Here is a 144,179-nt window from a genome sequence, read left to right as displayed (position 1 = left end):
AGGCAATGCTAGCCAGGACAACATTGATAGAGCCATTGCAGCGTATGTGCTAGAAGACATGCAGGCTATTTCTACAGTGGAGTCACCCGTTTTCTGGCAGCTAATTAGCATGATACCGGCGTCAAACAACAAATGGCACGGAAAACATGTTCCAAGTACCTGGACAGTGAGTACATAAACATGGAAAGCGAGCTAAAGAAAACACTCCAAACTCTGCCTCTGCTCATCATTGAAGGTACACACTGTCAATTATCTTATAAACTATTTCATTCTAGACTTCTAGAGTGTTTGATTATCACATCATTCTAAATGTATAGACTATAAAGTTCACAAACATGAAGAGGGATCCTAGTGGGCCAGGCCAATCTTACCTTATCTCTAAACTAAAACTGGGGAAATGTGTAGAGTGTTCTGGGCTTCACTACAGTGTTGATCTCCTGAATACATGATTTTATTTCACAATTCCTTGAGAGAAAGAAATGCCTGACTAGGCTTTGTGTATGTCATGTGTGCCTTCCTTGGGTGAAGCCAGCTTTACAGCTATGTTGTTATTATGCGGTTTGTTACTTATGTATGTTATGTTGCAGCTATTTCAAATAGTTTTGTCAATTTGTTGTGGCCTGAAATAAATTGGCCCTTTGAAACATATCTTTGTCTTTGTGTGTTGTATGTAGACCACATTGCTTTCTGAGTTCAGTGATGCAAATGCATGTCAAGTTGATCAACACATTGTATTATTCTCCAGTGCAATAACAGTACTGAAATGAAGGCTAAAAGGGCATTAATGGGAGCCTTAAAAAAAAAAAGGAGAAAAAAATAAGTAACTAAATAGTTACTTTTCACAGTAACGCATTACTTTTTGGTGTAAGTAACTGAGTTAGTAACTGAGTTACTTTTGAAATAAAGTAACTAGTAACTGTAACTAGTTACTGGTTTTCAGTAACTTACCCAACACTGCTGGTGAGGCACTGACTTCATCACAGTCAGATTTACAAACATATGAACCCTAAAGAGTATCTTATTCACCATTTGATTGGCAGCAGTTAACGGGTTATGTTTAAAAGCTCATACCAGCATTCTTCCCTGCTTGGCACTCAGCATCAAGGCTTGGAATTGGGGGTTAAATCACCAAAAATGATTCCCAGGCGCGGCGCCGCTGCTGCCCACTGCTGCCCACTGCTCCCCTCACCTCCCAGGGGGTGATCAAGGGGATGGGTCAAATGCAGAGGACACATTTCATTACACCTAGTGTGTGTGTGACAATCATTGGTACTTTAACTTAACTTTAACTTTACACATACAAACTGTAGCACACAAAAAAAGCACATTTAATAAAAAAAACGTTATTATGGTCTTACCTTTACTTATAAATGAAGTCCATGCGCCGCTGTTGTGCTGGATTAATGCACCCCTGACGGGAGTGTTATATCAACTAAAGCCCTCACTTCAACTTTCCACGTGCAAGATTGAATCTGTTTAAAAAAGTGTAACCGAGGGTTTATAAATGTGGCCTATACTGTATGAAACTACAAAATAACAAACACGGAGGCTCCAGTTTACACGAGGACCACTTTATTGACCTTCTTTAAAAAAACCTCCGCTCCACTCCAACGTGTCAAAATTCCGCTCTTAGCGCCTTCAAAATAAGAGCTCAAGGCATATACTGTATAACAGCGCATAACAGGAACTTAACATTACAAAGAGGAAAGCCCATGAAAATAGGTTACAAAAGTTATTTAATAAGAAGCCAAAAAGTGCAAAAATAATAATGTTCGTGTTGGAGGAGTTGTGAATTAGGTACACCTGCAGTCTGCAGGTGTACCTAATGTTGTGGCCATGCAGTCATTCACAACTCCTCCAACACGAACATTATTGCTTTTGCACTTTTTGGACTTCTTATGAAATAACTTTTTTAAATAGATTCAATCTTGCACGTGGAAAGTTTAAGTGTGGGCTTTAGTTGATATAACACTCCCGTCAGGGGGTGCATTCTACGGCGGGGGTGCAGGAGGCGCGATTACTGCGAGCCTCAGCCAGTGTGTCTTTTGCAGCAGTTTTATGATTGCTCAGCACAAGAAATAGGTTACAAACATACAGTTGTTGACAAAATACACTGTACATTATATACCTCAGCTAACTAAACTATGGAAATGTATAATATAGTTCATATAGCAATACAGTCTCACTGCACAGCAGGCCAGCAGTTAGCCGAGTCAGCAATCCATGTTGAGGCACTGAGTGACGTGCCTCAACTGGCTGCTGTTCACCGTATTTGAACGGCAAATGTGAAAATTCAGTGATTTTAAATAAAAATAATCTAAAACTGGTGAAGTTAAATGGAAAATAACTTTATAGTATAATCACTGGATACATATAACAATTTTATAAAATGTTTTTCTTTTTACATTTTTTTTCTTTCCATGATGGCAGGTGAGGCAGGGCCTCACCTGCCATCATGGAAAGACTGCACGTCACTGATGTGTATGTATCACTTATACACATGTACACATTGGCCCCCCTGACACATTTTTTCTCTCTCAATGTGGCCCTTGAGTCAAAAATATTTGCCCAGCTCTGATACATTATATTGTACGTATTTTACACTTTGCGATGTTCATATGTTCTTAATATTCAGTGTTTTATTGTTCATAGTTAATATTGTAAATCCCACTTTCTTTATTTTCATGTACATTTTGGGTGTCCCATTCAGTAAAAAACTGTAAAACTCCATTCCGTTTTTTTGAGGTGGTCTGTCATAACGGACATTGTGACTTTTGGTATTAGTGTTCCCGGAAAAAAGGGACCCAAACACACATACTGTATAGCTAAATGTGTATTTATACACACATACACATTGGTCCCCCCAGATACTTTTTTTCTCTCAATGTGGCCCCCGAGTCAAAATATTTGCCCAGCTCTGATACATCATATTGTAGGTGTTTATTACACTTTGCGATGTTCATATGTTGTTAATATTCAGTGTTTTATTGTTCATAGTTAATACCAGAGGTGGGACCAAGTCATTGTTTTGCAAGTCACAAGTAAGTCTCAAGTCTTTGCCCTCAAGTCCGAGTCAAGTCCCGAGTCAAGACAGGCAAGCCCCGAGTCAAGTCCAAAGTCAAGACTGGAAAGTCTCAAGTCAAGTCCTAAGTCCTGCATTTTGAGTTTCGAGTCCTTTCAAGTCCTTTTAACCACAGACTAATATATTAACACAGATTGTGTATGCTTTTCAAACGCTGTATTTATTTATTAAAACAAGTGCATTTTAAATTGCAGGAAAGAAAATTATGCTGACATTGCACTTTATAATAGCACTATTAACCAGTCATTTTAAACATTAACTCATTCCTTTACAGAACAAACACATTGAAAAATAAAGTGCAAATGTACTTATTTGTACAAAAGTGTTAACATTGAAAAAACATGACATATACATGAACATAACAAAAAAGTTGTACTTTTTATATGTCAGGGCCCTATGCTGCATTGCATTTGCAAAAGACCAAATTAGCCAAGAGTCTGTCAGTCATTTGTGCACGATGGGGGCGTAGTATGATGCCACCATGGCTGAAAACTCGCTCCACTGGAGCACTGGAGGCAGGCACTGCCAAGACTCTCATGGCCACTCGGAACAGTGAAGGAAGAGTCTTCATGTTCAATGCCCAGAACAAAAGGGGGGAGAGAGTTGTTTTGGGTTGGTGCACTACTTGTAAGTGTATCTTGTGTTTTTTATGTTGATTTAATTAAAAAAAGAGAGAACATTTTTTTTATTTCTTGTGCGGCCCGATACCAATCGATCCACGGACCAGTACCGGGCCGCGGCCCGGTGGTTGGGGACCACTGAGGTAAACAACCAACAGTATGTCAGAAAGCTAGCTAAAACGGTACACATATTCATAATATAGTATACATTTTAACTGACCTTTATTTGACTATTTTTGTCTTTTTTTAGGTGGCTAAAATACGCGGTGCTGCTGACCGCCGTCTAACGTTACGTGTGATATATTGACTAACGTAACCCTGCTTAAAAAAAATCACTGAACAAAAAGTATGAATAAGGTAGTGAACTGCAACAGATTCCCGTGTTTGCAATAACGTTATAACGTTAGCAGTGAGTTTACAGCCTCACTGATTTAACTACACAGCAAATAAAAGTCACGTTACTTAGCCAATAAACGTTATCTTACATTCAAAACGTACCCTTCTTTGTGCAACTTCAAATGCCGGACGAAGTTGGAAGTTGTTGCCTCTCCATCAGTCATTTTGGAACCGCATGTGTTGCATACTGCAAACCGTTTTGTGTTGACCACCTCGTAATTTTTATACCCAAACAAAATTATTTTAGGTATCATTTTTTGTTCACTGGCGTGTGGTTTGGACATGTCTTCTTCGTTGGTTGTCCTGCAATTTGATTGGATGAATGCTGTGTGATGAAAACAAAGTAGATGTAATTTGATTGGCTGTTGTACTGAGAGCACACCAGCTGACACACGCAACGCTGATAGACAAGTACACGATGAAAAATACGGAGCGCTCCCGAATAACTTTTTCATCTTTGGGTTTTGGGGAAAGTAGCAAGTCATGTCAAGTCATGTCAATTCAAAAGGCTCAAGTCCAAGTGAAGTCACAAGTCATTGATGTTAAAGTCGAAGTCGAGTTGCAAGTCTTTTTACATTTTGTCAAGTCGAGTCTAAAGTCATCAAATTCATGACTCGAGTCTGACTCGAGTCCAAGTCATGTGACTCGAGTCCACACCTCTGGTTAATACTGTAAATCCCACATTCTTTATTTTCATGTACATTTTGGGTGTCTCATTCAGTAAAAAAACTGTAAAATTCCATTCCAGTTTTCTCGAGGTGGTCTGTCATAACGGACATTGTGACTTTTGGTATTAGTGTTCCCGAAAAAAAGGGACCCAAACACACATACTATACAGCTAAATGTGTATACATCATTTATACACACGTACACATTGGCCCTACAGAGACATTTTTTCCCTCTCAATGTGGCCCCCGAGTGAAAATATTTTCCCAGAACTACTGGAAGGTTTGATGTGTCAGTCCAGCAGCAAACAAACTACTGGAAGGTTTGATGTCTCAGTCCAGCAGCAAAGAAACATTGACATTCATGGCTGTCTCCCAGTCCAGCAGATGCATTCAATTGTCTCCAAAAGAAAGGAGTACGTCAGCCAGCTGGAGGACAAATGTGCCGCAACCGGATGAATGTTGAAATGGTCACACCACAGCGGCATGCGACTTGTTGCCGTGACGATCCTTGATGCCGAAGCCGAAGAAGGCGCTGGCTGGATGTCAGTCAGACTGCGTCTGCTTGTGCACACGGAGGAGGAAGAAAGGAACATTTTGTGCCCTCGCCGCAGTCTTCCACATTTCCTGCGCCTTTTGACATTTCACTAGACCAACACCTCCACCTTCTACACTTCTTCAGCACAGGAGTGACCTCAGTGACACACAACTGGAACCTGACTTCGAATGACTGGCTTGACTGCGGAGTCCTGATCTTCCATTTCAGATCAACTCTTTTCCAAAATTTTGTGAATGCTGCAAAACATCCACACATGCTTTTCTACACCAACATTCATCTATTTATCATTCTTCTTCTTTATCTTACACATTTTTCATCCCATTCAATGCGTTCCAACTTCAAACTGTTCAGCCTTGACAAATCCCAAAAATGTCCAGCATTTCCCAAAATTCCAGCTTTTCCGGAACATTTTTCCCATTCAGAATGAATTAGCGCCCTTTTTCAAACTTCCGCCATTTCCACATTTTTCAACCATTCTATCTTCAACACATTTCACAATTCTGGAAATTTAAACTACCATTTTTTTTATGTTCCAAAAAATTCCAGGATTTTCCAGAATTCCTGGTTTTCCAAAGCCCTACTCTTCCCATATTTTTCAACCCACTTCAACCGTTCTACCATCAAAACATTCCTCTTAATCAGGACTAAAAACGAAGTTGTTTTTTTAACAAGAAAAATTCCCAGTTTTCCCGAAATTCCAGGAATCCCATAATACCATTTCTCGATTCGACATGTTTACTAATACAACATTCCCGGCCGATTTGAAAAATGTCAACCCCAACCATTTCAACTCATTCAGACCATTCAAGTTTTTTACCATCTTCTAAAAAAAATTCCCGCTTTTCCCAAAATTTCCAAATTGTTTGGAAATTCCCATTGGACATTCTTCAAAGTTCCACAATTCCCACATTTTTCAACCGATTCAAACCATTCTACCTTCAACACATTCCACCATCCTGGAAATTTAAACTACCATTTTTTTAAGTTAAAAAAAATTCCAGGATTTCCCAGAATGTATGGGTTTTCAAAGCCCTATTTCCACCCTTTTTTCTGGCGACTACTCCTTCCACATTTTTCAACCGATTCAAACCATTCTATCTTCAACACATTCCACCATCCTGGAAATTTAAACTACCATTTTTTTAGTTCCAAAAAATTCCATGATTTTCCAGAATTCCTGGTTTTCCAAAGCCCTACTCTTCCCATACTTTTCAACCCACTTCAACCAATTCAAACCATTCCACCTTCAACACATTCCACCATCCTGGAAATTTAAACTACCATTTTTTTAAGTTAAAAAAAATTCCAGGAATCCCATAATACCATTTCTCAATTCAACATGTTTACTAATACAACATTCCCGGCCGATTTGAAAAATGTCAACCCCAACCATTTCAACTCATTCAGACCATTCAAGTTTTTTACCATCTTCTAAAAAAAATTCCCGCTTTTCCCGAAATTTCCAAATTGTTTGGAAATTCCCATTGGACATTCTTCAAAGTTTCACAATTCCCACATTTTTCAACCGATTCAAACCATTCTACCTTCAACACATTCCACCATCCTGGAAATTTAAACTACCATTTTTTTAAGTTCAAAAAAATTCCAGGATTTCCCAGAATGTATGGGTTTTCAAAGCCCTATTTCCACCCTTTTTTCTGGCGACTACTCCTTCCACATTTTTCAACCGATTCAAACCATTCTATCTTCAACACATTTCACAATTCTGGAAAATTAAACTACCATTTTTTTAGTTCCAAAAAATTCCATGATTTTCCAGAATTCCTGGTTTTCCAAAGCCCTACTCTTCCCATACTTTTCAACCCACTTCAACCGATTCAAACCATTCCACCTTCAACACATTCCACCATCCTGGAAATTTAAACTACCATTTTTTTAAGTTAAAAAAAATTCCAGGAATCCCATAATACCATTTCTCAATTCAACATGTTTACTAATACAACATTCCCGGCCGATTTGAAAAATGTCAACCCCAACCATTTCAACTCATTCAGACCATTCAAGTTTTTTACCATCTTCTAAAAAAATTCCCGCTTTTCCCGAAATTTCCAAATTGTTTGGAAATTCCCATTGTAATCAATGGGACATTCTTCAAAGTTCCACAATTCCCACATTTTTCAACCGATTCAAACCATTCCACCTTCAACACATTTCACCATCCTGGAAATTTAAACTACCATTTTTTTAAGTTAAGAAAAATTCCAGGATTTCCCAGAATTTATGGGTTTTTAAAGCCCTATTTCCACCCTTTTTTCTGGCGACTACTCCTTCCACATTTTTCAACCCACTTCAACCGTTCTACCGTCAAAACATAAATCTTAATCAGGACCAAAAGCGTAGTTGTTTTTTGAACTAGAAAAATTCCCGGTTTTCTCGAAATTCCAGGAATCCCATAATACCCTTTCTCAATTCAACATGTTACTACTACAACATTCCCCGACCGATTTTAAAAATGTCAACCCTAACCATTTCAACTCATTTAGACCATTCAAGTTGTTTACCATTTTCACAAAAATTCCCAGTTTTCCCAAAATTCCACGAATTCCGTAATACCATCTCTCAAATCAACATGTTACTACTTCAACATTTCTCGACCGATTTGAACAATTCCAATACCAACCATTTCAACTCATTCAAACCATTCAAGTTTTTTTTTCAATTTTCAAAAAAATTCCCGCTTTAATCGAAATTTCCAAATTGTTTGGAAATTCCCATTGGACATTCTTCAAAGTTCCACAATTCCCACATTTTTCAACCGATTCAAACCATTCCACCTTCAACACATTTCACCATCCTGGAAATTTAAACTACCATTTTTTTAAGTTAAGAAAAATTCCAGGATTTCCCAGAATTTATGGGTTTTCAAAGCCCTATTTCCACCCTTTTTTCTGGCGACTACTCCTTCCACATTTTTCAACCCACTTCAACCGTTCTACCGTCAAAACATAAATCTTAATCAGGACAAAAAACGTAGTTGTTTTTTGAACTAGAAAAATTCCCGGTTTTCTCGAAATTCCGGGAATCCCATAATACCCTTTCTCAATTCAACATGTTACTACTACAACATTCCCCGACCGATTTAAAAAATTTCAACCGCAACCATTTCAACTCATTCAGACCATTCAAGTTGTTTACCATTTTCCCAAAAATTCCCAGTTTTCCCCAAATTCCACAAATTCCGTAATACCATCTCTCAAATCAACATGTTACTACTTCAACATTTCTCGACCGATTTGAACAATTCCAACACTCTTTCAAACCATTCAAGTTTTTTTTTTAATTTTCAAAAAAATTCCCACTATTCCTGAAATTCCCAAATTGTTTGGAAATTCCCATTGAAATCAATGGGTCATTCTTCAAAGTTCCACAATTCCCACATTTTTCATCTGATTTAAACTGTTCCAACTTCAAACTGTTCAGCCTATTCGGGAATCGCGGGCTTTCATTGTACAAATTCCAAAAATGTCCAGCATTTCCCAAAATTCCAGCTTTTCCGGGACATTTTTCCCCATTAGAATGAATTGGTCATTTTTCTAACTTCCGCCATTTCCGCATTTTTCAACCGATTCAAACCATTCCATCTTCAACACATTCCACCATCCTGGAAATTTAAACAACCATTTTTTTTTTTTTTAGTTAAAAAACAATTCCAGGATTTTCCAGAATTCCTTGTTTTTCCAAAGCCCTATTTTCACCCTTTTTCTGTCGACTACTCCTACATTTTTCATCCCATTTCAACCGTTCGACCATCAAAACATTCCTCTTAATCAGGATAAAAAATGTAGTTGTTTTTTGAACTGGAAAAATTCCAAGTTTTCCCAAAATTCCAGGAATTCCGTAATTCCATTTCTCAATTCAACATGTTACTACTTCAACATTCCCCGACTGATTTGAAAAATTCCAAAACCAACTATTTCAACTCATTCAGACCATTCAAGTTTTTAACCATTTTCAAAAAAATTCCCGCTTTTCCCGAAATTCCCAAATTGTTTGGAAATTCCCATTGAAATGAATGGGACATTCTTCAAAGTTCCACAATTACCAAATTGTTCATCTGATTCAAACTGTTCCAACTTCAAAATATTCAGCCTGTTTGGGAATTGTGTACTATACTTCAACAATTCTAAAATAAATTCCCGGATTTCCCATATTATTTTTTTTGGGGGGCATTTTCCCCATTCAATTCTAAAAAAAAATCTAGAATTTAAATTCAATGTTAGAATTGGAGCATTCACACACAATTCAATTGCCTCATCTAGTTATCCTTCTTCTTCTCTACTTTCCACATTTGTCATCCGATTCAAGGCGTTCCAACTTCAAACTGTTCAGCCTATTCGGGAATCGCGGGCTTTCTCTAGACAAATTCCAAAAATGTCCAGCATTTCCCAAAATTCCAGCTTTTCCGGAACATTTTTCCCATTCAGAATGAATTAGCGCCCTTTTTCAAACTTCCGCCATTTCCACATTTTTCAACCGATTCGAACCATTCTATCTTCAACACATTTCACAATTCTGGAAATTTAAACTACCATTTTTTTTTATGTTCCAAAAAATTCCAGGATTTTCCAGAATTCCTGGTTTTCCAAAGCCCTACTCTTCCCATATTTTTCAACCCACTTCAACCGTTCTACCATCAAAACATTTCTCTTAATCAGGACTAAAAACGAAGTTGTTTTTTTAACAAGAAAAATTCCCAGTTTTCACGAAATTCCAGGAATCCCATAATACCATTTCTCGATTCAACATGTTTACTAATACAACATTCCCGGCCGATTTGAAAAATGTCAACCCCAACCATTTCAACTCATTCAGACCATTCAAGTTTTTTACCATCTTCTAAAAAAAATTCCCGCTTTTCCCAAAATTTCCAAATTGTTTGGAAATTCCCATTGGACATTCTTCAAAGTTCCACAATTTCCACATTTTTCAACCGATTCAAACCATTCCACCTTCAACACATTTCACCATCCTGGAAATTTAAACTACCATTTTTTTAAGTTAAGAAAAATTCCAGGATTTCCCAGAATTTATGGGTTTTCAAAGCCCTATTTCCACCCTTTTTTCTGGCGACTACTCCTCCCACATTTTTCAACCCACTTCAACCGTTCTACCGTCAAAACATTCTTCTTAATCAGGACAAAAAACGTAGTTGTTTTTTGAACTATAAAAATTCCCGGTTTTCTCGAAATTCCAGGAATCCCATAATACCCTTTCTCAATTCAACATGTTACTACTACAACGTTCCCCGACCGATTTTAAAAATGTCAACCGCAACCATTTCAACTCATTCAGACCATTCAAGTTGTTTATCATTTTCCCAAAAATTCCCAGTTTTCCCAAAATTCCACAAATTCCGTAATACCATCTCTCAAATCAACATGTTACTACTTCAACATTTCTCGACCGATTTGAACAATTCCAACACCAACCATTTCAACTCATTCAAACCATTCAAGTTTTTTTTTCAATTTTCAAAAAAATTCCCACTTTTCCTGAAATTCCCAAATTGTTTGGAAATTCCCATTGAAATCAATGGGTCATTCTTCAAAGTTCCACAATTCCCACATTTTTCATCTGATTTAAACTGTTCCAACTTCAAACTGTTCAGCCTATTCGGGAATCGCGGGCTTTCATTGTACAAATTCCAAAAATGTCCAGCATTTCCCAAAATTCCAGCTTTTCCGGGACATTTTTCCCCATTAGAATGAATTGGTCATTTTTCTAACTTCCGCCATTTCCGCATTTTTCAACTGATTCAAACCATTCTATCTTCAACACATTTCACAATTCTGGAAATTTAAACTACCATTTTTTTTTATGTTCCAAAAAATTCCAGGATTTTCCAGAATTCCTGGTTTTCCAAAGCCCTACAATTCCCATATTTTTCAACCCACTTCAACCGTTCTACCATCAAAAAATTCCTCTTAATCAGGACTAAAAACGAAGTTGTTTTTTTAACAAGAAAAATTCCCAGTTTTCCCGAAATTCCAGGAATCCCATAATACCATTTCTCGATTCAACATGTTTACTAATACAACATTCCCGGCCGATTTGAAAAATGTCAACCCCAACCATTTCAACTCATTCAGACCATTCAAGTTTTTTACCATCTTCTAAAAAAATTCCCGCTTTTCCCGAAATTTCCAAATTGTTTGGAAATTCCCATTGTAATCAATGGGACATTCTTCAAAGTTCCACAATTCCCACATTTTTCAACCGATTCAAACCATTCCACCTTCAACACATTTCACCATCCTGGAAATTTAAACTACCATTTTTTTAAGTTAAGAAAAATTCCAGGATTTCCCAGAATTTATGGGTTTTCAAAGCCCTATTTCCACCCTTTTTTCTGGCGACTACTCCTTCCACATTTTTCAACCCACTTCAACCGTTCTACCGTCAAAACATTCTTCTTAATCAGGACAAAAAACGTAGTTGTTTTTTGAACTATAAAAATTCCCGGTTTTCTCGAAATTCCAGGAATCCCATAGTACCCTTTCTCAATTCAACATGTTACTACTACAACATTCCCCGACCGATTTTAAAAATTTCAACCGCAACCATTTCAACTCATTCAGACCATTCAAGTTGTTTACCATTTTCCCAAAAATTCCCAGTTTTCCCCAAATTCCACAAATTCCGTAATACCATCTCTCAAATCAACATGTTACTACTTCAACATTTCTCGACCGATTTGAACAATTCCAACACTCATTCAAACCATTCAAGTTTTTTTTTCAATTTTCAAAAAAATTCCCACTTTTCCTGAAATTCCCAAATTGTTTGGAAATTCCCATTGAAATCAATGGGTCATTCTTCAAAGTTCCACAATTCCCACATTTTTCATCTGATTTAAACTGTTCCAACTTCAAACTGTTCAGCCTATTCGGGAATCGCGGGCTTTCATTGTACAAATTCCAAAAATGTCCAGCATTTCCCAAAATTCCAGCTTTTCCGGGACATTTTTCCCCATTAGAATGAATTGGTCATTTTTCTAACTTCCGCCATTTCCGCATTTTTCAACCGATTCAAACCATTCCATCTTCAACACATTCCACCATCCTGGAAATTTAAACAACCATTTTTTTTTTTTTTAGTTAAAAAAAAATTCCAGGATTTTTCAGAATTCCTGGTTTTCCAAAGCCCTATTTTCACCCTTTTTCTGTCGACTACTCCTACATTTTTCAACCCATTTCAACCGTTCCACCATCAAAACATTCCTCTTAATCAGGATAAAATTTTTTGTTGTTTTTTGAACTGGAAAAATTCCAAGTTTTCCCAAAATTCCAGGAATTCCGTAATTCCATTTCTCAATTCAACATGTTACTACTTCAACATTCCCCGACTGATTTGAAAAATTCCAAAACCAACTATTTCAACTCATTCAGACCATTCAAGTTTTTAACCATTTTCAAAAAAATTCCCGCTTTTCCCGAAATTCCCAAATTGTTTGGAAATTCCCATTGAAATGAATGGGACATTCTTCAAAGTTCCACAATTACCAAATTGTTCATCTGATTCAAACTGTTCCAACATCAAAATATTCAGCCTGTTTGGGAATTCAACAATTCTAAAATAAATTCCCGGATTTCCCATATTTTTTTTTTTTTGGGGCATTTTCCCCATTCAATTCTAAAAAAAATCTAGGATTTAAATTCAATGTTAGAATTGGAGCATTCACACACAATTCAATTGCCTCATCTAGTTATCCTTCTTCTTCTCTACTTTCCACATTTGTCATCCGATTCAAGGCGTTCCAACTTCAAACTGTTCAGCCTATTCGGGAATCGCGGGCTTTCTCTAGACAAATTCCAAAAATGTCCAGCATTTCCCAAAATTCCAGCTTTTCCGGAACATTTTTCCCATTCAGAATGAATTAGCGCCCTTTTTCAAACTTCCGCCATTTCCACATTTTTCAACCGATTCGAACCATTCTATCTTCAACACATTTCACAATTCTGGAAATTTAAACTACCATTTTTTTTTATGTTCCAAAAAATTCCAGGATTTTCCAGAATTCCTGGTTTTCCAAAGCCCTACTCTTCCCATATTTTTTCAACCCACTTCAACCGTTCTACCATCAAAACATTCCTCTTAATCAGGACTAAAAACGAAGTTGTTTTTTTAACAAGAACAATTCCCAGTTTTCCCGAAATTCCAGGAATCCCATAATACCATTTCTCAATTCAACATGCTTACTAATACAACATTCCCGGCCGATTTGAAAAATGTCAACCCCAACCATTTCAACTCATTCAGACCATTCAAGTTTTTTACCATCTTCTAAAAAAAATTCCCGCTTTTCCCAAAATTTCCAAATTGTTTGGAAATTCCCATTGAAATCAATGGGACATTCTTCAAAGTTCCACAATTCCCAAATTTTTCAACCGATTCAAACCATTACACCTTCAACACATTTCACTATCCTGGAAATTTAAACTACCATTTTTTTAAGTTCAAAATTTTTTTCAGGATTTCCCAGAATTTATGGGTTTTCAAAGCCCTATTTCCACCCTTTTTTCTGGCGACTACTCCTTCCACATTTTTCAACCAACTTCAACCGTTCTGCCGTCAAAACATTCCTCTTAATCAGGACAAAAAAACGTAGTTGTTTTTTGAACTAGAAAAATTCCTGGTTTTCCCGAAATTCCAGGAATCCCATAATACTTTTTCTCAATTCAACATGTTACTACTACAACATTCCCCGACCGATTTTAAAAAATTCAACCAGAACTATTTCGACTCATTCAGAACATTCAAGTTGTTTACCATTTTCCCAAAAATTCCCAGTTTTCCCCAAATTCCGTAATACCATCTCTCAATTCAACATGTCACTACTTCAACATTTCTCGACCGATTTGAACAATTCCAACACTCATTCAAACCATTCAAGTTTTTTTTTTAATTTTCAAAAAAATTCCCGCTTTTCCTGAAATTCCCAAATTGTTTGGAAATTCCCATTGAAATCAATGGGACATTCTTCAAAGTTCCACAATTCCCACATTTTTCATCTGATTCAAACTGTTCCAACTTCAAACTGTTCAGCCTATTCGGGAATCATAGGCTTTCCCTTTGACAAATTCCAAAAATGTCCGGCATTTCCCCAAATTCCAGCTTTTCCAGGACATTTTTCCCATTCAGAATTAATTGGCCCTTTTTCTAACTTCCGCCATTTCCGCATTTTTCAACCGATTCAAACCATTCTACCTTCAACACATTCCACCATCCTGGAAATTTAAACTACAATTTTTCCAAATTAAAAAAAATTCCATGATTTTCCACAATTTATGGTTTTCCAAAGCCCTCTTTTCACCCTTTTTTTCGGTCGACTACTCCTCCCACATTTTTCAACCCACTTCAACCGTTCTACCGTCAAAACATTTCTCTTAATCAGGACCAAAAATGAAGTTATTTTTTTAACTGGAAATATTCCCGGTTTTCCTGAAATTCCAGGTATTTCGTAATTCCATTTCTCAATTCAACATGTTACTACTTCAACATTTCTTGACCAATTAAAAAAATTCCAACTCCAACCAAAACATTCCTCTTAATCAGGACTAAAAACAAAGTTGTTTTTTTAACAAGAAAAATTCCCAGTTTGAAAAATGTCAACCCCAACCATTTCAACTCATTCAGACCATTCAAGTTTTTTTACCATCTTCTAAAAAAAATTCCCGCTTTTCCCAAAATTTCCAAATTGTTTGGAAATTCCCATTGGACATTCTTCAAAGTTCCACAATTCCCACATTTTTCAACCGATTCAAACCATTCTACCTTCAACACATTCCACCATCCTGGAAATTTAAACTACCATTTTTTTAAGTTCAAAAAAATTCCAGGAATCCCATAATACCATTTCTCAATTCAACATGTTTACTAATACAACATTCCCGGCCGATTTGAAAAATGTCAACCCCAACCATTTCAACTCATTCAGACCATTCAAGTTTTTTACCATCTTCTAAAAAAATTCCCGCTTTTCCCGAAATTTCCAAATTGTTTGGAAATTCCTATTGTAATCAATGGGACATTCTTCAAAGTTCCACAATTCCCACATTTTTCAACCGATTCAAACCATTCCACCTTCAACACATTTCACCATCCTGGAAATTTAAACTACCATTTTTTTTAAGTTAAGAAAAATTCCAGGATTTCCCAGAATTTATGGGTTTTCAAAGCCCTATTTCCACCCTTTTTTCTGGCGACTACTCCTTCCACATTTTTCAACCCACTTCAACCGTTCTACCGTCAAAACATTCTTCTTAATCAGGACAAAAAACGTAGTTGTTTTTTGAACTATAAAAATTCCCGGTTTTCTCGAAATTCCAGGAATCCCATAATACCCTTTCTCAATTCAACATGTTACTACTACAACATTCCCCGACCGATTTGAACAATTCCAACACTCATTCAAACCATTCAAGTTTTTTTTTAATTTTCAAAAAAATTCCCGCTTTTCCTGAAATTCCCAAATTGTTTGGAAATTCCCATTGAAATCAATGGGACATTCTTCAAAGTTCCACAATTCCCACATTTTTCATCTGATTCAAACTGTTCCAACTTCAAACTGTTCAGCCTATTCGGGAATCATAGGCTTTCCCTTTGACAAATTCCAAAAATGTCCGGCATTTCCCCAAATTCCAGCTTTTCCAGGACATTTTTCCCATTCAGAATTAATTGGCCCTTTTTCTAACTTCCGCCATTTCCGCATTTTTCAACCGATTCAAACCATTCTACCTTCAACACATTCCACCATCCTGGAAATTTAAACTACAATTTTTCCAAATTAAAAAAAATTCCATGATTTTCCACAATTTATGGTTTTCCAAAGCCCTCTTTTCACCCTTTTTTTCGGTCGACTACTCCTCCCACATTTTTCAACCCACTTCAACCGTTCTACCGTCAAAACATTTCTCTAAATCAGGACCAAAAATGAAGTTATTGTTTTAACTGGAAATATTCCCGGTTTTCCTGAAATTCCAGGTATTTTGTAATTCCATTTTTCAATTCAACATGTTACTACTTCAACATTTCTTGACAATTAAAAAAAATTCCAACTCCAACCATTTGAACTCATACAAACCATTCCATTTTGTTTACTTTTTTCAAAAAAATTCCCGCTTTTCCCGAAATTCCCAAATTGTTTGGAAATTCCCATTGAAATCAATGGCACATTCTTCAAAGTCCCACAATTCCCACATTTTTCCAACCCATTCAAATCATTCCACCTTGATTTCCCATAATTCCTTTTTTTTGGTTGCATTTTCCCCATTCAGAATGAATTTGCCATTTTTCAAACTTCCACAATTCCCACATTCTTCAACCCAATCAAATCATTCCACCTTCAACACATTCAACTCATCCTGGACATTCAAACTAACATTTTTCAACATTCAACACATTTCCAGGAATTCCCGGTGTTTGGTAACGTATTTCCAACCTTCTTAAGTTCGACTACTCCTTTCACATATTTCAACCCATTTCAACCGTTCTGCCATCAAAACACTCCTCATATTCAGGACAAAAACCAAGTTGGTTAAGGAACTAGAAAAATTCCCGTTTTTCCCGAAATTCCCGAAATGTATCAATTAAAAACTGTTACTAATTCAACATTTCTTGACCGATTTAAACAATTCCAACACCAACCAATTCAGCTCATTCAGGACATTCATGCTTCTAATCATTTTCAAAAAAAATCCCGCTTTTCCCAAAATTTCCAGGAAGTTCCCATTTAAATGAATGGGACATTTTTTCAAGTTGCACAATTCACACATTTTTCAACCTCTTCAAAACATTCCACCTTCAACACATTCCACTCATCCTGGACATTCAAACTAACACTTTCCCAAGTTTCAAACCAAATCCCGGTTTCCCTGGAAATTCAAATTCTTCAACATTCAAACCATTCCACCTTCAACACATTCAACTCATCCTGGACATTCAAACTACCATTTTTCAACATTCAACAAATTTCCAGGAATTCCCGGTTTTTGGTAACGTATTTCCAACCTTCTTAAGTTCGACTACTCCTTTCACATTTTTCAACCCATTTCAACCGTTCTGCCATCAAAACACTCCTCATATTCAGGACAAAAACCAAGTTGGTTAAGGAACTAGAAAAAATTCCCGGTTTTCCCGAAATTCTCGAAATGTATCAATTAAAAACTGTTCCTACTTCAACATTTTTTGACCGATTTAAACAATTCCAACACCAACCAATTCAGCTCATTCAGGACATTCATGCTTATAATTATTTTCAAAAAAATCCCTCTTTTCTCAAAATTCCCAAATTTCCAGGAAGTTCCCATTTAAATGAATGGGACATTTTTCCAAGTTGCACAATTCCCACATTTTTCAACCTCTTCAAACCATTCCAACATCAACACATTCAACTCATCCTAGACATTCAAACTACCATTTTTCAACATTCAGCAAATTTCCAGGAATTCCCAGTTTTTGGTAACGTATTTCCAACCTTCTTAAGTTCGACTACTCCTTTCACATTTTTCAACCCATTTCAACCGTTCTGCGATCAAAACACTCCTCATATTCAGGACAAAAACCAAGTTGGTTAAGGAACTAGAAAAATTCCCGTTTTTCCCGAAATACCCGAAATGTATCAATTAAAAACTCTTCCTACTTCAACATTTCTTAACCGATTTAAACAATTCCAACACCAACCAATTCAGCTCATTCAGGACATTCATGCTTATAATAATTTTCAAAAAAATCCCTCTTTTCTCAAAATTCCCAAATTTCCAGGAAGTTCGCCATTTAAATGAATGGGACATTTTTCCAAGTTGTACAATTCCCACATTTTTCAACCTCTTCAAACCATTCCAACATCAACACATTCAACTCATCCTGGACATTCAAACTACCATTTTTCAACATTCAGCAAATTTCCAGGAATTCCCAGTTTTTGGTAACGTATTTCCAACCTTCTTAAGTTCGACTACTCCTTTCACATTTTTCAACCCATTTCAACCGTTCTGCGATCAAAACACTCCTCATATTCAGGACAAAAACCAAGTTGGTTAAGGAACTAGAAAAATTCCCGTTTTTCCCGAAATACCCGAAATGTATCAATTAAAAACTGTTCCTACTTCAACATTTCTTGACTGATTTAAACAATTCCAACACCAACCAATTCAGCTCATTCAGGACATTCATGCTTCAAATCATTTTCAAAAAAATCCCGCTTTTCTCAACATTCCCAAATTTCCAGGAAGTTCCCATTTAAAAAATGAATGGGACATTTTTCCAAGTTGCACAATTCCCACATTTTTCAACCTCTTCAAACCATTCCAACATCAACACATTCCACTCATCCCGGACATTCAAACTCACTATTTCCCCAAGTTTCAAACCAAATTGCGATTTCCCTGGAAATTCAAATTCTTCAACATTCCAACATTCAAACTATTCTTACATTCATACTACATACCGTCAGCATTTCAGTTCCACTTCAGCATTGGAGCATTCACACGCAATTCCTTCAGGAATAGCCTCATCTAGTTAAAGTTTTCCTATCTGACAGCAAATCAAGAGTTTATATGTGATATTAATTACTGTAACCATGACAACAGAGAGGGTAACCCTGCTAAAGCCATGTGTAATTATAATGAAAATCACTTAGGAGACAGTTGCAATTATCACATTCTGGCAGGATTATCAAATAACCCTCAATAACCTTTCATTGAAGCCTGTCACGACGCGGAAGTACAAACTTGAATAACAAACAATAAACTAGCACAAAGGCAAAACTATGAACATAAAACAAACAACACTTACTGTGGCATGAGCGGAGCATGAAATTAACATCAGCATGAAAACTATAAACAGGCATGAATAATGACAATGTCGCCAGGCTGACTTTCTGGCAACTACCGGCTTAAATATTGACAACAGGTGCGCGAGTGCAAAACGTGAAACAGGTGAAACTAATGGTCGTCATGGTGACAAGGCAAGGGAGTGAAAACAGGAACTAAAAAGAGTCCAAAAACCAAGCAGAACATAACTAAACAAAACATGATCACAGACATGACAAAGCCCCATCATGGTGAGATGTCATATTTTGACTACAGCTTCAATAATAAACATATACTTTTATGCTTATCTTTGCAAATGCATTGGATTCGACGTGACTGTTCCCAATACTGCGGCTGATTTTACCGTTGCTAAACGCCACGTCAATTTGTCTCTCTCTCTCTTTCTGCAGACAAATTGACGGCAGGGATGCTGGACCAGACGGTTAACAAACAATTCCCCGTGTGTACTGTTGTCAAGGAGACCAAACCCTGTTGGTTCACCTGGCTCCCCATAGGATATTCTAGGCTGGGGAATTAACCCAAGTGAAACACTCCGGGGACGAGGGGTGTGCATTGAATGCGGCCGGAGACACTTTATCGAATAGGGTGATGACATACGAGCGAGTTTGTAAAGTATCTTGTTCTTATGAGCCCTAGACATGTTGGATTATTACTGATTGACGATTACTGATTCAAAACTCATAGGACCATCAATAGCAAAACTCCACTTTTGTCTCTTATACTTTCTACAAAAGCCAAAAGCAGTGAAGTTGTCACGTTGTGTAAATGGTAAATAAAAAGAGAATACAATGATTTGCAAATCCTTGCAAAACTTCACAAACGGCTAACAAAGACTTAGAAATTAGTCATTGTTATTATTATTATTTAAAAAAAATGCACGGGACGAAATGAAATGCTCCCCGGGACGATGGCTTTTAACCATTTTTTTTCTTTTTCTTTTTATGTACCGTATTTTCCGCACCATAAGCCGCCCTGGGTTATAAGCCGCGCCTTCAATGAACGGCATATTTCAAAACTTTGTCCACCTATAAGCCGCCCTGTGTTATAAGCCGCATCTAACTGCGCTAAAGGGAATGTCAAAAAAACAGTCAGATAGGTCAGTCAAACTTTAATAATATATCAAAAACCAGCGTGGTGTGGGCGCGCATGGAGTCGTATATCAACATGGACGGAGCTGCGTGAAAAAAGCCACCCGGCCTCTTCGCGTAAACTTCCCTTAACCACTCGCTCATCTTTTCTTCATCCATCCATCCCTTCGAGTTAGCTTTTATGATGACGCCGGCTGGAAAGGTCTCTTTTGGCAAGGTCTTCCTTTTGAATATCACCATGGGTGGAAGTTTCTGGCCATTAGCATGGCAAGCTAGAACCACAGTGAAGGATGACTTCTCATTCCCTGTGGTGCGAATATTCACCGTACGTGCTCCCGTTGTATCCACAGTGCGGTTCACAGGAATATCAAAAGTCAGTGGAACCTCGTCCATGTTGATAATGTTCTCTGGCCGGATCTTTTTTTCAGCTATCTTGTTTTTACAATATGCACGGAAAGTAGCCAGCTTTTCTTGAAAGTCTTTAGGCAGTTGCTGTGAAATAGTAGTCCGTGTGCGGATGGAGAGATTGCGTCTTTTCATGAACCGGAAACCTGTCGCTTAGTAGGAGCCTTTGTGGTCTTTACAGATGTAAACACACAAAGGAAATGAAAAATAATATCCGCGCGCTTCTTCTTCTTCTACGGGGGCGGGTGGTTGCTTACAGTAGAAGAAGAAGCGCTTCCTGTTCTATGGGGGCGGGTGCTTACCTTGGCGGTTGCTTGCCGTAGAAGAAGAAGCGCTTCCGCTTCTACGGGGAAAAAAGATGGCGGCTGTTTACCGTAGTTGCGAGACCTAAACTTTATGAAAATGAATCTTAATATTAATCCATATATAAAGCGCACCGGGTTATAAGCCGCACTGTCAGCTTTTGAGTAAATTTGTGGTTTTTAGGTGCGGCTAATAGTGCGGAAAATACGGTATTTATTCATTTTACATTTTATATTAAATCTCTTGGTTTTTCCTCCCTCTGAAAATCCTATGAAATGTTTAACAAGCCATCCTATAATAATACAACATTATTTTAACAATAGGCTAATGTATATTACTTTATATAGATTCTACAAGAAACACAAAACTTAAAAACTAAATTATTTACAATTGCACACACAAGGTTTCGTGCAGCTTCACTCATTGTAAAGGAAGATAATGTGCTTCGTACACCTGCAGGACCGCAAGCAAGGTCGCAGAGAAAATGCGGACTGGAATTTGAGTGATGTGGGCATTTTCTACATGAACAAGTGGAATGGATTGGATACTGACGCACTAAAGGGGCTCTCTACCTTACGCTACGAAGTGGGGGGAAACTGAGTGAATAATAACAGGTTATAAATAATAAATGATAAATGGGTTGTACTTGTATAGCGCTTTTCTACCTTCAAGGTACTCAAAGCGCTTTGACACTACTTCCACATTTACCCATTCACACACACAGGCCCGGCCCTAACCAATCTGGCGCCCTAGGCAAGATTTTAGGTGGCGCCCCCCCACATCGGCAGTGAAGTGTATATACTCACAAGAAACTGAATAGCTTTGTCTTTGACCTTTTTTTTTTACTTACAACTATACCTAATATATAAAGGGGTGGAAAAGTGACTATTACCTGCAGGGCAAACATTAGCTAACCAGAAGGCAATAACAATGTAAACAAAAAACACCTGCTTAAAAGATCTAATACAAATGTCCCTGAGGAATGTAAGGTGGGAGTACTGTAATTACCTAACGTTACATTATTATTTTCCATAACAATTTAGCCCCCTCCACAATATTAACCCGACGTTAAAACAGAACTAGCTATTTATTGATTAGCAATTGCCGAATCATGTAACATTAGCTTAATGCTAAAAAGCCAGGTTACTATCACATTCTGTAACAGACAAATAATTTCACGTAGGCTAACGTTACCTACCTGCTACCTCTGTCTTTTCTCGTTTCTCCTCCTCTTCTTTTCTCTTTTTTCTTCCCTGGGCACCTGACAGTTTTGGCCGTTTTGACATTTTGTGTTGATTTTTTGATGTGGTGACGTCCAAAAAGAGTCATGATACGGGAAGGGAGGTGGCGCACCGTGCGAGGGGGGGCGTAATGTTGTAACAAATAATATTTCTATTAAATAGGCTTTACTTTGCATTTTAATTAACGTGGGATTATTTTTTGTATTTAGAAATAATAGTACCAACTTTTTTTTTTTTTTTTTTTTTTTTTTTCTCCAACATTTGTGGCACTGGCGTGGCGCCCCCTGATGGACGGCGCCCTTAGCATTTGCCTATACGGCCTATGCCACGGGCCGGCCCTGCACACACACATTCACCCACTGATGGAGGGAGCTGCCATGCAAGGCGCTAACCAGCACCCATCAGGAGCAAGGGTGAAGTGTCTTGCTCAGGACACAACGGACATGACGAGGTTATATGATTATTTATTTAAACTCATATTCGGGCCACTTTATAATGACATGTATTTGTAAAAAATACATGTAAAAAAAAAAAAAAACACCAAATTATTTAGGGGGGTTTAAGAATATTTTAGGGGGGCTTGAGCCCCCCTAAAATATGCCTAACAAGGCCAATGATGCCTGCAACATGTTTCAAAAAGCTGACACAAGTGGCAAAAAGGAGTGAGAAAGTTGAATCAAACACTTATTTGGAACATCCCACAGGTGAACAGGCTAATTGGGAACAGGTGGGTGCCATGATTGGGTATAAAAGTAGATTCCATGAAATGCTCAGTCATTCACAAACAAGGATGGGGCGAGGGTCACCACTTTGTCGACAAATGCCTGAGAAAATTGTCCAACAATTTAAGAACAACATTTCTCAACCAGCTATTGGAAAGGAATTAAGGGATTTCACCATCTACGCTCTGTAATATCATCAAAAGGTTCAGAGAATCTGGAGAAATCACTGCACGTAAGCGGCAATGCAACCCTCAGGCGGTACTGCATCAAAAAGCGACATCAGTGTGTAAAGGATATCACCACATGGGCTCAGGAACACTTTAGAAAACCACTGTCAGTAACTACAGTTGGTCGCTACATCTGTAAGTGCAAGTTATAACTCTACTATGCAAAGCCAAAGCCATTTATCAACAACACCCAGAATCGCCGCCGGCTTCACTGGGCCCGAGCTCATCTAAGATGGAAAGTGGAAAAGTGTTCTGTGGTCTAACAAGTCCACAGAGTTTTGGAAACTGTGGACCAACGTTCCCTCTAAGGTGCGCGCCTGCTCAATTGCGCACTGCTCAAGCGTCCTCCAAATATGTGCCGCGCACCAAATCAAATCCCATCTGAATTCTAAACAAAATAAAGACATTTATTTTGTGTCATTTTGCAATGCAACTCTGAGTGACAGTGACAACAAGCGGCCCAAACGGTGTTCGTCAACACCGTTCAATTATTGCAATGTCTATCGAGATGCTTGGAGGACAGGAATTATATCCATCACTTTATTGAGCAAAACTGTTTATATTCGGCCACAAAAACATGAGTAAAAAACTTCTACAGGCTAATTGGGAACAGGTGGGTGCCATGATTGGGTATAAAAGTAGATTCCATGAAATGCTCAGTCATTCACAAACAAGGTTGGGGCGAGGGTCACCACTTTGTCAACAAATGCCTGAGAAAAGTGTCCAACAATTTAAGAACAACATTTCTCAACCAGCTATTGGAAAGGAATTAAGGGATTTCACCATCTACGCTCTGTAATATCATCAAAAGGTTCAGAGAATCTGGAGAAATCACTGCACGTAAGCGGCAATGCAACCCTCAGGCGGTACTGCATCAAAAAGCGACATCAGTGTGTAAAGGATATCACCACATGGGCTCAGGAACACTTCAGAAAACCACTGTCAGTAACTACAGTTGGTCGCTACATCTGTAAGTGCAAGTTATAACTCTACTATGCAAAGCCAAAGCCATTTATCAACAACACCCAGAATCGCCGCCGGCTTCACTGGGCCCGAGCTCATCTAAGATGGAAAGTGGAAAAGTGTTCTGTGGTCTAACAAGTCCACAGAGTTTTGGAAACCGTGGACCAACGTTCCCTCTAAGGTGCGCGCCTGCTCAATTGCGCACTGCTCAAGCGTCCTTATATGCCGCGCACCAAATCAAATCCCATCTGAATTCTAAACAAAATAAAGACATTTATTTTGTGTCATTTTGCAATGCAACTCTGAGTGACAGAGACAACAAGCGGCCCAAACGGTGTTCGTCAACACCGTTCAATTATTGCAACGTCTGTCGAGATGCTTCGAGGACAGGAATTATATCCATCACTTTATTGAGCAAAACTGTTTATATTCGGCCGCAAAAACATGAGTAAAAAACTTCTATCTGGAAAAACTAGTCATTTTCTGCCGTACAAAGCAACTTGTCATCTGTCACCAACACGCATAGCACTAAGCCACTGGTGCGTTTATGGCCACACAAAAAGTGGGACAACTCAAACACCACACAAAGTTACACTATGACTCCTCAGTCATACGTGTGCTTATTCTACTGTCATTTATTATTAATGTTAATTTATTGATATTAATCATGGAATGCTGTTACCAGAGAAAGTTACAGGAATGCACACTTCATCCTATTCTTACATTTCATTGTGCAACATGAGAATGTTTAAGGCAGCGTTTCTCAAAGTGTGGGGCGCGCCCCACTGGTGGGGAATAGAGACATGACAGGTGGGGCGCGAGGAGCGGGAGGAAATTTCACTTTAAATTTTTTTTTTAAATTATTATATTCTTAGATTATTTTTTTTTACTATGCTTTCATTTTCTATACACACTGTACATCACTTTGTGATTCTGTCTGTGAAATCCGCTATATAAATAAATGGAAATTACCGGTACTTATTTTTACTGTAGGCTTTATATTTCTCGGTAGGAGCGAAAGTTTGACAGACATAGCAACAGTAACTAATGGGGGCGGGGCTAAGCGGAACAAACTTTCGCGCGGATGGGTAGCAGGCTAATGTGTGGACCACAATTACACAAATATATACATTTGTGACTCGCACCTCAAAGGTCGTCGAGCCAGAGCCAGCGCCTGCAGAGAAACAAAAATGTGACGGGCACACACTGTGTCATTCACCGGGAAGCACTCGCGTCAAGGCAGCTCAGCCCCGAACTCAATGAGGTTTTAACAGATGTTGTGAGCGCGGTAAATTTGATCAAAACACGACCACTGAAAGTGCGACTGTTCTCTGCACTGTGTGAGGAAATGGGAGCTGATCATACAGCCGTGCTGTTTCACAGTGAAGCAAGGTGGCTCTCCTGGGGGAAAGTGCTGTCACTTGCCCTGTCTTGCCAAATGCATAGCTCCTCCTTTTTTTTTGCAAAGATTGCAAAGTGGCACTTTTATTGTATTTATTATTGAACTTGATGCAAGTTATTTGATTTATTATTGAACTTGATGCAAGTTATAACACTTTTGTTTTATTTATTATTGAACTTGATGCAAGTTATTTGATTTATTATTGAACTTGATGCAAGTTATAACACTTTTTTTGATTTATTATTGAACTTGATGCAAGTTATAACACTTTTGTTTTATTTATTATTGAACTCGATGCAAGTTATAACACTTTTTTTGATTTATTATTGAACTTGATGCAAGTTATTTGATTTATTATTGAACTTGATGCAAGTTATAACACTTTTATTTGATTTATTATTGAACTTGATGCAAGTTATAACACTTTTATTTGATTTATTATTGAACTTGATGCAAGTTATAACACTTTTTTTTATTATTGAACTTGATGCAAGTTATAACACTTTTGTTTTATTTATTATTGAACTTGATGCAAGTTATAACACTTTTTTTGATTTATTATTGAACTTGATGCAAGTTATTTCATTTATTATTGAACTTGATGCAAGTTATAACACTTTTTTTGATTTATTATTGAACGTGATGCAAGTTATAACACTTTTTGATTTATTATTGAACTTGATGCAAGTTATTTGATTTATTATTGAACTTGATGCAAGTTATAACACTTTTGTTTTATTTATTATTGAACTTGATGCAAGTTATTTGATTTATTATTGAACTTGATGCAAGTTATAACACTTTTTTTGATTTATTATTGAACTTGATGCAAGTTATAACACTTTTGTTTTATTTATTATTGAACTCGATGCAAGTTATAACACTTTTTTTTATTTATTATTGAACTTGATGCAAGTTATTTGATTTATTATTGAACTTGATGCAAGTTATAACACTTTTATTTGATTTATTATTGAACTTGATGCAAGTTATAACACTTTTTTTTTATTATTGAACTTGATGCAAGTTATAACACTTTTGTTTTATTTATTATTGAACTTGATGCAAGTTATAACACTTTTTTTGATTTATTATTGAACTTGATGCAAGTTATTTCATTTATTATTGAACTTGATGCAAGTTATAACACTTTTTTTGATTTATTATTGAACGTGATGCAAGTTATAACACTTTTTGATTTATTATTGAACTTGATGCAAGTTATTTGATTTATTATTGAACTTGATTCAAGTTATAACACTTTTGTTTTATTTATTATTGAACTTGATGCAAGTTATTTGATTTATTATTGAACTTGATGCAAGTTATAACACTTTTTTTGATTTATTATTGAACTTGATGCAAGTTATAACACTTTTGTTTTATTTATTATTGAACTCGATGCAAGTTATAACACTTTTTTTGATTTATTATTGAACTTGATGCAAGTTATTTGATTTATTATTGAACTTGATGCAAGTTATAACACTTTTATTTGATTTATTATTGAACTTGATGCAAGTTATAACACTTTTTTTTTTTATTGAACTTGATGCAAGTTATAACACTTTTGTTTTATTTATTATTGAACTTGATGCAAGTTATAACACTTTTTTTGATTTATTATTGAACTTGATGCAAGTTATTTCATTTATTATTGAACTTGATGCAAGTTATAACACTTTTTTTGATGTATTATTGAACGTGATGCAAGTTATAACACTTTTTGATTTATTATTGAACTTGATGCAAGTTATAACACTTTTTTGATTTATTATTGAACTTGATGCAAGTTATAACACTTTTTTTGATTTATTATTGAACTTGATGCAAGTTATAACACTTTTTTTGATTTATTATTGAACTTGATGCAAGTTATAACAGTTTTTTTTAATTTATTTTTGAACGTGATGCAAGTTATAGCACTTTTTTTGATTTATTATTGAACTTGATGCAAGTTATAACACTTTTGTTTTATTTATTATTGAACTTGATGGAAGTTATTTTATTTATTATTGAACTTGATGCAAGTTACACCACAGCTGCACAGTTATTTTATTTATTATTGAACTTAATGTTATTTTATGTTATTGAGTTTGAATGTATACAACTTGATGTTCAATAAATTTGAAAATGTTAAAGCTTGGCATTAGCGCTCTGTTGGGGCGATGGGGGCAGGTGGGGCTTGAAAACTCCCCCTTGTCCAAAGTGGGGGATGACAAAAAAAGTTTGAGAACCACTGGTTTAAGGGCAACTAAATGTGATCTCTGAAGGGGTACAAATGATTTCCAAAGCAGGACCCCCACCCAGACATATTGTACAATACTAATCCATAGCTTATGAAAAACAAGATGTCTTTTATTTTCATTACAAGTGGGCCAAATCACTAATATTACTAAATAAATAATAACTTACACATCTGTGAAGGCACCATTAATGCTGAAAGGTGCATACAGATTTTGGAGCAACATATCTTGCCATCCAAGCAACGTTACCATGGACACCCCTGCTTATTTCAGCAATGTGATAATGTTCCCCTTTAAAAGGAAAGGTCATGTAACACAGTGGTGAACATGCCCTTTCCCAACTACTTTGGCACGTGTTGCAGCCATGAAATTCTAAGTTAATTATTATTTGCAAAAAATAAATAAAGTTTATGAGTTTGAACATCAAAGCATATTCAACTGAATATTGTCATGTCTGTGTAATCATGTTTTGTTTTAGTCATGTTTTGTTTTGTTTAGTTATTGGACTCTTTAGTTTCTGGCGTTTCACTCCCTTGTCTTGTGTCCATAGTTACCCATTAGTTTCGCCTGTTCCACGTTTGGACTCATTGTGCACTCTTGTTTGTCACCATAGCAACCCATTAGTTTTCACCTGTCACGTCACGCACCTGTTTCACGTTTTGAGTCACGCACCTGTTTTCACTAATCATGTCTGTGGTATTTAAGTTCATTGTTTTCAGTTTGTCTTTCTGGCGACATCCGGATTCATACCCCTGTCACACTCTGTTTACCTCTGCGCACTTCATAGTCCATGCCAAGTAAGTTTTTGTTTATTAATGCCACAGTTAGTGTTTTTGTTTCATTGTTCACAGTTTCTGCCTATGTGCAAGTTTTGTTTTCAATAGCCTAGTTTTGTACCTCCGCCATTTCGTTTGTTCTTTTTTGATATATTAAATAAAACATGTACTTACATTCCCGTCTCGCCCGAGCCAACTTTCCCTTGCCTTCCGGAAAAGCAAACACCCAGGACCAAGTCGTGACAAATATGGGTTGAAAAGGATTTGCAAATCATTGTATTCCGTTTATATTTACATCTAACACAATTTCCCAACTCATATGGAAATAGGGTTTGTACATATAGGTTTTGGAGCAACATATGCTGCCATCCAAGCAACGTTATCATGGACGCCCCTGCTTATTTCAGCAAGACAATGCAAAGCCATGTGTTAAAACAGCGTGGCTTCATAGTAAAAGAGTGCGGGTACTAGACTGGCCCGCCTGCAGTCCAGACCTGTCTCCCATTGAAAATGTGTGGCGCATTATGAAGCCTAAAATAGCGTGAGCAAATTGTTGAACAGTTTAAGAAAACCCTTTCTCAACCAGCTATTGCAAGGAATTTAGGGATTTCACCATCTACGGTCCGTAATATCATCAAAGGGTTCAGACAATCTGGAGAAATCACCGCACGTAAGCAGCAAAGCCCGTGACCTTCGATCCCTCAGGCTGTACTGCATCAACAAGCGACATCAGTGTGTAAAGGATATCACCACATGGGCTCAGGAACACTTCAGAAACCCACTGTCAGTAGCTACAGTTGGTCGCTACATCTGTAAGTGCAAGTTAAAACTCTCCTATGCAAGGCGAAAACCGTTTATCAACAACACCCAGAAACGCCATCGGCTTCGCTGGGCCTGAGCTCATCAAAGATGGACTGATACAAAGTGGAAAAGTGTTCTGTGGTCTGACGAGTCCACATTTCAAATTGTTTTTGGAAACTGTGGCTGTCGTGTCCTCCGGGCCAAAGAGGAAAAGAACCATCCGGATTGTTATAGGCGCAAAGTGTAAAAGGCAGCATGTGTGATGGTATGGGGGGGTACTAGTGCCCAAGACATGGGTAACTTACACATCTGTGAAGGCGCCATTAATGCTGAAAGGTACATACAGGTTTTGGAGCAACATATGTTGCCATCCAAGCAATGTTATCATGGACGCCCCTGCTTATTTCAGCAAGACAATGCCAAGCCACGTGTTACATCAACGTGGCTTCATAGTAAAAGAGTGCGGGTACTAGACTGGCCCGCCTGCAGTCCAGACCTGTCTCCCATTGAAAATGTGTGGCTCATTATGAAGCCGAAAATAGCACAACGGAGACCCCCGGACTGTTGAACAACTTAAGCTGTACATCAAGCAAGAATGGGAAAGAATTCCACTTCAAAAATGTGTCTCCTCAGTTCCCAAATGTTATAGAGTGTTGTTAAAAGGAAAGGCCATGTAACACAGTGGTAAAAATGCCCCTGTGACAACTGTTTTGCAATGTGTTGCTGCCATTAAATTCTAAGTGTTTGATTATCGGGGAAGCAACGGTGCTCGGCGTGATCCTGCGCGGAACAATCCGCCTGTGTGTGTCTGTGAATGTGTGTGTGTGTGTGTGTTTGTAAACGTGTTTGTAAACATGTGCGTGTGTCCACCGTCACAAAAGTCAGGCTCGTCACGACGTAATCAATGTTCAATCAGTGTCGTATTGGTCCCGATTGGGAGAAGAAACACACCCACTAAATTAATCAGAAAAAGGTATTTTTTTATATGTTAATATTTTTGAATCAGACTTTTTGTTTCAACTCCTCTGATATCACATCTACAGACAATTTGTGATCAAATATTTAATAAAAACATTTTGTTCATTAAGCATGTTTTATGTGTTGGTACACATTATTTTCTTTTTTTTACAGTACCTCAAATTCAAACTGCACGGTAATGTGATTCCTTTAAATAAAAGATACAGAATTTGACATGTTAAAAAAAAAAGCCAAAATCTGCGTCACCGTTTGCCAAAGCAATGGTGAAAAGCTCTGATGTATGCAAGTGATCAAAGACGACAAATAATTGACCAAATAAATGACCAAATTAAAGTATTGTAGAATTCAAGGCGCCCCTGATTATTTCTTTACTGCGGAATGAAGTATGTGATGACAGGCAAAACAACATAAGAACTTTGAGAGGGAAAAAAAAGTTGTTCTCTTCTCTTAAACATGATACAAAACCCAAAAAGCAGTGAAGTTGTCACGTTGTGTAAATGTTAAATAAAAACAGAATACAATGATTTGCAAATCTTTTTCAACTTGAATAGACTGCAAAGACAAGATATTTCATGTTCACACTGAGAAACTTCATTTTTTTGTTGCAAATAATCATTAACTTAGAATTTAATGGCAGCAGCACATTGCAAACAAGTTTTCACAGGGGCATTTTTACCACTGTGTTACATGGCCTTTCCTTTTAACAACACTGAGGAGACACATTTTTGAAGTGGAATTCTTTCCCGTTCTTGCTTGATGTACAGCTTAAGTTGTTCAACAGTCCGGGGGTCTCCGTTGTGGAATTTTAGGCTTCATAATGCGCCACACATTTTCAATGGGAGACAGGTCTGGACTGCAGGCGGACCAGTCTAGTACACGCACTCTTTTACTATGAACCCACGCTGTTGTGGGGCGGTATGGCGTAGTGGGTAGAGCGGCCGTGCCAGAAACCTGAGGCTTGCTGGTTCGCTCCCCGCCTCTTACCATCCGAACAATCGCTGCCGTTGTGTCCTTGGGCAGGACACTTCACCCTTGCCCCCGGTGCCACTCACACCGGTGAATGAATGATGAATGAATGAGTTGTAAAAATGAATGATGGGTTCTCACTTCTCTGTGAAGTGCTTTGAGTGCCTAGAAAAGCACTATATATATCTAATCCATTATTATTAATCCATTGTAACACGTGGCTTGGCATTGTCTTGCTGAAATAAGCAGGGGCGTCCATGATACCGTTGCTTGGATGGCAACATATGTTGCTCCAAAACCATCATGTACCTTTGAATGGTGCCTTCACAGATGTGTAAGTTACCCATGCCTTGGGCACTAATACACCCCCATACCATCACACATGCTGCCTTTTACACTTTGCGCCTAGAACAATCCGGATGATTATTTTCCTCTTTATCTTTCCACATCCACAGTTTCCAAAAACAATTTGAAATGTGGACTCGTCAGACAACAGGACACTTTTCTATTTTGCATCAGTCCATCTTAGATGAGCTAGGGCCCAGCGAAGCCGGCGGCGTTTCTGGGTGTTGTTGATAAATGGCTTCTGCTTTGCATAGTAGAGTTTTAACTTGCACTTACAAATGTAACGACCAACTGTAGTTACTGACAGTGGTTTTCTGAAGTATCTTGTCTTTACAGTCTATTCAATTGAATATAGGTTGAAAAGGACTTGCAAATGTTTTCATTTACCATTTACACAACGTGCCAACTTCACTGGTTTTGGGTTTTGTATTCATTTGTATTAAAATTAATTGTGATCATTTCTCTCCTGTCATATCGCCCAGCCCTGCTTTCTACGTATAAGTGGACATTTTTCAAGCGACATCAGTGTCATACACACATTCCAGAAAGAAAAAAACCACACACAGTCACTCCACAAAATATGCTATGTTAAAAAAAGCCATATTTTGTCATGGAAACTGATATTTTCTCTGAATTTCCCGGACAATAGAGTACATCGGTATATAAGCCGCACCCACTCAATTCTGTATTGTATTAGTCACACTGGACTTTAAGCAGAATATCTGTATGCTGTAAAATTAATTATTTACGCGGAAAGATTTTGTAAATGTTTATTTACTTACCTTAATTGTTTCCAAACGGTGTCTGCAAAAAGGCAGCGAAACGGCCGATGAAACAAAACGGAAGTCATCGTCATGGACCCACCAGCTGTGGAAGCTAGCTCAATAACTCCACGGTGACAACTTTGTGAATTGATGAAACTGACACGATACAAAAAGAATGCCATTGTAAGTTAGTAATGCTGACAAACACACCCGTACGTGTGCTAGCATATAAGCTATTGCCAACCCCGCTAGCTTAAATACATTACAATAGCACGTACAATTGTGCATGAAAACACTCCTACAGACATCACTCATGGGATGGTTTAGCTAATAAAAATTGTTTTGTTTTATTGTAAAATTTTAAAATGCTGCTCTGAGTGATGAATGAATAATCCATATGAGTAGAAATGCTATGGATGGCTAGAATACGAAACGGCACTTGTACTTCTGGTTGAAAGATCAGTCTAAACAGGTCTCCGCAATCCCTGCATTGTCATGTCTGTGTAATCATGTTTTGTTTTAAGTCATGTTTTGTTTAGTTATAGGACTCTTTAGTTTCTGTCTTTTCACTCCCTTGTCTTGTTTCCATGATTACCCCATTAGTTTCACCTGTTCCACGTTTGGACTCATTGTGCACTCTTGATTGTCACCATAGCAACCCATTAGTTTTCACCTGTCACGTCACACACCTGTTTCACGTCTTGAGTCACGCACCTGTTTTCGTTAATCATGTCTGTAGTATTTAAGTTCAGTGTTTTTCAGTTTGTCTTTCTGACGACCTCACCACATTTATGCTCTGTCCATTCTTTCCATGTCCATTCCTCAAGCAACTATTTTTGTCCAAGCCAAGTAAGTTTTTGTTCCATGTTTATAGTCTTTTTGGTTTCATAGTTTGTTCTCCGCCATTGTGCGTGTTTTTTCGTTTGTACTTTTTTGCTATAGTCTTTTGGTTTCATAGTTTATTCTCCGCCACTGTGCGCGCTTTTCGTTTGTACTTTTTTTTGATATATTAAATAAATCATGTACCTTCATTCCCGTCTCGCCCGAGCCAACTTTCCGTTGCATCCCGGAAAAGCAAACACCCAAGATCAAGTCATGACATGCATTGAGTGAACTCGTCTTAAAGATGTCTTTAAAAGATGCATTACCTACCGTTTTTTTCGGATTATAAGTCGCAGTTTTTTTCATAGTTTGGTGCGACTTATACTCAGGCGCGACTTATGTGTGAAATGATGAACACATTAGCGTAAAATGTCAAATAATATTATTGATCTCATTCACGTAAGAGACTAGACGTATAAGATTTCATGGGATTTAGCGATTACCGTATTTTCCGCACTATTAGCCGCACCTAAAAACCACAAATTTACTCAAAAGCTGACAGTGCGGCTTATAACCCGGTGCGCTTTATATATGGATTAATATTAAGATTCATTTTCATAAAGTTTCGGTCTCGCAACTACGGTAAACAGCCGCCATCTTTTTTCCCCGTAGAAGAGGAAGTGCTTCTTCTTCTACGCAAGCAACCGCCAAGGTAAGCACTCGCCCCCATAGAACAGGAAGCGCTTCTTCTTCTACTGTAAGCAACCACCCGCCCGCGTAGAAGAAGAAGAAGCGCGCGGATATTACGTTTCATTTCCTTTGTGTGTTTACATCTGTAAAGACCACAAAATGGCTCCTACTAAGCGACAGGTTTCCGGTTCATGAAAAGACGCAATCTCTCCATCCGCACACGGATTACTATTTCACAGCAACTGCCTAAAGACTTTCAAGAAAAGCTGGCTACTTTCCGTGCATATTGTAAAAACAAGATAGCTGAAAAAAAGATCCGGCCAGAGAACATTATCAACATGGACGAGGTTCCACTGACTTTTGATATTCCTGTGAACCGCACTGTGGATACAACGGGAGCACGTACGGTGAATATTCGCACCACAGGGAATGAGAAGTCATCCTTCACTGTGGTTCTAGCTTGCCATGCTAATGGCCAGAAACTTCCACCCATGGTGATATTCAAAAGGAAGACCTTGCCAAAAGAGACCTTTCCAGCCGGCGTCATCATAAAAGCTAACTCGAAGGGATGGATGAAGAAAAGATGAGCGAGTGGTTAAGGTAAGTTTACGCGAAGAGGCCGGGTGGCTTTTTTCACGCAGCTCCGTCCATGTTGATATACGACTCCATGCGCGCCCACATCACGCTGGTTTTTAATATATTATTAAAGTTTGACTGACCTATCTGACTGTTTTTTTGACATTCCTTTAGCGCAGTTAGATGCGGCTTATAACACGGGGCGGCTTATAGGTGGACAAAGTTTTGAAATATGCCGTTCATTGAAGGCGCGGCTTATAACCCAGGGCGGCTTATGGTGCGGAAAATACGGTAGATTGTTTGGTAAACGTATAGCATGTTCTATATGTTATAGTTATTTGAATGACTCTTACCATAATATGTTACGTTAACATACCAGTTGGTTATTTATGCCTCATATAACGTACACTTATTCAGCCTGTTGTTCACTATTCTTTATTTATTTTAAATTGCCTTTCAAATGTCTATTCTTGCTGTTGGCTTTTATCAAATACATTTCCCCCAAAAATGCGACTTATACTCCAGTGCGACTTATATATGTTTTTTTCCTTCTTTATTATGCATTTTCCGCCGGTGCGACTTATACTCCGAAAAATACGGTACTCAGTGGCCTAGTGGTTAGAGTGTCCGCCCTGAGATGGGTAGGTTGTGAGTACAAACCCCGGCCGAGTCATACCAAAGACTATAAAAATGGGAGCCATTACCTCCCTGCTTGGCACTCAGCATCAGGGGTTGGAATTGGGGGTTAAATCACCAAAAATGATTCCCGCTCACTGCTCCCCTCACCTCCCAGGGGGTGATCAAGGGGATGGGTCAAATGCAGAGGACAAATATCACCACACCTAGTGTGTGTGTGACAATCATTGGTACTTTAACTTAACTTTAACTAAACCAGTGGTTCTTAACCTGGGTTGGATGGAACCCTAGGGGTTCGGTGAGTCGGGCTCAGGGGTTCGGCGGAAGTCAAGACACACCCGACTCATCGTGTAAATAAAAACTTCTACCTATCGGCGTATTACGGATACGGCAACAGCTGACTGATTTGCAGGTGTGTAATTTGTTGTGAGTTTATGCACTGTGTTGGTTTTGTTCTTTGAACAAGGTGATGTTCATGCACGCTTCATTTTCTGCACCAGTAATAAAACATGGTAACACTTTAGTATGAGGAACATATTCACCATTGATTAGTTGCTTATTAACATGCAAATTAGTAACATATTGGCTCTTAACTAGTCATTATTAAGTACTTATTTATGCCTTATTCGGCATGGCCTTATTATAACCCTAACCCTCTAACCCTGGCCCTAACCCTCTAACCTTAACCCTAACCAAATAACTCTAAATTAAGTCTTTGTTACTTAGAATATGTTCCCCATACTAAAGTGTTACCAAAAACATATAACTATGTCTTGATTTAAAAAAAAAAACATTTTATTTTTCACTAAAGAAGGGTTCGGGGCAGGCCCGGCCCTAACCAATCTGGCGCCCTAGGCAAGATTTTAGGTGGCGCCCCCCCCACATCGGCAGTGAAGTGTATATACTCACAAGAAACCGGATAGCTTTGTCTTTGACCTTTTTTTTACTTAAAGAAAGCAAATTAACAATCAGAATAGTTAACAAGATAAAAAAAAATATGAATAAATAAATGAATGCAAAAATAAAAAATGTATATATGAAATACAATATTTTTTACATACATATTGCTTAATTAACATTAATGATGTGCACTTTAACAACTAGGCTTACAACTATACCTAATATATAAAGGGGTGGAAAAGTGACTATTACCTGCAGGGCAAACATTAGCTAACCAGAAGGCAATAACAATGTAAACAAAAAACACCTGCTTAAAAGATCTAATACAAATGTCCCTGAGGAATGTAAGGTGGGAGTACTGTAATTACCTAACGTTACATTATTATTTTCCATAACAATTTAGCCCCCTCCACAATATTAACCCGACGTTAAAACAGAACTAGCTATTTATTGATTAGCAATTGCCGAATCATGTAACATTAGCTTAATGCTAAAAAAAGCCAGGTTACTATCACATTCTGTAACAGACAAATAATTTCATGCAGGCTAACGTTACCTACCTGCTACCTCTTGTCTTTTTCTCGTTTCTCCTCCTCTTCTTTTCTCTTTTTTCTTCCCTGGACACCTGACAGTTTTGGCCGTTTTGACATCTTGTGTTGATTTTTTGATGTGGTGACGTCCAAAAAGAGTCATGATACGGGAAGGGAGGGGGGGGGGGGGGGGGGGCGTAATGTTGTAACAAATAATATTTCTATTAAATAGGCTTTACTTTGCATTTTAATTAACGTGGGATTATTTTTTGTATTTAGAAATAATAGTACCAACTTTTTTTTTTTTTTTCTCCAACATTTGTGGCACTGGCGTGGCGCCCCCTGATGGACGGCGCCCTTAGCATTTGCCTATATGGCCTATGCCACGGGCCGGCCCTGGTTCGGGGAATGCGCATATGAAACTGCTGGGGTTCGGTACCTCCAACAAGGTTAAAGGCCTACTGAAATGCGATTTTCTTATTTAAACGGGGATAGCAGGTCCATTCTATGTGTCATACTTGATCATTTCGCGATATTGCCATATTTTTGCTGAAAGGATTTAGTAGAGAACATCGACGATAAAGTTCGCAACTTTTGGTCGCTGATCAAAAAGCCTTGCCTGTAGCGGAAGTAGCAGACGAGTAGCGTGACGTCACAGGTTGTGGAGCTCCTCACATCCGCACATTGTTTACAATCATGGCCACCAGCAGCGAGAGCCATTCGGACCGAGAAAGCGACGATTTCCCCGTTAATTTGAGCGAGGATGAAAGATTTGTGGATGAGGAAAGTGAGAGTGAAGGACTAGAGGGCAGTGGGAGCCATTCAGATAAGGAAGATGCTGTGAGATATTCAGCTGGGAATGACTAAAACAGTAAATAAACACAAGACATATATATACTCTATTAGCCACAACACAACCAGGCTTATATTTAATATGCCACAAATTAATCCCGCATAACAAACACCTCCCCCCTCCCGTCCAATACAACTCAAACACCTGCACAACACACTCAATCCCACAGCCCAAAGTACCGTTCACCTCCCCAAAGTTCATACAGCACATATATTTCCCAAAAAGTTACGTACGTGACATGCACATAGCGGCACGCACGTACGGGCAAGCGCTCAAATGTTTGGAAGCCGCAGCTGCATGCGTACTCACGGTACCGCGTCTGCGCATCCAACTCAAAGTCCTCCTGGTAAGAGTCTCTGTTGTCCCAGTTCTCCACAGGCCAATGGTAAAGCTTGACTGTCATCTTTCGGGAATGTAAACAATGAAACACCGGCTGTGTTATCCGGCACCACAGTCAGGGGGTGCATTCTACGGCGGTGGTGCGTTATCCGGCAAAAAACCTGCCCCAATACACCGCTTCCCACCTACAGCTTTCTTCTTTGCTGTCTCCATTGTTCATTGAACAAATTGCAAAAGATTCACCAACACAGATGTCCAGAATTACTTCAATCAATCAATCAATCAATCAATCTTTATTTATATAGCCCTAAATCACAAGTGTCTCAAAGGGCTGCACAAGCCACAACGACATCCTCGGTACAAAGCCCACATGCGGGCAAGGAAAAACTCACCCCAGTGGGACGTCGATGTGAATGACTATAAGAAACCTTGGAGGGACCGCATATGTGGGTAACCCCCCCCCTCTAGGGGAGACCGAAAGCAATGGATATCGAGTGGGTCTGACATAATATTCTGAGAGTCCAGTCCATAGTGGATCCAACATAATAGTAAGAGTCCAGTCCATAGTGAGGCCAGCAGGACACCATCCCGAGCGGAGACGGGTCAGCAGCGCAGAGATGTTCCCAGCCGATGCACAGGCGAGCAGTCCACCCCGGGTCCCGACTCTGGACAGCCAGCACTTCATCCATGGCCACCGGACCTGTGCCCCCCCCCCCCTCAAGGAAAAGGGGAGCAGAGGAGAAAAGAAAAGAAACGGCAGATCAACTGGTCTAACAGGGGGGCTATTTAAAGGCTAGATTATACAAATGAGTTTTAAGATGGGACTTAAATGCTTCTACTGAGGTAGCATCTCTAATTGTTACCGGGAGGGCATTCCATAGTACTGGAGCCCCAATAGAAAACGCTCTATAGCCCGCAGACTTTTTTTGGGCTCTGGGAATCACTAATAAGCCGGAGTTCTTTGAACGCAGATTTCTACTTACTTACTTAGTCCTCTTGCACTTCAGGGCGCGTAGAGCCGACCATAGCAACCAGGTCTCTCCATCTGGGTCTGTTGTGGGCAAGGTGTTGAGCTTGCGCCATAGTCACATTGCAGGCCTTAAGGTCCTGGGCTAATACATCCAGCCAGCGAGTCCTGTGGGCGCCTCTAGGGCGTCTCCAGCCAGCTCGCTGCGGGTTGAAGTCCAGGGTTTTGCGCGTGGGGTGTTCCCCCGGCAGGCGGATGACATGGCCATACCAGCGCACTCGCCGCATTGCTGCGAGGCGAGAGGCTGGGAGCTGTTGGGTTAGCTCTCTTAGGGTCTTGTTGGTGACATGCTGACTCCACGTGATGCCTTCTATCCTCCTGAGGGCTCTGGAATCAAAGCCATCTAGCCTGGCCGCCAGGATGTTATTCAGCGGCCATGTTTCCGAGCCGTACAGAAGGACAGAGATGACAGAGGAATTGTAGACCCTCAACTTGGTGTCCCGAGATATGTGCCGGTGTCGCCACAACGGTCTCCACAGGGACTGCATGACGGAGGCTGCAAGGGCGCGACGGCGGTCCACCTCTCGTTTGAGGTCGCCGGTGTTGGTGACTGTCGAGCCGAGGTATCTGAAGGTAGGGACAAAGTGGACAGGGGTATCCTCAAATAAGAAGGGTGGTGGGTCTGGTCCATCGCCGATATGCATGAGTTCGGTTTTGGACCAGCTGATTTTCAGGCCGAGCTGTTTGGTCTCCTCATCAAACACACCGAGGGCCTCCCTGAGCTGGTCAGCGGTCTCACTGAACAGGGTGGTGTCATCGGCGTATTCGAGGTCCTTTAAGGTGTAGTTTCCAAGTGACACCCGGGGGACTCGCACACAGACTCTGGACATCAGGTGGTCGATGACACAGTTAAATAGTTCTGGTGCGGCAACACAGCCTTGCCTGACCCCGCTGTTGATGGGGAACCACTCAGAGTCTTTACAGTTCACACGCACACAGCTTTCTGCACCCTGATACAACTGCTGAAAGAGTGTGGTGATTTTAGTTGGGACTCCGAGGGACTTCAGGATGTTCCAGAGGGACATAGTGAGAGTCCAGTCCATAGTGGATCTAACATAATATTGTGAGAGTCCAGTCCATAGTGGATCTAACATAATAGCGAGAGTCCAGTCCATAGTGGATCTAACATAATAGTGTGAGAGTCCAGTCCATAGTGGATTTAACATAATATTGTGAGAGTCCAGTCCATAGTGGATCTAACATAATAGTGAGAGTCCAGTCCATAGTGGATCTAACATAATAGTGAGAGTCCAGTCCATAGTGGATCTAACATAATAGTGAGAGTCCAGTCCATAGTGGATCTAACATAATAGTGAGAGTCCAGTCCATAGTGGATCTAACATAATATTGTGAGAGTCCAGTCCATAGTGGATCTAACATAATAGTGAGAGTCCAGTCCATAGTGGATCTAACATAATAGTGAGAGTCCAGTCCATAGTGGATCTAACATAATAGTGAGAGTCCAGTCCATAGTGGATCTAACATAATAGTGAGAGTCCAGTCCATAGTGGATCTAACATAATAGTGTGAGAGTCCAGTCCATAGTGGATCTAACATAATAGTGAGAGTCCAGTCCGTAGTGGATCTAGCATAATATTGTGAGAGTCCAGTCCATAGTGGATCTAACATAATAGTGTGAGTTCAGTCCATAGTGGATCGAACTTAATAGTGTGAGAGTCCAGTCCATAGTGGATCTAACATAATAGTGAGAGTCCAGTCCGTAGTGGATCTAGCATAATATTGTGAGAGTCCAGTCCATAGTGGATCCAACATAATAGTGTGAGTTCAGTCCATAGTGGATCTAACATAATAGTGAGAGTCCAGTCCGTAGTGGATCTAGCATAATATTGTGAGAATCCAGTCCATAGTGGATCTAACATAATAGTGTGAGTTCAGTCCATAGTGGATCTAACTTAATAGTGTGAGAGTCCAGTCCATAGTGGATCTAACATAATAGTGAGAGTCCAGTCCGTAGTGGATCTAGCATAATATTGTGAGAGTCCAGTCCATAGTGGATCTAACATAATAGTGTGAGAGTCCAGTCCATAGTGGATCTAACATAATAGTGAGAGTCCAGTCCATAGTGGATCTAACATAATAGTGAGAGTCCAGTCCGTAGTGGATCTAGCATAATATTGTGAGAGTCCAGTCCATAGTGGATCTAACATAATAGTGTGAGTTCAGTCCATAGTGGATCTAACTTAATAGTGTGAGAGTCCAGTCCGTAGTGGATCTAGCATAATATTGTGAGAGTCCAGTCCATAGTGGATCTAACATAATAGTGTGAGAGTCCAGTCCATAGTGGATCTAACATAATATTGTGAGAGTCCAGTCCATAGTGGATCTAACATAATAGTGAGAGTCCAGTCCATAGTGGATCTAACATAATAGTGAGAGTCCAGTCCATAGTGGATCTAACATAATAGTGAGAGTCCAGTCCATAGTGGATCTAGCATAGTATTGTGAGAGTCCAGTCCATAGTGGATGATTGGTGATTTTAGTTGGGACTCCGAGGGACTTCAGGATATTCCAGAGGGACCCGTGGTCCACAGTGTCGAAGGCAGCCTTAAGGTCAATGAAGGCAATGTAGAGGTGCCGGATGTCCAGAATACTGTGGAATTTTGCGATGAAAACAGACGACTTAACAGCTGGCCACCATGCTGTCCCAAAATGTCCTCTACAATCCCAGACGTCATTATACCGAGACGTTTTCAGCAGGATATTTCGCGCGAAATTTAAAATTGCACTTTAGTAAGCTAACCCGGCTGTATTAGCGTGTGTTGCAATGTTAAGATTTCATCATTGATTTATAAACTATCAGACTGCGTGGTCGGTAGTAGTGGCTTTCAGTAGGCCTTTAAGACATACTTGCCAACCCTCCCGGATTTTCCGGGAGACTCCCGAAATTCAGCGCCTCTCCCAAAAACCTCCCGGGACAAATTTTCTCCCGAGAATCTCCCGAAATTCAAGCGGACTCAGGTCCTCATGGGTTTATTGTTAGGCAGTTTCATTAACGTCCTCCCAGCGCGGCAACAACACACAACAACAGCAGTCACGTTTTTGTATACCGTAAAGCAGTCCGTCTGCCGTAAACAGCAATGTTGTGACACTCTTAAACAGGACAATACTGCCATCTAGTGCATTTGATAAAATCACTTTTGTGCGTGCCACACAGAATGCATCATCAGAGAGGGTGTTCAGCATGGTTCGAAAAATAGTGACAGAATAGAACAAGGATGGACAATTCAACCCTTAACTCAACAATGAGTAGATGAGTGTTATGTGTGTGTATACGTGTAAATAAATGAACACTGAAATTCAAGTATTTATTTTATATATATATACACATATATAATAAAAAAAACAATATATATATATATATATATATATATATATACATATAATAAATATATATATATATATATATATGTATATATATATATATATATATATATATATATATATATATATATATATGTATATATATATATATATATATATATATATATATATATATATATATATATATATATATATATATATATATATATATCCATCCATTCATCCATTTTCTACCGCTTATTCCCTTTTGGGGTCACGGGGGGCGCTGGAGCCTATCTCAGCTACAATCGGGCGGAAGGCGGGGTACACCCTGGACAAGTCGCCACCTCATCGCAGGGCCAACACAGATAGACAGACAACATTCACACTCACATTCACACACTAGGGCCAAATTTTTTTAGTGTGGCCAATCAACCTATCCCCAGGTGCATGTCTTTATATATATATATATATATATATATATATATATATATATATATATATATATATATATATATATATATATAGCTAGAATTCACTGAACGTCAAGTATTTCTTATATATAGATATATATACACACACATATATATATATATATATATATATATATATATATATATATATATATATCTATATATATGAAATACTTGACTTGGTGAATTCTAGCTGTAAATATACTCCTCCCCTTTTAGCCACGCCCCCAGCCACGCCCCCGTCCCACCCTGACCCCGCCCACACCCACCCCCCTCCCCCCTCCCCCCACCTCCCGAAATCGGAGGTCTCAAGGTTGGCAAGTATGCTTTAAGAACCACTGAACTAAACAGAAGGTCCCCGCAGCGCCTGCATTGAGCGACCTCGTCCTAAAAATGCCGTCATTAACACACCTTTTTAAGGTTTTTGCTGGTTTTTTTATTTGCATTATGGCCGTCAGCCAAGAAAAATCCATCTGCACCATTTTGCAAGCGTAGGAAAAAAAGGTAGAGACTTATAGTCCGGTATATTACATAATATCTCATTGCTGTGAATGACATTTCGTACACTGTAGTAATGTCTCAAAGACAAAGCAGACCGCTAGAATAAAAATAGGTAAGTACAGCAGGCATAGAAGAAAATACAAGTAGTTGTGTCTGACGGCATGTCCCTGGGATTTTCTTTGCCGCGGTGCTTCACAATGGTTACTGCCAGTCACCTTCGGATGAGGCGGTAACCATGGCGCCACAAGTCTACATCACCCTCCGCTGCAGCTGTTGTGTGCCCCCCCCCCCCCACCTTTTTGCCACCACAATTTCCTCACAAATGAAGTTTAATGTCAAATGTGTCATATTTAGACGCTGAATTTTTGACCGCATTCATGATCGTAACGCCAGGGAGTCGGAATTCACGTTTGTCCTTATTTTCTACAAAGGCGGACGCGCGCAAATTTTCAGGACTTATGCAGATCCCAAATACAGATCAGCAGGTACCAGAAGGTAAGAAAAGTTGCTTTTGCATGATATTGCAAAACAAAACGCCAGATAATATGTCTTAGCTTATACACACACCATAATAATACTCCTATGTTGAAGCATAGTACAATCCATCAAGCGGTGTGGCTTCATAGCTTACCAAAGTCCTACTAAAACATTTCTGTAGAATTTTGAGCTCCGTGTGTAATGTTCTATATTTTCAATGGAACATATAAAATGTTGGTGTTCTTTACTTGAGTCATATTGCAGTCTACACGTATCTTTTATGTGTGACTGCCATCATATTGCAGTCTACTCTCAGGTTCAAACACTGATGTCATCTAATAAACAAGACAAGAAGCAAAGAATTAAACAGAGACAGAATTAAATTTGGCTCAATTGAGGAGAAACGTCTGGGCTGTACTCTTGGACAGTCTTCACCACGCTCTGACGAAAGATTGTACGCCTCCTCTTTTATTTGGACTTTCCCTGATAACATGGCAACAGCTGTTTCTAAGGGAGGGGGGTCGTAAACAGCCATCACCTTTGATTAAAAACAGTTCAAAGAAAAGGTGCCTGGAGGGAGGTCAGGTCATGCCTCCTCTCCGCTTTGTAGATCTCAGGTAAAGACAACATCTTCCTGTGGATTACAATACATCAAGGGAACCGACGCCTTCATGTTGCTTCCCAACCTACATAGTGAAGTTTTACAAGCCTTTTGCTTGGTAGGATCAAAGATAGCTTTTGTCCTCTCGCAGGGCGAGCTGAACTCAATGTAACACAAAGTTTTGTGATAACTTAGATACAATTATTCTGACACTACACATATCTCTTATGTGCGACTGCCATCATATTGCAGTCTACACGCATCTCTTATGTGTGACTGCCATCATATTGCAGTCTACACATATCTCTTACGTCTGACTGCCATCATATTGCAGTCTACACGTATCTCTTATGTGTGACTGCCATCATATTGCAGTCTACTCTCAGGTTCAAACACTGATGTCATCTAATAAACAAGACAAGAAGCAAGGAATTAAACAGAGACAGAATTAAATTTGGCTCAATTGAGGAGAAACGTCTGGGCTGTACTCTTGTACAGTCTCCACCACGCTCTGACGAAAGATTGTACGCCTCCTCTTTTATTTGGACTTTCCCTGATTACATGGCAACAGCTGTTTCTAAGGGAGGGGGGTTGTAAACAGCCGCGTAAATCGCCTTTGATTAAAAACAGTAAAAAAAAAAAAAAGGTCATACAACAGTTCAAAGAAAAGGTGCCTGGAGGAGAGGTCAGGCCCTGTAGATCTCGGGTAAAGACAAAATCTTACATCAAAGAAACCGACACCTTCATGTCGCTTCCCGTCCTACACAGTGGAGTTTTACAAGGCTTTTGCTTGGTAGGATCAAAGACAGCTTTTGTCCTCTCGCAGGGCGAGCTGAACTCAATGTAACACAAAGTTTTGTGATAACTTAGATACAATTATTCTGACACTACACATATCTCATATGTGCAACTGCCATCATATTGCAGTCTACACCTATCTCTTATGTGTGACTGCCATCATATTGCAGTCGACACGTATCTCTTACGTCTGACTGCCATCATATTGCAGTCTACACGTATCTCTTATGTGTGACTGCCATCATATTGCAGTCTACTCTCAGGTTCAAACACTGATGTCATCCAATAAACAAGACAAGAAGCAAAGAATTAAACAGAGACAGAATTAAATTTGGCTCAATTGAGGAGAAACGTCTGGGCTGTACTCTTGTACAGTCTCGCCACGCTCTGACGAAAGATTGTACGCCTCCTCTTTTATTTGGACTTTCCCTGATTACATGGCAACAGCTGTTTCTAAGGGAGGGTGGTCGTAAACAGCCATCACCTTTGATTAAAAACAGTTCAAAGAAAAGGTGCCTGGAGGGAGGTCAGGCCATGCCTCCTCTCCGCTTTGTAGATCTCAGGTAAAGACAACATCTTCCTGTGGATTACAATACATCAAGGGAACCGACGCCTTCATGTTGCTTCCCAACCTCCATAGTGAAGTTTTACAAGCCTTTTGCTTGGTAGGATCAAAGATAGCTTTTGTCCTCTCGCAGGGCGAGCTGAACTCAATGTAACACAAAGTTTTGTGATAACTTAGATACAATTATTCTGACACTACACATATCTCGTATGTGCGACTGCCATCATATTGCAGTCTACACGCATCTCTTATGTGTGACTGCCATCATATTGCAGTCTACACATATCTCTTACGTCTGACTGCCATCATATTGCAGTCTACACGTATCTCTTATGTGTGACTGCCATCATATTGCAGTCTACTGTCAGGTTCAAACACTGATGTCATCTAATAAACAAGACAAGAAGCAAGGAATTAAACAGAGACAGAATTCAATTTGGCTCAATTGAGGAGAAACGTCTGGGCTGTACTCTTGTACAGTCCCCACCACGCTCTGACGAAAGATTGTACGCCTCCTCTTTTATTTGGACTTTCCCTGATAACATGGCAACAGCTGTTTCTAAGGGAGGGGGGTTGTAAACAGCCGCGTAAATCGCCTTTGATTAAAAACAGTTAAAAAAAAAAAAGGTCATACAACAGTTCAAAGAAAAGGTGCCTGGAGGAGAGGTCAGGCCCTGTAGATCTCGGGTAAAGACAAAATCTTACATCAAAGAAACCGACACCTTCATGTCGCCTCCCGTCCTACACAGTGGAGTTTTACAAGGCTTTTGCTTGGTAGGATCAAAGACAGCTTTTGTCCTCTCGCAGGGCGAGCTGAACTCAAAGTAACACAAAGTTTTGTGATAACTTAGATACAATTATTCTGACACTACACATATCTCATATGTGCAACTGCCATCATATTGCAGTCTACACCTATCTCTTATGTGTGACTGCCATCATATTGCAGTCGACACGTATCTCTTATGTGTGACTGCCATCATATTGCAGTCTACACGTATCTTTTATGTGTGACTGCCATCATATTGCATTTTACACGTATCTCTTATGTGTGACTGCCATCTACTGGTCACACTTATCATTTCACCATGTACCACATAAAATAGCTGCGAGGTCGACCAGTGCAATGGACGTCGAGTGGATCTAACATAATAGTGTGAGAGTCCAGTCCATAGTGGATCTAACATAATATTGTGAGAGTCCAGTCCATAGTGGATCTAACATAATATTGTGAGAGTCCAGTCCATAGTGGATCTAACATAATAGTGAGAGTCCAGTCCATAGTGGATCTAACATAATAGTGAGAGTCCAGTCCGTAGTGGATCTAGCATAATATTGTGAGAGTCCAGTCCATAGTGGATCTAACATAATAGTGTGACTTCAGTCCATAGTGGATCTAACTTAATAGTGTGAGAGTCCAGTCCATAGTGGATCTAACATAATAGTGAGAGTCCAGTCCGTAGTGGATCTAGCATAATATTGTGAGAGTCCAGTCCATAGTGGATCTAGCATAATATTGTGAGAGTCCAGTCCATAGTGGATCTAACATAATAGTGTGAGTTCAGTCCATAGTGGATCTAACTTAATAGTGTGAGAGTCCAGTCCATAGTGGATCTAACATAATAGTGAGAGTCCAGTCCATAGTGGATCTAACATAATATTGTGAGAGTCCAGTCCATAGTGGATCTAATAGTGTGAGTCCAGTCCATAGTGGATCTAACATAATAGTGAGAGTCCAGTCCATAGTGGATCTAACATAATAGTGAGAGTCCAGTCCGTAGTGGATCTAGCATAATATTGTGAGAGTCCAGTCCATAGTGGATCTAGCATAATAGTGAGAGTCCAGTCCATAGTGGATCTAACATAATAGTGAGAGTCCAGTCCATAGTGGATCTAACATAATAGTGAGAGAGTCCAGTCCATAGTGGATCTAACATAATAGTGAGAGTCCAGTCCATAGTGGATCTAACATAATAGTGTGAGAGTCCAGTCCATAGTGGATCTAACATAATAGTGAGAGTCCAGTCCATAGTGGATCTAACATAATAGTGAGAGTCCAGTCCATAGTGGATCTAGCATAATAGTGAGAGTCCAGTCCATAGTGGATCTAACATAATAGTGAGAGTCCAGTCCATAGTGGACCTAACATAATAGTGAGAGAGTCCAGTCCATAGTGGATCTAACATAATAGTGAGAGAGTCCAGTCCATAGTGGGGCCAGCAGGAGACCATCCCGAGCGGAGACAGGTCAGCAGCGCAGAGACGTCCCGAACCGATGCACAGAAGAGCGGTCCACCCCGGGTCCCGACTTTGGACAGCCAGCGCTTCATCCGTGGCCACCGAACCTGTGCACCCCCTCTCCTTCGTGGAGATGGGGGAAGAGCAGAAAAGAAACGGCAGATCAACTGGTCTAAAAAGGGGGGTCTATTTAAAGGCTAGAGTATACAAATGAGTTTTAAGATGGGACTTAAATGCTTCTACTGAGGTAGCATCTGTTTGCTCCTTCACTGCTTCCCGTGCACTCCTGTAGCTGCCCCAGGTGTCTCGGGAATGTCATATTTAACTCTATGTTTATATATATATATATATACACAATATATATACATAATAAGTGAAGTGTGTAATAAATTCTAAATGTGTGTGGTGTGCGACTATTTGTGGAAATAAACCGCTGAGTGTTGAGTGCGAGGTGACAAAGTCCAAGGGGGGACAACGCAGAGCTCGGAGGTCCGTGAGCAGGCAGGAAGTCGGGGGCTATAGTGAGGCGTAGAAGGTCCGTGTACACGCGGGAGGTCGAGATCCAAGAGGCAGTCCTGGAAGCAGAGGGAACACAGGGAGACGAGACACACAGCTCATAACGCGGGAACGGAGGGAGACTGCTGGATCGACAAGAAAACACCAGACAATTCAACACGGAGGGGAAGGAGCACAGAGAGGGAGTATGCACAGAGCTAGACAGGTTTGGCTTACTATACAGCAGTGGTCCCCAACCACCGGGACACGGCCCGGTACCGGTCCGTGGATCGATTGGTACCGGGCCGCACAAGAAATTTAAAAAAAAAAGAAAAAAAAAAGGTTTTTATTTATTTTTTTATTTTTTATTAAATCAACATAAAAAACACAAGATACATTTACAATTAGTGCACCAACCCAAAAAACCTCCCTCCCCCATTTACACTCATTCACACAAAAGGGTTGTTTCTTTCTGTTATTAATATTCTGGTAGGTTCCTACATTATATATCAATATATATCAATACAGTCTGCAAGGGATACAGTTCGTAAGCACGCATGATTGTATTTTTTTATGACAAAAAATGAATAAATAATAAATACATTTAAAAAAAATACCATTACCCCCCCGGTCCGTGGGACAAATTTTCAAGCGTTGACCGGTCCGCAGTTACAAAAAGGTTGGGGACCACTGCTCTGCAGGACAGGTAGCTACGTTCTGGCACGGGATAGCAGGTTGTGCAGGCGTATTAAGGCAGGTCTGATCATCAGCTTCAGGTGTGCTGATTGCTGATTGATTGCAGCCGCCGGCTGCTAAAAGGAGATGAGCGCCCGTGGGCGTGTCCTGAGGCGCGCGGCGGCATGCGTGCCAAGCATGGATTCAATTGATTTCAATGGGCGGGGCTGATTTGAGATACAATGTTTGGAGTTGAAAGTTGAGTCAAACTGAGATAATAAGTTGAGGTTAGGGATGCACCAATATTGAAAATTTCATTTTTTTATTGCGGTATTGTTGACTGTGCTCAAAAAGTACACACACAAAAGAACAAAAATAAACGAGAAAAGACGTAAATGTGTTAGTGTTTTAAGCAAGCGATCAGTCTGTGATGTTTATCCAAGTGTGGCATCGGTGTGTAAAGGACATCACCACATGGACACACTACAGAAAACACTGGCTTCCTGTTCCACTCAGGGTTGAATTCAAAGTCTCCCTACTAACCCACCAGTGCCTCCATGGAAATGCCCCCTTCTACCTCAAAGAACTACTCACCCCCAAATCCTCCACACGACACCTCCGCTCCGGACAGGCTAACCTCCTCCAACCTCCGAGGACAAAGCTACCAACTATGGGAGACCGGGCTTTCTGCTCCGACCGCTCCCAGTCTGTGGAATGCTCTCCCTGACCACCTGAGGGCACCACAGACTGTGGATGCTTTTAAAAAAGGCTTAAAAACCCTTCTTTTAAAAAAAAAGCCTTATATACCGTATTTTCCGCAATATTAGCCGCACCTAAAAACCACAAATTTACTCAAAAGCTGACAGTGCGGCTTTTAACCCGTTGCGCTTTATATATGGATTAATATTACGATTCATTTTCATAAAGTTTCGATCTCGCAACTACGGTAAACAGCCGCCATCTTTTTTCCCGGTAGAACAGGAAGCGCTTCTTCTTCTACGCAAGCAACCGCCAAGGTAAGCACCCGCCCCCATAGAACAGGAAGCGCTTCTTCTTCTACTGTAAGCAACCACCCGCCCGCGTAGAAGAAGAAAAAGCGCGCGGATATTACGTTTCATTTCCTTTGTGTGTTTACATCTGTAAAGACCACAAAATGGGTCCTACTAAGCGTCAGGGATCCGGTTCATGAAAAGACGCAATCTCTCCATCCGCACACGGATTACTATTTCACAGCAACTGATATTCCTGTGAACCGCACTGTGGATACAACGGGAGCATGTACGGTGAATATTCGCACCACAGGGAATGAGAAGTCATCCTTCACTGTGGTTCTAGCTTGCCATGCTAATGGCCAGAAACTTCCACCCATGGTGATATTCAAAAGGAAGACCTTGCCAAAAGAGACCTTTCCAGCCGGCGTCATCATAAAAGCTAACTCGAAGGGATGGATGGATGAAGAAAAGATGAGCGAGTGGTTAAGGTAAGTTTACGCGAAGAGGCCGGGTGGCTTTTTTCACGCAGCTCCGTCCATGTGGATATACGACTCCATGCGCGCCCACATCACGCTGGTTTTTAATATATTATTAAAGTTTGACTGACCTATTTGACTGTTTTTTTGACATTCCTTTAGCGCAGTTAGATGCGGCTTATAACACGGGGCGGCTTATAGGTGGACAAAGTTTTGAAATATGCCGTTCATTGAAGGCGCGGCTTTTAACCCAGGGCGCCTTATGGTGCGGAAAATACGGTACATACTAGTTCTAGCGATTAGGCTGTACTAGTTTTTTTTATTTTTTTATTATTATCTTTTTAATATTATTATTATTATTTTATCTTTCAGGTTGTTTGCTCAATGTAAAGTGCTTTTTACAAATAAAATCTATTATTATTATTATTATTGAAACCACTGTCAGTAACTACAGTTGGTCGCTACATCTGTAAGTGCAAGTTAAAACTCTACCGTGCAAAGCGAAAGCCATTTATCAACAACACCCAAAAACGCCGCCGGCTTCGCTGGGCCCCGAGCTCATCTAAGATGGACTGATGCAAAGTGGAAAAGTGTTCTGTGGTCTGACGAGTCCACATTTCAAATGTTTTTGGAGGAAAAGAACCATCCGGACTGTTTTAGGCGCAAAGTGTAAAAGGCAGCATGTGTGATGGTATGGGGGTGAATTAGTGCCCAAGACATGGGTAACTTACACATCTGTGAAGGCACCATTAATGCTGAAAGGTACATACAGGTTTTGGAGCAACATTTGTTGCCATCCAAACAATGTCTTTTTCATGGACGCCCCTGCTTATTTCAGCAAGACAATGCCAAGCAGGGCCGGACCGTGGCATAGGCCGTATAGGCAAATGCTAAGGGCGCCATCCATCAGGGGGCGCCAGTGCCAAATGTTGGAGAAAAAAAAAAAAGAAAGAAAAAAAAAAAAAAAAAAAGTTGGTACTATTATTTCTAAATACAAAAAATAATCCCACGTTAATTAAAAAGCCTATTTAATAGAAATATTATTTGTTACAACATTACGCCCCCCCCCCCCCGCACGGTGCGCCCCCTCCCTTCCCGTATCATGACTCTTTTTGGACGTCACCACATCATAAAATCAACACAAGATGTCAAAACGGCCAAAACTGTCAGGTGCCCAGGGAAGAAAAAAGAGAAAAGAAGAGGAGGAGAAACGAGAAAAGACAGAGGTAGCAGGTAGGTAACGTTAGCCTACATGAAATTATTTGTCTGTCACAGAATGTGATAGTAACCTGGCTTTTTAGCATTAAGCTAATGCTACATGATTCGGCAATTGCTAATCAATAAATATCTAGTTCTGTTTTAACGTCGGGTTAATATTGTGGAGGGGGCTAAATTGTTATGAAAAATAATAATGTAACGTTAGGTAATTACAGTACTCCCACCTTACATTCCTCAGGGACATTTGTATTAGATCTTTTAAGCAGGTGTTTTTTGTTTACATTGTTATTGCCTTCTGGTTAGCTAATGTTTGCCCTGCAGGTAATAGTCACTTTTCCACCCCTTTATATATTAGGTATAGTTGTAAGTAAAAAAAAAAAAGGTCAAAGACAAAGCTATTCGGTTTCTTGTGAGTATATACACTTCACTGCCGATGTGGGGGGGCGCCACCTAGAATCTTGCCTAGGGCGCCAGATTGGTTAGGACCGGGCCTGATGCCAAGCCACATTCTGAAAGTGTTACAACAGCGTGGCTTCGTAGTAAAAGAGTGCGGGTACTAGACTGGCCTGCCTGTAGTCCAGACCTGCCTCCCATTGAACATGTGTGGCGCATTATGAAGCCTAAAATAGCACAACGGACTGTTGAACAACTTCAGCAAGAACGGGAAAGAATTCCACCTGAGAAGCTTGAAAAATGTGTCTCCTCAAGAAAGCCTTTATGAAAAAATAAATCAAATAAAAATAAAAAAAAGACATGAAATGGAGGCGCCTGAAGGGAGTCCACAGGGGGGAGACTCTCCAGGGTGGTCGGGAGAGAGCGCCCTGCCCCCCTCTCCGCCCCCCCCCCCCCCCCGCCCAAGTAGTCGCGCAACAGGTCCGACTCGCTCACTCTGCGCACGGACGCGCCTCGGAGAAGTTGCGTGCGGCCGCTCGTCCTCCTCGCACCCCGCGCCGATGGACGCCGACGCGGACACGGCGCGCCTCCACGCCGCCCTGTGAACGATGAACCCCCGCCCGCCCGGCCCCCCCTCCGGCGCGCAATGGCTTAACCGGAGAGACACGAGCGTCCGGAGCGGGGACCGCGTCACGCTGTGCCAGAGGGCTCTGCAGATCGTCACCGACCTCTGCCTCACCGAACATGTGGACCGGGAGAAGTGCTCGGACATATTCCCCCTGGAGAGCGGCGTTCCGGGCGAAGGACACGCAGGTAAATGCAACTCCCACGGCCGCCACTTGACTCGAGATGAGGACAAACAACTTATTTCAACTTTTGCAACTCCGCGAGTGCGCGAACAAAGCAGAATGTTGCGAGAATTAAATGGCGGACAGCAACAGGTGGCTCCAAATACGCGTGCTCCTATTTTTTAGACTTGAAAAGCATCCATGTGGTCGGACAACTACAAAAGAAGTAAAAAAAACAAAGCAGTCAGATCCATCCGTCCATTGTCGAGCCTATTCGCTGGAGCCTATCACAGCTGCATTCGGGTGGAAGGCGGCGTACACCCCTGGACAAGTCGCCACCTCATAAGCAGTCAGGTCATCCTACTGAAATAGTGTGTGTGTTTTTCCATCCATCCATCCATTTTCTACCGCTTGTCCCGTTCGGGATCGCGCGGGGTGTCGGTCGCTGGAGCCTATCCCAGCTGCATTCGGGCGGAAGGCGGGGTACACCCTGGACAAGTCGCCACCTCATAAGCAGTCAGGTCATCCTAATGAAATAGTGTGTGTGTTTTTATATCCATCCATCTATTTTCTACCGCTTGTCCCTTTCGGGTTCGCGGGGTGGTCGGTCGCTGGAGCCTATCTCAGCTGCATTCGGGCAGAAGGCGGTGTACACCCTGGACAAGTCGCCACCTCATAAGCAGTCAGGTCATCCTAATGAAATATTGTGTGTCTTTTTCCATCCATCCATCCATTTTCTACCGCTTGTCCCTTTCGGGTTTGCGGGGTGGTCGGTCGCTGGAGCCTATCTCAGCTGCATTCAGGTGGAAGGCGGGATACACCCTGGACAAGTCGCCACCTCATAAGCAGTCAGGTCATCCTAATGAAATATTGTGTGTCTTTTTCCATCCATCCATCCATTTTCTACCGCTTGTCCCTTTCGGGTTTGCGGGGTGGTCGGTCGCTGGAGCCTATCTCAGCTGCATTCGGGCGGAAGGCGGGATACACCCTGGGCAAGTCGCCACCTCATAAGCAGTCAAGTCATCCTAATGAAATAGTGTGTGTGTTTTTATATCCATCCATCTATTTTCTACCGCTTGTCCCTTTCGGGTTTGCGGGGTGGTCGGTCGCTGGAGCCTATCTCAGCTGCATTCGGGCGGAAGGCGGCGTACACCCTGGACAAGTCGCCACCTCATAAGCAGTCAGGTCATCCTAATGAAATATTGTGTGTGTTTTTCCATCCATCCATCCATCCATCCATTTTCTACCGCTTGTCCCTTTCGGGTTTGCGGGGTGGTCGGTCGCTGGAGCCTATCTCAGCTGCATTCGGGCGGAAGGCCGTGTACACCCTGGACAAGTCGCCACCTCATAAGCAGTCAGGTCAAACTAATTAAATAGTGTGTGTGTTTTTCCATCCATCCATCCATCCACTCGCTACCGCTTGTCCCTTTCGGGGTCGCTGGATCTCAGCTGCATTCGGGCGGAAGGCGGGTACACCCTGGACAAGTCGCCCCCTCATAAGCAGTCAAGTCATCCTAATGAAATAGTGTGTGTGTTTTTATATCCATCCATCCATTTTCTACCGCTTGTCCCTTTCGGGGTCGCAGGGGGGTCACTTGCTGGAGCCTATCCCAGCTGCATTCGGGCGGAAGGCGGCGTACACCCTGGACAAGTCGCTACCTCATAAGCAGTCAGGTCATCCTAATGAAATAGTGTGTGTGTTTTTCCATCCATCCATCCATTTTCTACCGCTTGTCCCTTTCGGGGTCGCAGGGGGGGTCACTCGCTGGAGCCTATCCCAGCTGCATTCGGGCGGAAGGCGGCGTACACCCTGGACAAGTCGCCACCTCATAAGCAGTCAGGTCATCCTAATGAAATATTGTGTGTGTTTTTCCATCCATCCATCCATCCATCCATTTTCTACCGCTTGTCCCTTTCGGGTTTGCGGGGTGGTCGGTCGCTGGAGCCTATCTCAGCTGCATTCGGGCGGAAGGCAGGGTACACCCTGGACAAGTCGCCACCTCATAAGCAGTCAGGTCAAACTAATTAAATAGTGTGTGTGTTTTTCCATCCATCCATCCATCCACTTGCTACCGCTTGTCCCTTTCGGGGTCGCTGGATCTCAGCTGCATTCGGGCGGAAGGCGGGTACACCCTGGACAAGTCGCCCCCTCATAAGCAGTCAAGTCATCCTAATGAAATAGTGTGTGTGTTTTTATATCCATCCATCTATTTTCTACCGCTTGTCCCTTTCGGGTTCGCGGGGTGGTCGGTCGCTGGAGCCTATCCCAGCTGCATTCGGGCGGAAGGCGGCGTACACCCTGGACAAGTCGCCACCTCATAAGCAGTCAGGTCATCCTAATGAAATATTGTGTGTGTTTTTCCATCCATCCATCCATCCATCCATTTTCTACCGCTTGTCCCTTTTGGGTTTGCGGGGTGGTCGGTCGCTGGAGCCTATCTCAGCTGCATTCGGGTGGAAGGCGGCGTACACCCCTGGACAAGTCGCCACCTCATAAGCAGTCAGGTCATCCTACTGAAATAGTGTGTGTGTTTTTCCATCCATCCATCCATTTTCTACTGCTTGTCCCGTTCGGGTTCGCGCGGGGTGTCGGTCGCTGGAGCCTATCCCAGCTGCATTCGGGCGGAAGGCGGTGTACACCCTGGACAAGTCGGCCCCTCATAAGCAGTCAAGTCATCCTAATGAAATAGTGTGTGTGTTTTTATATCCATCCATCTATTTTCTACCGCTTGTCCCTTTCGGGTTCGCGGGGTGGTCGGTCGCTGGAGCCTATCCCAGCTGCATTCGGGCGGAAGGCGGCGTACACCCTGGACAAGTCGCCCCCTCATAAGCAGTCAAGTCATCCTAATGAAATAGTGTGTGTGTTTTTATATCCATCCATCTATTTTCTACCGCTTGTCCCTTTCGGGTTCGCGGGGTGGTCGGTCGCTGGAGCCTATCTCAGCTGCATTCGGGCGGAAGGCAGGGCACACCCTGGACAAGTCGCCCCCTCATAAGCAGTCAAGTCATCCTAATGAAATAGTGTGTGTGTTTTTATATCCATCCATCTATTTTCTACCGCTTGTCCCTTTCGGGTTCGCGGAGTGGTCGGTCGCTGGAGCCTATCTCAGCTGCATTCGTGTGGAAGGCAGGGCACACCCTGGACAAGTCGCCACCTCATAAGCAGTCAGGTCATCCTAATGAAATATTGTGTGTGTTTTTCCATCCATCCATCCATCCATCCATCCATTTTCTACCGCTTGTCCCTTTCGGGTTTGCGGGGTGGTCGGTCGCTGGAGCCTATCTCAGCTGCAATCGGGCGGAAGGCAGGGCACACCCTGGACAAGTCGCCACCTCATAAGCAGTCAGGTCAAACTAATTAAATAGTGTGTGTGTTTTTCCATCCATCCATCCATTTGCTACCGCTTGTCCCTTTCGGGGTCGCAGGGGGGTCAGTCGCTGGAGCCTATCCCAGCTGCATTCGGGCGGAAGGCGGCGTACACCCTGGACAAGTCGCCACCTCATAAGCAGTCAGGTCAGGTAGCGGGGGGTGTATACTGTAGCGTCCCGGAAGAGTCAGTGCTGCAAGGGGTTCTGGGTATTTGTTCTGTTGTGTTGATGTTGTGTTACGGTGCGGATGTTCTCTCGAAATGTGTTTGTCATTCTTGTTTGGTGTGGGTTCACAGTGTGGCGCGTATTTGTAACTGTGTTAAAGTTGTTTATACGGCCACCCTCAGTGTGACCTGTAGGGCTATTGACCAAGTATGCCCAGGTCTAGTTTAGGCTCATGTTGACATCCCAGCCACCGTTTGCAAAGACTGCAACTTTCCATTCAATGTGCCTCCTGGTTCCTCTGATGTGTCCTCAAAAGTCACTCGGAGGTTCTCCCATGCATGACTTCCATCATCATCCTTCTGACTTTTCATATTTAGCCTTTTTTTATGTTTTACTCTTTTTTTTTTGTTCCAGTGTCAACGATTTGTCATTGGCTTGTTTTCTATAGTGTGAGATGGTTAGGTGTCCTCCTGTTTCCTCCTTTCTGCATTCGAATAGTATTCACAACGCTTCACTTTTTCTACATTTTGTTATCCATCCATCCATCCATCTTCTTCCGCTTATCAGAGGTCGGGTCACGGGGGCAGCAGCCTAAGCAGGGAAGCCCAGACTTCCCTCTCCCCAGCCACTTCGTCCAGCTCCTCCCGGGGGATCCCGAGGCGTTCCCAGGCCAGCCGGGAGACATAGTCTTCCCAACGTGTCCTGGGTCTTCCCCGTGGCCTCCTACCGGTCGGACGTGCCCTAAACACCTCCCTAGGGAGGCGTTCGGGTGGCATCCTGACCAGATGCCCGAACCACCTCATCTGGCTCCTCTCCATGTGGAGGAGCAGCGGCTTTACTTTGAGCTCCCCCCGAATGACAGAGCTTCTCACCCTATCTCTAAAGATAATAAATAATTCAACCCAATAGTTGGGTTATGAATCAACCAACATTGAGTTAGCATAACTCAACTTTTGGGTTAAATAAATTCAGCCCAATAGTTGGATTATGAATCAACCAACATTGAGTTAGAATAACTGAATTTTTGGGTTAAATAATTTAACCCAATAGTTGGGTTATGAATCAACCAACATTGAGTTAAAGTAATGAACTTTTGGGTTAATTAATTTAACCCAATAGTTGGGTTATTAATCAACCAACATTGAGTTAGCATAACTCAACTTTTGAGTTAAATAATTTAACCCAATAGTTGGGTTATGAATCAACTAATATTGAGTTAGCATAACTCAACTTTTGGGTTAAAAAATTTAACCCAATAGTTTGGTTATGAATCTACCAACATTGAGTTAGCATAACTCAACTTTTGGGTTAATTAATTTAACCCAATAGTTGGGTTATTAATCAACCAACATTGAGTTAGCATAACTCAACTTTTGAGTTAAATAATTTAACCCAATAGTTGGGTTATGAATCAACTAATATTGAGTTAGCATAACTCAACTTTTGGGTTAAATAATTTAACCCTATAGTTAAATTATGAATCAACCAACATTGAGTTAGAATAACCCAACTTTTGGGTTAAATAATTCAACCCAATAGTTGGGTTATGAATCAACCAACATTGAGTTAGAATAACCCAACTTTTGGGTTATATAATTTAACCCAATAGTTGGGTTATGAATCAACCAACGTTAAGTTAGCATAACTCAACTTTTGGGTTAAATAATTCAACCCAATAGTTGGGTTATGAATATACCAACATTGAGATAGCATAACTCAAATTTTGGGTTAAATAAATTTAACCCAATAGTTGGGTTATGAATCAACCAACATTGAGTTAGCATAACTCAACTTTTGGGTTAAATAATTCAACCAATTAGTTGGGTTATGAAACAACAAATATTGAGTTTGCATAACTCAAATTTTGGGTTAAATAAATTCAACCCAATAGTTAGGTTATGAATTAACCAACATTGAGTTAGCATAACTCAAATTTTGGGTTGAATAATTCAACCCAATAGTTAGGTTATGAATCTACCAACATTGAGTAAGCATAACTCAACTTTTGGGTTAAATACCTAACCCCAATAGTTGGGTTATGAATCTACCAACATTGAGTTAGAATAACTCAACTTTGGGTTAAATAATTCAACCCAACAGTTGGGTTATGAATCAACTCATATTGAGTTAGCATAACTCAACTTTTGTGTTAAAGAAATTCAACCCAATAGTCGTGTTATGAATCAACCAACATTGAGTTAGAATAACCCAACTTTTGGGTTAAATAATTCAACCCAACAGTTGGGTTATGAATCAACCAACATTGAGTTAGAATAACTGAACTTTTGGGTTAAATAATTCAACCCAATAGTTTGGTTATGAATCAAACAACATTGAGTTTGAATAACCCAACTTTTGGGTTAAATAATTCAACCCAATAGTTGGGTTATGAATCAACAAATATTGAGTTAGCATAACTCAACATTTGGGTTGAATAAATTCAACTCAATATTTGGGTTATGAATCAACCAACATTGAGTTAGCATAACTCAACTTTTGGGTTAAATAATTCAACCAATTAGTTGGGTTATGAATCAACAAATATTGAGTTAGAATAACTCAAATTTTGGGTTAAATAAATTCAACCCAATAGTTAGGTTATGAATAAAGCAACATTGAGTTAGCATAATTAAACTTTTGGGTTAAATAATTCAACCCATTAGTTAGGTTATGAATTAACCAAAATTGAGTTAGCATAACTCAACTTTTGGGTTAAATACCTAACCCCAATAGTTGGGTTATGAATCTACCAACATTGAGTTAGAATAACTCAACTTTGGGTTAAATAATTCAACCCAACAGTTGGGTTATGAATCAACTCATATTGAGTTAGCATAACTCAACTTTTGTGTTAAAGAAATTCAACCCAATAGTCGTGTTATGAATCAACCAACATTGAGTTAGAATAACCCAACTTTTGGGTTAAATAATTCAACCCAACAGTTGGGTTATGAATCAACCAACATTGAGTTAGAATAACTGAACTTTTGGGTTAAATAATTCAACCCAATAGTTTGGTTATGAATCAAACAACATTGAGTTTGAATAACCCAACTTTTGGGTTAAATAATTCAACCCAATAGTTGGGTTATGAATCAACCAACATTGAGTTAGCATAACTCAACTTTTGGGTTGAATAAATTCAACCCAATAGTTAGATTATGAATCAACCAACATTGAGTAAGAATAACCCAATTTTTGGGTTAAATAATTCAAACCAATAGTTGGGTTATGAATCAACAAATATTGAGTTGGCATAACTCAACTTTTGGGTTAAAAAAAACAACAACAAAAAAAACAAACACTTTTGGGTTAAATAAATTAAACTCAAAAATTGGGTTATGAATCAACCAACATTAAACAAAATACAGAGGTATGGTTTTAGAGGTCTTGCTCATGATTGGTTGAAAAGTTATCTTGGTGGTAGAGAACAGTATGTGCATATGAACAATGTAGATTCAGATAAAAAGATTATAACACATGGAGTGCCCCAAGGTTCTGTACTGGGACCAACATTGTTTTTATTGTATATTAATGATATCTGCAAAATCTTTAAAAAACTCAATTGTATTCTCTTTGCTGACGATACAAGTCTCTACTGTTCTGGGCAAGACCTTGGCCAACTCTTAGAGACTGTAGAGAGTGAACTCCACATACTAAAGCAATGGTTTGATGCCAATAAACTGTCAATCAACCTAAATAAAACAAAATATATCATTTTTGGAAATAGGAAAAATAACATACAGTGTCATATAAGAATTGATGATATGGAGATAGAAAGGGTGTATTCAACAACATTTCTGGGAATCTATATAGATGATAAATTAAATTGGAAACTGTACATAAATATACTTAAGACAAAGATGGCAAAAATTATTGCTATGTTACATAAAATCAAAAACTCCGTAAATCAAAAGGCTCTTAATATGTTATATAATTCTTTCATACTCCCTTATCTTAATTATTGTGTTGAAATCTGGGGTAACAATTACAAAACAAACATCAACTCTATATTCTTACTTCAAAAGAAAGCGATTAGAATTGTAAATGATGCAGATTATCATGACCATACCAATGCTCTGTTTATTAAATTAAAAACATTAAAACTGCACCATCTTGTTGACCTCAACACTGCTATTGTGACGTACAAAGCTCATAACCACATGCTGCCTCGGTGTCTACAGGAGAGGTTCATACCCAGAGAGAATCCCTATGACCTCAGAGGTTCAGCTGTCTTCCAGAAAGCTAAGATAAGAACAAGCTTAAAAGTTTGGATGATTCCTACAAATGTTCCACTTCCATTCACACATTTAAAAAACAACTTTAAGACCAATGTCTTGGGAAAATATATCACTCTTGAATCAACACAGTAGTTAATACTATGATCAATGTTAATTAAAATACTAAATGTGGGATATAAATAATAATGTTTGTATAATTGTTTGTATATAGTATATAATTGGTGCAAAGGTCTAACAGGTGTACAAGGATATTTCACATGCCTTTACTGTGTATATAATTGAACAATGTTCATATTGTGTATAATGTGTATTTATAATATGTTGTACAAAAGACATTTCATAATTTTCGGAAGTTCATCTTGTACTTGACATTGTTTATAGGGTTAGGCGCTATAAGTGTTCAACTTCAGCCTAAACCCTTTCGGTCTGCAACATTTTCATTTTCAATCTATGAATGTGCAACTGTTTGTTTATTTTGTTGACCATTGACCGAAGAATAATAAACTATAAACATTGAGTTTGAATAACCCAACTTTTGGGTTGAATAATTCGACCCAATAGTTGAGTTATGAATCAACCAACATTGAGTTAGAATAACCCAACTTTTGGGTTATATAATTCAACCCAATAGTTGGGTTATGAATCAACAAATATTGAGTTAGCATAACTCAACTTTTGGGTTAAATAATTCAACTCAATAGTTTGGTTATGAATCAACCAACATTCAGTTAGCATAACTCAACTTTTGGGTTAAATAATTCAACCCAATAGTTAGATTATGAGTAGAATAACCAAACTTTTGGATTGTATAATTTAACCCAATAGTTGGGTTATGAATCAACCAACATTGAGTTAGCATAACTCAACTTTTGGGTTAACTAAATTCAACTCAATAGTTGGGTTTTGAATCAACCAACATTGAGATAGAATAACTGAACTTTTGGATTGTATAATTTAACCCAATAGTTGGGTTATGAATCAACCAACATTGAGTTAGCATAACTCAACTTTTTGGTTAAATAATTCAACCCAATAATTCAGTTATGAATCAACTAATATTGAGTTGGCATAACTCAACTATTGGGTTAAATAAGTTCAACTCAATAGTTGGGTTATGAATCAACCAACATTGAGTTTGAATAACCCAAAGTTTGGGTTAAATAATTCAACCCATTAGTTTGGTTATGAATGAACCAACATTGAGTTAGCATAATTCAACTTTTGGGTTAAAAAAATTCAACCCGATAGTTAGCTTATGAATCAACCAACATTGAGTTAGCATAACTCAAATTTTGGGTTGAATAAATTCAAACCAATAGTTGGATTATGAATCAACCAACATTGAGATAGAATAACTGAACTTTTGGATTGTATAATTTAACCCAATAGTTGGGTTATGAATCAACCAACATTGAGTTAGCTTAACTCAACTTTTTGGTTAAATAATTCAACCCAATAGTTAGGTTATGAATCAACCAACATTGAGTGAGCATAACTCAACATTTGGGTTAAATAATTCAACCCAATAGTTAGATTATGAATCAACCAACATTGAGTTAGAATAACCCAACTTTTGGGTTAAATAATTCAACCCAATAGTTGGGTTATGAATCAACCAACATTGAGTTAGAATAACCCAACTTTTGGGTTGTATAATTTAACCCAATAGTTGGGTTTTGAATCAACCAACATTGAGTTAGAATAACTGAACTTTTGGGTTAAATAATTCAACCCAATAGTTAGATTATGAATCAACCAACATTGAGTTAGAATAACTGAATTTTTGGATTGTATAATTTAACCCAATATTTGGGTTATGAATCAACCAAAATTGAGTTAGCATAACTCAACTTTTGGGTTAAATAAATTCAACTCAATAGTTGGGTTATGAATCAACCAACATTGAGTTAGAATAACCCAACTTTTGGGTTAAATAATTCAAGCCAATAGTTGGGTTATGAATCAACCAACATTGAGTCAGAATAACCCAACTTTTGGGTTATATAATTTAACCCAATAGTTGGGTTTTGAATCAACCAACATTAAGTTAGAATAACTGAACTTTTGGGTTAAATAATTTAACCCAATAGTTAGATTATGAATCAACCAACATTGAGTTAGAATAACTCAACTTTTGGATTGTATAATTTAACCCAATATTTGGGTTATGAATCAACCAAAATTGAGTTAGCATAACTCAACTTTTGGGTTAAATAAATTCAACTCAATAGTTGGGTTATGAATCAACCAACATTGAGTTAGAATAACCCAACTTTTGGGTTAAATAATTCAAGCCAATAGTTGGGTTATGAATCTACCAACATTGAGTTAGAATAACCCAACTTTTGGGTTGTATAATTCAAGCCAATAGTTGGGTTCTGAATCAAGCAATGCAGTGTATGTTAATGAGAAATAGCAAAGGAGCATGCATGTGTTCACCTTGTCTCTCTGTGCTTGGCGTCCACTAGACATCTCCATCAGTCTCCTGGCGGTGGTGGTGGGTTTCTGCGGCCTGGCCTTGTTGGCAGTGTCCTTGTTCGTCTTCTGGAAGCTCTGCTGGCCCATCTGGAGGAGCAAAGCTCTGGCAGGCCACGGAGGAAATGTCGGCCTCCACGTGGCCTTCCCCGAGGCGCCGCCGCCCCCCGCCTCGCCGCCGCTGCCGGAGTGGAAAGCGGCGGCGCTTGCGGAAGAGAAGAAGAAACACCCGCCGGAGGTGAAAATGAACGGGAAGAGCTCGGTCAAGATCCTGGAGGCGGCCATGAAGATCAGTCAGACGTCGCCGGACATCCCGGCCGACGTGCAGACCACCCTGAAGGAGAAGCTGAGCCAGCAGGCCAAAATCCAGAGACAGACCACCGAGCCCACCTCGTCCTCCAGGTAGCCCTAACCCCAGTCACACACCCTCACCGTCACCAGTCCATGGTGCACACTTTTAACAATGCTGGGTTTTTTGTTTGAACCCAATTTACCAGTTGCAAGTGTTGGGTTAAATCAGTGGTTCTCAAACTTTTTTTGTCATCCCCCACTTTGGACAAGGGGGAGTTTTCAAGCCCCACCTGCCCCCATCGCCCCAACAGAGCGCTAATGCCAAGCTTTAACATTTTCAAATTTATTGAACATCAAGTTGTATACATTCAAACTCTATAACATAAAATAACATTAAGTTCAATAATAAATAAAATAACTGTGCAGCTGTGGTATAACTTGCATCAAGTTCAATAATAAATAAAATAACTTCCATCAAGTTCAATAATAAATAAAACAAAAGTGTTATAACTTGCATCAAGTTCAATAATGAATAAAAAAAAAGTGATATAACTTGCATCACATTCAATAATAAATCAAAAAAACTGTTATAACTTGCATCAAGTTCAATAATAAATCAAAAAAGTGTTATAACTTGCATCATGTTCAATAATAAATCAAAAAAGTGTTATAACTTGCATCAAGTTCAATAATAAATCAAATAAAAGTGTTATAACTTGCATCAAGTTCAATAATAAATCAAAAAAAGTGTTATAACTTGCATCAAGTTCAATAATAAATCAAAAAGTGTTATAACTTGCATCACGTTCAATAATAAATCAAAAAAAGTGTTATAACTTGCATCAAGTTCAATAATAAATCAAAAAAAGTGTTATAACTTGCATCAAGTTCAATAATAAATAAAACAAAAGTGTTATAACTTTCATCAAGTTCAATAATAAAAAAAAGTGTTATAACTTGCATCAAGTTCAATAATAAAAAAAAGTGTTATAACTTGCATCAAGTTCAATAATAAATCAAATAAAAGTGTTATAACTTGCATCAAGTTCAATAATAAATCCAATAACTTGCATCAAGTTCAATAATAAATCAAAAAAAGTGTTATAACTTGCATCAAGTTCAATAATAAATAAAAAAAAGTCTTATAACTTGCATCAAGTTCAATAATAAATAAAACAAAAGTGTTATAACTTGCATCAAGTTCAATAATAAATCAAAAAAAGTGTTATAACTTGCATGAAGTTCAATAATTAATCAAATAACTTGCATCAAGTTCAATAATAAATCAAATAACTTGCATCAAGTTCAATAATAAATACAATAAAAGTGCCACTTTGCAATCTTTGCAAAAAAAAAAAGGAGGAGCTATGCATTTGGCAAGACAGGGCAAGTGACAGCACTTTCCCCCAGGAGAGCCACCTTGCTTCACTGTGAAACAGCACGGCTGTATGATCAGCTCCCATTTCCTCACACAGTGTAGAGAACAGTCGCACTTTCAGTGGTCGTGTTTTGATCAAATTGACCGCGCTCACAACATCTGTTAAAACCTCATTGAGTTCGGGGCTGAGCTGCCTTGACGCGAGTGCTTCCCGGTGAATGACACAGTGTGTGCCCGTCACATTTTTGTTTCTCTGCAGGCGCTGGCTCTGGCTCGACGACCTTTGAGGTGCGAGTCACAAATGTATATATTTGTGTAATTGTGGTCCACACATTAGCCTGCTACCCATCCGCTCGAAAGTTTGTTCTGCTTAGCCCCGCCCCCATTAGTTACTGTTGCTATGTCTGTCAAACGTTCGCTCCTACCGAGAAATATAAAGCCTACAGTAAAAATAAGTACCGGTAATTTCCATTTATTTATATAGCGGATTTCACAGACAGAATCACAAAGTGATTTACAGTGTGTATAGAAAATGAAAGCATAGTAAAAAAAATAATCTAAGAATATAATAATTAAAAAAAAAATTTAAAGTGAAATTTCCTCCCGTTCCTCGCGCCCCACCTGTCATGTCTCTATTCCCCACACTTTGAGAAACGCTGGGTTAAATCATGGAGTTATTTGTATGAAGAGCAATCCATTTAAGAGTATTATTTCAACTCCATTTCTGGGTTTTCAGAACTATCAACCATTTTTGGGATGTTTTTCAATGAGTAACACATTTACACGTAAAAGGCTTTTTTTTTTGTTAGAAAGGTAATTTTTTCTTGAAGGGAATTTTATTAAGGATTAATCTCATGAACATTATTTACAATCACACATGTTATGTACATGAGAATATGTGAGCATGCTGTATAGAACTACTATGACCATACACGGCAATTCTTGGGGAAAAAAAGTCATTCATATCTTGCTTTTGAGTATATTTTAATGGAATAAAAACAATGTTGATCAGTAGTTGGGAAGGAGTAGGACAAACCAGCAGTAAAATGTATCATTTTTAAACAACTATTGGGTCAAGGAGCGCTAAATTGCCCAACCCAATAGTTCTGGTTTGGAATAACCCAACATTGATTTAGCATAAATCAACTTTTGGGTTAAATAATTCAACCCAATAGTTAGGTTATGAATCAACCAACATTGAGTTAGCATAACTCAACTTTTGGGTTAAATAATTCAACCCAATAGTTAGGTTATGAATATACCAAAATTTCTTTAGCATAACTCAACTTTTGGGTTAAATAATTCAAGCCAATAGTTGGGTAATGAATCTACCAACATTGAGTTAGAATAACTCAACGTTCGGGTTGAATAAATTCAACCCAATAGTTGGGTTATGAATCAACCAACATTCAGTTAGCATAACTCAACTTTTGGGTTAAATAATTCAACCCATTAGTTGGGTTATGAATCAACAAATATTGAGTTAGCAAAACTCAACTTTTGGGTTAAATAAATTCAACCCAATAGTTAGGTTGTGAATAAACCAACATTGAGTTAGCATAACTCACATTTTGGGTTAAATAATTCAACCCAATAGTTAGGTTATGAATCTACCAACATTGAGTTAGCATAACTCAAGTTTTGGGTTAAGTAATTTTACCCAATAGTTGGGTTATGAATCTACCAACATTGAGTTAGAATAACTCAACTTTTGGGTTAAATAATTCAAGCCAATAGTTGGGTAATGAATCTACCAACATTGAGTTAGAATAACTCAACGTTTGGGTTAAAAAAATTCAACCCAATAGTCGGGTTATGAATCAACCAACATTCAGTTAGCATAACTCAACTTTTGGGTTAAATTATTCAACCCAATAGTTGGGTTATGAATCAACCAACATTGAGTTAGCATAACTCAAATTTTGGGTTAAATAATTCAACCCAATAGTTAGGTTATGAATCTACCAAAATTGAGTTAGCATAACTCAACTTTTGGGTTAAATAATTCAAGCCAATAGTTGGGTAATGAATCTACCAACATTGAGTTAGAATAACTCAACGTTTGGGTTAAAAAAATTCAACCCAATAGTTGGGTTATGAATCAACCAACATTGAGTTAGAATAACTAAACTTTTGGGTTAAATAAATTCAACCCAATAGTTGGGTTATGAATCAACAAACATTGAGTTAGAATAACTCAACGTTCGGGTTAAATAAATTCAACCCAATAGTTGGGTTATGAATCAACCAACATTCAGTTAGCATAACTCAACTTTTGGGTTAAATAATTCAACCCATTAGTTGGGTTATGAATCAACAAATATTGAGTTAGCATAACTCAACTTTTGGGTTAAATAAATTCAACCCAATAGTTAGGTTGTGAATCAACCAACATTGAGTGAGCATAACTCACATTTTGGGTTAAATAATTCAACCCAATAGTTAGGTTATGAATCTACCAACATTGAGTTAGCATAACTCAAGTTTTGGGTTAAGTAATTTTACCCAATAGTTGGGTTATGAATCTACCAACATTGAGTTAGAATAACTCAACTTTTGGGTTAAATAATTCAAGCCAATAGTTGGGTAATGAATCTACCAACATTGAGTTAGAATAACTCAACGTTTGGGTTAAAAAAATTCAACCCAATAGTCGGGTTATGAATCAACCAACATTCAGTTAGCATAACTCAACTTTTGGGTTAAATTATTCAACCCAATAGTTGGGTTATGAATCAACCAACATTGAGTTAGCATAACTCAACTTTTGGGTTAAATAATTCAAGCCAATAGTTGGGTAATGAATCTACCAACATTGAGTTAGAATAACTCAACGTTTGGGTTAAAAAAATTCAAGCCAATAGTTGGGTTATGAATCAACCAACATTGAGTTAGAATAACTAAACTTTTGGGTTACATAAATTCAACCCAATAGTTGGGTTATGAATCAACAAACATTGAGTTAGAATAACTCAACGTTCGGGTTAAATAAATTCAACCCAATAGTTGGGTTATGAATCAACCAACATTCAGTTAGCATAACTCAACTTTTGGGTTAAATAATTCAACCCATTAGTTGGGTTATGAATCAACAAATATTGAGTTAGCATAACTCAACTTTTGGGTTAAATAAATTGCAACCCAATAGTTAGGTTGTGAATCAACCAACATTGAGTTAGCATAACTCACATTTTGGGTTAAATAATTCAACCCAATAGCTAGGTTATGAATCTACCAACATTGAGTTAGCATAACTCAAGTTTTGGGTTAAATAATTTTACCCAATAGTTGGGTTATGAATCAACCAACATTGCGTTAGCATAACTCACATTTTGGGTTAAATAATTCAACCCAATATTTGGGTTATGAATCAACCAACATTGAGTTAGCATTACTCAACTTTTGGGTGAAATAATTCAACCCAATAGTTGGGTTATGAATCTACCAACATTGAGTTAGCATAACTCAACTTTTGGGTTAAATAAATTCAACCCAATAGTTGGGTTATGAATCAACAAACATTGAGTTAGCATAACTCAACATTTGGGTTAAATAAATTCAACCCAATAGTTAGGTTATGAATCAACCAACATTGCGTTAGCATAACTCACATTTTGGGTTAAATAATTCAACCCAATAGTTGGGTTATGAATCTACCAACATTGAGTTAGAATAACTCAACTTTTGGGTTAAATAATTCAACCCAACAGTTGGGCTATGAATCAACTAATATTGAGGTAGCATAACTTAACTTTTGTGTTAAATAAATTCAACCCAATAGTTGGGTTATGAATCAACCAACATTGAGCTAGCATAACTCAACTTTTAGGTTAAATAATTCAACCCAATAGTTGGGTTATGAATCAACTAATATTGAGTTAGCATAACTTAACTTTTGTGTTAAATAAATTCAACCCAATAGTTGGGTTATGAATCAACCAACATTGAGCTAGCATAACTCAACTTTTAGGTTAAATAATTCAACCCAATAGTTGGGTTATGAATCAACTAATATTGAGTTAGCATAACTCAACTTGCAGGTTAAACAAATTCAAACCAATAGTTAGGTTATGAATTAACCAACATTGAGTTAGAATAACTCAACATTTTGGTGAAATAATTCAACCCAATAGTTGGGTTAACCCAAAATGTTGAGTTAAAAAACCTCAAATGAGGTGTTGGTCCTTTTCTGAACCAGCCATTGGGTTTAAATTGGGTTATTTTTTCAACCCAACATTTTTTTACTGCGTAGCATTTTGAACGCCGGACAGAACCTGTCCAATCGGGTCATGTGACTTTTGGCCGAGGATAGTCCGCGGGCCATTTTGGTCTGGTGTCACAATGACCTTCACATTCTGTGGTGGGATTTGTGTGTCTCTTTACTGAAAACACAACAAAAATCCAATTGAGCCACGGAGGTTGCAAGCCGACAATCAGCCGTACGCGTGCACACAGCTGCCATGGAAACGCCTGCAAGCAACAGCGGTATTTAAACAATCCGCCTCTCGCTTTCCCTTAGTTTCTCCAAGTCGGTGTATTCAAGGCTGAGGTCCATAATTAGCAACGTGCAAGCTGCCCGCAGATGTTGTGATGCAGCTGTGAGTGGACTCTCACACCACACTCGCTGCCTTACAACACTAATTACATCACACGCTGATGACTTACACCCCCGTCATTGACGCCAGGAGGGAAGGTTCAAGAATCCTACTTAAGCCCCGACACCTGGGACACTTTCACCATGTATTTCAACTTAAACAACCTCCAAGCAGGGGTGTCAAACTCATTTTAGACCGGGGGGGCCACATGGAGAAACATCTACTCCCAAGTGGGTCGGACTGGTAAAATCACGGCACGATAACTTCAAAATAAAGACAACTTTGGATTGTTTTCTTTGTTTAAAAATAGAACGAGCACATTCAGAAAATGTACAAATCATAATGTTGTTGTTTTTTACACTTACATGTTGCGGTTAATAGTATTCTATCTTTATTTGTCCTTATTCATACTTTCTGAATACATTATGTGATCATGTTCATCAGTCAACTCATTAGTGTTCATTTTCAATCAATTACGATTAGAGATGTCCGCTTTTTATTACATCATTTCGACTTCTTATCTCATAAGTATAATTATTGTATCTCATAATTTCGATGTTTAATCGCATAATTTACATTTTTATTTCATAATTTCGATGTTTAATCGCATAATTTGAATTTTTATTTCATAATTTCGACTTTCTTTTTTCAAAATTTCAACTTTTTATGTCACGATTCTGACTTTTATCTCATAATTTCAACTTTATTTCATAATTTTTTATATTTGGACTTTTTATCTTATAATCATGACTTTTTGGTTAATAATTTCAAATGTTATCTCATAATTAGGACTTTCCCATTTCATAATTGCATTTTTTCATGTCATAGTTTAGGTTTAGTTGAGTTTATTTGTCCTTATTCATACTTTCTGAATACATTATGTGATCATGTTCATCAGTCAACTCATTGGTGTTCATTTTCAATCAATTACGATTAGAGATGTCCGATAATGGCTTTTTTGCCGATATTCCATATTGTCCAACTCTTAATTACCGATTCCGATATCAACCGATACCGATATATACAGTCGTGGAATTAACACATTATTATGCCTAATTTTGTTATGAATCGACCAACATTGAGTTAGCGTAACTCAACTTTTGGGTTAAATAAATCAACCCAATAGTTTGGTTTGGAATATACCAACATTGAGTTAGCAGAACTCAACTTTTGGGTTAAATTATTCAACCCAATAGTTGGGTTATGAATCAACCAACATTGAGTTAGAATAACTCAACGTTTGGGTTAAATAAATTCAACCCGATAGTTGGGTTAGTCGCAAAATTAACCCAAAAATGTTGAGTTAAAATAACTCAAATAAGTTTTACCATGAATTTCAAGTTAAAAATAACAACAACCTCCAAGCAGGGGTGTCAAACTCATTTTAGACCGGGGGGGCCACATGGAGAAACATCTACTCCCAAGTGGGTCGGACTGGTAAAATCACGGCACGATAACTTCAAAATAAAGACAACTTTAGATTGTTTTCTTTGTTTAAAAATAGAACGAGCACATTCAGAAAATGTACAAATCATAATGTTGTTGTTTTTTACACTTACATGTTGCGGTTAATAGTATTCTATCTTTATTTGTCCTTATTCATACTTTCTGAATACATTATGTGATCATGTTCATCAGTCAACTCATTAGTGTTCATTTTCAATCAATTACGATTAGAGATGTCCGCTTTTTATTACATCATTTCGACTTCTTATCTCATAAGTATAATTATTGTATCTCATAATTTCGATGTTTAATCGCATAATTTACATTTTTATTTCATAATTTCGACTTTCTTTTTTCAAAATTTCAACTTTTTATGTCATGATTCTGACTTTTGTCTCATAATTTCAACTTTATTTCATAATTTTTTATATTTTGACTTTTTATCTTATAATCATGACTTTTTGGTTAATAATTTCAAATGTTATCTCATAATTAGGACTTTCCCATTTCATAATTACATTTTTTCATGTCATAGTTTAGGTTTAGTTGAGTTTATTTGTCCTTATTCATACTTTCTGAATACATTATGTGATCATGTTCATCAATCAACTCATTGGTGTTCATTTTCAATCAATTACGATTAGAGATGTCCGATAATGGCTTTTTTGCCGATATCCGATATTGTCCAACTCTTAATTACCGATTCCGATATCAACCGATACCAATATATACAGTCGTGGAATTAACACATTATTATGCCTAATTTTGTTATGAATCAACCAACATTGAGTTAGAATAACCCAACTTTTGGGTTAAATAATTCAACCCAATAGTTGGGTTATCAATCAACCAACATTGAGTTAGCGTAACTCAACTTTTGGGTTAAATAATTCAACCCAATAGTTTGGTTTGGAATAACCCAACATTGTGTTATCATAACTCAACTTTTTGGTTAAATAATCCAACCCAATAGTTGGGTTATGAATCGACCAACATTGAGTTAGCGTAACTCAACTTTTGGGTTAAATAAATCAACCCAATAGTTTGGTTTGGAATAACCCAACATTGTGTTATCATAACTCAACTTTTTGGTTAAATAATTCAACCCAATAGTTAGGTTATGAATATACCAACATTGAGTTAGCATAACTCAAATTTTGGGTTAAATAATTCAACCCAATAGTTGGGTTATGAATCTACCAAAATTGAGTTAGCAGAACTCAACTTTTGGGTTAAATTATTCAACCCAATAGTTGGGTTATGAATCAACCAACATTGAGTTAGAATAACTCAACGTTTGGGTTAAATAAATTCAACCCGATAGTTGGGTTAGTCGCAAAATTAACCCAAAATGTTGAGTTAAAATAACTCAAATAAGTTTTACCATGAATTTCAAGTTAAAAATAACAACAACCTCCAAGCAGGGGTGTCAAACTCATTTTAGACCGGGGGGGCCACATGGAGAAACATCTACTCCCAAGTGGGTCGGACTGGTAAAATCACGGCACGATAACTTCAAAATAAAGACAACTTTAGATTGTTTTCTTTGTTTAAAAATAGAACGAGCACATTCAGAAAATGTACAAATCATAATGTTGTTGTTTTTTACACTTACATGTTGCGGTTAATAGTATTCTATCTTTATTTGTCCTTATTCATACTTTCTGAATACATTATGTGATCATGTTCATCAGTCAACTCATTAGTGTTCATTTTCAATCAATTACGATTAGAGATGTCCGCTTTTTATTACATCATTTCGACTTCTTATCTCATAAGTATAATTATTGTATCTCATAATTTCGATGTTTAATCGCATCATTTAAATTTTTATTTCATAATTTCGATGTTTAATCGCATAATTTAAATTTTTATTTCATAATTTCAACTTTCTTTTTTCAAAATTTCAACTTTTTATGTCACGATTCTGACTTTTATCTCATAATTTCAACTTTATTTCATAATTTTTTATATTTGGACTTTTTATCTTATAATCATGACTTTTTGGTTAATAATTTCAAATGTTATCTCATAATTAGGACTTTCCCATTTCATAATTACATTTTTTCATGTCATAGTTTAGGTTTAGTTTAGTTTATTTGTCCTTATTCATACTTTCTGAATACATTATGTGATCATGTTCATCAGTCAACTCATTGGTGTTCATTTTCAATCAATTACGATTAGAGATGTCCGATAATGGCTTTTTTGCCGATATCCGATATTGTCCAACTCTTAATTACCGATTCCGATATCAACCGATACCGATATATACAGTCATGGAATTAACACATTATTATGCATAATTTTGTTATGAATCAACCAACATTGAGTTAGCGTAACTCAACTTTTGGGTTAAATAAATCAACCCAATAGTTTGGTTTGGAATAACCCAACATTGTGTTATCATAACTCAACTTTTTGGTTAAATAATTCAACCCAATAGTTAGGTTATGAATATACCAACATTGAGTTAGCAGAACTCAACTTTTGGGTTAAATAATTCAACCCAATAGTTAGATTATGAATATACCAACATTGAGTTAGAATAACTCAACGTTTGGGTTAAATAAATTCAACCCGATAGTTGGGTTAGTCGCAAAATTAACCCAAAATGTTGAGTTAAAATAACTCAAATAAGTTTTACCATGAATTTCATGTTAAAAATAACAACAACCTCCAAGCAGGGGTGTCAAACTCATTTTAGACCGGGGGTGGGGGGGCACATGGAGAAACATCTACTCCCAAGTGGGTCGGACTGGTAAAATCACGGCACGATAACTTAAAAATAAAGACAACTTCGGATTGTTTTCTTTGTTTAAAAATAGAACGAGCATATTCAGAAAATGTACAAATCATAATGTTGTTGTTTTTTTACACTTACATGTTGAGGTTATTAGATAGATAGATAGATAGATATTGTTGCGTTTGGACCAGTTGTTCCTCCCAGGGAACTCAAGTTTCTGGTCGCTCCCAAGCTCTTTACGACACTTAAAGCTGAGTAGAAGAACCACCAGAGACAGAATAGGTATTTTGTAATATATTTGCAAAGCTTTGTAAATATAATGAGACCAGTCCAGCATAGAACATTCAATCGCGCAGCTAAGATGGTCTGCTCTAAAATATGGAAACCTTCTATTCTATAAAGTCTCTCTCCCTCCCACCCTCGCTGTCTTGTCTTTCCAGCCCAAACACATGCCCATTGTCCTCCGCAGCTGGACACAAGAACAGATAAAGAAAAAGGAGTATCTCTCCTCCTTACATTGCAAAGTCAAGGTTAGCACACAGTATTTGCAGACAACCAAAAGACCACAATTGGAAGAAAAACACTAGCTGTTTTGTAATATGATTATTAAAATAAAGAAGTAACACTTAAATACGGATATATGTAAATATCTGCCTCCGACAATAGATAGATAGATAGGTAGGGATGATGTTTGATGAGAAATTATCGAGTTCGAGCCCATTATCGAATCCTCTTATCGAACCGATTCCTTATCGATTCTCTTATCGAATCCAGATAGGTTGTTGTATATGGAAAAAAAACACAATATTTGGTTTAACAAAAGCTCACTTTTATTTTATAAGAAAAAAATAAAATGAAATAAATAAATAAATATTGACTGTTACCCCCCTAAAAAAATAAAATAAGTTAAAAGACTGTCAAACCCTCGTTAGCTTGATGAGTTTCAGCCTTATAAAGTATGAACTTGTATTCACCAACATTGATCTTCAGAACACTCAGTTCTTGGAATATGTCTTCCTGTCATTAAAAAAAGAAGAAAAGAAAGGACACACGTTTAGTTCCTAGCTCGTCCTGTTTTGAAAACCACTTGAATGTCGGTCCCAGACATTAAAAATGTTGGCTTTGTGCCCGCCCGTTTTGCTGTCAGTTACTATTTTGCTAATCCTTATTATTAGCGCACTCAAGTTTGTTTACCGCACACTCAAGACATCCAGCACTATTTCCACATTTGCTGCTACAAAACCCAAAAGCAGTGAAGTTGTCACCTTGTATGGTGAATAAAAAGAGAATACAACAAATCCTTTTCAACTTGTATTCAATTGAATAGACTGCAAAGACAAGATATTTCATGTTCACACTGAGAAATAATCATTCATTTAGAATTTAATGGCAGAAAAACATTGCAAAAAGTTGTCACAGGAGCATTTTTACCACTGTGTTACATGGCCTTTCCTTTTAACAACACTCAGTAAACGTTTGGGAACTGAGGAGACACATTTTTGAAGTGGAATTCTTTCCCATTCTTGCTTGATGTACAGCTTAAGTTGTTCAACAGTCCGGGGGTCTCCGTTGTTCTATTTTAGGCTTCACATTTTCAATGGGAGACAGGTCTGGACTACAGGCAGGCCAGTCTAGTACCCACACTCTTTTACTACGAAGCCACGTTGATGTAACACATGGCTTGGCATAGTCTTGCTGAAATAAGCAGGGGCGTCCATGGTAACGTTGCTTAGATGGCAACATATGTTGCTCCAAAACCTGTATGTACCTTTCAGCATTAATGGTGCCTTCACAGATGTGTAAGTTACCCATGTCTTGGCCACTAATACACAGAGGTGTGGACTCGAGTCACATGACTTGGACTCGAGTCAGACTCGAGTCATGAATTTGATGACTTTAGACTCGACTTGACAAAATGTAAAAAGACTTGCAACTGGACTTAGACTTTAACATCAATGACTTGTGACTTCACTTGGACTTGAGCCTTTTGAATTGACATGACTTGACATGACTTGCTACTTTCCCCAAAACCCAAAGATGAAAAAGTTATTCGGGAGCGCTCCGTATTTTTCATTGTGTACTTGTCTATCAGCGTTGCGTGTGTCAGCTGGTGTGCTCTCAGTACAACAGCCAATCAAATTACATCTACTTTGTTTTCATCACACAGCATTCATCCAATCAAATTGCAGGAAGAAGACATGTCCAAACCACACGCCAGTGAACAAAAAATGATACCTAAAATAATTTCGTTTGGGTATAAAAATGACGAGGTGGTCAACACAAAACGGTTTGCAGTATGCAACACATGCGGTTCCAAAATGACTGATGGAGAGGCAACAACTTCCAACTTCGTCCGGCATTTGAAGTTGCACAAAGAACGGTAAGTTTTGAATGTAAGATAACGTTTATTGGCTAAGTAACGTGACTTTTATTTGCTGTGTAGTTAAATCAGTGAGGCTGTAAACTCACTGCTAACGTTATAACGTTATTGCAAACACGGGAATCTGTTGCAGTTCACTACCTTATTCATACTTTTTGTTCAGTGATTTTTTTTAAGCAGGGTTACGTTAGTCAATATATCACACGTAACGTTAGACGGCGGTCAGCAGCACCGCGTATTTTAGACACCTAAAAAAAGACAAAAATAGTCAAATAAAGGTCAGTTAAAATGTATACTATATTATGAATATGTGTACCGTTTTAGCTAGCTTTCTGACATACTGTTGGTTGTTTACCTCAGTGGTCCCCAACCACCGGGCCGCGGCCCGGTACTGGTCCGTGGATCGATTGGTATCGGGCCGCACAAGAAATATATATATATTTTTTTTCTTTTTTTAATTAAATCAACATAAAAAACACAAGATACACTTACAAGTAGTGCACCAACCCAAAACAACTCTCTCCCCCCTTTTGTTCTGGGCATTGAACATGAAGACTCTTCCTTCACTGTTCCGAGTGGCCATGAGAGTCTTGGCAGTGCCTGCCTCCAGTGCTCCAGTGGAGCGAGTTTTCAGCCATGGTGGCATCATACTACGCCCCCATCGTGCACAAATGACTGACAGACTCTTGGCTAATTTGGTCTTTTGCAAATGCAATGCAGCATAGGGCCCTGACATATAAAAAGTACAACTTTTTTGTTATGTTCACGTATATGTCATGTTTTTTCAATGTTAACACTTTTGTACAAATAAGTACATTTGCACTTTATTTTTCAATGTGTTTGTTCTGTAAAGGAATGAGTTCATGTTTAAAATGACTGGTTAATAGTGCTATTATAAAGTGCAATGTCAGCACAATTTTCTTTCCTGCAATTTAAAATGCACTTGTTTTAATAAATAAATACAGCGTTTGAAAAGCATACACAATCTGTGTTAATATATTAGTCTGTGGTTAAAAGGACTTGAAAGGACTCGAAACTCAAAATGCAGGACTTAGGACTTGACTTGAGACTTTCCAGTCTTGACTTTGGACTTGACTCGGGGCTTGCCTGTCTTGACTCGGGACTTGACTCGGACTTGAGGGCAAAGACTTGAGACTTACTTGTGACTTGCAAAACAATGACTTGGTCCCACCTCTGATACATACACCCCCATACCATCACACATGCTGGCTTTTACACTTTGCGCCTAGAACAATCCGGATGGTTCTTTTCCTCTTTGGTCCGGAGGACACGATGTCCACAGTTTCCAAAAACAATTTGAAATGTGGACTCGTCAGACCACAGAACACTTTTCCACTTTGCGTCAGTCCATCTTAGATGAGCTCGGGCCCAGCGAAGGCAGCTGTGTTTCTGGGTGTTGTTGATAAATGGCTTTGGCTTCGCATAGTAGAGTTTTAACTTGGACTTACAGATGTAGCGACAAACTGTAGTTACTGACAGTGGTGTTCTGTAGTATATTGTCTTTACAGTCTATTCAATTGAATATAGGTTGAAAAGGATTTGCAAATGTTTTTATTTACCATTTACACAACGTGCCAACTTCAATGGTTTTGGGTTTTGTATTAATCGTGATATGAAAAAATTAATCGTGATCATTTCTTTCCTGTCATACAACCCAGCCCTGCTTTCTACGTATAAGTGGACATTTTTCAAGCGACGACACACTTTCCAGAAAAAAAACACACTCCACAAAATATGCTATTTTAAAAAAAGCCATATTTTGTCATGATGAAAACTGATATTTTCTCTGAATCCTATTACCGCATGTTCCGGACAATAGAGCACATCGGTATATAAGCAATTTTGGATTTTTTTTTTTTTTTTACATACTGCGTTTCTGGGTGTTGTTGATAAATGGCTTCCGCTTTGCATAGTAGAGTTTTAACTTGCACTTACAGATGTAGCGACCAACTGTAGTTACTGACAGCGGTTTTCTGAAGTGTTCCCGATCGATAAAACTATCAACCAAGCGGGACTTCCGTTTCCAGGTTGAGGTTAAACCACGCTAACAACAACAGGTGGCTAATCCTGGCGCTAACTTCACCACGACAATCTCACGTTGACCAACTTTTGGCAGAAATAGTTTTGGATGGACTTCATCTTCAGCTCCTGGACGTAGTATCTGACATTCACAAGGCACTTGAAGGGGTCATATTAGGATTTTTTTCCTACATTTAAAACACTTCCTTATAGTCTACATGTAATGGTAGTTCTTTGGTCAAACTTTAGCATAGATGATGTTTTACAGGCGCTTTCTGACCGTCTCTTCAGGATGCACCGTTTTGTGGCATATTGTAGTTCTTAGGGCTTCCACATCGAGCTCTACTGACAGATAGAAGTTCGAACTATACGCTAATTTGTTAGGATGCATGTGCATGTATAAGCCAGTCTGCCCCACAATAAAAGGATAGAGAAAAGAAGGACCTTATTGACTACAGGGTCGGACTATAATGACTATACATTTTTACCATACTGCATATGGATATATCCGCAGATGTCACAGGTCATGAAACGGCCTCGTTTGGAGGAAGCATGAAGGAAGGCAAGATTATTTTATAAGTATTTCCGCAATGCCTCCGCAATTCGATTCCAGATTTTCACGGTTTATGGGAATCCCAAATACACAAAAGCAGGTACCTTCAGCTAAGAAATGTTAGTAGTAGGTATCTTTTACGGCTAACTTTGACTGATACGGGTGATGATGTGGGGCGGTATAGCTCGGTTGGTAGAGGGTTCCAGGTTTGATCTCAGCTTCTGCCATCCTAGTCCACTTGGGCAAGACACTTTACCCACCTGCACCCAGTGCCACCGACATTGGTTTAAAAGTAACTTAGATATTGGGTTTCACTATGTAAAAGTGCTTTGAGTCACTAGAGAAAAGCGCTATGTAAATATAATTTATAAACATCAGACAACAGAGCTAATGATCGTAGCTCTGACTGTTGACCAGGTTTTTGCGAAACAACAACACACCCGTGGGTAGAGCACATGGAAGCCCAGTTCTAACTTGGAGGAATTACCCAGGAATTACCCAAGTATTTTGTCACAAGCCTGTTTTACACTTTGAAGACCCCCCCCCCAAGTGTAAAGTGACTACTTGGGTGTTATTCCATATTTAGAAGGCTCTATGAATGATGAAACAAATATTTAGAAGGTCTAAAACAGCATGACTATGAAAATCCATCCATCCATCCATCCATCTTCTTCCGCTTATCCGAGGTCGGGTCGCGGGGGCAGCAGCCTAAGCAGGGAAGCCCAGACTTCCCTCTCCCCAGCCACTTCGTCCAGCTCCTCCCGGGGGATCCCGAGGCGTTCCCAGGCCAGCCGGGAGACATAGTCTTCCCAGCGTGTCCTGGGTCTTCCCCGTGGCCTCCTACCGGTTGGACGTGCCCGAAACACCTTCCTAGGGAGGCGTTCGGGTGGCATCCAGACCAGATGCCCGAACCACCTCATCTGGCTCCTCTCGATGTGGAGGAGCAGCGGCTTTACTTTGAGCTCCCCCCGAATGACAGAGCTTCTCACCCTATCTCTAAGGGAGAGCCCCGCCACTCGGCGGAGGAAACTCATTTCGGCCGCTTGTACCCGAGATCTTGTCCTTTCGGTCATGACCCAAAGCTCATGACCATAGGTGAGGATGGGAACGTAGATCGACCGGTAAATCGAGAGCTTTGCCTTCCGGCTCAGCTCCTTCTTCACCACAACGGATCGATACAGCGTCCGCATTACTGAAGACGCCGCACCGATCCGCCTGTCGATCTCACCATCCACTCTTCCCCCACTCGTGAACAAGACTCCGAGGTACTTGAACTCCTCCACTTGGGGCAAGATCTCCTCCCCAACCCGGAGATGGCACTCCACCCTTTTCCGGGCGAGAACCATGGACTCGGACTTGGAGGTGCTGATTCTCATCCCAGTCGCTTCACACTCAGCTGCGAACCGATCCAGTGAGAGCTGAAGATCCTGGCCAGATGAAGCCATCAGGACCACATCATCTGCAAAAAGCAGAGACCTAATCCTGCAGCCACCAAACCAGATCCCCTCAACGCCTTGACTGCGCCTAGAAATTCTGTCCATAAAAGTTATGAACAGAATGGGTGACAAAGGGCAGCCTTGGCGGAGTCCAACCCTCACTGGAAACGTGTCCGACTTACTACCGGCAATGCGGACCAAGCTCTGGCACTGATCATACAGGGAGCGGACTGCCACAATCAAACAGTCCGATACCCCGTACTCTCTGAGCACTCCCCACAGGACTTCCCGAGGGACACGGTCGAATGCCTTCTCCAAGTCCACAAAACACATGTAGACTGGTTGGGCAAACTCCCATGCACCCTCAAGGACCCTGCCGAGAGTATAGAGCTGGTCCACAGTTCCACGACCAGGACGAAAACCACACTGTTCCTCCTGAATCCGAGGTTCGACTATCCGGCGTAGCCTCCTCTCCAGTACACCTGAATAGACCTTACCGGGAAGGCTGAGGAGTGTGATCCCACGATAGTTAGAACACACCCTCCGGTTCCCCTTCTTAAAGAGAGGAACCACCACCCCGGTCTGCCAATCCAGAGGTACCGCCCCCGATGTCCACGCGATGCTGCAGAGTCTTGTCAACCAAGACAGCCCCACAGCATCCAGAGCCTTAAGGAACTCCGGGCGGATCTCATCTACCCCCGGGGCCTTGCCACCGAGGAGCTATGAAAATATTGGATTTATTTAAGATAATCCTACCTTACTGAAATGTGTTTCTCCAATACCAATGAACCCGCGACAAACAAGGGACAACTGTAACTCAAGAAAGAAAGACTAAGGACAACATAATGGACATAAAAGAAGGTTGGCCGCTGTTGAACAACATTTTAGAGCATACTTGCCAACCCTCCCGGATTTTCCGGGAGACTCCCGAAATTCAGCGCCTCTCCCGAAAACCTCCCGGGACAAATTTTCTCCCGAAAATCTCCCGAAATTCAGGCGTAGCTGGAGGCCACGCCCCCTCCAGCTCCATGCGGACCTGAGTGACGTGTCGACAGCCTGTTCACACGTTCGCTTTCCCACAATATAAACAGCTAATGATCGAGGGCGAGTCCTTGGTTTCTTATGTGGGTTTATTGTTAGGCAGTTTCATTAACGTCCTCCCAGCGCGGCAACAACACACAACAACAGCAGTCAAGTTTTCGTCTACCGTAAAGCAGTTCGTCTGCCGTAAACAGCAATGTTGTGACACTCTTAAACAGGACAATACTGCCATCTACTGTACATGCATATGTGACCCACCCATAATGTGTCACATTTTTGTGTTGATTTATTTAGTTTATTTTGTGGTTTGAATTTGTTTTTGGAGCTGTCATTACACATTTATCAGTATCCACATTGGTCAGTAGGGGGCAGTAGGGCGTTTCTTCCCAATTGAATGCTATCACCTGCAGACCAGAAGTGGCTTGTCATTCTGATGAGCGCAACCAGTCTGTGAAAAATTGAAACGTCCTGTGTGCTTTTTCCTCCTGTATAACAGGTTAGTTTTGGTGAATCAACTCACTGAATAATATCCATGTGATCTTTATAAGTTTAAGTACACATTCTGATGGTGGAGCCTAACTCTAAAGTGTTTGTGAGTTGTAGTTTGTATTTGTGAATGAATCCAGTGCACAGCTGCAGTAATCAATACAAAAAGGCGACGTGAGTGCGCAATGTTTGTATAGGAACTTCTGATCCTAATTCAGACTCCCAAATTAGAGCTCCCGTTTTCTTGTTGATTTTATAATGTATATTTGTATAATGTGTGTGTTCTGAAATAGTGACAGAGAATAAAACAAGGATGGACAATTCAACCCTTAACTCAACAATGAGTAGATGAGTGTTATGTGTGTGTATATGTGTAAATAAATGAACACTAAAATTCAAGTATTTCTTTTATTTATATATATATATATATATATATATATATGTAATAAAATATATATATATATATATATATGTATGTGTGGGAAAAAAAATGACAAGACTATTTCATCTCTACAGGCCTGTTTCATGAGGGGGGGTACCCTCAATCATCAGGAGATTTTAATGGGAGCATTCGCATACCATGGTTTATATAGGGCACAGAGTGGGTGGGTACAGGCTGGCGTAGGGGCGTGGTGATTGGCTCATGTGTTACCTAGGAGGTGTTTCCGTCTATGGCGGCATGCTGTTACAATTTCGCTGCGCTTGTTGAGGGATGACAGGTCTGGACGGTAAATAATAAACAGTTTCTCTTTCAAGCATAGGTTGCATCTTTTATTACCACTATTGTAAGGTGTGCTGGATGCAAGAATTTGCCATGTTATTGAATATTCAACATTATTGTCTTTGAGGTCCCAAATGTGTTTGCTGAGTTCTGTGGTATTTCGCAGGTTTTGGTTCCTGAAAGAAGCCTTGTGATTGTTCCATCTGGTTTTGAATTCTCCCTCGGTTAATCCTACATATGTGTCGGATGTGTTAATGTCCTTGCGTATTACCTTAGATTGGTAGACAACTGATGTTTGTAAGCACCCCCCGTTGAGAGGGCAATCAGGTTTCTTTCGACAGTTACAGCCTTTGTTGGTTTTGGAGTCGCTCTGTCCGGGGGCCGATGGCTCATTTGCAATTGTTTTGTTGTAGTTTGAGATGATTTGTCGTATATTGTTCATGCAGCTGTAGCTCAATTTAATGTTGTTCTTTTTGAATACTTTTCTTAGGGTGTTGTCTTTGGGAAAGTGTTTGTCAATCAGATTGAGGAATTTGTGTCCAATGTTAGTTGAGACGTTTTTGCTGTATGGGGGGTTGTACCAGATGATGTCGTTTCGTTTTCTGTTCTTTTTTGGCTGGTTTCCTGGCGTGGGTTCATAGGTGAGGGTGAAATTGTATCCGCTTTCATCAAGGGCTTTTTGGTACGGGGGGGTTGCTTGGTCAAATTCAGCTTTGCTAGATGACAGCATCGATAGCCTTTTATTGATTCCGGTAGGTATTCTTTTCGTGGTGGTGGGTGGGTGGTTGCTGTCATGGTGCACGTATTGGAGTGTTGTGTTGGGTTTCGTGAATGGTTGGTAGCTGTTATTTCTCTGGTTGAAAGTGACGTCAAGGAATATATATATATATATATATATATATATATATATATATATATATATATATATATATATATATATATATATATATATATATATATATATATATATATATATATATCTTAACCACGGCCCCAAGTCGTGAAATTCCTAAATATTCCAACGTCAACTTTATTATAAGAAAAGTGAAGAGTTTGGGAACAACAGCAACTCAGCCACCAAGTGGTAAGCCACGTAAACCGACAGAGAGGGGTCAGCGGATGCTGAAGCGCATAGTGCAAAGGCTTTCTGCACAGTCAGTTGCTACAGAGCTCCAAACTTCATGTGACCTTCCAAATTAGCCCACGTACAGTATGCAGAGCGCTTCATGGAATGGGTTTCCATGGCCGAGCAGCTGCATCTAAGCAATACATCACCAAGTCCAATGCAAAGCGTGGAATGCAGTGGTGTAAAGTGAAGTGAATTAGTGAATTACATTTATATAGCGCTTTTTCTCAAGCGACTCAAAGCGCTTTACATTGTGAAACCCAATATCTAATTTACATTTAAACCAGTGTGGGTGGCACTGGGAGCAGGTGGGTAAAGTGTCTTTCCCAAGGACACAACGGCAGTGACTAGGATGGCGGAAGCGGGGATCGAACCTGCAACCCTCAAGTTGCTGGCACGGCCACTCTACCAACCGAGCTATACCGCCCCAAAAGCACGTCGCCACTGGACTCTAGAGCAGTGGAGACGCCTTCTCTGGACTGATGAGACACGCTTTTCCATCTGGCAATCTGATGGACCAGTCTGGGTTTGGAGGTTGCCAGGAGAACGCTACATTTCGGACTGCATTGTGCCGAGTGTGGAATTTGGTGGAGGAGGAATTATGGTGTGGGGTTGTTTTTCAGGAGTTGGGCTTGGCCCCTTAGTTCCAGTGAAAGGAACTTTGAATGCTCCAGGATACCAAAACATTTTGGACAATTCCATGGGATGGCACTTCAAGTTCATATGTGAGTAAAGGCAGGTGGCCATATACTTTTGGCAATATAGTGTATTTCCTGAGTTTATAAACATAATATAGTTTTTTTTAAACGAAAGAAGTATTTGTGATGTTAAAAAACATCGATGTAATCATAGCAGTATCGACTAGATACGCTAATGTACTTGGTATCATTACAGTGGATGTTAGGTGTAGATACACCAATGGCGTTTGTTTATATTGTAGTGTCCCGGAAGGGTTGGTGTTGCAGGGAATTCTGGGAATTTGTTCTGTAGTGTCAAATATTCTTCCAAAATGTGTTTGTCGTTGTTGTTTAGTGTGGTTTCGCTATATGGCACATGTTTATGACAGTGTTGGCATTGTTCATACTGCCACCCTTAGTGTGACATGCATGGCTGTTGAGTAAGTATGCGCTTCATTCGCTCGTGTATATTGTGTTCAAAGTCAAGATGATTGTGTCATGGGCGCCATCAGGCCCGGCCCTAACCAATCTGGCGCCCTAGGCAAGATTTTAGGTGGCGCCCCCCCACATCGGCAGTGAAGTGTATATACTCACAAGAAACCGATTAGCTTTGTCTTTGACCTTTTTTTTTTTTTACTTACAACTATACCTAATATATAAAGGGGTGGAAAAGTGACTATTACCTGCAGGGCAAACATTAGCTAACCAGAAGGCAATAACAATGTAAACAAAAAACACCTGCTTAAAAGATCTAATACAAATGTCCCTGAGGAATGTAAGGTGGGAGTACTGTAATTACCTAACGTTACATTATTATTTTCCATAACGATTTAGCCCCCTCCACATGAACATTAACATTAGCTTAATGCTAAAAAGCCAGGTTACTATCACATTCTGTAACAGACAAATAATTTCATGTAGGCATACCTGCTACCTCTGTCTTTTCTCGTTTCTCCTCCTCTTTTCTCTTTTTTCTTCCCTGGGCACCTGACAGTTTTGGCCGTTTTGACATCTTGTGTTGATTGTTTGATGTGGTGACGTCCAAAAAGAGTCATGATACGGGAAGGGAGGGGGCGCACCGTGCGGGTTTGGGGGGGCTGCGTAATGTTGTTACAAATAATATTTCTATTAAATAGGCTTCACTTTGCATTTTAATTAACGTGGGATTATTTTTTGTATTTAGAAATAATAGTATCAACTTTTTGTTTTTTTTTCTCCAACATTTGTGGAACTGGCGTGGCGCCCCCTGATGGACGGCGCCCTTAGCATTTGCCTATACGGCCTATGCCACGGGCCGGCCCTGGGCGCCATGATCTCTTGGTTAGGCTTTGCTAATTATAGACTATGTGATTTGAGACCTCTTTATTATATAAAACGGACCAAACTCGCCACAAAATGAACAACAACAGTGTTTGACGTTTCAAAAATGACTTTAAAGATAGAAAGTTGCTATCAATCCCATGTGGGTGCTCTGCATTGTTCTTCGAGCACCCCGCCTATGAACTGACCAGATGCACTTTTTTAACAGGCACAATTCATTCCGGCGCCACCTTCCTCGACAGATGAACGTCACCAGTTTTGACTTCAGCGTGGACGCGATGCCTTTTCGACAGTCCTCCACGGTGAGCATCGGGAGAATCAAACCGGAACTCTACAAGCAGAAGTCTGTGGACTCGGAGGGCGAGCCTAAAGAACCCGTGGAGACGTGTGGCAAACTGAGCTTCTCACTGCGTTACGACTATGAGGAACAGGCTTTGGTGGTGAGGATCCTCAAAGCCTTGGATCTGCCCGCCAAAGACTTCACGGGGACTTCCGACCCATACGTGAAGATCTACTTGCTGCCTGAGAGGAAGAAGAAATTCCAGACACGAGTTCACCGCAAGAATCTCAACCCCACGTTTGATGAGACATTCTGCTTTCCCGTTGTGTACGATGAGCTCTGCAATCGCAAGCTGCACTTGAGTATCTACGACTTTGACCGCTTCACCAGCCACGACATGATAGGTGAGGTGGTGGTAGACAACCTCTTTGAGCTCTCGGACCTTTCCCGGGAGGCGGTGGTTTGGAAGGACATCCATACGGCAACCACGGTGAGTTGGTGCTGAATCTGGCGAGTGAATGGAACTTTTTACATTTTCAACAAAGGCCACTAAATTCGTTCTGAGAGGCCGACTTCATACCAAAGTGGAAATGGAAGCACATTACATGAGTAACAACAATAGCACCCATGTTCAATTTCCGCAAGTTCCTGCATATTCAGATGTCGTTACATCAACGATCAAAGTCATAAACATGACCTCAAGCAATCAATCAATCAATGTTTATTTATATAGCCCTAAATCACGAGTGTCTCAAAGGGCTGCACAAGCCACAACGACATCCTCGGCTCAGATCCCACATCAGGGCAAGAAAAAACTCATCCCAATGGGACAATGAGAAACCTTGGGCGACTGGTGCAATGGACGTCGAGTGGATCTAGCATAATATTGTAAGAGTCCAGTCCATAGTGGATCTAACATAATAGTGAGAGTCCAGTCCATAGTGGATCTAACATAATAGTGAGAGAGTCCAGTCCATAGTGGATCTAACATAATAGTGTGAGAGTCCAGTCCATAGTGGATCTAACATAATATTGTGAGAATCCAGTCCATAGTGGATCTAACAGTCCATAGTGGATCTAACATAATATTGAGAGTCCAGTCCATAGTGGATCTAACATAATATTGTGAGAGTCCAGTCCATAGTGGATCTAACATAATACTGAGAGTCCAGTCCATAGTGGATCTAACATAATATTGTGAGAGTCCAGTCCATAGTGGATCTAACATAATAGTGAGAGTCCAGTCCATAGTGGATCTAACATAATATTGTGAGAATCCAGTCCATAGTGGATCTAACATAACAGTGAGAGTCCAGTCCATAGTGGATCTAACATAATATTGTGAGAGTCCAGTCCATAGTGGATTTAACATACTAGTGAGAGTCCAGTCCATAGTGGATCTAACATAATATTGAGAGTCCAGTCCATAGTGGATCTAACATAATATAGTGAGAGTCCAGTCCATAGTGGATCTAACATAATAGTGAGAGTCCAGTCCATAGTGGATTTAACATACTAGTGACAGTCCTGTCCATAGTGGATCTAACATAATAGTGTGAGACTCCAGTCCATAGTGGATCTAACATAATAGTGACAGTCCAGTCAGTAGTGGATCTAACATAATAGTGTGAGAGTCCAGTCCATAGTGGATCTAACATAATAGTGACAGTCCAGTCAGTAGTGGATCTAACATAATAGTGTGAGAGTCCAGTCCATAGTGGATCTAACATAACAGTGAGAGTCCAGTCCACAGTGGATCTAACATAATATTGTGAGAGTCCAGTCCATAGTGGATTTAACATACTAGTGAGAGTCCAGTCCATAGTGGATCTAACATAATATTGTGAGAGTCCAGTCCATAGTGGATCTAACATAATAGTGAGAGTCCAGTCCATAGTGGATCTAACATAATAGTGTGAGACTCCAGTCCATAGTGGATCTAACATAATAGTGTGAGAGTCCAGTCCATAGTGGATCTAATATAATAGTGTGAGAGTCCAGTCCATAGTGGATCTAACATAATATTGTGAGAGTCCAGTCCATAGTGGATCTAACATAATAGTGAGAGTCCAGTCCATAGTTTATTAACATAATAGTGAGAGTCCAGTCCATAGTGGATCTAACATAATGGTGTGAGAGTCCAGTCCATAGTGGATCTAACATAATGGTGTGAGAGTCCAGTCCATAGTGGATCTAACATAATAGTGAGAGTCCAGTCCATAGTTTATCTAACATAATAGTGAGAGACCAGTCCATAGTGGATCTAACATAATGGTGTGAGAGTCCAGTCCATAGTGGATCTAACATAATAGTGAGAGTCCAGTCCATAGTGGGGCCAGCAGGAGACCATCCCGAGCGGAGACGGGTCTGCAGCGCAGAGACGTCCCTAACCGATGCACAGACGAGCAGTCCACCCCGGGTCCCGACTTTGGACAGCCAGCGCTTCATCCGTGGCCACCGAACCTGTGCCCCCGCCTCCACGAAGGAGAGGGGGGCAGAGCAGAAAAGAAACGGCAGATCAACTGGTCTAAAAGGGGGGTCTATTTAAAGGCTAGAGTATACAAATGAGTTTTAAGATGGGACTTAAATGCTTCTTGATTGATTGATTGATTGATAAACATGACCTAAACTACGGTACTTACATATAATATTGATGCTCCAGTGCAGCAAAAACGATAGATACATCTGAAGGTCTAGCAAAGAATACCTGGGACAGACGTACTATACAAGTTCACCCAAAGTTTGGATTGTTCTATGTATCTGTATAAGGGTTTTTAAGAATGAAAGAGAATATTATGAGGCGTACCGAGCCTTCCGCCCAAATGCAGCTGGGATAAGCTCCAGTGGTAGAAAAATGGATGGATGGATGGATTATGCAAGGTTCACTATGAATAATTTCTGGCTACAATGTAAATGCGGAGGTCAATGAAGCTTGGTTTCTACAGTTCTATGGACACTTACATTTGTTCTTTACCTTTTTGTGTGCAAAACAAAGGGTACGTAGAGCCAAAATCCGGATGACATAACATATCTTACGGGTTATGTAACGTTGACTACAATTGCAACCGACCGCAATTACTCAAAATCACCGTTCTGGTGTCCTTTTCTGCTCATCCGCAGGAGACCGTTGACCTGGGGGAGATCATGTACTCGTTGTGCTATCTTCCCACAGCAGGGAGGATGACTCTGACAGTGATCAAATGCAGAAACCTCAAAGCCATGGACATCACTGGATCTTCAGGTAAAATGACCCTGGACAATGCACAGCCCACATGAAAAATAATATGAACAAATAGAACTCTGGACACCGGGTGGACACTCGGGAACGGGACACGTGACACGGAGAAAAGCCGGGGTATTTACGTAGTATGGACCGGACGATTTAGAATACAATGCGTGAATGTGGAGTGACTGGATTATGGGTTTTTGGTGTGGGTCCCTAACCTCCAAGTCAATGGCCATATCAGCCAATCTGAAGCAGAAAACAATAGCATAACAAGGAAAATGGTGGACTAGGAGTGATCCTAAAGTCTTTGCTCTGTCTTCCAGACCCGTACGTCAAGGTTCACCTAATCTGCGACGGACGCAGGCTGAAGAAGCGGAAAACCACCACCAAGAAGAGCACTCTCAATCCCGTGTACAACGAGGCCATCATCTTTGACATCCCTCCAGAAAACGTGGAACAAGTCAGCCTGTCCATCATGGTGATGGATTACGATCGGTGAGCGCATACGTCTACTGTGTTTTAGTTGTACAACCACAGCATTTTAAACCTAACCCTGACTACACGCCTCGAGGTCTCTGATTCATGTATGGTACTAACAGGGTTGGACACAACGAGGTGATCGGCGTATGTCGTACCGGGCCAGACGCCGAAGGTCTAGGACGGGATCACTGGAACGAAATGTTGGCTTACCCGCGGAAGCCCATCACCCACTGGCACACCCTGGGAGAGGTAACATTTAGCTTTCCAGTAGTGATATGAAATGACATCTTTAATGGATGTTGTTCACAGCATTGCTTTCAGTAAAAGCCCAGGACTCACTAAACAAAACCACTTTGTCCTTGTGAAAGAGGGACTAGCTTTTGTATTCAAGGTTTGTGGGAATGCAAAGATAATTGAAAAACAGCTTTTAGTGAACGGAAAAGAAAAATAGACAAAGTACTCTTACTTGTTGCAAGGATTATGCTCTTTAACACATTTTCTTATACATTTTAGACTACAAACTATACAGTTCCTGTATACCATCCATCCATCCATCCATCTTCTTCCGCTTATCCGAGGTCGGGTCGCGGGGGCAGCAGCCTAAGCAGGGAAGCCCAGACTTCCCTCTCCCCAGCCACTTCGTCCAGCTCCTCCCGGGGGATCCCGAGGCGTTCCCAGGCCAGCCGGGAGACATAGTCTTCCCAACGTGTCCTGGGTCTTCCCCGTGGCCTCCTACCGGTCGAACGTGCCCTAAACACCTCCCGAGGGAGGCGATCGGGTGGCATCCTGACTAGATGCCCGAACCACCTCATCTGGCTCCTCTCCATGTGGAGGAGCAGCGGCTTTACTTTGAGCTCCCCCCGGATGACAGAGCTTCTCACCCTATCTCTAAGGGAGAGCCCCGCCACCTGGCGGAGGAAACTAATTTTGGCCGCTTGTACCCGTGATCTTGTCCTTTCGGTCATAACCCAAAGCTCATGACCATAGGTGAGGATGGGAACGTAAATCGACCGGTAAATTGAGAGCTTTGCCTTCCGGCTCAGCTCCTTCTTCACCACAACGGATCGATACAGCGAAAACGCCGCACCGATCCGCCTGTCGATCTCACGATCCACTCTTCCCTCATTCGTGAACAAGACTCCGAGGTACTTGAACTCCTCCACTTGGGGCAGGGTCTCCTCCCCAACCCGAAGATGGCACTCCACCCTTTTCCGGGCGAGAACCATGGACTCGGACTTGGAGGTGCTGATTCTCATCCCAGTCGCTTCACACTCGGCTGCGAACCGATCCAGTGAGAGCTGAAGACTCTGGCCAGATGAAGCCATCAGGACCACATCATCTGCAAAAAGCAGATTCCTGTAGACCTTCTATTGAAATCCCAATTAGTAACACAACCGTTATTATTAATTAGAAAACTTGACTATTTAATGTACAACCAAAACTCAACTTTAATTACAATTTCAAAGAACAACCAGCTATGAATTATGACAAACTTTATTGATCCACAAGGGAAATTGTTACATTTTTAATTTTTTTGTATTTGAAATTTATTTTTTTAGACTTAAACTTTTAGGCAAACGAATAAACACAACAACTAAGGTCCGTGTACCTTCCGTTCATTCTATTTCCAATTCTGAAACGCCAATCAACAAATAAAATTAAGGGGCCGTTATTTGATTTTTATTATACGTACATAGCAGATTTTAAAACAAACACAAAAGGGTTGATTTTCATAGAAATATTGCCAGAAAATTGGACTTTGTGCTGTTTTCCTTTAATAGATTTTAATTAAACACAAAAATCGAAAAAAAAAAACATTGAGCTATTGTGTCCTATTGTTGTTTTAAAAAAGTGTAATTAAATAACTTTTGTTTTAGAAATAAAATTTTATTTCAGAAATTAAATTCCCAGTAAGGTCTATTCAGGTGTACTGGAGAGGAGGCTACGTCGGATTGTCGAACCTCGGATTCAGGAGGAACAGTGTGGTTTTTGTCCTGGTCGTGGAACTGTAGACCAGCTCTATACTCTGGGCAGGGTCCTTGAGGGTGCATGGGAGTTTGCCCAACCAGTCTACATGTGCTTTGTGGACTTGGAGAAGGCATTCAATCCTGTGGGGAGTGCTCAGAGAGTATGGGGTATCGGACTGTCTGATTGTGGCGGTCCGCTCCCTGTATGATCAGTGCCAGAGCTTGGTCCGCATTGCCGGCAGTAAGTCGGACACGTTTCCAGTGAGGGTTGGACTCCGCCAAGGCTGCCCTTTGTCACCCATTCTGTTCTGAACTTTTATGGACAGAATTTCTAGGTGCAGTCAGGGCATTGAGGGGATCCGGTTTGGTAGGATTAGGTCTCTGCTTTTTGCAGATGATGTGGTCCTGATGGCTTCATCTGGCCAGGATCTTCAGCTCTCACTGGATCGGTTCGCAGCCGAGTGTGAAGCGACTGGGATGAGAATCAGCACCTCCAAGTCCGAGTCCATGGTTCTCGCCCGGAAAAGGGTGGAGTGCCATCTCCGGGTTGGGGAGGAGACCTTGCCCCAAGTGGAGGAATTCAAGTACCTCGGAGTCTTGTTCACGAGTGAGGGAAGAGTGGATCGTGAGATCGACAGGCGGATCGGTGCGGCGTCTTCAGTAATGCGGACGCTGTATCGATCCGTTGTGGTGAAGAAGGAGCTGAGCCGGAAGGCAAAGCTCTCAGTTTACCGGTCGATCTACGTTCCCATCCTCACCTATGGTCATGAGCTTTGGGTTATGACCGAAAGGACAAGATCACGGGTACAAATGAGTTTCCTCCGCCGGGTGGCGGGTCTCTCCCTTAGAGATAGGGTGAGAAGCTCTGCCATCCGGGAGGATATCAAAGTAAAGCCGCTGCTCCTCCACATGGAGAGGAGCCAGATGAGGTGGTTCGGACATCTGGTCAGGATGCCACCCGAACGCCTCCCTAGGGAGGTGTTTCGGGCACGTCCTACCAGTAGGAGGCCACGGGGAAGACCCAGGACACGTTGGCCTGGGAACGCCTCGGGATCCCCCGGGAAGAGCTGGACGAAGTGGCTGGGGAGAGGGAAGTCTGGGCTTCCCTGCTTAGGCTGCTGCCCCCGCGACTCGACCTCGGATAAGCGGAAGAAAATGGATGGATGGATGGAATTTTTCCAGATAAACACAAACATTTCAAAAAAATGTTCATCCAAAATGCAAAAATGCGTGGTTATCTGTGTAATGACAAATTGAACCGGAAGCAGTATTTTAGCGTTTCCTTCGCAATTAGCATGTTTTAAGCTATTGAGCTATTGAGTCCTATTGTTGTTTTAAAAAAAGTGTAATTCAATAACTTTTGTTTCAGAAATGAAAAAGTTGGACAACCTATTTAATGACACTTTTTTTTAAAACGACAATAGTACTCTTGCTGAACAAAGATGTTAGCGTTATGCTAAAAACATGCTAAACGTCAAGGAAAAGCTCAAATAGTGCTTCCGGTTCAATTTGTCATCACACAGATAAAAACACGCTTTTTTTGCATTTTGGATGAACATGAATTGGATGTTTGTGTTTACAGGTAAAAGCCAGTAAATTAGAATATTTTGAAAAACTTGATTTATTTTAGTAATTGCATTCAAAAGGTGTAACTTGTACATTATATTTATTCATTGCACACAGACTGATGCATTCAAATGTTTATTTCATTTAATTTTGATGATTTGAAGTGGCAACAAATGAAAATCCAAAATTCCGTGTGTCACAAAATTAGAATATTACTTAAGGCTAATACAAAAAAAGGGATTTTTAGAAATGTTGACCAACTGAAAAGTATGAAAATGAAAAATATGAGCATGTACAATACTCAATACTTGGTTGGAGCTCCTTTTGCCTCAATTACTGCGTTAATGCGGCGTGGCATGGAGTCGATGAGTTTCTGGCACTGCTCAGGTGTTATGAGAGCCCAGGTTGCTCTGATAGTGGCCTTCAACTCTTCTGCGTTTTTGGGTCTGGCATTCTGCATCTTCCTTTTCACAATACCCCACAGATTTTCTATGGGGCTAAGGTCAGGGGAGTTGGCGGGCCAATTTAGAACAGAAATACCATGGTCCGTAAACCAGGCACGGGTAGATTTTGCGCTGTGTGCAGGCACCAAGTCCTGTTGGAACTTGAAATCTCCATCTCCATAGAGCAGGTCAGCAGCAGGAAGCATGAAGTGCTCTAAAACTTGCTGGTAGACGGCTGCGTTGACCCTGGATCTCAGGAAACAGAGTGGACCGACACCAGCAGATGACATGGCACCCAAAACCATCACTGATGGTGGAAACGTTACACTAGACTTCAGGCAATGTGGATCCTGTGCCTCTCCTGTCTTCCTCCAGACTCTGGGACCTCGATTTCCAAAGGAAATGCAAAATTTGCATGGTTGGGTGATGGTTTGGGGTGCCATGTCATCTGTTGGTGTCGGTCCACTCTGTTTCCTGAGATCCAGGGTCAACGCAGCCGTCTACCAGCAAGTTTTAGAGCACTTCATGCTTCCTGCTGCTGACCTGCTCTATGGAGATGGAGATTTCAAGTTCCAACAGGACTTGGCGCCTGCACACAGCGCAAAATCTACCCGTGCCTGGTTTACGGACCATGGTATTTCTGTTCTAAATTGGCCCGCCAACTCCCCTGACCTTAGCCCCATAGAAAATCTGAGGGGTATTGTGAAAAGGAAGATGCAGAATGCCAGACCCAAAAACGCAGAAGAGTTGAAGGCCACTATCAGAGCAACCTGGGCTCTCATAACACCTGAGCAGTGCCAGAAACTCATCGACTCCATGCCACGCCGCATTAACGCAGTAATTGAGGCAAAAGGAGCCCCAACCAAGTATTGAGTATTGTACATGCTCATATTTTTCATTTTCATACTTTTCAGTTGGCCAACATTTCTAAAAATCCCTTTTTTGTATTAGCCTTAAGTAATATTCTAATTTTGTGACACACGGAATTTTGGATTTTCATTTGTTGCCACTTCAAATCATCAAAATTAAATGAAATAAACATTTGAATGCATCAGTCTGTGTGCAATGAATAAATATAATGTACAAGTTACACCTTTTGAATGCAATTACTGAAATAAATCAAGTTTTTCAAAACATTCTAATTTACTGGCTTTTACCTGTATCTGGAAAAATAAAAATCCATAAAAGGAAAACAGCACAAAATCCAATTTGATGGCGATATTTGAACAAAAATCAACCCTTTTTTGTTTGTTTTAAAATCTGCCATATATAATAACATGATCATTTTGTTTTTTGATTTGCGTTTCAGAATTGGAAATAGAATGAGCGGAAAGTACACGGACCATAGAGTGTGTGCTTTTTGTGTCATAAATAACCTTTAATAGAATGTTGCTTAATTAAATGCAAAAATCCTCACATTATTACAATCATGACCAGTATTTGAAGTCAAAGCTTAATAATTGTGTAAATGTATCAATAAGTGCTTTAAGTACATTTGTGAGATCTTTTCTTAAAAAGGGTTATTTTGTTAGCGCAGGCGGAGCAGATGTCACAGCAGGGGGGAAGTGTGCTGCTGTTCTGAGCTGGACAATTTGGAAATGACTTGAGGATGTTTTCAAAAAGAGAAACAAATATAGAGTGCTCCTCTCAAGCTGCTGTTTGCAACATTGATGTTACATCCACAATCAATACGTCAATCAATCAATCAAGCAAAGTTCATTTATATAGCCCTAAGTCACCAGTGTTCCTTCTCCTCACAGTGACAGCGTTTCACTCACATTGATGTCAATTTTTCGTGATATTGCGCATTTAATGGCAGATATCGTTTTATCTGAAAATTCTTTGATCATCAATCATATTGCCTCACTTTTTCTTTTTTTTTAGTTTAGTGATTATTGATTAGGCCAGGGGTCTGCAACCCAAAACGTTGAAAGAGCCATATAAGACCAAAAATATTTAAAAAAAAATCTGTCTAGGGCCGCAAAAAAATTAAAAGTCTTATATAAGTGTTATAATGAAGGCAACACATGTTGTAAGCGTCTGTATTAGCTATAATAGCCTACTATCAAAATGACTTTAAAAGTCTTATATAAGTGTTATAATGAAGGCAACACATGATGTAAGTGTCTATATTAGCCTACTATCAAAATGATTTTAAAAGTCTTATATAAGTGTTATAATGAAGGCAACACATGATGTAAGTGTCTATATTAGCCTACTATCAAAATGACTTTAAAAGTCTTATATAAGTGTTATAATGAAGGCAACACATGATGTAAGTGTCTATATTAGCCTTATTAGCCTACTATCAAAATGACTTTAAAAGTCTTATATAAGTGTTATAATGAAGGCAACACATGATGTAAGTGTCTATATTAGTTATATTAACCTACTGTCAAAATGACTTTAAAAGTCTTATATAAGTCTAAGTATCTATGTTTCTGTTTTATCGAGTGTTTATCGAGTGTTTTTCATGTTTTTATTTCTATTTTAATTTTCTATTATATATTCTAACTTTCTATTTTTTAAAACATTTTGTAATACTTTGTAGCACTTTGAGATTTTAACAAATGTAAAGTGCATTACAAATGTAATCCATTATTATTATTATTATTATTATAAGTGTTATAATGAAGGCAACACATGATGTATGTGTCTATATTAGCTATATTAGCCTACTATCAAAATGACTTTAAAAGTCTTATACAAGTTTTATAATGAAGGCAACACATGATGTAAGTGTCTATATTAGCCTACTATCAAAATGACTTTAAAAGTCTTATATAAGTGTTATAATGAAGGCAACACATGATGTAAGTGTCTATATTAGTTATATTAACCTACTATCAAAATGACTTTAAAAGTCTTATATAAGTGTTATAATGAAGACAACACGTGATGTAAGTGTCTATATTAGCTATATTAGCCTACTATCAAAATGATTTTAAAAGTCTTATATAAGTGTTATAATGAAGGCAACACATGATGTAAGTGTATATATTAGCTATATTAGCCTACTATCAAAATGATTTTAAAAGTCTTATATAAGTGTTATAATGAAGGCAACACATGATGTAAGTGTCTATATTAGCTATATTAGCCTACTATCAAAATGACTTTAAAAGCCTTATATAAGTGTTATAATGAAGGCAACACATGATGTAAGTGTCTATATTAGCTATATTAGCCTACTATCAAAATTACTTTAAAAGTCTTATATAAGTGTTATAATGAAGGCAACACATGATGTAAGTGTCTATATTAGCCTACTATCAAAATGATTTTAAAAGTCTTATATAAGTGTTATAATGAAGGCAACACATGATGTAAGTGTCTATATTAGCCTACTATCAAAATGACTTTAAAAGTCTTATATAAGTGTTATAATGAAGGCAACACATGATGTAAGTGTCTATATTAGCCTTATTAGCCTACTATCAAAATGACTTTAAAAGTCTTATATAAGTGTTATAATGAAGGCAACACATGATGTAAGTGTCTATATTAGCCTTATTAGCCTACTATCAAAATGACTTTAAAAGTCTTATATAAGTGTTATAATGAAGGCAACACATGATGTAAGTGTCTATATTAGTTATATTAACCTACTGTCAAAATGACTTTAAAAGTCTTATATAAGTCTAAGTATCTATGTTTCTGTTTTATCGAGTGTTTATCGAGTGTTTTTCATGTTTTTATTTCTATTTTAATTTTCTATTATATATTCTAACTTTCTATTTTTTAAAACATTTTGTAATACTTTGTAGCACTTTGAGATTTTAACAAATGTAAAGTGCATTACAAATGTAATCCATTATTATTATTATTATTATTATAAGTGTTATAATGAAGGCAACACATGATGTATGTGTCTATATTAGCTATATTAGCCTACTATCAAAATGACTTTAAAAGTCTTATACAAGTTTTATAATGAAGGCAACACATGATGTAAGTGTCTATATTAGCCTACTATCAAAATGACTTTAAAAGTCTTATATAAGTGTTATAATGAAGGCAACACATGATGTAAGTGTCTATATTAGTTATATTAACCTACTATCAAAATGACTTTAAAAGTCTTATATAAGTGTTATAATGAAGACAACACGTGATGTAAGTGTCTATATTAGCTATATTAGCCTACTATCAAAATGATTTTAAAAGTCTTATATAAGTGTTATAATGAAGGCAACACATGATGTAAGTGTATATATTAGCTATATTAGCCTACTATCAAAATGATTTTAAAAGTCTTATATAAGTGTTATAATGAAGGCAACACATGATGTAAGTGTCTATATTAGCTATATTAGCCTACTATCAAAATGACTTTAAAAGCCTTATATAAGTGTTATAATGAAGGCAACACATGATGTAAGTGTCTATATTAGCTATATTAGCCTACTATCAAAATTACTTTAAAAGTCTTATATAAGTGTTATAATGAAGGCAACACATGATGTAAGTGTCTATATTAGCTATATTAGCCTACTATCAAAATGATTTTAAAAGTCTTATATAAGTGTTATAATGAAGGCAACACATGATGTACGTGTCTATATTAGCTATATTAACCTACTATCAAAATGACTTTAAAAGTCTTATATAAGTGTTATAATGAAGGCAGCACATGATGTAAGTGTCTATATTAGTCTACTATCAAAATGACTTTAAAAGTCTTATATAAGTGTTATAATGAAGGCAACACATGATGTAAGTGTCTATATTAGCTATATTAGCCTACTATCAAAATGACTTTAAAAGTCTTATATAAGTGTTATAATGAAGGCAACACATGATGTAAGTGTCTATATTAGCTATATTAGCCTACTATCAAAATGACTTTAAAAGTCTTATATAAGTGTTATAATGAAGGCAACACATGATGTAAGTGTCTATATTAGCTATATTAGCCTACTATCAAAATTACTTTAAAAGTCTTATATAAGTGATATAATGAAGGCAGCACATGATGTAAGTGTCTATATTAGTCTACTATCAAAATGACTTTAAAAGTCTTGTATAAGTGTTATAATGAAGGCAACACATGATGTAAGTGTCTATATTAGCCTACTATCAAAATGACTTTAAAAGCCTTATATAAGTGTTATAATGAAGGCAACACATGATGTAAGTGTCTATATTAGCTATATTAACCTACTATCAAAATGACTTTAAAAGTCTTGTATAAGTGTTATAATGAAGGCAACACATGATGTAAGTGTCTATATTAGTTATATTAGCCTACTATCAAAATGACTTTAAAAGTCTTGTATAAGTGTTATAATGAAGGCAACACATGATGTAAGTGTCTATATTAGCTATATTAACCTACTATCAAAATGACTTTAAAAGTCTTGTATAAGTGTTATAATGAAGGCAACACATGATGTAAGTGTCTATATTAGCTATATTAGCCTACTATCAAAATGACTTTAAAAGTCTTGTATAAGTGTTATAATGAAGGCAGCACATGATGTAAGTGTCTATATTAGCTATATTAACCTACTATCAAAATGACTTTAAAAGTCTTATATAAGTGTTATAATGAAGGCAACACATGATGTAAGTGTCTATATTAGCATACTATCAAAATGACTTTAAAAGTTTTATATAAGTGTTATAATGAAGACAACACGTGATGTAAGTGTCTATATTAGTTATATTAGCCTACTATCAAAATGACTTTAAAAGTCTTATATAAGTGTTATAATGAAGACAACACGTGATGTAAGTGTCTATATTAGCTATATTAGCCTACTATCAAAATGACTTTAAAAGTCTTATATAAGTGTTATAATGAAGGCAACACATGATGTAAGTGTCTATATTAGCTATATTAACCTACTATCAAAATGACTTTAAAAGTCTTATATAAGTGTTATAATGAAGACAACACGTGATGTAAGTGTCTATATTAGCTATATTAGCCTACTATCAAAATGACTTTAAAAGTCTTATATAAGTGTTATAATGAAGGCAACACATGATGTAAGTGTATATATTAGCTATATTAGCCTACTATCAAAATTACTTTAAAAGTCTTATATAAGTGTTATAATGAAGGCAACACATGATGTAAGTGTCTATATTAGCTATATTAGCCTACTATCAAAATGATTTTAAAAGTCTTATATAAGTGTTATAATGAAGGCAACACATGATGTAAGTGTCTATATTAGCTATATTAGCCTACTATCAAAATGACTTTAAAAGCCTTATATAAGTGTTATAATGAAGGCAACACATGATGTAAGTGTCTATATTAGCTATATTAGCCTACTATCAAAATTACTTTAAAAGTCTTATATAAGTATTATAATGAAGGCAACACATGATGTAAGTGTCTATATTAGCTATATTAGCCTACTATCAAAATGATTTTAAAAGTCTTATATAAGTGTTATAATGAAGGCAACACATGATGTAAGTGTCTATATTAGCTATATTAACCTACTATCAAAATTACTTTAAAAGTCTTATATAAGTGTTATAATGAAGGCAGCACATGATGTAAGTGTCTATATTAGCTATATTAGCCTACTATCAAAATGACTTTAAAAGTCTTATATAAGTGTTATAATGAAGGCAACACATGATGTAAGTGTCTATTTTAGCTATATTAGCCTACTATCAAAATGACTTTAAAAGTCTTATATAAGTGTTATAATGAAGGCAACACATGATGTAAGTGTCTATATTAGCTGTATTAGCCTACTATCAAAATTACTTTAAAAGTCTTATATAAGTGTTATAATGAAGGCAGCACATGATGTAAGTGTCTATATTAGTCTACTATCAAAATGACTTTAAAAGTCTTGTATAAGTGTTATAATGAAGGCAACACATGATGTAAGTGTCTATACTAGCTATATTAGCCTACTATCAAAATGACTTTAAAAGCCTTATATAAGTGTTATAATGAAGGCAACACATGATGTAAGTGTCTATATTAGCTATATTAACCTACTATCAAAATTACTTTAAAAGTCTTATATAAGTGTTATAATGAAGGCAGCACATGATGTAAGTGTCTATATTAGCTATATTAACCTACTATCAAAATGACTTTAAAAGTCTTATATAAGTGTTATAATGAAGGCAACACATGATGTATGTGTCTATATTAGCTATATTAGCCTACTATCAAAATGACTTTAAAAGTCTTATACAAGTTTTATAATGAAGGCAACACATGATGTAAGTGTCTATATTAGCATACTATCAAAATGACTTTAAAAGTCTTATATAAGTGTTATAATGAAGACAACACGTGATGTAAGTGTCTATATTAGTTATATTAGCCTACTATCAAAATGACTTTAAAAGTCTTATATAAGTGTTATAATGAAGACAACACGTGATGTAAGTGTCTATATTAGCTATATTAGCCTACTATCAAAATGATTTTAAAAGTCTTATATAAGTGTTATAATGAAGGCAACACATGATGTAAGTGTCTATATTAGCCATATTAGCCTACTATCAAAATGACTTTAAAAGTCTTATATAAGTGTTATAATGAAGGCAACACATGATGTAAGTGTCCATATTAGCTATATTAGCCTACTATCAAAATGACTTTAAAAGTCTTATATAAGTGTTATAATGAAGGCAACACATGATGTAAGTGTCTATATTAGCTATATTAACCTACTATCAAAATGACTTTAAAAGTCTTATATAAGTGTTACAATGAAGACAACACATGATGTAAGTGTCTATATTAGCTATATTAGCCTACTATCAAAATGACTTTGAAAGTCTTATATAAGTGTTATAATAAAGACAACACATGGTGTAAGTGTCTATATTAGTTATATTAGCCTACTATCAAAATTACTTTAAAAGTCTTATATAAGTGTTATAATGAAGGCAACACATGATGTAAGTGTCTATATAACCTGTATTAGCCTACTATCAAAATGACTTTAAAAGTCTTATACAAGTTTTATAATGAAGGCAACACATGATGTAAGTGTCTATATTAGTCTACTATCAAAATGACTTTAAAAGTCTTATATAAGTGTTATAATGAAGACAACATGTGATGTAAGTGTCTATATTAGTTATATTAGCCTACTATCAAAATGACTTTAAAAGTCTTATATAAGTGTTATAATGAAGGCAACACATGAGGTAAGTGTCTATATTAGCTGTATTAGCCTACTATCAAAATGACTTTAAAGGTCTTATATAAGTGTTACAATGAAGACAACACATGATGTAAGTGTCTATATTAGCTATATTAGCCTACTATCAAAATGACTTTAAAAGTCTTATATAAGTGTTACAATGAAGACAACACATGATGTAAGTGTCTATATTAGCTGTATTAGCCTACTATCAAAATGACTTTGAAAGTCTTATATAAGTGTTATAATAAAGACAACACATGGTGTAAGTGTCTATATTAGTTATATTAGCCTACTATCAAAATTACTTTAAAAGTCTTATACAAGTTTTATAATGAAGGCAACACATGATGTAAGTGTCTATATTAGCTATATTAGCCTACTATCAAAATGATTTTAAAAGTCTTATATAAGTGTTTTAATGAAGGCAACACATGATGTAAGTGTCTATATTAGCTATATTAGCCTACTATCAAAATGATTTTAAAAGTCTTATATAAGTGTTTTAATGAAGGCAACACATGATGTAAGTGTCTATATTAGCTATATTAGCCTACTATCAAAATTACTTTAAAAGTCTTGTATAAGTGTTATAATGAAGGCAACACATGATGTAAGTGTCTATATTAGTCTACTATCAAAATGACTTTAAAAGTCTTATATAAGTGTTATAATGAAGGCAGCACATGATGTAAGTGTCTATATTAGCTATATTAGCCTACTATAAAAATGATTTTAAAAGTCTTATATAAGTGTTATAATGAAGGCAACACATGATGTAAGTGTCTATATTAGCTATATTAGCCTACTATAAAAATGATTTTAAAAGTCTTATATAAGTGTTATAATGAAGGCAGCACATGATGTAAGTGTCTATATTAGCCTACTATCAAAATTATTTTAAAAGTCTTATATAAGTGTTATAATGAAGACAACACATGATGTAAGTGTCTATATTAGCCTACTATCAAAATGACTTTAAAAGTCTTATATAAGTGTTATAATGAAGACAACACATGATGTAAGTGTCTATATTAGTCTACTATCAAAATGACTTTAAAAGTCTTATATAAGTGTTATAATGAAGGCAACACATGATGTAAGTGTCTATATTAGCTATACTAGCCTACTATCAAAATGACTTTAAAAGTCTTGTATAAGTGTTATAATGAAGGCAACACATGATGTAAGTGTCTATATTAGTTATATTAACCTACTGTCAAAATGACTTTAAAAGTCTTATATAAGTGTTATAATGAAGACAACACATGATGTAAGTGTCTATATTAGCCTACTATCAAAATGACTTTAAAAGTCTTATATAAGTGTTATAATGAAGACAACACATGATGTAAGTGTCTATATTAGCCTACTATCAAAATGACTTTAAAAGTCTTATATAAGTGTTATAATGAAGACAACACATGATGTAAGTGTCTATATTAGTCTACTATCAAAATGACTTTAAAAGTCTTATATAAGTGTTATAATGAAGGCAACACATGATGTAAGTGTCTATATTAGCTATATTAGCCTACTATCAAAATGACTTTAAAAGTCTTGTATAAGTGTTATAATGAAGGCAACACATGATGTAAGTGTCTATATTAGTTATATTAACCTACTGTCAAAATGACTTTAAAAGTCTTATATAAGTCTAAGTATCTATGTTTCTGTTTTATCGAGTGTTTATCGAGTGTTTTTCATGTTTTTATTTCTATTTTAATTTTCTATTATATATTCTAACTTTCTATTTTTTTTAAAAAATTTTTAATACTTTGTAGCACTTTGAGATTTTAACAAATGTAAAGTGCATTACAAATGTAATCCATTATTATTATTATTATTATTATAAGTGTTATAATGAAGGAAACACATGATGTAAGTGTCTATATTAGCTATATTAGCCTACTATCAAAATGACTTTAAAAGTCTTATATAAGTGTTATAATGAAGGCAAGACATGATGTAAGTGTCTATATTAGCTATATTAGTCTACAAGTAGCAACCATGGTTAGATGCCAAACTTCTAGAACACTGTTTTTCAACCACTGTGCCGTGAGATACAGTCTGGTGTGCCATGGGAGATTATTTAATTTCACCTTTTTGGGTTAAAAATATTTTTTTGCAAACCAGTAATTATAGTCTGCAAATAAAGTCGGTGATGTCCAGAGCTCGGCAGAGTAACCGTGTAATACTCTTCCATATCAGTAGGTGGCAGCAGGTAGATAATTGCTTTGTAGATGTCGGGAACACGTGTGTGAGACGACAAGGGTTTGTCGTTATCACAATATGCAGACGACAAAGTAAACAAAAACAGAATGCTGGACGACAGCAAAGACTTACAGCGCGTGGAGCAGACGGCGTCCACAATGTACATCCGAACATGACATGACAATCAACGTTGGGCCCCATTCAGCAACCGTTCTTAAGAACAAATTTTGTTCTTAGACCCACTTACGAAGATTTTAGCGAGATTTTCGTATTCACCAATGTTGTCTTAGCTGGGATTTGTTCGTAGGTAAGAACAAAATCTACGAGTGCTCCGGAGCACTCTTAGGGTGGCCTATTTGTTCTTAAGTGTGACAAGTTCCCTTACTTCTAATGTCGAATGTAGAATTAATATCATAGATGGATAGATAGATAGATAGATAGATAGACTTCCCGGTAAGGTCTATTCAGGTGTACTGGAGAGGAGGCTACGCCGGATAGTCGAACCTCGGATTCAGGAGGAACAGTGTGGTTTTCGTCCTGGTCGTGGAACTGTGGACCAGCTCTATACTCTGGGCAGGGTCCTTGAGGGTGTTTACCCAACCAGTCTTCATGTGCTTTGTGGACTTGGAGAAGGCATTCGACCGTGTCCCCCGGGAAGTCCTGTGGGGAGTGCTCAGAGAGTACGGGGTATCGGACTGTCTGATTGTGGCGGTCCGCTCCCTGTATGATCAGTGTCAGAGTTTGGTCCGCATTGCCGGCAGTAAGTCGGACACGTTTCCAGTGAGGGTTGGACTCCGCCAAGGCTGCCCTTTGTCACCCATTCTGTTCTGAACTTTTATGGACAGAATTTCTAGGCGCAGTCAAGGCGTTGAGGGGATCTGGTTTGGTGGCTGCAGGATTAGGTCTCTGCTATTTGCAGATGATGTGGTCCTGATGGCTTCATCTGGCCAGGATCTTCAGCTCTCACTGGATCGGTTCGCAGCCAAGTGTGAAGCGACTGGGATGAGAATCAGCACCTCCAAGTCCGAGTCCATGGTTCTCGCCCGGAAAAGGGTGGAGTGCCATTTCCGGGTTGGGGAGAAGATCTTGCCCCAAGTGGAGGAGTTCAAGTACCTCGGAGTCTTGTTCACGAGTGAGAGAAGAGTGGAGCGTGAGATCGACAGGCAGATAGGTGCGGCGTCTTCAGTAATGCGGACGCTGTATCGATCCGTTGTGGTGAAGAAGGAGCTGAGCCGGAAGGCAAAGCTCTCAATTTAACGGTCGATCTACGTTCCCATCCTCACCTATGGTCATGAGCTTTGGGTTATGACCGAAAGGACAAGATCACAGGTACAAGCCGCTGCTCCTCCACATCAAGAGGAGCCAGATGAGGTGGTTCGGGCATCTGGTCAGGATGCCACCCGAACGCCTCCCTAGGGAGGTGTTTAGGGCACGTCCGACCGGTAGTCGGCCACGGGGAAGACCCAGGACACATTGGGTAGACTATGTCTCCCGGCTGGCCTGGGAACGCCTCGGGATTCCTCGGGAGGAGCTGAACAAAGTGGCTGGGGAGAGGGAAGTCTGGGCTTCCCTGCTTAAGCTGCTGCCCCCGCGACGCGAATTCGGATAAGCGGAAGAAGATGGCTGGATGGATGGATGGATGGTATTTCCCCCGCGGGATAATACAAATTTTTCTTCTGTAATCTGTTTGTATTTTCTCCGTGTGTCTAATGTTCGGCTTTTCCACCCGAATCGTGCCCTTATATGGGGAATTAAGGGCGTTTACCTACGCATATTGGGGAAATAAGGACGTGTTTACATGCAAATTATGATAGACACGCGCGCGCTAACCATTTGGCATTCAGCAACTTAAGAACGGCAGGTGGGAACAATTTGGGCGTTTAAGAACAGGTCATGAATTTGAATGTACTCCTCTTAGGAAATCACTTAGGAAGAAAGTTAAGAGGAAAAGTTAGGAACTTATTGCCGAATGGGGCCCAATGTCCCCACAACGAAGGATAGCAGCAACTGAAATATTCTGGATTGCTAAAACAAAGCAGATGCGGGGAATAGCGCTGGAAGAAAGTGTCAGGTTCAAACACTGATGACATCTAATAATCGGGCAAGAAGCAAGGAATCATGCAGAGACAGAGTTCAATTTAGCTCATGAGGAGACACGTGTTTTGGGCTGTATTCTAGTTACAGATCCGAACTATGTACTAAAAGTCCAGCCCGCGGACTTCCTCTATTTATTTGGGAGGTCCCTGTTACATCACTGAAGCTGTCGCTGAGGGAAGGGGGTAATCTCGACAACTCCAGTTAGACACAATATATGATTATAGAATAAATGAAAATGAGTTGACGCTGGTGATATGGCCTTGTCTCTGCTCTGTCTGCGTCACGGCGGTGTTCGGCCTTGGCAGTCAGCAGGCCGAGTCTGGACACAACACTGATAGAGACGGCTGGCAATCTTTTGGATTTTTGAAAAGTCCAATTTGAGCACAATAGCTAATAACTATAGCAACAGACTTTAAGCATACTAAAGTTGTGTGATAACCTTACACATAATTATTCTAACAGAAAGACATGAAAATACCAACAAAACAGGAAAAGCCACCAAAATAAGAGCGCAAGACAAGAACTAGAACACTACACACAGGAAAACAGCAAAATAAAGTCCAAATAAGTCAGGGCGTGATGTGACAGGCGGTGACAGTACACCTACTTTGAGACAAGACCTACAGGTAAAAGCCAGTAAATTAGAATATTTTGAAAAACTTGATTTATTTCAGTAATTGCATTCAAAAGGTGTAACTTGTACATTATATTTATTCATTGCACACAGACTGATGCATTCAAATGTTTATTTCATTTAATTTTGATGATTTGAAGTGGCAACAAATGAAAATCCAAAATTCCGTGTGTCACAAAATTAGAATATTACTTAAGGCTAATACAAAAAAGGGATTTTTAGAAATGTTGGCCAACTGAAAAGTATGAAAATGAAAAATATGAGCATGTACAATACTCAATACTTGGTTGGAGCTCCTTTTGCCTCAATTACTGCGTTAATGCGGCGTGGCATGGAGTCGATGAGTTTCTGGCACTGCTCAGGTGTTATGAGAGCCCAGGTTGCTCTGATAGTGGCCTTCAACTCTTCTGCGTTTTTGGGTCTGGCATTCTGCATCTTCCTTTTCACAATACCCCACAGATTTTCTATGGGGCTAAGGTCAGGGGAGTTGGCGGGCCGATTTAGAACAGAAATACCATGGTCCGTAAACCAGGCACGGGTAGATTTTGCGCTGTGTGCAGGCGCCAAGTCCTGTTGGAACTTGAAATCTCCATCTCCATAGAGCAGGTCAGCAGCAGGAAGCATGAAGTGCTCTAAAACTTGCTGGTAGACGGCTGCGTTGACCCTGGATCTCAGGAAACAGAGTGGACCGACACCAGCAGATGACATGGCACCCCAAACCATCACTGATGGTGGAAACTTTACACTAGACTTCAGGCAACGTGGATCCTGTGCCTCTCCTGTCTTCCTCCAGACTCTGGGACCTCGATTTCCAAAGGAAATGCAAAATTTGCATGGTTGGGTGATGGCTTGGGGTGCCATGTCATCTGTTGGTGTCGGTCCACTGTGTTTCCTGAGATCCAGGGTCAACGCAGCCGTCTACCAGCAAGTTTTAGAGCACTTCATGCTTCCTGCTGCTGACCTGCTCTATGGAGATGGAGATTTCAAGTTCCAACAGGACTTGGCGCCTGCACACAGCGCAAAATCTACCCGTGCCTGGTTTACGGACCACGGTATTTCTGTTCTAAATTGGCCCGCCAACTCCCCTGACCTTAGCCCCATAGAAAATCTGTAGGGTATTGTGAAAAGGAAGATGCAGAATGCCAGACCCAAAAACGCAGAAGAGTTGAAGGCCACTATCAGAGCAACCTGGGCTCTCATAACACCTGAGCAGTGCCAGAAACTCATCGACTCCATGCCACGCCGCATTAACGTAGTAATTGAGGCAAAAGGAGCTCCAACCAAGTATTGAGTATTGTACATGCTCATATTTTTCATTTTCATACTTTTCAGTTGGCCAACATTTCTAAAAATCCCTTTTTTGTATTAGCCTTAAGTAATATTCTAATTTTGTGACACACGGAATTTTGGATTTTCATTTGTTGCCACTTCAAATCATCAAAATTAAATGAAATAAACATTTGAATGCATCAGTCTGTGTGCAATGAATAAATATAATGTACAAGTTACACCTTTTGAATGCAATTACTGAAATAAATCAAGTTTTTCAAAATATTCTAATTTACTGGCTTTTACCTGTATATTGATGCATGCTTGGTTATGGTTTGAATTCATATCCAACAATTGCGACAACGACTTGTTACTGTCAATTGTCAGGTTCAAACACTATGCAGACAAGAAGCAAGGAATCATGCAGACACAGAGTTCAATTTAGCTCATGGGGAGAATGCATGGAGCTGCACCCTTAGTCACAGTCTCGCCCTACGCTCTAAGGTTCAGCTCCTGCGTCCCTCTATTTATTCAGGAGTTCCACAGTCAACAACACTAAGGCAGCCTCTAAAAGGAGTGGTCACATATATTATGCAAAGCAGGTCCAGGACGCACAATACGTGATGGAATGTGCTGGGGACCTTGTGATTACACCTTGTCCCCGCTTCGTCTCCGTGCTGTCATCTTATCTTCGTTGAGGTCCTTGAAGTCCTTGGCTGTTAGCGGGCTGAAACAAAGATCAAATCTGTGGCTGAGGCCACCCCTCAGACAAGAAGTTTTGTCCTTGCACAGATTAGAAAAGTCTAACTTGAGCACAATAGCTAATAACTAAAGCAATGGACTTTAAGCATACTAAAGTTAGTGTGCTAATATATACATGATTATTCGAACACAACTGAGTTTCGTTTTTAATGACTTCTGCTGGTGGTGTACCTCCGGATATTTTCAATGACAAAAATGTGCCTCGGCTCAAAAAAAGGTTTAAAAACACTCATCTAGTAGACCTGGTCTTTTTTTCACTCAGTCCTTTGATTGATTGATTGATTGAAACTTTTATTAGTAGAATGCACAGTACAGCACTTAGTCCATACTTGCCAACCCTCCCGAATTTTCCGGGAGACTCCCGAAATTCAGCGCCTCTCCCGAAAACCTCCCGGGACAAATATTCTCCCGAAAATCTCCCGATTTTCAGCCGGAGCTGGAGGCCACGCCCCCTCCAGCTCCATGCGGACCTGAGTGAGGACAGCCTTTTATCAGACGGGAGGACAACAGGGTGACAAGAACTAAATCATCCAGACTAGAGATAAATTGTATTATTATGTTTATCTTACCTAAAAATAAATATATTTATTAATTTTAAAAAAACTAATTAAATTTGTACTATATTTTGCTAAAAACATCAAAATTAATTGTATTTTTATTTGTATTTTTTCTGACTCCTTATTACATCCAGCCATAGAATTATACATTAAAATAAACATATTTGAAATAATTGATTTTAAATTATCATAATAATTCATTTAAAATGACCATATTTAATTATTAAAATAATTGCTTGTTTATCAACAACTTTAGCATTTTATTCATTATATTTTGAAGCTCTCAGAAGCCAAGTTATGTTATATTCCTTATTGTTTATTTATGCAAGTTTGAAGTATCAATCATCTAAACACAGTTTTATTTGCATATTTTCAGGATATATATATATATATATATATATATTTGTTTGCATATTTTCAGGATATATATATATATATATATATATATATATATATATATATATATATATATATATATATATATATATATATATATATATATATATATATATATATATATTTGTTTGCATATTTTCAGGATATATATATATATGTATATATATATATATATACATTGGACACAAATATACAAATATACATTGGACACAAATATACATTGGACACAAATTCCTCAATCTGATTGACAAACACTTTCCCAAAGACAACACCCTAAGAAAAGTATTCAACAAGAACAACATTAAATTGAGCTACAGCTGCATGAACAATATACGACAAATCATCTCAAACCACAACAAAACAATTGCAAATGAGCCGTCGGCCCCCAGACAGAGCGACTCCAAAACCAACAAAGACTGTAACCGTCGAAAGAAACCTGATTGCCCTCTCAACGGGGGGTGCTTACAAACATCAGTTGTCTACCAATCTAAGGTAATACGCAAGGACATTAACACATCCGACACATATGTAGGATTAACCGAGGGAGAATTCAAAACCAGATGGAACAATCACAAGGCTTCTTTCAGGAACCAAAACCTGCGGAATACCACAGAACTCAGCAAACACATTTGGGACCTCAAAGACAATAATGTTGAATATTCAATAACATGGCAAATTCTTGCATCCAGCACACCTTACAATAGTGGTAATAAAAGATGCAACCTATGCTTGAAAGAGAAACTGTTTATTATTTACCGTCCAGACCTGTCATCCCTCAACAAGCGCAGCGGAATTGTATCAGCATGCCGCCACAGACGGAAACACCTCTTAGGTAACACATGAGCCAATCACCACGCCCCTACGCCAGCCTGTACCCACCCACTCTGTGCCCTATATAAACCATGGTTGTCAAGACTTGGTCCTGGGTGTGTGCTTTTCCGGGATGCAGCGGATAGTTGGCACGGGCGAGACGGGAATGGAGGTACATATTTTTATTGAAACACTAGAACTAACTATAAATAGAAAAAAAAAAAGGATCAAACAAAAAGCGCGCACAGTGGCGGAGAATAAACTATGAACACTTAAACAAAAACATTAACTGTGGCTTGATAAACAAAAACTTACTGTGACAAGGGACATGAAGCAGGATCATAGAGGAGTGTGCAGAAGCATATATGGGGTGCGGTATGGGGTGCGAGGTCGTCAGAAAAACAAACTGAAAAACACTGAACTTAAATACTACGGACATGATTAACGAAAACAGGTGCGTGACTCAAGACGTGAAACAGGTGCGTGACAGGTGAAAACTAATGGTTGCTATGGTGACCAGACAAGGGAGTGAAAAAGACAGAAACTAAACAAAACATGACTTAAAACAAAACATGATTATACAGACATGACAATGGTATGTGAATGCTTCCATTAAAATCTCCTGATGATTGAGGGAACCCCTCATGAAACAGGCCGGTAGAGATGAAGTAGTCTTGTGATTTTTTTTCCCACTTATACATATATATATATATATATATATATATATATATATATATATATATATATATATATATATATATATATATATATATATATATCCTGAAAATATGCAAACAAAACTGTGTTTAGATAATTGATACTTCAAACTTGCATAAATAAATATTAAGGAATATAACATAACTTGGCTTCTGAGAGCTTCAAAATGTAATGAATAAAATGCTAAAGTTGTTGATAAACAAGCAATTATTTTAATAATTAAATGTGGTCATTTTAAATGAATTATTATGATAATTTAAAATAAATTATTTCAAATATGTTTATTTTAATGTATAATTCTATGGCTGGATGTAATAAAGAGTCAGAAAAAATACAAATAAAAATACAATTAATTTTGATGTTTTTAGCAAAATATAGAACAAATTTATTTAGTTTTTTTTTAAATTAATATGTATATTTATTTTTAGGTAAGATAAACATAATAATACAGTATATATATATATATATGAAATACTTGACTTGGTGAATTCTAGTTGTCAATATACTCCTCCACTCTTAACCACGCCCCCAACCACGCCCTACCCCACCCCCGACCACGCCCCCACCTCCCGAAATCGGAGGTCTCAAGGTTGGCAAGTATGACTTAGTCCGTACAATTGACCACTAAACAGTAACACCCCAATAAGTTTTCAACTTGTTTAAGTCGGGGTCCACGTTAATCAATTGACGGTTTCACCGTCACAAGCTCCGGAATTTGCATGCACCTTGCGAAGGCCATTAATCCTCTTTTTTTATTTCATTAATGATCATATTTTTATGATGGTGAGAAATGGAAATGGAGATTAAAATGTGATTCATTGTCCAGCCCTACTTTATATACAGCAGCAGCCTGTTTAGCTGACAAAGTCATATTGTCAAATATTGTGTCTTTGTGTTGTTTATGTGTCTGCTAGTGGGCTGGTCGGGGGGCGAGCTTTGAGAGTCAAGGCTCGTGTTCGTCACCCAAACCTCCACAGACGCCCTGATGGTGACCACGACGGGTAGCGTGACGCCCCAGGTTATTCCGCCTCTGAGCCCCCCAGGTGGTATAAAACTGAATATTGGAATTCTCGGTCAACACACTTCTGTCAACTTTGTTTCTATGACTTCAAAACAAAAGCAGCCGTGTTGTTAAAAGATGAAATCAACTCACTCGCAAATCTGTCCAGACCCGAGATCTCTGCGTTACGTTAACCTTTTTACTTTGAAATGGCACAAGATGCAAGGGCTACAAGGCTCGGTGCCATCAAAGCATTTAAAAAACAAACAAACCGTGAGACTCGGTTTCAGATTTGCGAATGCAGGTGACTTAGGGCACAAGGCCCGGGTTCTTAGCTCTCAGATCACGTATTAGTCCCAATCAGACCTGATGTGGAGAATGTAGCAGTGACATGTAGCAAGCATATGTAAAAGTAGTAGTACAGATAACAGTCTTATGTATATTTCTGTCTTTTCAGGACGTGATTTTAGTGGAATTGATTGAAATCACTAAAAGCTCACAGATGACTAACTTTACTTACTCCATTAAAGGCCTACTGAAATGCCATTTTCTTATTTAAACGGGGATAGCAGGTCCATTCTATGTGTCGTACTTGATCATTTTGCGATATTGCCATATTTTTGCTTTAGTAGAGAACATCGACGATAAAGTTCGCAACTTTTGGTCGCTGATAAAAAAGCCTTGCCTGTAGCGGAAGTAGCAGACGAGTAGCGTGACGTCACAGGTTGTGGAGCTCCTCACATCCGCACATTGTTTACAATCATGGCCACCAGCAGCGAGAGCGATTCGGGACCGAGAAAGCGACGATTTCCCCATTAATTTGAGCGAGGATGAAAGATTCGTGGATGAGGAAAGTGAGAGTGAAGGACTAGAGGGCAGTGGGAGCCATTCAGATAGGGAAGATGCTGTGAGACCTGATATTCCGCTGGGAATGACTAAAACAGTAAATAAACACAAGACATATATATACTCTATTAGCCACAACACAACCAGGCTTATATTTAATATGCCACAAATTAATCCCGCATAACAAACACCTCCCCCCTCCCGTCCAATACAACTTAAACACCTGCACAACACACTCAATCCCACAGCCATACTTGCCAACCTTGAGACCTCCGATTTCGGGAGGTGGGGGGCGGGGGGGGTGGTCAGGGGTGGGGCGGGGCGGGGCGTGGTTGGGGGCGTGGTTAAGAGGGGAGGAGTATATTGACAGCTAGAATTCACCAAGTCAAGTATTTCATACATATATATATATATATATATATATGTCTTAATAAGGTTATCCAAAAAATAGTGCTCGATACCGTAGTAGAGCGCAATATATGTATGTGTGGGAAAAAAATCACAAGACTATTTCATCTCTACAGGCCTGTTTCATGAGGGGGGGTACCCTCAATCATCAGGAGATTTTAATGGGAGCATTCGCATGCCATGGTTTATATAGGGCACAGAGTGGGTGGGTACAGGCTGGCGTAGGGGCGTGGTGATTGGCTCATGTGTTACCTAGGAGGTGTTTCCGTCTATGGCGGCATGCTGTTACAATTTCGCTGCGCTTGTTGAGGGATGACAGGTCTGGACGGTAAATAATAAACAGTTTCTCTTTCAAGCATAGGTTGCATCTTTTATTACCACTATTGTAAGAAAACGAAACGACATCATCTGGTACAACCCCCCATACAGCAAAAACGTCTCAACTAACATTGGACACAAATTCCTCAATCTGATTGACAAACACTTTCCCAAAGACAACACCCTAAGAAAAGTATTCAACAAGAACAACATTAAATTGAGCTACAGCTGCATGAACAATATACGACAAATCATCTCAAACCACAACAAAACAATTGCAAATGAGCCGTCGGCCCCCAGACAGAGCGACTCCAAAACCAACAAAGTCTATAGCTGTCGAAAGAAACCTGATTGCCCTCTCAACGGGGGGTGCTTACAAACATCAGTTGTCTACCAATCTAAGGTAATACGCAAGGACATTAACACATCCGACACATATGTAGGATTAACCGAGGGAGAATTCAAAACCAGATGGAACAATCACAAGGCTTCTTTCAGGAACAAAAACCTGCGAAATACCACAGAACTCAGCAAACACATTTGGGACCTCAAAGACAATAATGTTGAATATTCAATAACATGGCAAATTCTTGCATCCAGCACACCTTACAATAGTGGTAATAAAAGATGCAACCTATGCTTGAAAGAGAAACTGTTTATTATTTACCGTCCAGACCTGTCATCCCTCAACAAGCGCAGCGAAATTGTAACAACATGCCGCCATAGACGGAAACACCTCCTAGGTAACACATGAGCCAATCACCACGTCCCTACGCCAGCCTGTACCCACCCACTCTGTGCCCTATATAAACCATGGTATGTGAATGCTCCCATTAAAATCTCCTGATGATTGAGGGTACCCCCCTCATGAAACAGGCCTGTAGAGATGAAATAGTCTTGTGATTTTTTTTCCCCACACATACATACATATATATATATATATATATATATATATATATATATATATATATATATATATATATATATATATATATATATATATATATATATATACATACATCCTGAAAATATGCAAACAGAACTGTGTTTAGATAATTGATACTTCAAACTTGCATAAATAAATATTAAGGAATATAACATAACTTGGCTTCTGAGAGCTTCAAAATGCTAAAGTTGTTGATAAACAAGCAATCATTTTAATAATTAAATATGGTCATTTTAAATGAATTATGATCATTTAAAATTAATTATTTCAAATATGTTTATTTTAATGTACAATTCTATGGCTGGATGTAATAAGGAGTCAGAAAAAATGCAAATAAAAATACAATTAATTTGGATGTTTTTAGCAAAATATAGTAAACATTTATTTGTATTTTTTTGTTTGTTTTTTAATTAATAAATATATTTGTTTTTAGGTAAGATAAACATAATAATACAATTTGTCTCTAGTCTGGATGATTTAGTTCTTGTCACCCTGTTGTCCTCCCGTCGTGAAAAAAGGCTGTCCTCACTCAGGTCCGCATGGAGCTGGAGGGGGCGTGGCCTCCAGCTCCGGCTGAAAATCGGGAGATTTTCGGGAGAATATTTGTCCCGGGAGGTTTTCGGGAGAGGCGCTGAATTTCGGGAGTCTCCCGGAAAATTCGGGAGGGTTGGCAAGTATGCCCACAGCCCAAAGTACCGTTCACCTCCCCAAAGTTCATACAGCACATATATTTCCCCCAAAGTCCCCAAAGTTACGTACGTGACATGCACATAGCGGCACGCACGTACGGGCAAGCGATCAAATGTTTGGAAGCCGCAGCTGCATGCGTACTCACGGTACCGCGTCTGCGTATCCAACTCAAAGTCCTCCTGGTAAGAGTCTCTGTTGTCCCAGTTCTCCACAGGCCAATGGTAAAGCTTGACTGTCATCTTTCGGGAATGTAAACAATGAAACACCGGCTGTGTTATCCGGCACAACAGTCAGGGGGTGCATTCTACGGCGGGGGTGCGTTATCCGGCACAACACCTGCCGCAATACACCGCTTCCCACCTACAGCTTTCTTCTTTGCTGTCTCCATTGTTCATTGAACAAATTGCAAAAGATTCACCAACACAGATGTCCAGAATACTGTGGAATTTTGCGATGAAAACAGACGACTTAATAGCTGGCCACCATGCTGTCCCAAAATGTCCTCTACAATCCCAGACATCATCATACCGAGACGTTTTCAGCAGGATATTTTGCGCGAAATTTAAAATTGCACTTTAGTAAGCTAACCCGGCCGTATTGGCATGTGTTGCAATGTTAAGATTTCATCATTGATATATAAACTATCAGACTGCGTGGTCGGTAGTAGTGGCTTTCAGTAGGCCTTTAAACTGTGTTTATTCTGCAAACGTCCATCACGGTGAAGCAAACAAAGTGAAGTAATGCTTTTGTGGTTTGATGTAACATTATTCTGTACAAATTGGTGGTAAAACAGATTTATTAATGTGTGTGTGAGTCAGAAAACAGGAATCGTACGTCCCCAGTCAAAAGTAAACAACACTACTGGAATATTACATGTAAAGAAACATGTAAAAACAGGTATCCTGATCATGTGTGTTATGCTAACCCTAGCATATCCAATCAGACGTTTCCTTTTACAGATACAAACTACATTTTAAACAACCTTACGTGTCATATTTCACACAGTGACTCAGGATGCTAACTTGCTGGCTTCTAAGGTTGGGGTTCATTGAAAAATAGTTCCGTATTGACCCAAAAAAGGGATGTACTTTGTCAAAAATGGTTTGTAAAATGTCAATTAATGAACATTAAGGTGCTTTATACGAACATTTACAGAAAACTTGTCACCAATGAGAGAATAAAATGTCAGATATCACCAACTCTTCTGTAAAACCCTGGTGACGTTTGATTGATTGGTTGAGACTTTTATTAGTAGATTGCACAGTACAGTACATATTCCGTACAATTGACCACTCAATGGTAACACCCCAATAAGTTTTTCCACTTGTTTAAGTCGGGGTCCACGTTAATCAATTCATGGTAGTAATAGTGCATGGGTCTTTTGTGGCAGAGGTTCGATCGTGGCTCGTGGTTGCGTAAGGACGGCTACCGTTATGACAAACATTAAGCTAAGTAATCACGCAATAGGGCTTGAAAATGTGACGTGGGAACGCAATGCATCATGGGTCTTAACTGCATCGGAGTAGCATCTTTACATTGGGTTGGATGCGAGACTCTGTCCTAAAGTTGTGTTTTTTTTTCTTGAACCAAATACAGGTAAAAGCCAGTAAATTAGAATATTTTGAAAAACTTGATTTATTTCAGTAATTGCATTCAAAAGGTGTAACTTGTACATTATATTTATTCATTGCACACAGACTGATGCATTCAAATGTTTATTTCATTTAATTTTGATGATTTGAAGTGGCAACAAATGAAAATCCAAAATTCCGTGTGTCACAAAATGAGAATATTACTTAAGGCTAATACAAAAAAGGGATTTTTAGAAATGTTGGCCAACTGAAAAGTATGAAAATGAAAAATATGAGCATGTACAATACTCAATACTTGGTTGGAGCTCCTTTTGCCTCAATTACTGCGTTAATGCGGCGTGGCATGGAGTCCATGAGTTTCTGGCACTGCTCAGGTGTTATGAGAGCCCAGGTTGCTCTGATAGTGGCCTTCAACTCTTCTGCCTTTTTGGGTCAGGCATTCTGCATCTTCCTTTTCACAATGCCCCACAGATTTTCTATGGGGCTAAGGTCAGGGGAGTTGGCGGGCCAATTTAGAACAGAAATACCATGGTCCGTAAACCAGGCACGGGTAGATTTTGCGCTGTGTGCAGGCGCCAAGTCCTGTTGGAACTTGAAATCTCCATCTCCATAGAGCATGTCAGCAGCAGGAAGCATGAAGTGCTCTAAAACTTGCTGGTAGACGGCTGCGTTGACCCTGGATCTCAGGAAACAGAGTGGACCGACACCAGCAGATGACATGGCACCCCAAACCATCACTGATGGTGGAAACTTTACACTAGACTTCAGGCAACGTGGATCCTGTGCCTCTCCTGTCTTCCTCCAGACTCTGGGACCTTGATTTCCAAAGGAAATGCAAAATTTGCATGGTTGGGTGATGGTTTGGGGTGCCATGTCATCTGCTGGTGTCGGTCCACTCTGTTTCCTGAGATCCAGGGTCAACGCAGCCGTCTACCAGCAAGTTTTAGAGCACTTCATGCTTCCTGCTGCTGACCCGCTCTATGGAGATGGAGATTTCAAGTTCTAACAGGACTTGGCGCCTGCACACAGCGCAAAATCTACCCGTGCCTGGTTTACGGACCATGGTATTTCTGTTCTAAATTGGCCCGCCAACTCCCCTGACCTTAGCCCCATAGAAAATCTGTGGGGTATTGTGAAAAGGAAGATGCAGAATGCCAGACCCAAAAACGCAGAAGAGTTGAAGGCCACTATCAGAGCAACCTGGGCTCTCATAACACCTGAGCAGTGCCAGAAACTCATGGACTCCATGCCACGCCGCATTAACGCAGTAATTGAGGCAAAAGGAGCTCCAACCAAGTATTGAGTATTGTACATGCTCATATTTTTCATTTTCATACTTTTCAGTTGGCCAACATTTCTAAAAATCCCTTTTTTGTATTAGCCTTAAGTAATATTCTAATTTTGTGACACACGGAATTTTGGATTTTCATTTGTTGCCACTTCAAATCATCAAAATTAAATGAAATAAACATTTGAATGCATCAGTCTGTGTGCAATGAATAAATATAATGTACAAGTTACACCTTTTGAATGCAATTACTGAAATAAATCAAGTTTTTCAAAATATTCTAATTTACTGGCTTTTACCTGTATGTCGCGACCATGCGGCGACAGTAACTGCCACTATGGTTTTCATGATCGCTTCAGGACATAAAGAAAGATTTTGAGAGATTTTTCTCATTTCCAGCGTAGAAGCAAAGCCAAGGAAGTCAGGTTAGTGAGCAAATAAAGAGACAATGGATAGCAGCGTTGAGACCATCAAACATGACTTTTATCACCATCACCTGGTACATGTTGGTGTGTTCACCACATTTTCACACTGAATGAAAGCATGTTTTATTCTGTTGCACACGTAGCATTTAGTAAGAATTTAGCATTAGCTAAGCTATCTTTGGGTTACAAACAACGTACAATATTTGGGGGAAAAAAGCAATACCCTGATTTATAGATCAATAATTGAGCTGTGGCCGCAAGGTAGTTGGTGCCTGTCGTGGCGGTAATCCTAGAACCTGTTGGTGGACGCCGGCGGTGAGGGATGCCGTCAGGCTGAAGAAGGAGTCCTATCGGGTTCTTTTGGCTCATGGGACTCCTGAGGCAGCAGACAGGTACCGACAGGCCAAGCGGTGTGCGGCTTCAGCGGTCGCGGAGGCAAAAACTCGGACATGGGAGGAGTTCGGGGAGGCCATGGAAAAAGACTTCCGGACGGCTTCGAAGCAATTCTGGACCACCATCCGCCGCCTCAGGAAGGGGAAGCAGTGCAGTGTCAACACTGTGTATGGTGGGGATGGTGCTCTGCTAATCTCGACTGCGGATGTTGTGGATCGGTGGAGGGAATACTTCGAAGACCTCCTCAATCCTACCAGCACGTCTTCCTATGAGGAAGCAGGGCCTGGGGAATCTGTGGTGGGCTCTCCTATTTCTGGGGCTGAGGTTGCCGAGGTTGTTAAAAAGCTCCTCGGTGGCAAGGCCCCGGGGGTGGATGAGATCCGCCCGGAGTTCCTTAAGGCTCTGGATGTTGTGGGGCTTTCTTGGTTGACAAGACTCTGCAACATCGCGTGGACATCGGGGGCGGTACCTCTGGATTGGCAGACCGGGGTGGTGGTTCCTCTCTTTAAGAAGGGGAACCGGAGGGTGTGTTCCAACTATCGTGGGATCACCCTCCTCAGCCTTCCCGGTAAGGTCTATTCAGGTGTACTGGAGAGGAGGCTACGCCGGATAGTCGAATATCGGATTCAGGAGGAACAGTGTGGTTTTCGTCCTGGTCGTGGAACTGTGGACCAGCTCTATACTCTCGGCAGGGTCCTTGAGGGTGCATAGGAGTTTGCCCAACCAGTCTACATGTGCTTTGTGGACTTGGAGAAGGCATTCGACCGTGTACCCCGGGAAGTCCTGTGGGGAGTGCTCAGAGAGTATGGGGTAACGGACTGTCTTATTGTGGCAGTTCGCTCCCTGTATAATCAGTGTCAGAGCTTGGTCCGCATTGCCGGCAGTAAGTCGGACACGTTTCCAGTGAGGGTTGGACTCTGCCAAGGCTGCCCTTTGTCACCGATTCTGTTCATAACCTTTATGGACAGAATTTCTAGACGCAGTCAGGGCGTTGAGGGGATCTGGTTTGGTGGCTGCAGGATTAGGTCTCTGCTATTTGCAGATGATGTGGTCCTGATGGCTTCCTCTGGCCAAGATCTTCAGCTCTCGCTGGATCGGTTCGCAGCCGAGTGTGAAGCGACTGGGATGGGAATCAGCACCTCCAAGTCCAAGTCCATGGTTCTCTCCCGGAAAAGGGTGGAGTGCCATCTCCGGGTTGGGGAGGAGATCTTGCCCCAAGTGGAGGAGTTCAAGTACCTCGGAGTCTTGTTCACGAGTGGGGGAAGAGTGGATCGTGAGATCGACAGGCGGATCGGTGCGGCATCTTCAGTAATGCGGACGCTGTATCGATCCGTTGTGGTGAAGAAGGAGCTGAGCCGGAAGGCAAAGCTCTCGATTTACCAGTCGATCTACGTTCCCATCCTCACCTATGGTCATGAGCTTTGGGTCATGACCGAAAGGACAAGATCACGGGTACAAGCGGCCCAAATGAGTTTCCTCCGCCGGGTGGCGGGTCTCTCCCTTAGAGATAGGGTGAGAAGCTCTGTCATTCTGGGGGAGCTCAAAGTAAAACCGCTGCTCCTCCACATGGAGAGGAGCCAGATGAGGTGGTTCGGGCATCTGGTCAGGATGCCACCCGAACGCCTCCCTAGGAAGGTGTTTCGGGCACGTCCGACCGGTAGGAGGCCACGGGGAAGACCCAGGACACGCTGGGAAGACTATCTCTCCCGGCTGGCCTGGGAACGCCTCGGGATCCCCCGGGAGGAGCTGGACGAAGTGGCTGGGGAGAGGGAAGTCTGGGCTTCCCTGCTTAAGCTGCTGCCCCCGCGACCCGACCTCGGATAAGCGGAAGAAGATGGATGGATGGATGGATAATTGAGAAGACTTTAAATATATCTTACATTAATGTTGTAGAAGTCGCTGTCTTGCGGTTCCACGGATATGCACGTCAAAGTATCCAAGTGTACAGAGTTCAGAACAGTTTTAATGTTTTTCAACACAACCATCAAATGATACGCTTTCTCCAGGACTTTCCAGTCTCGCTCCAAACTTCTCACTCACTGTTAAAGACAACAGATGATTAGATTAACATCAGAAGTGGGTAGAGTAGCCAGAAATTGTACTCAAGTAAGAGTACTGTTACTTTAGAGATGTATTACTCAAGTAAAAGTAAGGAGTAGTCACCCAAATATTTACTTAAGTAAAAGTATGTTGTGAAAAAACTACTCAAGTACTGAGTAACTGATGAGTAACCTGTTCGTTTAATGATGACGGCAACAAATAATGCACAAAGACATAAAAATAGCAATGAGCAAATTCAGAGCCAGGAATATCTCTTAAGCAACTAAAACAATAATATATATTAAATAATAATACATTAACATAAAAAAAAATGAAGGCAAATTGAGCCACAATAACTTAACAGCACCATAGGCTCAGTAGGCAGAGATTACAAAGGAAAATAACAAGTTAGCCTTTACGCAAACCATAAACTGATAGGTGTGGGCTGCACCTGAGAATGCACTGTGCACTTCTGATTGGTGTTTCTATGCATGCGTGTGTGTGTGTGTGTGTGTGTGTGTGTGTGTGTGTGTGTGTGTGTGTGTGTGTGTGTGTGTGTGTGTGTGTGTGTGTGTGTGTGTGTGTGTGTGTGTGTGTGTGTGTGTGTCTATGAGGCTGCAGTGCGTTAATAAATGTCCCCACACGATGTACATTTGACAGTGATTCATAGCAGGGAAGCTAACATCAGCCTACAGTGACAGCCAAAATATCTACTAACGTTACTTACCGCCATGTGCTTCCTCAAATTTGACGTTGAGTTCATGTAAGCTTAAGCTTGTTGCCTGCTGAAACTTTATGTGCAGTTGATCACGTGACCGCCTGGCTCTGTTTGATTGGTGAAACGGAGTCTAACGTCACCAGTGACTGCATTTGATTGGTGAAACGGAGTCAAACGTCACCAGTGACTGTATTTGATTGGTGAAACGGAGTCAAACGTCACCAGTGACTGTATTTGATTGGTGAAACGGAGTCAAACGTCACCAGTGACTGTATTTGATTGGTGAAACGGAGTCAAACGTCATCAGTGACTGCATTTGATTGGTGAAACGGAGTAAAACGTCACCAGTGACTGTATTTGATTGGTGAAACGGAGTCAAACGTCACCAGTGACTGTATTTGATTGGTGAAACGGAGTCAAACGTCACCAGTGACTGTATTTGATTGGTGAAACGGAGTCAAACGTCACCAGTGACTGCATTTGATTGGTGAAACGGAGTCAAACGTCACCAGTGACTGTATTTGATTGGTGAAACGGAGTCAAACGTCATCAGTGACTGCATTTGATTGGTGAAACGGAGTCAAACGTCACCAGTGACTGTATTTGATTGGTGAAACGGAGTCAAACGTCACCAGTGACTGTATTTGATTGGTGAAACGGAGTCAAACGTCACCAGTGACTGCATTTGATTGGTGAAACGGAGTCAAACGTCACCAGTGACTGTATTTGATTGGTGAAACGGAGTCAAACGTCACCAGTGACTGTATTTGATTGGTGAAACGGAGTCAAACGTCACCAGTGACTGTATTTGATTGGTGAAACGGAGTCAATTGTCACCAGTGACTGTATTTGATTGGTGAAACGGAGTCAAACGTCACCAGTGACTGCATTTGATTGGTGAAACGGAGTCAAACGTCACCAGTGACTGCATTTGATTGGTGAAACAGAGTCAAACGTCACCAGTGACTGTGTTTGATTGGTGAAACTGAATCAAACATCACCAGTGACTGTATTTGATTGGTGAAACGTAGTCAAACGTCACCAGTGACTGTATTTGATTGGTGAAACGGAGTCAAACGTCATCAGTGACTGCATTTGATTGGTGAAACGGAGTCAAACGTCACCAGTGACTGTATTTGATTGGTGAAACGGAGTCAAACGTCACCAGTGACTGCATTTGATTGGTGAAACGGAGTCAAACGTCACCAGTGACTGCATTTGATTGGTGAAACGGAGTCAAACGTCACCAGTGACTGCATTTGATTGGTGAAACGGAGTCAAACGTCACCAGTGACTGTATTTGATTGGTGAAACGGAGTCAAACGTCACCAGTGACTGCATTTGATTGGTGAAACGGAGTCAAACGTCACCAGTGACTGCATTTGATTGGTGAAAACGGAGTCAAACGTCACCAGTGACTGTATTTGATTGGTGAAAACGGAGTCAAACGTCACCAGTGACTGTATTTGATTGGTGAAACGGAGTCAAACGTCACCAGTGACTGTATTTGAATGGTGAAACGGAGTCAAACGTCACCAGTGACTGCATTTGATTGGTGAAACGGAGTCAAACGTCACCAGTGACTGTATTTGATTGGTGAAACGGAGTCAAACGTCACCAGTGACTGCATTTGATTGGTGAAACGGAGTCAAACGTCACCAGTGACTGCATTTGATTGGTGAAACGCAGGCATGTGATAGATCCTACTTTGAAAGTCTGTCTGACAAACCAAAACAAACAAAGCGTGCATTAACAGATGGATAAAAATCAGTAGCAAGCTGAATGTAGATAAAAGTAGTGGAGTAAAAGTAGCGTTTCTTCTCTATAAATATACTCAAGTAAAAGTAAAAGTATGTTGCATTAAAACTACTCTTAGAAGTACAATTTATCCCAAAGGTTACTCAAGTAGATGTAACGTAGTAAATGTAGCACGTTACTACCCACCTCTGATTAACACGTACCACCTGTGAAATCTAATCACCTGCCAGCCGTGTCTCGCCGTCAGCACATGCTCCACCCCTGCCGGATGGTGCTCGTCCTCAGCACCATGGACAGCGGCGGTGATCTTTGCTCCTGCAAGCCACAAATGTATTTCAGACCTAAAATATATTTAGTTTGCAATAAGTTTGTCCGGGAGACGCCACACAATGACAAGTCCTGTTGACTTACCTCTTTCCGAGGTTTTGCACACATCCAGAGTTAGTTTGTGCGTGAACCTTTACCGAGAAAATGTTTGGCCTGTATAAAAACTGACTCGGTTAAGGATTAAAATACAGGACATGTTTAGCAGCTATTGGACTTGCTCATATAGATGGAATCTTTTTTCTTTTTGAAGGTGGCGAGCCTTTGGAACAGGGTCCAGTTTGTTTCTGTGCAGTCCCTCCATTTTTGTTTCTTTCGTACGATCCATTTTAATCCAGTTTGTTGCTCTCTCACAGTTGATGAACAGCCATGTAAACAAAAACTTAGTCCAGTAACAAAGGCTACCCATCCCCCACAATGCATTGCGAAATCATGTGCCATTTGGTGCTCTATAGTCTCGCTGTAGTAACCCTAACAAGAACAAAACAAAAGACGTAGATTCTGTTTGTTTTGTTATTTTTCACAAAAACATTTATTATTGCTCAATTTGTCCATTATCCAAAAGCTGTATCTACAGTAATTTAATTTAATTAAATAGTATTTAAATCACCGGTAAGGCTGAAGAAAATCAGGTAAGGGGTCCTTTATTAATTTTTCAGGGCATTAACAAACCAACTCTTATACTTTTTCTCTCATATTTAGCACAGTGATTCATGGAGCTAACTTGTTAGCTTCACAGTGAAGTTGTCACGTTGTGCAAATGGTCAATAAAAAGAGAATACAATGATTTGCAACTTATATTCAATTGAATAGACAAGATATTTAACGTTCGAACTGGTAAACCTTGGTTTTTTTTGGCAAATATTAGCTCATTTGGAATTTGATGCCTGCAACATGTTCTCATCGAACACTTATTTGGAACATCCCACAAGGGAACAGGCTAATTGGGAACAGGTGGGTGCCATGATTGGGTATAAAAGCAGCTTCCATGAAATGCTCAGTCATTCACAACCACTTTGTCAACAAATGCCTGAGCAAATTGTACAACAGTTTAAGAACAACATTTCTCAACCAGCTATTGCAAGGAATTTAGGGATTTCACCATCTACGCTCCGTAATATCATCAAAAGGTTCAGAGTATCTGGGGAAATCACTGCAAAACCAACATCAAATGCCCGTGACCTTCGATCCCTCAGGCGGTACTGCATCAACAAGCGACGTGTGTAAAGGATATCGCCACATGGGCTCAGGAACACTTCAGAAAACCACTGTCAGTAACTACAGTTGGTCGCTGCATCTGTAAGTGCAAGTTAAAACTCTACTATGCAAAGCGAAAGCCATTTATCAACAACACCCAGAAACGCTGCCGGCTTCGCTACACTCTTAGAAATAAAAGTGCTAAGTAGAACCATATAAGGTTCTTCGGCTCGTCCTCATAGGAGAACCCTTTTTGGCTCCAAGTAGAACCTTTTTATAAAGGTTCCACCTGGAACCCTTTCGGAGGGTTCTACCTAGAACTGTGTGTGTAAGGTTCCACCCAGAACCCCCCATGAGAGGTTCTACAAAGAACCCACGCAGGGAGTTCCACTAAGAACCCTTTCATGTTTCAAGGGTTTCATCTAGAACCCACACAGGGAGTTCCACTAAGAACCCTTTTGTATTTCAAGACTTTCATCTAGAACCCACGCAGGGAGTTCCACTAAGAACCCTTTTGTATTTCAAGGGTTTCATCTAGAACCCACACAGGGAGTTCCACTAAGAACCCTTTCGTTTGTCAAGGGTTTCATCTAGAACCCATGCAGGGAGTTCCACTAAGAACCCTTTCATGTTTCAAGGGTTTCATCTAGAACCCACACAGGGAGTTCCACAAAGAACTCTTTCATGTTTCAAGGGTTTCATCTAGACCTGACACAGGGGGTTCTAAAAACATCCCTTTTCAAAGGTTTTCACCGATAACCGTCTTGTCTTCTGAGGGTTCTATAAAGAACCATATTGTATTCTACAGATCAGTTTAGTTCATATTATATTGTGGTCATTTATCATGTTGACATTGAACAAACATTTTAATGAGAAAAACATTTATTTAAAGATAGGCACCATTATTGGCAAATGTTATCAGGAAGTATGTCCCTGGTGACACAGGATCTTACCCATGCTTTCAACAATCCCTGAAGACCTCTTTCTTCCAAAAACGGTTCTCTGGATCAAAATAGTTCTGACTGGAACCCTTAGTGTTAGTGAGAACCCTTTTAAAACCAATTATTCAGAAAAGGGGTTTTAAAGGGTTCTCTGGATCAAAATGGTTCTTACTGGAACCATTAGCGTTACCAAGAACCCTTGAAAAACCCTTTCTTCGGGAAAGGGTTTTTCAGAAGCAAATGGTTCCAGTTAGAATCTCAGCCCTTGGAGAAGAACCCTTTTAGAACCCTTATTTCTAAGAGTGTAGGCCCGAGCTCATCTAAGATGGACTGTTGCAAAGTGGGAAAGTGTTCTGTGGTCTGACGAGTCCACATTTCAAATTGCTTTTGGAAATTGTGGACGCCGTGTCCTCCGGACCAAACCACCCGGATTGTTCTAGGCGCAAAGTGTAAAAGGCAGCATGTGTGATGGTATGGGGGTGTATTAGTGCCCAAGACATGGGTAACTTACACATCTGTGAAGGCCAGGCCCGGCCCTAACCAATCAGGCGCCCTAGGCAAGATTTTAGGTGGCGCCCCCCCACATCGGCAGTGAAGTGTATATACCAGGGGTCGGCAACCTTTACCAGTCAAAGAGCCATTTTGACCAGTTTCACAAATTATAGAAAACAATGGGAGCCGCAAATTTTTTTTGAAATTTTAAATGAAATAACACTGCATTCAAAGTTTTTTTTTTGCTTTGTGCTATGTATAAACCAAGGGTCTCAGACACGTTGCCCACACCTTTAGGTGGAATTTGAAAGCTGGTGCGGCACGCGGGTTTTAAATGAATGGCGCTTGTCAGCGCCATGCGTGCCGTGATGGTACAGCATATAGTGCCCACTACACCCAGCGTGCCTGATCAGCTACACGTTGTATGGGGCTTCTGCTTGCTCACGTAGGTAACAGCAAGGCATACTTGGTCAACAACCACACAGGTCACACTGACGGTGGCGGTATAAAAAAACAAAACTTTAACACTCTTACTAATAATGCGCCACACTGTGAACCCACACCAAACAAGAATGACAAACACATTTCGGGAGAACATCTGCACCGTAACACAACATAAACACAACAGGACAAATACCCAGAATCCCATGCAGCCCTAACTCTTCCGGGATACATTATACACCCCCCCCCCCCCCCCCCACAGTGTGGCGCATTATTAGTAAGAGTGTTAAAGTTTTGTTTTTTTATACCGCCACCGTCAGTGTGACCTGTGTGGTTGTTGACCAAGTATGCCTTGCTGTCACGTACGTGTGCAAGCAGAAGATGTATATTGTATAACAAGTGTTGGGCTGGCACGCTGTTAATACAGATTGTAGAGGGCGCCAAATGTTGTACCATCATGGCACGCCCTTATTATAGCCGTAAGGGTGAAAATCGGTGATTATTAATCCCGGGTGTTTTCTGCGAGAGGCACTGAAATCCGGAAGTCTCACAGGAAAATTGGGGCGGGGGGGCGTAATGTTGTAACAAATAATATTTCTATTAAATAGGCTTTACTTTGCATTTTAATTAACGTGGGATTATTTTTTTGTATTTAGAAATAATAGTACCAACTTTTTTTTTTTTTTTTTTTCTCCAACATTTGTGGCGCTGGCGTGGCGCCCCCTGATGGACGGCGCCCTTAGCATTTGCCTATACGGCCTATGCCACGGGCCGGCCCTGGTGAAGGCACCATTAATGCTGAAAGGTACATACAGCTTTTGGAGCAACATATGTTGCCATCCAAGCAACGTTACCATGGACGCCCCTGCTTATTTCAGCAAGACAATGCCAAGCCAAGTGTTACTTCATAGTAAAAGAGTGCGGGTACTAGACTGGCCTGCCTGTAGTCCAGACCTGTCTCCCATTGAAAAAGTGTGGCGCATTATGAAGCCTAAAATAGCAGACTGTTGAACAACTTAAGCTGTACATCAAGCAAGAATGGGAAAGAATTCCACCTGAGAAGCTTCAAAAATGTGTCTCCTCAGTTCCCAAACGTTTACTGAGTGTTGTTAAAAGGAAAGGCCATGTAACACAGTGGTAAAAATGTCCCTGTGACGACTTTTTTTGCAATGTGTTGCTGCCATTAAATTCTAAGTTAATGATTATTTGCAAAAGAAAAGAAGTTTGTCAGTGTGAACATGAAATATCTTGTCTTTGCAGTCTATTCAATTGAATATAAGTTGAAAAGGATTTGTTGTATTCTCTTTTTATTTACCATTTACACAATTTGTCAACTTCACTGGTTTTGGGTTTTGTTACAGCTTCCTCCGAGGTCACATTTTTTCAAATCTTAACCGGGTTTTGGTTTCCAACGAGCAAAACCGTCATCACAATTCAATGTACAGAAGCATATACAGTATGTAGCCATGTTGATGTACTTTGACGCAGGTGGCTTAAAAGAAGCAAAGAAAAATGGTTGCAGATGTATCATTTCCCACTAAGCCATATGAGCGTTCAATGCATCAACGACTAACGTCATGTCAGTGATAAAAAGCCGACGTGGCGAATATTCAAGAAAAACAAAAACAAAGGCTCGGTACTGTTATTATTCTACTGGCACAAGCACAACGTACACCATCGCTTTAACCCCTGCACAGCCCTTCATGGTCAAAATAAATATTTTCATTTATAGCATGCCTTTCATTTGAGGAAAATGTAATTAATGATGAAAAGATGTTTATACTTCCAGTATACAGGTAAAAGCCAGTAAATTAGAATATTTTGAAAAAGTTGATTTATTTCAGTAATTGCATTCAAAAGGTGTAACTTGTACATTATATTTATTCATTGCACACAGACTGATGCATTCAAATGTTTATTTCATTTAATTTTGATGATTTGAAGTGGCAACAAATGAAAATCCAAAATTCCGTGTTGTCACAAAATTAGAATATTACTTAAGGCTAATACAAAAAAGGGATTTTTAGAAATGTTGGCCAACTGAAAAGTATGAAAATGAAAAATATGAGCATGTACAATACTCAATACTTGGTTGGAGCTCCTTTTGCCTCAATTACTGCGTTAATGCGGCGTGGCATGGAGTCGATGAGTTTCTGGCACTGCTCAGGTGTTATGAGAGCCCAGGTTGCTCTGATAGTGGCCTTCAACTCTTCTGCGTTTTTGGGTCTGGCATTCTGCATCTTCCTTTTCACAATACCCCACAGATTTTCTATGGGGCTAAGGTCAGGGGAGTTGGCGGGCCAATTTAGAACAGAAATACCATGGTCCGTAAACCAGGCACGGGTAGATTTTGCGCTGTGTGCAGGCGCCAAGTCCTGTTGGAACTTGAAATCTCCATCTCCATAGAGCAGGTCAGCAGCAGGAAGCATGAAGTGCTCTAAAACTTGCTGGTAGACGGCTGCGTTGACCCTGGATCTCAGGAAACAGAGTGGACCGACACCAGCAGATGACATGGCACCCCAAACCATCACCCAACCATGCAAATTTTGCATTTCCTTTGGAAATCGAGGTCCCAGAGTCTGGAGGAAGACAGGAGAGGCACAGGATCCACGTTGCCTGAAGTCTAGTGTAAAGTTTCCACCATCAGTGATGGTTTGGGGTGCCATGTCATCTGCTGGTGTCGGTCCACTCTGTTTCCTGAGATCCAGGGTCAACGCAGCCGTCTACCAGCAAGTTTTAGAGCACTTCATGCTTCCTGCTGCTGACCTGCTCTATGGAGATGGAGATTTCAAGTTCCAACAGGACTTGGCGCCTGCACACAGCGCAAAATCTACCCGTGCCTGGTTTACGGACCATGGTATTTCTGTTCTAAATTGGCCCGCCAACTCCCCTGACCTTAGCCCCATAGAAAATCTGTGGGGTATTGTGAAAAGGAAGATGCAGAATGCCAGACCCAAAAACGCAGAAGAGTTGAAGGCCACTATCAGAGCAACCTGGGCTCTCATAACACCTGAGCAGTGCCAGAAACTCATCGACTCCATGCCACGCCGCATTAACGCAGTAATTGAGGCAAAAGGAGCTCCAACCAAGTATTGAGTATTGTACATGCTCATATTTTACATTTTCATACTTTTCAGTTGGCCAACATTTCTAAAAATCCCTTTTTTGTATTAGCCTTAAGTAATATTCTAATTTTGTGACACACGGAATTTTGGATTTTCATTTGTTGCCACTTCAAATCATCAAAATTAAATGAAATAAACATTTGAATGCATCAGTCTGTGTGCAATGAATAAATATAATGTACAAGTTACACCTTTTGAATGCAATTACTGAAATAAATCAACTTTTTCAAAATATTCTAATTTACTGGCTTTTTTACCTGTATGTCATGGAAAGAGAGTGTTGTAACTCATGGAAGTAGACACATCACAATGTATTTCTATTGTTTGGTGCTTACTCAAACAAATATTGTTTACACGCGTTCTGTAAAGGTGGTTTGAACCCTTCATTGTTTGCATATCTAACTCCTGTCATGGCGTGTACAGTTTGTGATACCTTTTGTAACCACTCAAAGTGAACATTTGCAATATCATTTATTGTATTTTATCCAAATAAATGAAGAGTTGCATCATGGCGTGAGGACAATGTGACGTTTTTTTTTTCAAGGTGGATGACTTACTTTCTTTCCCTAGGGCTGTCCCTGACTTCAAAGCGTGTGTAGAAGCCATACTTGCCAACCCTCGCGAATTTTCCGGGAGACTCCCGAAATTCAGCGCCTCTCCCGAAAACAAATATTCTCCCAAAAATCTCCCGATTTTCAGCCGGAGCTAGAAGCCACGCCCCCTCCGGCTCCATGCGGACCTGAGTGAGGACAACCTTTTTTCACGACGGGAGGACAACAGGGTGACAAGAACTAAATCATCCAGACAGATAAATTGTATTATTATGTGTATCTTACCTACCGGTCGGACGTGCCCGAAACACCTCCCTAGGGAGGCGTTCGGGTGGCATCCTGACCAGATGCCCGAACCACCTCATCTGGCTCCTCTCCATGTGGAGGAGCAGCGGCTTTACTTTGAGCTCCTCCCGGATGACAGAGCTTCTCACCCTATCTCTAAGGGAGAGCCCCGCCACCCGGCGGAGGAAACTCATTTCGGCCGCTTGTACCCGTGATCTTGTCCTTTCGGTCATAACCCAAAGCTCATGACCATAGGTGAGGATGGGAACGTAGATCGACCGGTAAATTGAGAGCTTTGCCTTCCGGCTCAGCTCCTTCTTCACCACAACGGACCGATACAGCGTCCGCATTACTGAAGACGCCGCACCGATCCGCCTGTCGATCTCACGATTCACTCTTCCCTCACTCGTGAACAAGACTCCGAGGTACTTGAACTCCTCCACTTGGGGCAAGATCTCCTCCCCAACCCGGAGATGGCACTCCACCCTTTTCCGGGCAAGAACCATGGACTCGGACTTGGAGGTGCTGATTCTCATCCCAGTCGCTTCACACTCGGCTGCGAACCGATCCAGTGAGAGCTGAAGATCCTGGCCAGATGAAGCCATCAGGACCACATCATCTGCAAAAAGCAGAGACCTAATCCTGCAGCCACCAAACCAGATCCCCTCAACGCCTTGACTGCGCCTAGAAATTCTGTCCATAAAAGTTATGAACAGAATCGGTGACAAAGGGCAGCCTTGGCAGAGTCCAACCCTCACTGGAAACGTGTCCGACTTACTACCGGCAATGCGGACCAAGCTCTGGCACTGATCATACAGGGAGCGGACTGCCACAATCAGACAGTCTGATACCCCATACTCTCTGAGCACTCCCCACAGGACTTCCCGAGGGACACGGTCGAATGCTTTCTCCAAGTCCACAAAACACATGTAGACTGGTTGGGCAAACTCCCATGCACCCTCAAGGACCCTGCCGAGAGTATAGAGCTGGTCCACAGTTCCACGACCAGGACGAAAACCACACTGTTCCTCCTGAATCCGAGGTTCGACTATCCGGTGTAGCCTCCTCTCCAGTACACCTGAATAGACCTTACCGGGAAGGCTGAGGAGTGTGATCCCACGATAGTTAGAACACACCCTCCGGTTCCCCTTCTTAAAGAGAGGAACCACCACCCCGGTCTGCCAATCCAGTGGTACCGCCCCCGATGTCCACGCGATGCTGCAGAGTCTTGTCAACCAAGACAGCCCCACAGCATCCAGAGCCGTAAGGAACTCCGGGCGGATCTCATCTACCCCCGGGGCCTTACCACCGAGGAGCTTTTTAACTACCTCAGCAACCTCAGCCCCAGAAATAGGAGAGCCCACCACAGACTCCCCAGGCACTGCTTCCTCATAGGAAGATGTGTTGGTGGGATTGAGGAGGTCTTCGAAGTATTCCCTCCACCGATCCACAACATCCGCAGTCGAGGTCAGCAGAACACCATCCTCCAGAACATCGCCTCGGGGTCCCACAGGAAGAGCTGGACGAAGTGGCTGGGGAGAGGGAAGTCTGGGCTTCCCTTCTTAAGCTGCTGCCCCCGCGACCCGACCTCGGATAAGCGGAAGAAGATGGATGGATGGATGGATGGATGTTTATCTTAGGGCAGCACGGTGGAAGAGGGGTTAGTGCGTCTGCCTCACAATACGAAGGTCCTGAGCAGTCGTGGGTTCAATCCCGGGCTCGGGATCTTTCTGGATGGAGTTTGCATGTTCTCCCCGTGACTGCGTGGGTTCTACTCCGGCTTCCTCCCACCTCCAAAGACATGCACCTGGGGATAGGTTGATTGGCAACACTAAATGGTCCCTAGTGTGTGAATGTTGTCTGTCTATCTGTGTTGGCCCTGTGATGAGGTGGCGACTTGTCCAGGGTGTACACCGCCTTCCGCCCGATTGTAGCTGAGATAGGCTCCAGCGCCCCCCGCGACCCCGAAGGGATTAAGCGGTAGAAAATGGATGGATGGATGGATGGATGGATGGATGGATGTTTATCTTACCTAAAAATAAATATATTTATTAATTTAAAAAAAACAACTAAATACATGTTTACAATATATTTGCTAAAAACATCAAAATTAATTGTATTTTTTCCTGACTCCTTATTACATCCAGCCATAGAATTATACATTAAAATAAACATATTTGAAATAATTGATTTTAAATTGTCATAAAAAATTAATTTAAAATGACCATATTTAATTATTAAAATAATTGCTTGTTTATCAACAACTTTAGCATTTTATTCATTATATTTTGAAGCTCTCAGAAGCCAAGTTATGTTATATTCCTTAATATTTATTTATGCAAGTTTGAAGTATCAATTATCTAAACACAGTTTTGTTTGCATATTTTCAGGATGTAGATATATATATATATATATATATATATATATATATATATATATATATATATATATATATATATATATATATATATATATGTCTTAATAAGGTTATCCAAAAAATAGTGCTCGATACCGTAGTAGAGCGCAATATATGTATGTGTGGGAAAAAAATCACAAGACTATTTCATCTCTACAGGCCTGTTTCATGAGGGGTTCCCTCAATCATCAGGAGATTTTAATGGGAGCATTGACATACCATGGTTTATATAGCGCACAGAGTGGGTGGGTACAGGCTGGCGTAGGGGCCCACCACCACGAAAAGAATACCTACCGGAATTAATAAAAGGCTATCAATGCTGTCATCTAGCAAAGCTGAATTTGACCAAGCAACCCCCCCGTACCAAAAAGCCCTTGATGAAAGCGGATACAATTTCACCCTCACCTATGAACCCACGCCAGGAAACCAACCAAAAAAGAACAGAAAACGAAACAACATCATCTGGTACAACCCCCCATACAGCAAAAACGTCTCAACTAACATTGGACACAAATTCCTCAATCTGATTGACAAACACTTTCCCAAAGACAACACCCTAAGAAAAGTATTCAACAAGAACAACATTAAATTGAGCTACAGCTGTATGAACAATATACGACAAATTATCTCAAACCACAACAAAACAATTGCAAATGAGCCGTCGGCCCCCGGACAGAGCGACCCCAAAACCAACAAAGGCTGTAACTGCCGCAAGAAACCTGATTGCCCTCTCAACGGGGGGTGCTTACAAACATCAGTTGTCTACCAATCTAAGGTAACACGCAAGGACATTAACACATCCGACACATATGTAGGATTAACCGAGGGAGAATTCAAAACCAGATGGAACAATCACAAGGCTTCTTTCAGGAACAAAAACCTGCGAAATACCACAGAACTCAGCAAACACATTTGGGACCTCAAAGACAATAATGTTGAATATTCAATAACATGGCAAATTCTTGCATCCAGCACACCTTACAATAGTGGTAATAAAAGATGCAACCTATGCTTGAAAGAGAAACTGTTTATTATTTACCGTCCAGACCTGTCATCCCTCAACAAGCGCAGCGAAATTGTATCAGCATGCCGCCACAGACGGAAATACCTCCTAGGTAACACATGAGCCAATCACCACGCCCCTACGCCAGCCTGTACCCACCCACTCTGTGCCCTATATAAACCATGGTATGTGAATGCTCCCATTAAAATCTCCTGATGATTGAGGGAACCCCCTCATGAAACAGGCCTGTAGAGATGAAATAGTCTTGTGGGTTTTTTTCCCACACATACATATACATATACATATACATATATATATATATATATATATATATATATATATATATATATATATATATATATATATATATATATATATATATATATATATATGAAATGTGTGTATGAAATACTTGACTTGGTGAATTCTAGCTGTCAATATACTCCTCCCCTCTTAACCACGCCCCCAACCGCGCCCCGCCCCACCCCGACCACGCCCCCACCTCCCTCCTCCCAAAATCGGAGGTCTCAAGGTTGGCAAGTATGGTAGAAGCATCCTCGTAGAACAGACCTGGGCAATTATTTTACTCGGGGGGGCCAGATTTTGATTAAAAAAAGTGTGTCTGTATCTATTTTTAGGAACACTAATACAAAACCTCACAATAATAATTGAAAGCTAAAAACATTATGACAGACCGCCTTAACAAACGTAATGGAATTAGAATTTTTTTTTTTACTGAATGAGACACCCAGAATGTACATGAAAATAAAAAATGTGGGATTTACAATATTAACTATGAATGATAAAACATTGAATATTGACAACATATTTTATAAACAACCGAAATGCAACCAAAATGCAACAAACATAGTGAAAAAAAACCCACCTACAATCTGAGATATCTCATAGTGACCATAGGAAGTAATTAGATGACCATAGTAACTACAGTATTTTTAACAGAGTATAAGTCGCACCGGCCGAAAATGCATAATAAAGAAGGAAAAAAACATAAATAAGTCGCATTTTTGGGGGAAATGTATTTGATAAAAGCCAACACCAAGAATAGACATTTGAAAGGCAATTTAAAATAAATAAAGAATAGTGAACAACAGGCTGAATAAGTGTACGTTATATGAGGCATAAATAACCAGTGTTGGGACTAACGCCGTTAGTTTCAGCGGTAACTAGTAATCTAACGCGTTATTTTTCATATTCAGTAACTCAGTTACCGTTACTACATGATGCGTTACTGCGTTATTTTACGTTATTTTTCATGTAGCATCGGCTAGAAACAGAAGATCTGAGTGTGTTTTATTGGAGCGCTGCGTGGAAAAGAAAAGGTGTGCTTTGTGTGGGTGGGGGCGGGGGGAGGGGCTCCCTGACCGTAGTTGAGGGGCGCAGGGGAGACGTTCCTCCAGGGCCTATGTACGTCTTTGAGGTTGTTACCTGGAAGTGGGTCTTTACAGCTGAGGGTGAATGACGAGGCCGACGGTTTGTTGCAACTTTGTGACTTTATCGGACGCAGCCATCCACCGAGCTAGAGCACCTGCACGCATTCACTGTCGCCGCTCGCTCACCTCTCTCGCCCGCTCACTCACTGACGTCACTCACCTCACATGCTGTCATATCTTAAAGGGCCACACACACACAAACACATACGCTTCTCTCATAACAACTAACAAGACATCATGGCGAAGCCAGAAGTCGAGTTTCTTAACATGGAGACATTCTCAATACTTTTCTTTTGTCGAGCACAAAGAAAATAACATTTCAGTTAAATGTAAGTTGTGTCTTGGATCAAAGATCCTATCTACTTAAAGTTAAAGTTAAAGTGCCATTATGTTGCAGCTATTTAAAATAGTTTTGTCAATTTGTTCTGGCCTGAAATAAATTGGCTCTTTGAAACATATCTTTGTCTTTGTGTGTTGTATGTACACCACATTGCTTTCTGAGTTCAGTGATGCAAATGCATGTCAAGTTGATCAACACATTGTATTATTCTCCAGTGCAATAACAGTACTGACATGAAGGCTAAAAGGGCATTAATGGGAGCCTTAAAAAAAGGGGGGAAAAAAGAAGTAACTAAATAGTTACTTTTCAGAGTAACACATTACTTTTTGGTGTAAGTAACTGAGTTAGTAACTGAGTTACTTTTGAAAAAAAGTAATAGAGATGCACGGTTTGCGGACACAACCGCGGAGTCCGCGGATTATCCGCGGATCGGGCGGATGAAATTAAAAAAAATAAGATTTTATCCGCGCGCGGGTCGGGTCGGGCGGATTAATTAGATTTTTTTTTTTTTTTTTTTTTGCGAGTGGCAGTTAAACCAATTGGTAAATATGTATACATAGTTAAATGTTGTTACCCACATAGGAAAAACGAGCAGGCACCTGCAGCATATGCCACAACAGAAGAAGAAAAAAAAAAGAGATGGACACTTTTACGGAGCGGAGAAGGGACGCCTCGCCGGGGTCCGGGACCGAGGCCCCTTCCCCCGAAAGGGCCCCACCGGGAGCCGTAGCTGAGGCGATCCTCGAGAAGGGCCCGACGCACGTCCAGGGTCACCACCGCGCCCACCGCACCGACACCCCGCCTCGTCCGCCTTCGCCGCGGCCGGCGTCACGCGCAGCAGGTAAGCAGCTTACCTGCCCGCCACCCCCGTGGCCGGGGGCTCGTAACAGGGGTCACTCCGCGCGCTCCGCCCGCGCAGCTTACCTGCCCGCCACCCCTGTTGCCGGGGGCGCGTAACAGGGGTCACTCCGCGCGCTGTGCGCTCACGGAAGGGGTGGGGCTCACCCTGGTTGATATAGAGAGCAGGACGGTGGCCATGGAAGTCGGAACCCGCTAAGGAGTGTGTAACAACCCACCTGCCGAATCAACTAGCCCTGAAAATGGATGGCGCTGGAGCGTCGGGCCCATACCTGGCCGTCGCCGGCAGCGAGACGCGCTTGGAGGTGCGCTCAGCGCGGCTCCCATATGATTGCGCACTGGTGTGCGTCTGGGTCGTGACAGCGTAGCACGCGAAAGTTTATGCTGCATTGGATCAGTCTCCTTTCTTTAACAGGCAAAAGCTTTATAACCTCACCATACCTGCCAACTTTTGAAATCAGAAAAACCTAGTAGCCAGGGTCCAAGGGCCGCAGGCCCCGGTAGGTCCAGGACAAAGTCCTGGTGGAGGGTTCAGGGCTTCGCCCCACGACGCAAAATGATTATTAGCATTCAGACAGGTTAAAATGTTGCTAAAACCATCACTTTTCTATCAGTCACAGTGACTTTTCAAAACAAAAATATTACAGCAAAAATCATATGGGTTGATTGACATGTTTATTCTGTAAGATAACTTCAATAGTTTGAAATTATTTTGACAGTTAATGCCAGTTATCCTGTCAACCTTTCACAAGACTTCAATTTGTTAATTGAAAGTATAAACAGTATAAACACTTTTTACAGTAAACAAATGGTAAAACAGTACTAAACAATTCCATTAAAAAAAAAATTGGTGTCATTATTAACTTTCTGTCCAAGCTTGTATAATCTACTGCCTTGTTCAATTGTAAAAAATATTCTGTGCCTAAAATTCACATTTCTATCACAATGATCATACTGTAAACATGGTAAGCTAACTTCATTAAAATTAATAGTCCTGTCAATAGCATGGAATTACAATTCAAATGTAGTTTTTTTGTAAGCCTTTCAAAAGAATTCAAAATATGAAAAATTCATGAAAATTAATTTAAGCCATCAGACACTTGAAAAGTGGCACATCACATCTCTAATGTAATCAGTTGAACTTTTCAACAGAAATAGCACTGCAAAAATATTAAGGACATACTTCTGTATTTTGGTAGTTATGCTGTCAACATTTAACAAGATTTCTTCAACTTGGACTTGAAAGCATAAATAGTATAAACACTTTTAACAGTATGTCGTGCTGTGAAATACAGCCGACAGGATTGCGCACCAAACACGAAGCAAGGCCAAAGCACATATGCATGGTGCAGGAGAACAAAGGACTTCTTTCATTTAAGGTTTGTGATAAACCATCAAACTCATTCGTTAAAAGGACTCTATAGTAATATAAAGCGAATTTTTTCATGCAAGAAAAGTTTATTTTTGGGACCGCGATCACCGCGTAATGATTTTTAAAGGTTGCATTACAAACATTTAACTGTCCCATGTGATCAGCCAGTGCGATTGGAAGTCCATGCTCAATTATTGCCTCCGTAAATAAAACTTCGGCATTTATCACATCCAAAGAATCTGTTTGGGCGACGAAAAACGTTGAAAGTTTTCCACTTGTATCGCTAGCAACGGCATTAGACTTGTGTTTTTTTGTCCCAACGTGGTCTTTTACATCGCTAATTCCTCCGTGTCCGATCGAAAAATCTTGTCTGCACAAGGTGCAATTCGCGTAGTTTTCACCCTTTTTTTTTTTTTAAATGAATGAAAAACCGTATTTTTTATCACTGCAACCGTAACCCAGAATAGGTTGATGAAAACCGTACGAATTACGGGAAAACCGGAGTAGTTGGCAGGTATGCCTCACTAATGCCTTGCATCGTCTATATTAGATATATAACAACGGGCGGATGGCGGGCGGGTGCAGTTCTGATCAAACGTTACATCGGGTGGATGGCGGATGGTTGACGACTTTCTGACGCGGTTGCGGATAAAATAAATTGCCTATCCGCGCATCTCTATAAAGTAACTAGTAACTGTAACTAGTTAATGGTTTTCAGTAACTAACCCAACACTGTAAATAACCAACTGAGAAGGTGCCTGGTATGTTAACGTAACATATTATGGTAAGAGTCATTCAAATAACTATAACATATAGAACATGCTATACGTTTACCAAACAATCTAATCGCTAAATCTCATGAAATCTTATACGTCTAGTCTCTTACGTGAATGAGATAAATAATGTTATTTGATATTTTACGCTAATGTGTTCATAATTTCACACATAAGTCGCGCCTGAGTATAAGTCGCACCCCCGGCCAACTGCGACTTATGGTCCGAAAAATACAGTAATTACAGGCCTGTGGTAGAACCTAACAATAAAATACATTTACATTAGTATTTCTTTAGTGATGTCTCATGCAAGCTAATATATTGCCCATTAGCAGATCCTGGTTTTCTCAAATGCTTTCCATCAGAAAAAGCTTTTAAGACATTGAATACAAAACCGAGAGCATTCATCTGATGGGCGAACACAAAATAACATTTTGATCTTGGGCCGCACTTTCTTTTGATCCACAACCGTGAGAATAGGAGAAGCGGACAAAAGGCGGTTTCCCTGGCGATGAGCACTTCCTTTTATCACGCAGGACCAAAAAACCCATACTTAACACTTGCCTAATAGCCTCGCATGGTGACACGTGTAATTTTAGCGTTCTTATTTCCTAAAAGGCAGGCTATTTAAGAGGACTAACGTCCCCAGTGCACCTGCAGCATTAGTCAATGTTTGGAGCGGAAAATAGATTACTATTTCGATGTTGTATTGTGTCACCATCGGCTTGGCAGAGCAGAAATGATAATAAACACGAAAAGAGCACTAAAAAGGGAGTGAGAAAAAAGTAGCTAAGGATGCACATTTAAGGTTGTGAGGAACAGAAATCGCACACAGAAGGTGTGGGGAAGTAACTTGACAGTAATGCTAGGACTGAGCCACAGGGGAGTGGAGCCAAAGCAGAGGAGATGTACTCAACTGGAAGGGTGAACCATCAGGAAATCTACTGGTACCGAGTGAAGGGACTAGAGAGCTTACTGTATTTTTGAATCGGCACGGACAATAATGGTGGACGCACGCAAATTTTCAGGACTTATGCAGATCCCAAATACACATCAGCACGTACCAGAAGGTAAGAAACGTTTGTTTTGCATAATATTGCGAATCAAAACGCCAGATAATATGTCTTATGTCAGGTTGTGTAGGTGACGAACCCCAAGATGCAGAGATGGCAGGCTTTGTCCAGGAAAACATGATTTAATTTAACACTATAGCAAAAAAAAAAAAAAAAAAGGGTACAAACAAAAGGCACGCACAAGGCAGAGAACAAACTTGGCTATGAACTAAAATAGCACAAAGGCTAACTGTCGACAAGAAACAAAAACACTTACTGTGACACGAAGGAACTATGACATGAGCAGAGTGAACAAAAGTCGACAGAGCTACAACGACAAGTATTATGACAGGTAGTAGTGACATCGACAATAACAATAATCCAACACTGACTGGAGGGGAAGGCAGGTTTAAATAGCAGCTGGCTGATTGACACCAGGTGTGGCCAGGTGCCAATCAGCCACAGCTGAGGGGACAGCACTCAGAGAGAACAACAGGAAACTAAACCAAAATAAGAGTGCTGACAGGAAATAAAACAAACACAGAGGAAAAACTAAAACTTAACCAAACTGTCAGAGACAAGCCTGACATCTTACCTTATACACACACCATAATAATACTTTTATCTCTGACTACGGTAGCCGTAATGGGCCGACAATCCATCAGGCGGTGCGGCTTCAACGTCTTACTAAAACCTTTTGACAGGTTTTTAAGTGCCGTGTGTAATGTTCTATATTTTCAATGGAACATTTAAAGTTTTGATAATTTTTACTGGCGTCATATTGCAGTCTACACGCATCGCTTATGTGTGACTACCATCTACTGGTCACACTTATCATTACACCATGTACCAAATAAAATTGCTTCTAGGTTTTAAGGCGAACTGTCGATTTTTGAGAAAATGAAAGGATTTTAAGTGCGCCTTATAGTACGAAAAATACGGGAAAAACAAAAAAAGCACTCAAAAAGGAGTGAGAAAAAAGTAACTAAAGATGCACAGGTTGTGAGGAACAGAAATCGCACACAGAAGGTGTGGGGAAGTAACCAATAAAACTTGACAGTAACGCCAGGACTGAGCCACAGGGGAGTGGAGCCAAAGCAGAGGAGATGTACACAACTGGAAGGGTGAACCATCAGGAAATCTACTGGCACCGAGTGAAGGGACTAGAGAGCTTACTGTATTTTTGAGTCGGCACGGACAATAATGGTGGACGGACGCAAATTTTCAGGAATTATGCAGATCCCAAATACACATCAGCAGGTACTAGAAGGTAAGAAACGTTGGTTTTGCAAAATATTGCGAATCAAAACGCCAGATAATATGTCTTATGTCAGGTTGTGTAGGTGACGAACCCCAAGATGCAGAGATGGCAGGCTTTGTCCAGGAAAACATGATTTAATTTAACACTATAGCAAAAAAAAAAAAAAAAAGGGTACAAACAAAAGGCGCGCACAAGGCGGAGAACAAACTTGGCTATGAACTAAAATAGCACAAAGGCTAACTGTCGACAAGAAACAAAAACACTTACTGTGACACGAAGGAACTATGACATGAGCAGAGTGAACAAAAGTCGACAGAGCTACAACGACAAGTATTATGACAGGTAGTAGTGACATCGACAATAACAATAATCCAACACTGACTGGAGGGGAAGGCAGGTTTAAATAGCAGCTGGCTGATTGACACCAGGTGTGGCCAGGTGCCAATCAGCCACAGCTGAGGGGACAGCACTCAGAGAGAACAACAGGAAACTAAACCAAAATAAGAGTGCTGACAGGAAATAAAACAAACACAGAGGAAAAACTAAAACGTAACCAAACTGTCAGAGACAAGCCTGACATCTTACCTTATACACACACCATAATAATACTTTTATCTCTGACTACGGTAGCTGTAATGGGCCGACAATCCATCAGGCGGTGCGGCTTCAACGTCTTACTAAAACCTTTTGACAGGTTTTTAAGTGCCGTGTGTAATGTTCTATATTTTCAATGGAACATTTAAAGTTTTGATAATTTTTACTGGCGTCATATTGCAGTCTACACGCATCGCTTATGTGTGACTTCCATCTACTGGTCACACTTATCATTACACCATGTACCAAATAAAATTGCTTCTAGGTTTTAAGGCGAACTGTCGATTTTCGAGAAAACGAAAGGATTTTAAGTGCGCCTTATAGTACGAAAAATACGGGAATAACAAAAAAAGCACTCAAAAAGGAGTGGAAAAAAAAGTAACTAAGGATGCACATTTAAGGTTGTGAGGAACAGAAATCGCACACAGAAGGTGTGGGGAAGTAACTAATAAAACTAGACAGTAACGCCAGGACTGAGCCACAGGGGAGTGGAGCCAAAGCAGAGGAGATGTACACAACTGGAAGGGTGAACCATCAGGAAATCTACTGGTACCGAGTGAAGGGACTAGAGAGCTTACTGTATTTTTGAGTCGGCACGGACAATAATGGTGGACGCACGCACATTTTCAGGAATTATGCAGATCCCAAATACACATCAGCAGGTACTAGAAGGTAAGAAACGTTGGTTTTGCAAAATATTGCGAATCAAAACGCCAGATAATATGTCTTATGTCAGGTTGTGTAGGTGACGAACCCCAAGATGCAGAGATGGCAGGCTTTGTCCAGGAAAACATGATTTAATTTAACACTATAGCAAAAAAAACAAACAAAAGGGTACAAACAAAAGGCGCGCACAAGGCGGAGAACAAACTTGGCTATGAACTAAAATAGCACAAAGGCTAACTGTCGACAAGAAACAAAAACACTTACTGTGACACGAAGGAACTATGACATGAGCAGAGTGAACAAAAGTCGACAGAGCTACAACGACAAGTATTATGACAGGTAGTAGTGACATCGACAATAACAATAATCCAACACTGACTGGAGGGGAAGGCAGGTTTAAATAGCAGCTGGCTGATTGACACCAGGTGTGGCCAGGTGCCAATCAGCCACAGCTGAGGGGACAGCACTCAGAGAGAACAACAGGAAACTAAACCAAAATAAGAGTGCTGACAGGAAATAAAACAAACACAGAGGAAAAACTAAAACGTAACCAAACTGTCAGAGACAAGCCTGACATCTTACCTTATACACACACCATAATAATACTTTTATCTCTGACTACGGTAGCTGTAATGGGCCGACAATCCATCAGGCGGTGCGGCTTCAACGTCTTACTAAAACCTTTTGACAGGTTTTTAAGTGCCGTGTGTAATGTTCTATATTTTCAATGGAACATTTAAAGTTTTGATAATTTTTACCGGCGTCATATTGCAGTCTACACGCATCGCTTATGTGTGACTACCATCTACTGGTCACACTTATCATTACACCATGTACCAAATAAAATTGCTTCTAGGTTTTAAGGCGAACTGTCGATTTTCGAGAAAATGAAAGGATTTTAAGTGCGCCTTATAGTCCGAAAAATACGGGAATAACAAAAAGAGCACTCAAAAAGGAGTGAAAAAAAAGTAGCTAAGGATGCACATTTATGGTTGTGAGGAACAGAAATCGCACACAGAAGGTGTGGGGAAGTAACCAATAGAACTTGACAGTAACGCCAGGACTGAGCCACAGGGGAGTGGAGCCAAAGCAGAGGAGATGTACACAACTGGAAGGGTGAACCATCAGGAAATCTACTGGTACCGAGTGAAGGGACTAGAGAGCTTTAAAGGGGTCGTGTTAGGATTTTTTTTTCTACATTTAAAACACTTCCTTGTGGTCTACACCCGATAGTTTTTAGCGTTTCCGTAGTGAGTCTACTGACAGATATACGTTAGAAATGTATGCTACTTTATATTAGAAAAGGATGAATGCCCCATAACAAGACGATTAGTTTAGTTTAGTTTATCAACTACGGACAATAATGGTGGAAGGACGCACATTTTCAGGACTTATGCAGATCCCAAATACAGATCAGCAGGTACCAGAAGGTAAGAAAAGTTGCTTTTGCATAATATTGCGAATCAAAACGCCAGATAATATGTCTTACCTTATACACACACCATAATAATACTCCTATGTTGAAGCACAGTACAATTCATCAAGCGGTGTGGCTTCATAGCTTACCAAAGTCCTACTAAAACATTTTGATAGATTTTTGAGCGCCGTGTGCAATGTTCTATATTTTCAATGGAACATAAACATTTTTGGTGTTGTTTACCCTAGTCATATTGCAGTCTACACGTATCTCTTATGTGTGACTGCCATCTCCTGGTCACACTTATCATTACACCGTGTACCAAATAAAATAGCTCCGAGGTCAGTAAGCACAACCAGAATTATGCCGTA

At 39.9% G+C, this 144,179-nt stretch overlaps 1 protein-coding gene across 2 annotated transcripts; it reads left to right on the top strand.

Annotated features, from left to right (window-relative positions):
• Positions 1-52,605: 52,605 nt before the first annotated feature.
• Positions 52,606-112,734, top strand: syt10 (synaptotagmin X). 2 transcript variants are annotated; one of them, XM_072916030.1, is made up of 8 exons: positions 52,606-52,810; positions 63,029-63,437; positions 85,480-86,041; positions 88,672-88,792; positions 89,101-89,272; positions 89,377-89,506; positions 103,596-103,616; positions 111,742-112,734. In XM_072916030.1, exons 1-8 carry the CDS (start codon positions 52,606-52,608, stop codon positions 111,811-111,813), a joined length of 1,692 nt encoding a protein of 563 aa, XP_072772131.1. In that variant the 3' UTR covers positions 111,814-112,734. The 2 variants fall into 2 exon arrangements, with proteins under 2 accessions (XP_072772131.1, XP_061840460.1); XM_061984476.2 differs by lacking the exon at positions 103,596-103,616.
• Positions 112,735-144,179: the final 31,445 nt, after the last annotated feature.

Source organism: Nerophis lumbriciformis, linkage group LG25 (genome assembly GCF_033978685.3).
Source record: "Nerophis lumbriciformis linkage group LG25, RoL_Nlum_v2.1, whole genome shotgun sequence".
Lineage (NCBI taxonomy): Eukaryota > Metazoa > Chordata > Actinopteri > Syngnathiformes > Syngnathidae > Nerophis > Nerophis lumbriciformis.
Note: the sequence above shows the minus strand (reverse complement) of the source record. Positions and strands in the feature narration are given on the sequence as shown.

What these genes read in the sequence shown, in the direction of transcription:
- syt10 (XM_072916030.1), top strand. Translation starts at nt 52,606, where the DNA reads ATGAACCCCCGCCCGCCCGGCCCCCCCTCCGGCGCGCAATGGCTTAAC. An exon ending in GAGCCCACCTCGTCCTCCAG is followed by an intron (nt 63,438 to 85,479) that starts GTAGCCCTAACC and finishes CTTTTTTAACAG; the next exon opens with GCACAATTCATTCCGGCGCC. An exon ending in ATGGTGATGGATTACGATCG is followed by an intron (nt 89,273 to 89,376) that starts GTGAGCGCATAC and finishes TGGTACTAACAG; the next exon opens with GGTTGGACACAACGAGGTGA.